Source organism: Oryctolagus cuniculus, chromosome 1, assembly GCF_051225735.1.
Source record: "Oryctolagus cuniculus isolate XC-2025 breed Fujian yellow rabbit chromosome 1, ASM5122573v1, whole genome shotgun sequence".
NCBI lineage: Eukaryota > Metazoa > Chordata > Mammalia > Lagomorpha > Leporidae > Oryctolagus > Oryctolagus cuniculus.
In genome coordinates this window covers 31,488,038-31,629,919 of record NC_142867.1, presented here as the reverse complement: position 1 = coordinate 31,629,919, position 141,882 = coordinate 31,488,038, and the positions used below count along the sequence as shown (strand labels likewise).

General features: G+C 49.0%; 2 protein-coding genes across 8 annotated transcripts; one reads left to right on the top strand and one right to left on the bottom strand.

Moving 5' to 3' along the window:
• The first annotated feature begins 33,196 nt into the window (after window positions 1–33,196).
• CAT (catalase) lies at window positions 33,197–73,684 on the top strand. 5 transcript variants are annotated; one of them, XM_070071568.2, is made up of 14 exons: window positions 40,744–40,776; window positions 41,448–41,588; window positions 44,976–45,147; window positions 46,527–46,637; window positions 48,281–48,411; window positions 49,015–49,119; window positions 50,092–50,217; window positions 52,700–52,891; window positions 53,348–53,500; window positions 59,008–59,146; window positions 64,197–64,327; window positions 70,260–70,367; window positions 72,542–72,625; window positions 72,960–73,684. In XM_070071568.2, exons 3-14 carry the CDS (start codon window positions 45,090–45,092, stop codon window positions 73,023–73,025), a joined length of 1,404 nt encoding a protein of 467 aa, XP_069927669.1. In that variant the 5' UTR covers window positions 40,744–40,776; window positions 41,448–41,588; window positions 44,976–45,089; the 3' UTR covers window positions 73,026–73,684. The 5 variants fall into 5 exon arrangements, with proteins under 5 accessions (XP_089183578.1, XP_002709091.2, XP_089183582.1 ...); XM_089327460.1 differs by lacking the exon at window positions 40,744–40,776 and adding an exon at window positions 41,138–41,355; XM_089327452.1 differs by lacking the exons at window positions 40,744–40,776; window positions 41,448–41,588 and adding an exon at window positions 33,197–33,351.
• ELF5 (E74 like ETS transcription factor 5) lies at window positions 73,330–109,334 on the bottom strand. Of its 3 annotated transcripts, none has more exons than XM_008269623.5 (7): window positions 109,201–109,334; window positions 102,321–102,445; window positions 90,124–90,357; window positions 87,668–87,718; window positions 80,537–80,605; window positions 78,756–78,951; window positions 73,330–78,303 (listed from the first exon to the last, which is right to left on the bottom strand). In XM_008269623.5, the coding sequence occupies exons 2-7, from the start codon at window positions 102,439–102,441 to the stop codon at window positions 78,207–78,209; spliced, it is 768 nt and encodes a 255-aa protein (XP_008267845.1). In that variant the 5' UTR covers window positions 102,442–102,445; window positions 109,201–109,334; the 3' UTR covers window positions 73,330–78,206. The 3 variants fall into 3 exon arrangements, with proteins under 3 accessions (XP_008267845.1, XP_008267840.1, XP_089183592.1); XM_008269618.5 differs by lacking the exon at window positions 109,201–109,334 and adding an exon at window positions 107,166–107,437; XM_089327466.1 differs by lacking the exon at window positions 109,201–109,334 and adding an exon at window positions 106,829–107,148.
• Between the last annotated feature and the right edge of the window lie 32,548 nt (window positions 109,335–141,882).

Genomic DNA, 141,882 nt, shown 5'->3' with positions numbered 1-141,882 from the left:
TTGTGCTGTTGGTGCACACTGCTCTCAGGCTGCCAAAGTACATCCGCAGAGATCCAGTTTAACTGGATGTTCCAGAACAAGGCTGAGTGATGGGCTGGCTGCTTCCCAGGAAGGGTGGGGAGCATTACAGAAGCCATCCCTGCCCTAGTCCTCCTCAGTCAGGAAGCAGCATGTGTTAAACTCAGTCCTTCAACATTCACAAACTTCTCTCAGTATTCGATAACACTGCTTTGTTCATGATTACTTTTCTAGCTCAGAACATTTGTGCCAAGTATCTTTGAAGTTGGCCATCTTTTTGCAACTCCTTAAGTTCCTAACAGCAAATTGGGAATCATTGTTGTAATTTTCCCCGGAAGTCTTAAGATGCCTCATCACAACCACATCCTATTTTTTTAAAAGCCATATCATCTTTTAAAAAAGATTTATTTAGTTAGTTGAAAATCAGTTACATGGAGAGAGAGCGAGCGAGAGAGTGAGAGAGCGAGAGAGAGAGAGAGAGCAAGGATCTTCCATCCACTGGTTCACACCCCAAATGGTCACAACAGCCAGGGCTGGGTCATGTTGAAGCCAGGAGCCAGGTCTCCCACATGGGTGCAGGGGCCCATGCACTTGGGCCGTCCTCCACTATATCTTCTAAAACATCTATGTACTTGAGATGGAGAGAAAGAGACCTCCCATCTACTGGCCGACCCCCGCAAATGTCTGCAATGGTGGTGGTTGTGGGGCTGAAGTTGGTTACTGGGCACTCAACCCAGGTCTCCCACATGGGTGGCAGGAACCAGTTACTGGAGCCCTCGCTTTCCTCCTCCCAGGGTCTACACTGACAGAAGCTGGAGTCTTAACCCTTGGCCTCTCAGATTTCCTGATTTCCCTTCTCCTGCCAGCCTCCCTTTGACTGAACCCAACAAGAAGGCAGGTGATCACAGAGCAAGTGCGTGGTAAACTCAAGAGCCCTGAGGTAAAGCTCCATGAAATTGGTCTGGGTAATGATTCTTGGATACGATCCCAAAACTACAGGCAACATAAGTGAAAAGAGACAAGTGGGGTTACATCAAACTAAAAAGCTGAACAGCAAAGGAAACAGCAAAGAGACAGCTTATGGAAAGGGAGGAAATGTTTGCAATACATATAACCAGTACGAGGTAAATATCCAAAATATATAAGGAAGTCAAACAACTGAAGAGCAAGAAAATAAATTAACCTAATTAAAAATAGTCTAAGGACCTGAATAGGCATTTTGCAAAAGAGGACCGATGAACAGCATGCAAATGGCCAACACACATTTGGTCAATGGTATAGGAAAAAAATGTTCACTAACAGTAATCATCAGGGAAATGCAAATGAAAACACAAAGAGCTATTGCCTCACACCTGTTAGAACAGCTCCTGTCACACAGAAGAACGAGAAATGTTGGTAAATGATGTGAAGAACGGGAAACCTTTGCACAATGTTGGTGGGAATGTAAGTTAGAATAGTTATTATGGAAAATAGTCTGAGGTCCCACCCAAAAAAATTAAAACTAGAACTACCATATGACCCCAGCAATACCACTGCTGGGTATACACCCAGAGGAAATGGGATCATTTGTTGAAGGGTTGGCTGAATGCTCATGTTTATTTTAGTGTTGTCCACAATAGAAAGCATTATTTCTTACAGGATCAAAGTAGAGGGCCGGTGTGGTCGGCATAGCAGGTGAAGCCCCTGTCTGTGATGCTGGCATCCCATATGGGTGCTGGTTCGAATCCTGGCTGCTCCACTTCCAATCCAGCTCTCTGCTATGTCCTGGGAAAGCAGTAGAAGATGGCCCAAGTCCTCAGGCCCCTGCACCCACGTGGGAGACCTGGAAGAAGCTCCTGGCTTCTGGCTTCAGGTGGATCCAGGTCTGGCCATTGCAGTCATTTGAGGAGTTAACCAGCGGATGGAAGACCTCTCTCTCTGCCTCTGACTCTCTATAACTCTGCCTTTCAAATAAATAAATAAGTCATTTAAAAAAAAATTGACAATCAGACTGGCATTCAGTTATCAGGCAAGGACAAAACCCATCAAAAGACCCGATTTACAATTCTCCATCCTGTCTGGCCTGCTCGTGGTAAAACAAAAAACTATCCAGAAGGGTGGGATAGGCAACTTGTTTTCACAATAAGTGGTGAGCTCAGGAAGAGCACTCTTGCTATTCTCCTGGTAAATTTGGAGATTCCGAAGGAAGGAGGAAGGTCTGTTTGTTCTTCCTTTGGGGAAGGAAGCAAATATTTTACACCCCCAATTCTATTGGAACCACCCTGACTACCTAATTAACCCATCCACTGCTCAATGTGATCCAATATGCATTAAATTCTTTTCCAGAGTGTCACAGAGTCCTTGGGTCTTTTTTTTTTTTTTTTTTTTTTTTAAGATTTTATTTATTTATTTGAGAGATAGAGTTACAGACAGTGAGAGGGAGCGAGAGAGAGAAAGGTCTTCCGTCCATTGGTTCACTCCCAAGGTGGCTGCAAAGACCAGAGCTGCACTGATCCAAAGCCAGGAGTCAGGTGCTTCTTCCCAGTCTCCCATGTGGGTGCAGGGGCCCAAGGACTTGGGCCATCTTCTACTGCTTTCCCAGGCCATAGCAGAGAGCTGGATTGGAAGAGCCAAGGACTAGAACCGGTGCCCATATGGGATGCCGGCACTTCAGGCAGAGGATTAACCTACTGCGCCATGGCACGCACCCCCCACCCCCCGCCCCGGGTCTTTTGAGTGAGCTCACCAGGGTTCTTCTGTTATTGATTGTGACTGTTGTTGAGGATTTTAATCCCAGTGGAGGGAAGTTTTTTTAATCAGGTGTCCATTGTCCCCATTGTTGTAATTTTGTAATTTTGCCTGGGAGTTTCTAGGCAAGAATATAGCCCCAATAATCTTGGATACTATTGAATACTTCTTGAGATGCCTACCAACCTGACCCCTCATCCCTGAGGCTGGTATGACTGACAGCACAATTAGACAGTTTTAGTGTTGCCTTCTGGTTTTGGGGTATAAGGTTATTGTCTTTTTGTAGGGCCTCCAGTTTTTCTCTCTCTACTCTGTCTCCTGCTAGAATCTCCTCCTTAGAAATCTCTGGAGGGGTGCCCACCTGCTCTGGTGGGTACCCTCTCCCATTAACCTAACATAACAGTGAGCAATCTCCAGTGGACCTCCTGTCCCTGACACGTCGGCCCCTAGACTACAGCCACCCTTGAGACCCATCTCACAGCTGTTGACCCTTTTGTTTCAGAGTGCTGACTAGGCATTGCTGGCCTAAGGTGTTTTTTCTTTGGGTAAAATGAAAAGTGGACTCAAATTCAATTAGAATCTAAAAAAATGCCTTTGTTAAATAAAAATCTCATGCATGAGAAATTGGCTCAGTTGTAACTGGACATTAGGTTTAAACGCATTTCTCTCTTTTGAATCTAGGAAGATCATTGCCTTTAAAAAATATTGCTTTGTATCTTGCCAAACTTGTGTTGCAACTTGGCTTAATAGGTTTGTGATAGCAATGGATAATCAATGTTTGTTATGGCCTAAGGTGGATTTTGCAATCTCTGGTTTAATGTCACTGATTTGTATCTCGAGTTTTATAAAAAGGAGCAGACTTTATATAATTTTGACCTTAATTTAGGTAGAGTACGATATAATATCAGCATCTTCAGTCATCCAGGTGTAATTGCTAAATGTAAACTGAATAATGCAAATGAGATAATTGTGTCTAAATGTAAACTTTGGTACTCTTAGCACCTTATATATTTTTTTAATTTATCTTTTAAGAAAACTTTTATTTAGTAAATATAAATTTTGAAAGTACAACTCTCGGACTACAGTGGTCTTTCTCCCCATAACCTCCCTCCCACCGCAAGCTGTCCCATCTCCTACTCCCTCTCCCATCCCATTCTTCATTAAGATTCATTTTTAATTATCTTTATATACAGAAGATCAACTTAGTATATACTAACTAAAGATTTCAACAGATTGTACCCACACAGACACACAAAGTATAAAGTACTGTTTGAATACTAGTGTCGCTCCCCCTCTTCGTGGAGGAACGACACTAAGCCCTGCCTAGGCTTCATATCCGAGTCACGGCACCATTATGTCGCTCCCCGTCTTCGCGGAGGAACGACACAGGACCCTGCGCTGTTCTTTCGTCTGCTCGGCCCTCCCCGGGTTTGCTGCTGGTTCTTCCCGGGTTGGCTACTGTCCCTTCCACCTCCGTGGAAGGGCAGTTCCCCCTGGCCACATTCCCCACTTCCGCAGGGGAGCGGCACACCGCTGGCCGGCTCTCTCGGGGGCTGCACAGGTGTTCCCCTTAGATGTTCCTCTTAGATGTTCCTGGTGCATGCCGTCTCTCTCCTCCTTTATAGTCCTCCTCCGCCAATCCTAACTTGGCTGCCCACACGCTGAGTACGCTGCTCTCCTCCAATCAGGAGCAAGTCCTACAGTTTATTGGCTGAACTGGAGGCAGCTGTGTAGAAGCTGTTTTCTTCTCTCCCAGCGCCATATTGTGGGAGAGCAGATGCATAGAATAAGTCTTAATTCCAATAACTTAGTCCAGTCCGAGTTGCTCCCCACAACTAGTTTTACCATTAATTTGCATAGTACAACACATTAAGGACAGAGATCCTACATGGGGAGTAAGTGTACAGTGACTCCTGTTGTTGATTTAACAATTGACACTCTTATTTACGACATCAGTAATCACCCTAGGCTCTTGTCATGAGCATTAGCAACTTATATTCTATGGGAAGACTATTTGGGTTTGTTAACATGTTTTTATAAATTGTCCATATGAAAATAGTTCAATACTGCTTGAAAGTAACTAAGGTTGAAATTTGATGTGTTATCTTATTTAGAAAATGTCTTAATTTGGAGGCTTCTAAAGGGTTATTTCAAAATGGAAATCAAGGAAATCAGCAGGTGGAAAACAAAAACTATTAGTCTATTTGACATAGAACTAGGATCTGATCCTCTGTTAAAGCAATGAAGTTTTTGCAATGCATGTATGTTAGTAAATATGTTGAAATAGTCTTAAAAATCTGTTTAAAAACTGTAGTGTTTCTCTCTCTCTCTCTTTTTTTTTTTTATTTTTTTGACAGGCAGAGTGGACAGTGAGAGAGAGAGACAGAGAGAAAGGTCTTCCTTTGCCGTTGGTTCACCCTCCAATGGCCACCGCGGCCGGTGCGCTGCGGCCGGCGCACCATGCCTATCCAAAGGCAGGAGCCAGGAGCCAGGTGCTTTTCCTGGTCTCCCATGGGGTACAGGGCCCAAGCACCTGGGCCATCCTCCACTGCACTCCCTGGCCACAGCAGAGAGCTGGCCTGGAAGAGGGGCAACCGGGACAGAATCCGGCGCCCCGACCGGGACTAGAACCTGGTGTGCTGGCGCCGCTAGGCGGAGGATTAGCCTAGCGAGCCGTGGCGCCGGCAGTGTCTCTTTTTTTTTAACAGTTTTGTTTAATTTTTGACTCTACACAGTTTTCTATCCAGCTCCGGTAAGTTATTTTCTCTTCCCTAGTTCTAACTCTTAAAATTGTTCCAAGTTATGAGATAATTCCATGTGCTAACTAATTTTTTATTTGTGATTCTTGGGATGACCAAAGAGATTTTGTGTTCTGTTGAAGTAATGTATTGTGTTTTAAATGTCTCTGCTAAGTTCTAATTCAAAAACAGATGAGGTTTTTTTTTTTTTTTAAAGAGTTATAGATTGACTATATTCTTATTCTAAGGCATTTGAGTAATCACTTTGTATCAATGATCAGATCTGGTCTATATTATGTCATGATGCTAACAGATCCTATTTCAGCCAGATATTTTAAGCCTTCTTGGCATCTTTGATAGGCATTCAAAATACCAAAGTTGGGCAGTTGGGCCCCTGAAAGTATCAAAGGATATGTTTCTCATCTTGTAGAGACATCAACTAATAAGACTATTTGTATTATATTAAAGGTACTGTCAAAATGTGAAGTGGTACTAAATTTTGTTATGATAATATAAAATACTACTAATGCTAATATCCAGAAGTTTAAAAGTCTAATGGTCTTGTGTTGTTATCAGACAAGATGGTTATCTCAATGAGAAAGACCCAGAGGCCTAAAAGGGTTAAATGTTTTATAAAATCCTACAGTTGCTTTCAAAATATCGTGTGGAGTAAGCAAGTGCCTCTTCTGCGGCTAATGAGTTTATAACTTAATACATGGTTATTTAAAGTCTTTTGTTAGGCCGGTACCGTGGCTCAGTAGGCTAATCCTCCGCCTTGCGGCGCTGGCACACCGGGTTCTAGTCCCGGTTGGGGCACCGGATCCTGTCCAGGTTGCCCCTCTTCCAGGCCAGCTCTCTGCTGTGGCCAGGGAGTGCAGTGGAGGATGGCCCAAGTGCTTGGGCCCTGCACCCCATGGGAGACCAGGAGAAGCACATGGCTCCTGCCTTTGGATAGGCATGGTGCGCAGGTTGCAGTGCACTGGCTGCGGTGGCCATTGGAGGGTGAACCAACGGCAAAGGAAAACCTTTCTCTCTGTCTCTCTCCTCTCTGTCCACTCTGCCTGTCAAAAAAATAAATAAATAAAGTCTTTTGTCACCCACAGTTTTGCATATTAGATTTACTGCTAATGAAATTAAAACATTATTGGTTCTGTGTTTGGCAGTTCTGTAAGCAGATAAAGCCAATAATGTACCACAGCTTCCAACTTAGATTAATTCAAGTTGCTAAGAGCAGGAATTCTAATCAATTGATAAAAAAAAAACAGCTTAAGCTTTTAATAAACTATTGTTGAAACTGCTTTATTGTTCTATCTTGTATTCTATGTTACACATGTACCATATTGTATGTCTACATGGGAAAATTTATTAAGGGCTCTGTTTTAATTGGCTTATAGATAAAATATTGCTCATAAATTTAAACTGCTAAGTTACTCAAAGACACATTTTTGGTTCATGTGACCTAAATCTCTGTACCAGATATTTTAAATTTATTGACATGTTTGCACTTGGGTTTGGTGGTCAAACAAGTTGCACTTGTATAGATATTTAAGCAATGTTTCCAAATACATGTACTTTTGCCTTGAAATTTATAGAAGGCATTGGACCTTCTGGTTAATGTTTTCATAAGTTGTTATTTAACAGTTGAGATTTTTTGCTAAGTTTTCATTTGGTATTATTTTTGTCAGTAAGCCATCTGGGAAGCCTGACTTGTTTCCTTGTTTCTCTATTCTCTTTAAGATAGGAAACTAATTCTATTCTGAGGGGCTCTCCATGAGGTACAGTTTGATCTTTTTTTTTTTGACAGGCAGAGTGGACAGTGAGAGAGAGAGACAGAGAGAAAGGTCTTCCTTTTTTCCGTTGGTTCACCCCCCAAGTGGCCACTATGGCTGGTACGCTGCGCCAATCCAAAGCCAGGAGCCCGGTGCTTCTCCTGGTCCCCCATGGGTTGCAGGGCCCAAGCACTTGGGCCATCCTCCACTGCCTTCCCGGGCCACAGCAGTGAGCTAGAATAGAAGAGGAGCAACCGGGACAGAACCCGTTGCCCCAACCAGGACTAGAACCTGGGGTACCGGCACTGCAGGTGGAGGATTAGCCAAGTGAGCCACGGCGCCAGCCACAGTTTTATCTTTAGACTTTATAAAAGGAATGGCTAACATTTTTCTGTAATAATAGCATAGCCAGATTGAGAGCTTAGATTATGATTTCATAGCTATATTTGCTTTGCCATGGGCACAGTAAATAGGCAAAACCTCCCTTTCAGACCAAACAAAGAGAGAGAAAGCTTTAAAGTGAGGACATAGCTTTACTCATGAGCATTGTCTACCTCAAAGGAAAACCACCATCAGGACGTGCCTATGACTATAGACTTCTAGGTTAGGCCAGCAAAGATTATAGAGATGGGATTGAGCACCCCTTGACTTGCATCCCCTTAAAGGTTTCCTCTGGTCTTCTTTAACAAAAACCAGGAGGAAGAGAAGCTAGGCAGCAGAAGCAATGTAAAGATAGATGGCAGGCCGATTACTGGCTGCTCTGTACAGTGCTCTGCCACCAGGGAGACCCAGCAGGCCAGTCCACTGCAATGATTTCCAATACAGAAAGTCAGGGCTACAGCAGAAGTCAGCTTATGAACAGCCCTGGCAGCTCTGCCAGCCAAGAGTTGGGTCACTGGAAATGGACCTGCCCTGGAGTCAAATGACATCAGGTCAGAGTCACAGGCCTTGTTGGCTCTAAGCTGATAAGCCCTTCACTCGGCGCAGTTTCCAAAGTTACCCCTGCTGCTGAGGGGATGGCCAAGTATAGTCAGCAACATTGCAGGCAGAACTGTAAATTTCCTGTTAAAGATGCCACCTGCCTTTTACTTGGCCAGTTCCCCTCCCAGGCCAGCTACCAGGTAATGGAAGTCAATAGGGTACATTTCCTAATGAAGTTAACCCCTCCCTTATGCTGTACCCCGTGTGAAGAGATAGATAGGCCTGGACTCATAACTGGCAAGGCCTTAAGGCCCACCAGATTATTATCAGGCCCCTTCTGTCAGTTTCTATTTGCCTCTCAATGAGAGAACTTGCTCATGGTTTAATAATAACTCTGTCTTCAGGTCTTAGATCCTGTGAGTTTAAACTGCTTGTCAGATTCGCTTTCTCCGGATTTGAAACAGTGAAATTTCAGGTGGCCGTGCACATGAAACCTTGGATGGAAGCAGTTCTGCAAGCTGCCTCTGCACGCTGGTACTGCTGGCCCCTGGAGAAGCCACCTCCTGCTGGAACCCGTCTCAACGGATGCACCTTTTCAGCATGAAGCAGCCAGAGAGGTTACCACCCAGTCCCCCCTAACAGATGTTAGGATCCATTCTTCTTGAGGGGGGATGTGAGGAGTCAGATGGGTTAATAGGCAGACAGGGTGATTCTAGTAGAGACTGATGGTGGAGAATGTTCCACAAAATATTATCTTTTTTTTTTTTTTTTGACAGGCAGAGTGGACAGTGAGAGAGAGAGACAGAGAGAAAGGTCTTCCTTTGCCGTTGGTTCACCCTCCAATGGCCGCCGCGGCCGGCGCGCTGCGGCCGGCGCACCGCGCTGATCCGATGGCAGGAGCCAGGAGCCAGGTGCTTTTCCTGGTCTCCCATGCGGGTGCAGGGCCCAAGCACCTGGGCCATCCTCCACTGCACTCCCTGACCACAGCAGAGGGCTGGCCTGGAAGAGGGGCAACCGGGACAGAATCCGGCGCCCCGACCGGGACTAGAACCCGGTGTGCCGGCGCCGCTAGGCGGAGGATTAGCCTAGTGAGCCGCGGCGCCGGCCCACAAAATATTATCTTTAGCAAGGTCCAAAGTGCCTTCCTGCCCACTCTTTGGAATCTCCCAAATTTACCAGGAGAATAGCAAGGAGTGGTGACTGCATCCTCCTAAGCTCATAGTTTATTGTGAAAACAAATTAAGTATCCCACCTTTGCAATTTTTTTTTGTTTTATCATGAGCAAGCCAGATAAGATAAAGGATTGTGAATCAGGTCTTTTGATGGTTTTTGTCCCTGTCTGTTAACTGAATGCCAATTTGATTGTCGTTTTTTTTTTTTTTCCTTTGAAATTGCATTTAAAAACCCCAGTGCCAGGGGGTCCTTGGGTCTTTTTTTTTTTTAAAGATTTATTTATTTATTTGAAAGTCAGAGTTACACAGATAGGGAAGGAGGGGCAGAGTGAGAAATAGGTCTTCCATCTGCTGGTTCACTCCCCCGATGACTGCAATGGCCGGAGCTGCACTGATCTGAAGCCAGGAGCCAGTAGCTTCCTCCAGGTCTTCCCACGCAGGTGCAGGGGCCTGAGGACTTGGGCCATCTTCTACTGCTTTTTCAGGCCAAAGCAGAGAGGTGAATCAGAAGTGGAGCAGCTGGGACTAGAACTGGCACCCATGTGGGATTCCAGCACAGTAGGCTGTGGCTTTACCCGCTACACACAGCACCAGCCCCAAAACCCCAGTGCTGCGAGGCCCTTTGTGTTTTGTTTCTCTTGCAGGCCCCTCTTCATGCCACTCTGACTGGAGGTCTTTGACTCTAATAAATCTTGCTTTAAAGCTTTTTTTAAAAAATTAATTTGCAGCGGATCAAGCATCTAAATTTAAGACCTGAAACCATCAGATTACTAGGAAAAAAATATATGAGAAACACTGAAAGGCATTGGTCTAAGCAAAGACTTCTTATACTAGATTCCAGAAGCACAGGTAAAAGCAAAAATAGACAAATGGGATTACATTAAACTAAGAAGCCTTTACACAGCAAAGGAAACACTCAACAAAGTGAAGAGGCAACCGAAAGAATGGGAGAAAATATTTGCAAACTATACATCTGATAAAGATTAGTATCCAGGACATATAAGGAGTTCAAGAAACTCAACAACAACAAAACAAGCAATCCAGTTAAGAAATGGACTAAGGATATGAACAGGCATTTTTTTTTTTTAAGATTTATTTATTTACTTGAAAGTCAGAAGTTACACAGAGAGAAGGAGCCAGAGAGAGAGAGGTCTTCCATCCACTGGCTCACTCTCCAGTTGGCTGCAATGGCCAGAGCTTTGCCCATCCAAAGCCAGGAGCCAGGAGCTTCCTCTAGATCTTCCCACACAGATGCAGGGGCCCAAGGACTTGAGCCATCTTCCACTGCTTTCCCAGGCCATAACAGAGAGCTGGATCAGAAGAGTAGCAGCCAGGACTTGAACCAGTACCCATATGGGATGCTGGCACTGCAGGTGGTGGCTTTACCTGTTATGCCACAGTCCTGGCCCCAAGAATGGTGGTCTTTCTATTTACTGCTTGAATTCTTTAGTGGAGGATTAAGCCTGTGTTATAAAGTAAATTGAACGTAATCATCACAAAATTAAAAGGAAAATGGGAAAGAGGAGGTAAGGCAGGAGGGAGGTTGGGGAGTATCATTATTTTCTTAAAACTGTATACATGGCCGGCGCCGCAGCTCACTAGGCTAATCCTCCTCCTGCAGCACCGGCACCCTGGGTTCTAGTCCCGGTTGGGGCGCCAGTTCTGTCCCAGTTGCTTCTCTTCCAGTCCAGCTCTCTGCTGTGGCCTGGGAGGGCAGTGGAGGATGGCCCAGGTGCTTGGGCCCTGCACCCACATGGGAGACCAGGAGGAAGCACCTGGCTCCTGGCTTCGGATTGGTGCAGCTCCGGCCATAGCGGCCATTTGGGGGCTGAACCAACGGAAAAAAGGAAGACCTTTCTCTCTGTCTCTCTCTCACTAACTCTGCCTGTCAACAAACAAACAAACAAACAAAACAAAAACAAAAAACAAACTGTATACATAAAATACATGAAATTTGTTCCCTTTATATTAACAAATTTTTAAATAGGGGAAAAGAATCACTCCTTTGAAGAGCAAGTTGGAAGTATTAAAAAACAAATTTGTGCCAGACCTTAAAAGGAAAAATGTGCTTGGGAGGGAAAATGCAATGGTTTAATCCATTTACTCTTGATGCCACTCTGTCATATAACACGTCAGCATATCAACTGTCCTGGATATACGTGATGAACGCATAGGGTTTCACCCACATTAGTGTGCATAGTAACCCTTCAGATGCTGAAAAGATGGGTATAATGGGGCACTTGGAGGGATTCATGGCTTTTTGACAAAAGATCATTTATTTATTTGAAAAGCAGAGTGACGGGGAGAGAGAGGGAGAGAGGGAGAGAGAAGGAAGAAAGTGATTCCATCTGCTAGTTTACGCCCCGAAGAGCTGTAACAGACAGCTCTGAGACAGTCCAAAGCCAGGGTCCAGAAAATCTATCCTGGTCTTCTATGTGGGTGGCAGGGGCCCAAGTATTTGGGACATCTGCTGCCTTCCCAGGTGTGTTAGCTGGAAGATGGATCAGAAGCAGAGTAGCCCAGATTGGAACTGGCAAGTGACAGTTTACTTAATGTACTATGCTATATTGCTGGCATCATGGATCTTTTTTTAAAAAAGATTTTATTTAGGGGCTGGCGCTGTGACGTAGCAGGTAAAGTTGCCACCTGCAATGCTGGCATCCCATATGGGTGCCGGTTCGAGACCCATTTGCTCCACTTCCAATCCAGTTCTCTACTATGGCCTGGAAAAGCAGTAGAAGATGGTCCAAGCCCTTGGGCCCCTGCACCTGCATGGAAGACTGGAAAGAAGCTCCCAGTTCTTGGCTTTGGATTAGTGCAGCTCCGCCCATTGTGGCCAACTAGAAAGTGAACCAGTGAATGGAAGACCTCTCTCTCTCTCCCTCTGCCTCTCCTTCTCTATTCCGTGCACTCCTCCTGTTGTACGCAGTATCAAACCTGTAATGAGGGGGATCAGCATTTATTGTTTGCCACTATAACAGGAGATTATGGGGGAGCATTCGGAGGAGACTTGTCTTCTTCACGCCTCAGCTCTCCTCCCTGCCCCACTAAGGGACAAGTAGCCTGCTGGTACCCTATAGCCCCTGTGGGAGTGTCTGATGGTGGAGGCCCTCAGGATACCCTTGCACAATTAAAACACAAAAAAACACTCAAAACCCTATTTGAGAGCCTTTACCCTTCCCTCCAATACCACCCCCTGGCTGAAGTTCATTCCAGAGGAAATGAGAAGGCTTGGATGTCAATACCATCGATATCCTTACCAACACCCATAAACTGCTTAATCTCTCTGCCCCAGACCTTGCAAAAGACTGCTGGCTCTGTTTACGCCAGGGACCCCCCCTTCCTCTTGCCATTTTTCTGCCGCTTAATGATACCCTTGGGTTTAATATCTCCTTTGGTTGCCCCCCTATACAGCCTTTCCCTGTTCTTCCCATCCCAACGGAAAATATCACTTGCCTTTATAACTCTCCTTACCATAATTCCTTCAATATTGATGTAGGCCTTGCTCCTTTCTGTACAAATAGTGTAACAGTAGATTACCCTCTTTATGCCCCTAATTCCACCGTTTTTGTATGTAGGGATAACTTAGCTTATATCATTTTTACCAACGAATTGGACCGGTAGTTGCATGCATGCTATGCTTCTTCCCAATGTAGAAATTATTGATAGAAATACCCCTGTCCCTATTCCCTCCTTTGATTATATTGCAGGAAGGCAAAGGCAAGCTATTCCATTTATTCCTTTATTGGCCACATTGGGAATTTCCACAGCTGTGGTTACAGGATCCACAGGGCTAGGGATTGTGGTCCAAAAATATAGAGAATTGTCCCAACAACTTATTAATGATGTACAAACCCTATCCACCACCATTCAGGACCTTCAAGATCAAATTGATTCCCTAGCGGAAGTGGTTTTACAAAATCGTAGAGGCTTAGACTTGCTTACTACTGAACAAGGAGGTATTTGTTTGGTTTTACAGGAAAAATGTTGTTTTTATACTAACAAATCCGGCGTGTTCGCGATAAAATCATGACACTTCAAGAAGATCTGGAGCGTCGTTGACGTGCCATGGCTGAAAATCCCTTTTGGACGGGATGGAATGGACCGCTTCCCTATTTGCTACCACTTTTAGGCCCCATTGTTGGTTTGCTTGTTATACTATCTGTAGGTCCTTGTCTTTTCAATAAGCTGATGACTTTTATCGAACAGCAAGTAGATAATTTAGCAGCCAGACCAATTCAAATACATTACCAAAGTCTGGCCATGGAAGATCCCCTGGAGAATGTTATCTCTCTCTCTGGCTGGTGAAGTCTGGCTGGTGAGATCACGGTCCCTCCAACAACTGACTCTCCCCTTTGGTCTGCCGCTGCCCGAGTCGGGAGCCCAGGAAGGGCTCCAGGCCTATCAGTAAGACAAGCAGTAAGCCAACGACGGGCACCTTCCTGGAGCCTCACCCACCTAAGACAGGAGTCCTTGGGGACTGGCAAGGATATCCAATGACGGGTGAGAGGTGCTGGAGCTCCGGGTCGATTCCTAAGACAGGCACTGCTCGCTCATCATGCTTGGCCTAACTGGTAGCCATTTCTACTTAATTAATAAAAAAGGGGGATATGTCGGGGACCACGCAGCATGTGGCCTCTTAGTGGAAAACTGGTGAGGCAGGACTAGACAGCCCAGGCTGGATAGTACTGATAATGCAACCTTGTGTGACCTTGTGCCTTAAGACCTTGTAACTTGGGAGACCAGGAAAAGCACCTGGCTCCTGGCTCCTGCCATCGGATCAGCGCGGTGCGCCGGCCGCAGCGCGCCGGCCACGGCAGCCATTGGAGGGTGAACCAATGGCAGAGGAAGACCTTTCTCTCTGTCTCTCTCTCTCACTGTCCACTCTGCCTGTCAAAAAAAAAAAAAAAAAAAAAAAAAAAGACCTTGTAACTTTTCCCCTACTTGCACAAGCATTGCAGCTACAAGATAAGCTCCTCCTCCTTCCCCCGCCCGACGTCCTGCCCTCCTAAACGCCCCTCCTTCCCCCGCCCGACACCCTGCCTTTATGATATATAAGAGTGTGGTTGAAAAATAAAAATCGCAGCTTGATCAGGACTTGTTTTGCTGTCATCTTTGTGTCTCCTGTCCCTTTCATTTCTCCTTCTAGGTGCTCGGCCCCAGTTGCTGTCCTGCGGGACGGGACATGTAACTCTTTCAAGTAAAGAAATAAATCATTTTAAAAAAGATTTTATTTATTCATTTGAGAGATAGAGTTACAGAGATAGAGAGAGACAGAGGGAAAGGTCCTCCATCAGCTGGTTCACTCCCCGAATGGCCACAACAGCTGGAGCTGAACCAATCTGGAGCCAGGAGTTTTTTTTCTGGGTCTCTCACATGGGTGTATAGCTTTCCATAGCTTTCTCGGGCCATAACAGAGGGCTGCATTGGAAGAAGAGTAGTTGGGACATGCCTACCATGCCACAGTGCAGGCCCCAAGGCTTTGGTTTTTAAGATAGTGAAATATCATTTAAAAGATGCTACTGGGGCCAGCACTGTGGTGCAGCGGGTTAATGCCCTGGCCTGAAGCGCCAGCATCCCATATGGGCACCGGTTCTAGTCCTTGGCTGCTCCTCTTCCAATCCAGCTCTCTGCTATGGCCTGGGAAAGCAGTAGAAGATGGCCCAAGTCCTTGGGCCCCTGCACCCACGTGGGAGACCTGGAGGAAGCTCTTCATTCCTGGCTTCAGACGGGTGCAGCTCTGGCCCTTGCCACTTGGGGAGTGAACCAGTGGATGGAAGACCTCTCTCTCTCTCTGCCTCTCCTTCTCTCTCTGTATAATTCTGACTTTCAAATAAAAATAAATAAATCTTAAAAAAAGAATCTTTATTATGCTACCACTCATGAATGATATTTAGCTGAGTATAAAATTTATGTTTTTAATAATTTCCCTTTAGCACTTAGAAGATCTTTTCTTTGGGCATATATTGCTGTCAAGGGAGGAGGCTCTATTAGCCTAAGTTTTACAAGTACTCTTTTTGTTAGCTTTTATGATTTTCTTCTTATCCTTTTGTACTACAACTTTGCTATAATGTGTCAAGGTAGGTTTCATTATTATTTATCTTTTTTTAAATCATCTACTATACACTTTTTAATCTGAAAACTATTGAAATCCACTCTGCTGGGTAAGTTCATAAATTATACCTTTATCATATCCCTTAATCTAACCTCCATTTCTCTTAATTTCTCACTCATATTTTAATTTCTTTGTCCATCTGAGCTGTATTGCCAGTAAATTCTTGTACCACCTCCCAGTATTCACCAATTCTGTCTTTAATTTTGTTTCCTCTAGAGTACAGGCCATCCTTACTTTGTGTGATGCCATATTAAATGAAACTTGTGCATGTTAGAACTCTTCTTACAGAACCATGCAAAGCGAGGACATCATTGCAATATGCATGGATTTCAGTTAGTACAGAACGTGCAAAATGAGGACTGCTTATATATCCAACTCAAAATTTTTTTTTTTTTTTTTTTGACAGGCAGAGTGGACAGTGAGAGAGAGAGACAGAGAGAAAGGTCTTCCTTTGCCATTGGTTCACCCTCCAATGGCCGCCGCGGCCGGTGCGCTGCGGCCGGCGCACCGCGCTGATCCGATGGCAGGAGCCAGGAGCCAGGTGCTTTTCCTGGTCTCCCATGGGGTGCAGGGCCCAAGCACTTGGGCCATCCTCCACTGCACTCCCGGGCCACAGCAGAGAGCTGGACTGGAAGAGGAGCTACTGGTTCTAGAACCCCACGTCCATATGGGATGTAGGCACTGCAGGCAGAGGATTAACCAAGTGAGCCATGGCGCCGGCCCCTTTATTTTCATAAATAGTTCATTTACAGAATTTCTAATTGGTTCTTTTTCTAACCCATTGGATCTTTTATTATTTTTTTTTAAGATTTATTTATTCATTTGAAAGGCAGAGTTACAGAGAGGCAGAGGCAGAGAGAGAGAGAGAGGTCTTCCGTCTGCTGGTTCACTCCCCAGGTGGCTGGAATAGCCAGAGTTGTGCTGATCTGAAGCCAGGATCCAGGAGCCTCCTCTGGGTTTCCTATGTGGGTGCAGGGGGCCAAAGACTTGGATGATCTTCTGCTTTCCCAGGCCATAGCAGACAGCTGGATCAGAAGTGGAGTAGCCAGGACTCGAACCAGCACCCATATGGGATGCTGGCACCGCAGGAGGTGACTTTACCCGCTATACCACAGCACCAGCCCCCAGACCCGTTGGATCTTAATCTGCCCTTTTCCCTATATTTCTTGTATATTTTAAAACGTGTTAATGCTTCAGTTATTTGTTTTGAAGTTCTTAGATATCTTTACTTAAGTGATTTTGGGGATTGGGCATTTAGCCTCGCAGTTATGATGCCTGTGTCCTATAATGGAGTACCTGGGTTTAACACCTGGCTCCGGCTCCTGACTCCAGCTTCCTGCCCGTGCAGACTCTGGGAGGCATCAGCTGTTGCTGGGTTCCTGTCACCCATATGGGAGATCTGAATTAAGTTCCAGGTTTCCGACTCTGGCCAGCCCAGCGCTGGCTGTTATGAACATTTGGGAAGTGAACCAGAGGATGGGAGATCTCTCTCTCTCTGCCTTTCAAGTAAGTAAATAATTTTCCAGAGCAGTTTACAATTTCATTCTAAGAGCAGTGAATTAATTTCCCCATTGTTTGAGCTTGTTGGCTGAATATTTCTGTTCATTATCATTTGCTGTGAAATTTTAATCTGTGTATTCATCAATTTCTTCTCCTTTTCTCTGTGCTAATTCTATCCTATTTGGCATTTTTGAAGTTGTTCTCTGCACGCCTCAAGACCTGCATTCCAGAACTAGATGTGTGGTTGGAAGTTCCAGGCTCTGTCCTGCAATGATGCTAGCAAAGCAGCGGGGATTTGGTCAGCTCCTGTCCGCATGGAATTGTCTGTCCCCACAGTCACGGGACTACACACACTGACCAGCGTCTCCTTTCCCTAGGGGCGTGCTTGCTGGGTTCCTGTTTCACAATGTGAGATAGGCTATGATTCTATGCAATGCCCCAGGCAATTTTAGTTCCTGTTTTCCACCTCCCCCTTTTCCCCTAAAAGGACACCATCTAAAGTACTCTCCAGTTACTCAATCTGACTTTGACATCAGGTTCCCAGATGGTGTGCAGGTCTTTCAGCTCTTTCTGGATGCTGCTCTCCAGGGTTAGATGAGTTGCTGCTAAGTGATGCTGGGTCAGTACCCCACACAGATGACAGAAAAGGAAAGAACTCATTCAGGAAAGGGGACCACGAGGAATGCTACACAGTGGCCACCATTCCAGGGCGTTAATCCGCTTCAGGCCAGGGTGTTAACCGGCTGCGTCACAGCACTGGCCCCAACCCTCTAATTAATTTTTAAGATACATTATTTCCTGAGAAACTCTGGTTTGACCAACAGTAAAAGCCCATGATGACTTGGCCATTAAGGCAAACCAGATTCCTAAACCCATGAAATATAAAATGGGCTTGTAACTGGTAAAGCTCCCATGAGCGCTTCTCCCTAAAGCGCTTTTAGATTTGGCGCCAGTTGCCAGTACTCTGAAATACACACCAGAAGTCACCAGCTTGGCTGCACCAGGAGCTCACGTGTCTGGAAGAGAAGGAGATGCTTTTATTCCTGTGCATAGCTTTGGCCTGGCCCAGCCCTGGCCATTGCAGCCATCTGGGGAGTGAACGAGCAGATGGAAGGCTGTGTGTGTGTGTGTGTGTGTGTGTGTGTGTGTGTCTCTTCCTGTAACTCTCTCTGTAACTCTTTCAAATAAATAAAGAAAGAAATCTTAAAACAAAACAAAGCAGAACACCCTGTGCCAGAATCACAGCGTTACACAGAGGCGATCACAACCTTACACACACAGCAACCACTTCTGCAAGGACATCTGGCCGGCAGTTGGATGCCTGATCAACCTTAGCCCCAAACTACTCTTTTTTTTTTTTTTTTTTTTTTTTGACAGGCAGAGTTAAACAGAGAGAGAGAGAGAGAGAGAGAGAGAGAGAGAGACAGAGATAAAGGTCTTCCTCTTTTCCGTTGGTTCACCCCACAAATGGCCGCTACGGCCGGTGTGCTGTGGCTGGCACGCTGCGCCGATCCAAAGCCAGGAACCAGGTGCTTCTCCTGGTCTCCCATGGGGTGCAGGGCCCAAGGACTTGGGCCATCCTCCACTGCACTCCCGGGCCACGCAGAGAACTGGACTCCAAAATCACTCTTGTTATTTATCTTTGTGAACAGGATGATAATTTCAAAACAGCCTGTGTAACCTTTTTCGTTGGGGTGGTTGTTGTGGTGCGGCAGGTGAGGCTGATGCATGGGATGCACATAGCCCACAGTAGAGTGCTGGTTCTCGTCCCAGCTGCTCTGCTTCTGACCCGGCTTCCTGCTAATGTACACCCTGGGAGGCAGCCGATGATGGCTCAGGTGCTTGGGTCTCTGCCACACACATGGGAAACCTGGATGGAGTTCCTGGCTTCTGGCTTCTGGCTTGGCCCAGCCCTGGCTGTTGTGGGCATTTGGGAAGTATAAAGTAAATGGGAGATCTCTCTCTCTTTCAATTATATAAAAATAAACGTTGAAAACCTCTTATGTCCCTTTGCCCTCGAAACACTGATAATTTACTATGACATGAGTATTCCACACTACAAAACTTATTCCTGATTAAACTCATTATCTTTGGTAGAACTTCTAGAATTTCTCTCTAGAAATTGCATCTAAACTATTGCATCTTTCTGCTCAGCCACTTCGAGCATAAAACCAGTGGCCTGTGCTGCTATTTAGATTGATAAAATAAATGCAACAAACAAACAAACAAAAAAAACAGGCAGAGAGTCCATCTTAGAAATAAAATACTTTTCTGTCTTCTGATTCCTTCCTTAGCCTAGGGAGGAGGTGATTAGTCCAGGATTGTCAAGCCACTTCCCTAGAGGAAGTAGTCTGGAACGAAACAGTGACAAGTTTCTGAAACAGTGAGAGGAGAGGGTTTTGGCATTGGGGTGCCCTGGCTTAGAATCCTGAGCCTCTGATAGTGGGTGAAGTCGCTTAGTCACTGTTGAGCTTCAGTTAAGTCATCTACGCCCTCCCAGGATTGCCTTGAGGATTACAGGAAGCATGGTGTGAAAAGGAAACCACCAGCGAGTATGGTGAAGAGTTGGCACCAAGTCAACTATTCTGATGCAGACACCCAGTACAAATGGCCTACTGAGCGCTGGAAGCAATGAGGCATCCATCAAAGCTGAGATCCAATGGGGACTCCAAGAGGCGACTTCATCTGCTTTACGACCTAAGGATACCCATCTCTTCCTCGGGCATTCTTCAGCTCATCATTGTGAAAGCTTGTTCTCTATTTATGGCACTATTGCATCTTTCTGCTCAGCCAGACACTGAGCATAAAACCAGTGGCCTGTGGAGCAAGCCGCCTCCAGGGAGGTGACAGCAAGCACGTGAGAGATGGGGAGAGATGTGGAGAGGAGTAGCAGGTGCCTCCCTTTTCAGGTTGGTGTGAAGGCATTTGACCAGTATGGGGGCCTGTGGGCAAATCAGGGTAGAGTTTTGTTTTTAAGAGAAGGGAGTCTTGTGATTCCATTTCTAGCAATCTGTTCTACTGGAAGACTTAAAATTCTCAGAATTATAGATGCAAGGATGTTCATAGTGGCGTTGCTTACAAGTGTGAAAGTTGGAGACAACCCAAAAGCCTGTTAACAAGGAAATGGATAAATAAATGATGAGGTGTTCATACTATTGATTATGTAATATATTATATACTATGGGATTCTGTAGTATGCACATTCTATAGTACCAGTACCTTCTATGAAAGAACAAGGTGGACAGTTCGAGTCCCAGCCACTTCACTTCTGATCCAGCTCCCTGATAATGCACCTGGGAAAGCAGCAGAGGATGGCCCCTGCCACCCACATGGGAGACCTGAATGGAGTTCCAGGCCCTTGGCTTTGGCTTGGCCCAGCCCTGGCTATTGCAGCCATTTGGAGAGTGAACCAGTGGATAGAAAATCTCTCTGTTTCTCCCTCTCTCTGTAACCCTACCTTTTGAAGTAGATAGGCTTACAGGTTAAAATTGACTAGGTTTGTGAGCTGGAAGACCATGCCTTCACCATGCCCCTGTGTGACTTCATGCCCCTACCTGGCCACACCTGAGCAGCCACCGGCCAATCAGGTTAATTAACCACTACCCTTTGGAAGTGGATTAAAAGCCTGGGACAGGGTGTGTCCAGCCCTTTTCCTTCTTTTTCCAGGCCCTGGCCTCTTGCCAGTAGGGGGCTGGCTGTAGCCCTGTGCCTTCAGGGCACATGGGCCAACTCGCCCCATGCTTCCTGGCCTAGATGCTCTTCCATGTGGCTGGTTCCTGGTACTCGGTATGAACCCAGATTTACCTCTCTCCTATAGATAAAGCCCTCACTCGCCTATGCATCTTTGGTACTGAATAAAAGCTTAAAATGTACCATGCTGCCTCGTTCATTTATGCCGGTATTTAGAATTCTTCTCTAAATATTAGGCAAGAACCCTCTCGGGTTTTAAATATTGGGGATTTACTAATAAGCATGTGGTGATATCGTATGGCACCCCAAACTCCAATAACATATGTGGCACCCCAGATGGGACTTCTGGGGAACTTTAAGGGGCTACATTCTGATATATTTTTAAGGGGTCAAATCCCGATATCACTTTCAAGTATATAAATACATTTAAAATAACAACAGCCACAACAACCGTTTGCTTTGACTTCAGTAGGCATATCAGTATTGGTCAGCACACCGGCATTTATTTCCTACATCTTTGCTCCTTTTCATGCCCTCCTTATTATTATCTACTGAACTCTCCAAGTTCTGCAGAGCCTTGCTCTTATTTGTCTTCTTTTTTATTAATATTTTTTTAAAAAAAGATTGATCTTATTTATTTGAAAGTCAGAATTACAGATAGAGAGGGAGAGAGAGAGACAGAGAGAGGTCTTTCATCCTTTGGTTCACTCCTCAAATGGCTGGGACAGCCCAGGCTGAAGCCAGGAGCTTCCTCCAGGTCTCTTGCATGGGTGCAGGGGCCCAAGGATTTGGGCCATCTCCCACTACTTTCCCAGGCATGTTAGCAGGGAGCTGGGTAGGAAGTGGAGCAGCTGGGATTCGAACCGGCGCCGGTCCTCTTTTTCCTATTTTAAGGGCTGCTTTTCTGTCTTTTCTCCTGGTTTCACAGTGTTTCCTTCCCCAAGGCTTGTTTATTCAGTGCTTATGAATTTGTTTATCACCTGTGTGGATTGCACTTCCAGTATCTGGCCATTAGTCACTTTTTGGCTTTAGTTACTGCTTGTTTTTATTTTCTGGAGTGGTTTCCTACCTACATTCTATGAATTGTTGTCTGTTAGACCAGAGAGCCTCGGGTTTTCTATTTCCTCTTTTTGGTGGTGTTTCACCAAGATGCACTTCTGGGTGTTTTATTTTAGGGATGATTCTGTAAACTACTGTGGTCACAGCAGGTTTTTAAGAGGTTCCAACACTGCAAGGAAGGGAAAGCGAGTCTAAGGAAAATGCTTTCTCCTTGGGAAGTTTCTGCTTCTACTGATCCGAGCTAAAGAATGTGTCATCCATGGAACACCACAGAAGACACGAGGTACTGCACAGCCATTAAACGTGTTCATGTAGATCGTTATCTATTGACACGGAAAGATGTTAACACATATTGATATGTGAAAATAACAAGGGATATCATAAAGGTGAATACTCCTAATCTGAAAATCTGAGATATCCCAAATCTGAAACTTTTTGATTGCCAACATGACACTACAGTTGAAAATTCCACACCTAACCTCATGCAAAAAGCTAACTATATTGTAGAAGATTACCTTTAGGCTCTCTCTATATAAGGGATACATGAAATTTAAGGAATTTTATATTTAGACTTCAGTTCCATTCCCAAGATATCTCATTATATACATTCCGAATCAGAAAAAACTCCAAAATCTGGAGTACTTCTGGTCCCAAGAATTTCAGACAAGAGATACTCAACCTGTACTCTGTGTGTGTGTGCACATGTGTGTGCATATGTGTGTGTATAATTCATTATATGATGTTATTTTTAAAAAAGATTTATTTATTTATTTAAAAGTCAGAGTTACACAGAGAGAGGAGAGGCAGAGAGAGGGAGAGAGAGAAGTCTTCCATCTGATGGTTCACTCCCCAATTGGCTGCAACAGGCCAGAGCTGTGCCAATACGAAGCCAGGAGCCAGGAGCTTCTTCCAGGTCTCCCATGCGGGTGCAGGGGCCCAAAGACTTGGACCATCTTCTACTGCTTTCCCAGGCCACAGCAGAGAGCTGGATTGGAAGTAGAGCAGCGGGTCTCGAACCAGCACCCATATGGGATACCAGCGCTTTAGGCCAGGGCGTTAACCCGCTGCGCCACAGCACCGGCCTCCACCTTTCTTACCCTTTAGCATTTAATATAACATACTAGCATCTTTTCAGGAAGATAGAGTGAGCATCTCCAGTCACCTTGGTGCACACACAGCACTCAGTTGCAGGACGTTTCCAGCACAGTCTTCATCACCCAGGTTGTATAGCGAGGACCCTCCCCAAAGAGAAGGGGCTTTGGGGGGATGGGCAGGTGCAGCCTGGAGACAACACAGCTGCGGGGACAGGCAGGTGGACACGAAACTGTCACAGAGAATGGACTGAGGGAAGGCGGTGTGAGCACAAAGAGTTGCTCAGTTCCACATGGGGACACGGAGGTGTGTGAGGTTCCCCAGGGGACCCAGTAGGGCACTCACAATGGGGGAACAACTGCCCCAGCATTTTTTTTCTTAGATCAGAAGTGTGCTTTTGAATTCTGTTGTTTTTTAATTAAATATTTATTTATTTGGAAGGCATAGTGACAGAGAAAGAGACAGATCTTCTATCTGCTGGTTCACTCTCCAAATGCCCGTAACAGCCAGAGCTGGGACAAGCTGAAGCCAGGAGCCAGAAACTCCATTTCAATCTCCTGCTTGGGTGGCAGGGACCCAAGTACCTGGGCCATAATCTGTTGCCTCCCAGGCACATTAGCAGGGAGCTGGGTTGGAAGCAGAGTAGCAGGAACTGAAACCAGTATTCTGAGATGGGATGCCAGAGTCGCAAGTGGCGGCTTAACCTGCTGCACCACAATGCCAGCCCCCAACTTTGAATTCTGAGACACAAGCCAGTGATGGTGGCATGACCGACTCTTCTTGTTTGCTGGGGACAGTCTGTTTTAGCACCAAGAGTCCCATGTCCTAGGAAACCCCTGTGTGGCAGGATATTTGGTCTCCCTCTATGGTGGACACATCAGCAAAAGATCCTGGAGGCAAGAGCAATGAGAAGAGTAGAGGGGGCGGTTGCCATGGTAACAGGGGTGACCATGGCAGCAGGGACCTGGACTACAGGTAAAGAGGCACACTGACCACTCTAGCGTGGAGGCCAGTTTTCCCTGCTGAACCCTGAAAGCAGAGGCTGTGGGGTGGAGGTGGGGCCAGCAGCGGCACTCGGCATTCCAGGAATGACACTCCCCAAGCCCAGGTCTCTCTGAGCGTGGCTGTGAACCCATATCGCTCCTGCTGTCCTTCTCCTCCACTCGGGCTGGGAAGTGGTAGCAGATCCTTTCCAGACTCTTTACCTGGTTCCCTCGGGCCTTCTGGGGCTGGAGTTACCTTTCATTCCTGCACACACCGTCCCTTAACCCTTAACCCAAGATGCGCAACACTGGGAAAAATCCAGCTATTACTTTTTAAACTTACAAAGCCATGGAGTACATCTTAGAGAACAGATCGAATGGTTTTGCTGAGGGGGACACCTGGGGTTAACTGCCACAAGGTAAGGACTGAAATCTAAGACTGCAGAGAGGACAGAGGGGCCTGTGTGTGGCCATGGGTCACTCAGCAGGTGCAGCTACTCACAGGCGTTTATGCTGAAACCCAGGGTTCCATGGCACGATGTCCTCAGCAAGTGTGGCTCCAAGTGGAAATGCTTCCTTTCCCACCTCTGGACAGGCCAAAGCTCACTTTGCCCACGGAGCAGAAGGCTTCCTCCAGCCGCAGCTGGATGTGTTCCTGCTCCAGCCATGTGGCTCATGGCCTTATTATCCACGACTTCCCGGACTTTGCTCCTACACGGTCTTTGCTTTTGTTTTGCACAAATAGTCCCTGGCTCAGTACATCAGAGCCCAGATCTTATCTTGGTAAACGTTTTTGTTTCTCTAATGTCTTTGCATCTCCATCTCCTTCAACAAATGAGGGCAGCCTCTCTAATCTCCATTCACTCACCCCTGTCTCTTTAGCTGCCTTCAAAGTCTTCTTTGACAGTGAGGCCCCCAAGCGACATTTCAGCCGGGCGTGTGGCTTGGGTTCCCCGGCTTCCACATCTCCACGACTTTGCTTCTTTGGGGGTTATGATGGCATACAATAATCGCACATCTGCATCTAATTGTGACTCAGTTCTGGACCACCCAACGTGTGTGGATAGGACTCGCCTCATATTTGTGCTCTTAATTCTTTTCACTTTGTTAGCTTCCATTTTAAAAGACAGGCCTTGGCCGGCGCTGTGGCTCACTTGGTCAAATCCTCCATCTGTGGCGCTGGCACCCTGGGTTCTAGTCCTTGTTGGGGTGCCGAATTCTGTCCCGGTTGCTCCCCTTCCAGTCCAGCTCTCTGCTGTGGCCTGGGAAGGCAGTGGAGGATGGCCCAAGTGCTTGGGCCCTGCACCCACATAGGAGACCAGGAGGAAGCACCTGGCTCCTGGCTTCGGATCAGTGCAGCATGCCAGCTATAGCAGCCATTTGGGGGGGGGGGTGAACCAACGGAAGGAAGACCTTTCTCTTTGTCTCTCTCTCTCTCACTGTCTAACTCTGCCTATCATAAAAATAAATAAATAAATAAATAAATAAAGATATGCCTCCCTTCTGTTCAAAAGAACAGTGGCAGAGAGCAAATAGAACCTTGACTTGGGCCAGCGCCGCTGCTCAATAGGCTAATCCTCCGCCTTGCGGCGCCGACACACTGGGTTCTAGTCCCGGTTGGGGTGCTGGATTCTTTCCTGGTTGTCCCTCTTCCAGGCCAGCTCTCTGCTGTGGCCAGGGAGTGCAGTGGAGGATGGCCCAGGTGCTTGGGCCCTGCACCCCATGGGAGACCAGGAGAAGCACCTGGCTCCTGGCTTTGGATCAGCGGGGTGCGCCAGCCGCGGAGGCCATTGGAGGGTGAACCGGTGAACCAAGGGCAAAAGGAAGACCTTTCTCTCTGTCTCTCTCTCTCTCACTATCCACTCTGCCTGTCAAAAAAAAAAAAAAAAAAAAAAAACAAAAAAAAACAAAACTTTGACTTGGGTTGCACAATATAATGTATGTGACTGCTGTGTTTCCTGTTTGGTAATATTTCTGACGGTTACAAATAATTTTTATTTTCATCTTCAGGCAGAAAGGCTTTTGTATCAGTCTGTTTGAAAAGAGGAACAATCGGGGTGGAGGTGAGGGTGGGGATGGGGGTGGGGAAGGGGTGGGGGAGAGACGATGTAAGGAAGGCGTGTGTCTTTCCTGGTGCAAACCAGGCACCTTGCTTGTCCTCCGCCTGCTGCAGTGCTGCTGACCGAACGCCTGTGGCGACCCCGCTTTCCATGTGGCCAGTGGTTAGCACTGCTGACTCACGCTGCGAGTGTGAGGTTCCTCCTGGGGTTCCTTGTGGCACATGGCAGAGTCTTGGTGGCTGGTGTGTTTGGCACCTTTTGTTTGTTGTGGGCTTCAGTGCCCAGTCCCTTTTTTCAACATCGCGATACCTTCCTTTGCTCAAGGTTTAATCATGGCTGATTATTCCTGTAGACACTTGGATAACAGAAGCCCAGACTGTTTGAGAAAGGTGTGTCGGCAGGAGCTAGGGCGCTTTCCTCCCCTAAATTGCAGGCGTCAAGGCTTGTGTTCTAAGGGGCTTGCCAAGAGAAAAGTATACAAAATAATCTCTCAGTTTAACACTGCGATCCTAGGGTCAGATAAGCCATGTTCCAAACGCCACCCAAGGCAGTCATCAAACTCAAGGCCTATTTTGGAGACAATAGCTGATATTTACTAAACAACTCTCAGCTAATTCTATAATAATGAAAAAGTCAGAAGCAAATGCTCACTATGGAGTACTTCCTCGTCCCAGAATAATAACACGCAGTAAGCTTAGGGCATGTGTTGTTGAATGAGCTGAGAGTTTTCTAAGTCCCAACACATTCCATTCCATCATATATATATGTGTATATATATATGATGACATCATATATATGATATATTCATATGTATATATGAATTAAGAAAAGCATATGGGCATTTCTATGTAGCCTGTGTTTACATTTCCTTACTTTGTATCTTAAACTGTTCCTATTAAAAAAATTACTGAGTCCAAGGCAAAATTGTGATGGAAGTGTTTTAAATTCGGTGGGATCCACTTCCTCCTCCTCATCTTGTCCATACCTTGTGCCAGGTTAGACCATGGGAGGTCTAAACAGGCCTTCCCCCGTCCCCATTCCAGCCCAGGTCAGCCACGGAATAACTTACAACTAAGGTATTGTCTGAGAAAACGCCCTCCTAGGAGCATGTTTAAATGGGGGGGGGGCATACTTTTCCTTTGATATAATTTTTAAACTGCAGAAAGTTACAAACACAGTGCAAAGAACCCAGGTTTACTATGAACCCCACGCTGCCCTGTATGCCTTATCATTGCTCGCTCATGGCCTTGGTAGCTGTATCTTTTTCCTGAGCTGTTTGAGGGTCAGTTTTCAGACCTTTGGCCTCTTTGCCATTAATCGACCTTTGTTTTCATGATGCAATTGCTTCTGCCACTTGGCACAAGTAGGAGAATACTGGGTCATGGCACTGTGTCTCCGGCTTCAACCTGTTTATGTCCACAAATCCTGGAGCAGGTGCTACATGTCAGGGATGAGACAGGTCAGCGGATCCCCTCGTCTGGTAGAAAGTGAGTCTGAATGGATGTGGCTGCACCGGGAACGCTTGTCCCACTCTCTGCAAGTCTGAGCCCCAGCCTGGGAAACGTCCTCCTCCTGCCCCTCCTCTCTCTGGCTGCTCAGCAAGCTGCCCCTTCTCCCACGCCCCTCTTGTCACATTTGGCTGCTCCTCAATCCCAGGTGGCTCTCTCGCTCTGCAGTGCTCTTGAATCAAATCTTTAACACTTTCTCATTTGTCCTTTTTTTTTTCTTTTTTTTTTTTTTTTGGACAGGCAGAGTGGACAGTGAGAGAGAGACAGAGTGAAAGGTCTTCTTTTTGCCATTGGTTCACCCTACAATGGCCGCCGTGGCCGGCGCGTTGCGGCCGGCGCAACGAGCTTATCCGATGGCAGGAGCAAGGTGCTTCTCCTGGTCTCCCATGGGGTGCAGGGCCCAAGTGCTTGGGCCATCCTCCACTGCACTCCCGGGCCACAGCAGAGAGCTGGCCTGGAAGAGGGGCAACCGGGACAGAATCCGGTGTGCGGGCGCTGCAAGGCGGAGGATTAGCCTAGTGAGCCGCGGCGCTGGTCATTTGTCCTTTCAAAGACAGGCAGAGCTGTCTCATAGCGGGCGATGTTGTGGTGCAGCTGTGTGGGCTGCAGCTTGCCATGTTGGCATTCTGAGTTGGAGCAAGGGTTCGGGTTCTGGCAGTTCTACTTCCAGTCCTGCTCCATGCCAGTGTGCTCGGGAGGACAGAGATGATGGCCTACATGCCTGAGCTCTTGCTGTCCATGTGGGAGACCAGGATGGGGTTCCTGACGCTAGATTTCAGCCTGGCCCAGACAGGGTTGTTGCGGCCATTTAGGGGAGTGAACCAGCAGAGGGAAGATCTCTCTCCCTCTCTGCCTGTCACTCTTTCAAATGAATAAATGAATGTTTAAAAAAAAAATCATCCTCCTGCAGTCTTTCTCAGTGATGTGACTGTAAAACATGGATTTCTTTTCTTTCTTTTTTTTTTTTTTTTAAGATTTAATAATTTACTTGAAAGTCAGAGTTACACAGAGAGAGAAGAAGAGACAGAGAGAGAGGGCTTCCATCCACTGGTTCACTCCCCAATTGGCCACAATGGCTGGAGCTGTGCTGATCTGAAGCCAGAAGCCAGGAGCTTCTTCCGGGTCTCCCACACGGGTGCAGGGGCCCAAGGGCTTGGGCCATCTTCTACTGCTTTCCCAGGCCATAGCAGAGAGCTGGATTGGAAGTAGAGCAGCCAGGACTTGAACCTGCACCCATATGGGATGCTGGCACCGCAGGCTGTGGCTTTACCCACTATGCCACAGCGCCGGCCCCAAACATGGATTTCACAATCTGTTTAGATCAGTGTGCGTCCCCAGGTAGGAGGGAGGCGGTGCGATGCTTTAGTTGTATTCTGACAACAAGAAACACACCCCTCATCGTCCTGTATTCCTGTTCACTATGTGGAGCTGAGCTGTGACCTCTGCAGCCACACTGGCCCCATCACTAACTAGCTACGGCGACGTGGGGCTTGGAGAGTCATTTAGCCTTTCTGTGCCTCAGCCTCCTTCCAGGTCTAGTGAGGAAAAGAAGAGCTGGTACTGTCCCAGGCTGTTGTATGAATGAGAGGGGCTCATGCTGGAAAACCCCTCAGTGTAGAGCCTGGACATAGCAGGAACAGCATCAGCGTCTGCTACATAAACCAAATACGTCTGACAGTGACTGTTCTCCCCAGGTGACTCGGAGCTGCACCTGCCGTGGCCACAGGCAGTCTCCTAACTACAACACCTCCTCCAGGGATGAGTGCAATGCAACAAATCCAAGCACAAAGTTTGCTCTGGCTTCTCAGCAGCCCACCAAGGAGCCCCCCCAGAGCTCGAGAGCAATGGCGACACCAGGACCCACGGGGCTGCGCTAATTCTCCCTTCCCGTGGGTGTCATCTTCCTGAACCACCCTAGGAGGTCGCAGCGGCAGATGCTGCCGGCTGAGCACCCATATTCGTTCTCCCTTTCTTGTGTAGTGGAATGTCTGAGTTTTGCTAACCACACCATCACCCAGCCATGACATGTCTCAGTTTCCTGTCTAGCTAGGTATGGACACGTAACTAGAATCTGGCCAATGGAATGTGAGCAGACATAAAGCAGGCCGTAAGAAATGCTGTTATAGCAGCGTAGGGTGTACCTCTTACACAAAGTGTTACTACCTCTGTTTTACCAGAGATTAAGTGACTTGCTGGAAGTCACACGATTTGTAAGGGACTGTGCTGGGATTCTTCCCTAAGTGGTCTGATGCCAGTCCTGAGACTTTGAACCATGGAACATTCTGTTCTGCCTCTTGACACCCTGCTGGCCTATGATCTGGGCATTCCAGAAAGACAGAAGAAGAGAGACTTCTGGTCAACCACGTCCCCCCTTTCAGAAATGGTTCCACTCAAACAGCCTCTTCCACAAGATCCATCTCTTGGGTGGTTGCAGGCCACACTGACTGTGTTGACTTTTCTATTAATTTTTTGGGTCATTTTTGGATTGCCAGCATTTAAACTCATGTCTGGTTTCCATACACAGATTTGATTTTAAGTCCAGGGTCAAGCACAGGGGCAGCACTTAGCAGTGTACATGAGGGAGGCAAATCAAAATGCCTCAGGACCAGCAGCACTGGGACACAACTTCGGGCCAGGTGTGTCAGTCCCCAGACTGGTTGTTGCTGGCACATGCCTTGCAGAAGCCCCGTGGAGGGGCGGGAGAGTGGGTGAGCAGTGGGATGCAGGCATCGGAGTCCAACAAAGAGGCTGACCAGCTCGGGCTTCTTGTCGGAGGCAAATGTGTGTCCTGCTCGAGGTGTCACCATGCCATCGCTGAGAAAAGTCAGTCTTTTTTTTTTTAACTTTTATTTAGTAAATATAAATTTCCAAAGTACAGTTTATGGATTACAATGGCTCCCCCTCACCATAACTTCCCTCCCCTTGCACCCCTCCCATCTCCTGCTCCCTCTCCCATTCCATTCACATCAAGATTCATCTTCAATCATCTTTATATACACAAGATCGATTTAGTATATATTAAGTAAAGATTTCATCAGTTTTCACCCACAGAGAAACACAAAGTGTAAAATACTGTTTCAGTACTAGTTATAGCATTACTTCACATTGGACAACACAATAAGGACAGATCCCACATGAGGAGGAAGTACACAGTGGCTCCTGTTGTTAACTTAACAATTTGGCACTCTTGTTTATGGTGTCAGTACTCTCCCTAGGCTCTAGTCATGAGTTGCCAAGGCTATGGAAGCCTTTTGAGTTCGCCAATTTCGATCTTATTCCGACAGGGTCATAGTCAAAGTGGAAGTTCTCTCCTCCCTTCAGAGAAAGGTACCTCCTTCTTTGATGGCCCTGTTTGAGAAAGTCAGTCTTGTAAGGAAAAAGAAAGTCTTTAGATCTCTGTGGCGACAGAATGGGTTACACAAGACTTGGTGGCTGCCGCTGGATATAATGTCTTCAAGGTTCACTCAACTGTGACTTCCTTCCGGAAGCTTCCCCTGACCTATCCTGCTCAGGGCAGGTAAGCTCAGGCTTCCTACAGCAGCTGCAGTCCTCATCCCGTGTTAGTGCCTTGTTGTTGGCCTCTACCTCCATTGCTGAACTCCCTGATCCTCTGGGCCCAGGTCCACAACACGGCAGGTGCACAACAGACACAGTGACTTCAGTGGGGGTAGTGAAGATGGCTATAGATAACATTGATGGAGGTATTTTCCCTTCCGGAAAATCTAATAATATATGTAATTTATAAGCAATCTGCAATCCAGTTACTCACCTCCCTTCAAAGTTTTATGTCCAGGTCTCCTTTTATTTCATTTGCTGATATTTATCTTGTTTAACCCAGAAAGCCCCAAGTTTTCAATTATGTGACTATTTCAATGAAATTGACACAGGTGCATTAAAATAGGTTGAAAATCATAACTGAGAGCTTGTATATCCTTTATTATCATTAAGGAGGTAAATACTGATTATTGTAGAGATAGGATTTGAGGTCAAATATTGTATCTTTTATGTATGTAAGATGTCCTATGATTAGGACAGTGGGCAAAACATGATATACTCTCAGACACTACATAATATACAGAGAGTCTTTCATGCCTTGTTCGACAATTACTTCAAAGGGTCACATTTAAAAATATTTTATTTATATACTTGAGAGGTAGAATTACAGACAGTTAGAGTGAAAGACATAGAGAGAGGTCTTTCATCTGCTGGTCCACTCCTGAAATGGCTGCAAGGGCTGGAGCTGAGCCAGGCGCCAGGAGCCAGGAGAGCTTCTTCTAGGTCTCCCACTTGGGTGCAGGAGCCCAAACGCTAGAGCCATCCTCCACCGCTTTCCCAGGCCATAGCATGGAGCTGGATTGGAAGAGGAGCAGCCAGGACTTGAACCGGCATCCATATGGGATGCCAGCGCCACAGGTGGCGGATTAACCTACTACACCAAGTGGTTGCATTTTTAACACTATGTTGTTGGTTTCTCATGATGTGGCTTGTTTTGATGTCTTGGTTGTCCTGGTTGTTTGAGAATATTATGACTTCTCGTGTCAAATCTGATGTCATCTTGGACAGGGGTAGGTCCGGGAACATTCTGTTTTCTTCCTACTGAGGCTTTCTCATAGCTCCTTCCAGTATGCTAAGCAGATGTCTCTCTTGACATCCAACAAATTTATGAGATCCTTCTCATCTTCATGGGTTTGAGAATAATCCCTGCATTTAGGATACACATACCAAATATTTGAGTGGACAAAGGCCAATACTATGTTTTACCTGTACTAGAACACTTGAAAACCAACTGATTGTGTTTGTCCCCAGTACTGAAATTGTCATAAGCACCCAGTACCTTTGGTTGAGGCCCCCGGGTCTACTCTTCGTGTGTATTTTTTTTTTTTTTTTCAGGCAGAGTGGACAGTGAGAGAGAGACAGAGAGAAAGGTCTTCCTTTGCCGTTGGTTCACCCCCCAATGGCCACTGCAGCTGGCTCTCCGCGCTGATCTGAAGCCAGGAGCCAGGTACTTCTCCTGGTCTCCCATGTGGGTGCAGGGCCCAAGGACTTGGGCCATCCTCCACTGAACTCCCGGGCCACAGCAGAGAGCTGGACAGGATAAGGAGCAACAGGAACAGAATCTGGTGCCCTGACTGGGACTAGAACCTGGGGTGCCAGCGCCGCAGGTGGAGGATTAGCCTAATGAGCTGCGGCGCTGGCTGTTTTTTCTTTTTTAAAAGATTTATTTATTTATTTGAAAGTCAGAGTTACACACAGAGAGAAAGAGAGGCAAAGAGAGAGAGAGAGACAGAGAGAGAGAGAGAGAGAGAAAGAGGTCTTCCATCTGCTGGTTCACTCCCCAGTTGGCCATAATGGCTGGAGCTGCACTGATCTGAAGCCAGGAGCCAGGAGCTTCTTCCAGGTCTCCCAAATGGGTGCAGGGGCCCAAGGACATGGACCATCCTCCACTGCTTTCCCAGGCCATAGCAGAGAGCTGGATCAGAAGTGGAGCAGCTGGGACTCGAAACGGGGCCCATGTGGGATGCCAGCACTGCAGGTGGCAGCTTCATCTGCCATGCCACAGCGCCAGCCCCTGGGTCCACTCTTTATTCCTTTTCTTCCATCATTGAACTTTGCCAAGAGGTTCCACTGCATCGTAGTTCACTCCAACAGTGACACATTTATTATCTACCCAGTTTACAATAAGAATTTCCTTATTTATATGAGATCGTAATCATGGGGCCCTCTTGCCTGTTTTTTCATCAGTGCTGTCAGTTTCAGCGGACAGTTGTTTAATGCGTTTTCCCTTAGGGTGTCTCTAGCTTGGAACTCAATATTTCAGAAATGAACCAACAAGTGAGTCATAACCAGCGAAACGACAGTCGGAAAACACCATGTGATCGTGGATTTTCTGCCACTTCAAGTATTTATAGAAGTGCCTTACTCGCAAGCACACAGGTCTCAGCATGACCACAAGCGGCGGCTCATTAGACTTTGGCAGGCAACAGTGCAGGACGCCACAAGTGAGTATGCTGTATACAGTGTGCAGAGTCTTACTGATAGACAGCTGGTTTAGAATGTTGATAATTTGAAATGGAGTGCATTCCTCGAAATAAAAGGAGAGCGCATTTCTAGGAACTACCTTTATGAGTGCGTTTCTTATATTACATGCCAGTTATGGGAATCATCTTTTGTTCGCTGAACATTTAGTAAAAGTAAGTTCTGCAGTAAAGTTTATGCCATTTTCATGATTAATTTAAAAATATTTTCAAGCACTAATCATTCACCTATTACTTTTCTCAAAAGAATAGAACTCTAAGAAACTGTAAGTGGTATATTTGTTGCTCAATTTAAGTTTATTTTTCTAAAGATTTTATTTATTTACTTTGAGAGGTAGAGTTACAGAGAGAGGGGGAGACAGAGAGAAAGGTTTTCCATCTGCTGGTGCATTCCCCAAATGGCTGCAATAGCCAGAGTTGGGCTGATCTGAGGCCAGAAGCCAGGAGCTTTATCCGGATCTCCCACATGGGTACAGGGGCCCAAGTGCTTGGGCCACCTTCTACTGCTTTCCCAGGCCATAGCAGAGAGCTGGATCAGAAGAGGAGCAGCTGAGACTTGAACCGGTGCCCATATGGGATGCCAGCACCGCAGGCGGGTGGCTTTACCTGCTGCGCCACAGCACTGGCCCCCCGCCCAGTATTCATTTATTCAATCAACCACAAGCTCTGGAGATGAATGGATGGGGCTAGAATCTTGACTCTATGCTAAATGATTGTGTGACTTTGGGCATATTTAACTTCCTATGCTTTAACTCCTTAATCTGTAAAATGGGAATATTATCAATGTCTAACTCATGGGATTGTTGGGAGGGTTAAGTAAGCAAACACATACAATCCTAGCACACAGTAGGTGCTCAATAAATTGTAGATATGGAGGTACCTGCCTTCATGGAGTTTATAGTCTACTGGCAATATGAATGGGCCGGGTAGCAAAAGACACCAAACAAATCACACGGCTAGCAACTTTACAATTGTGTTAAGTGTAACATAAGTCTTTAAAATCAGAGGGTGGTGGTGGTGGGCATTGTGGCACAGAGGGTTAACTTGCTGCTTAGGTTGCCTCCACGACACACCAGAGCATTGGTTGAGTCCCAGCTTCTGCACTTCTGATCCAACTCCCTGCTGCTTTGGCTGGGAAACAACAGATGATGGTTCAAGTACTTGAGTTCCTGCCATCCATGTGGGAGACTAGGATGGAGTTCCTAGCTCCTGGCTTCAGCTTGGCTTAGCTTAGCTTTGAAACCATTAGGGGAGTAAACCAGAAGGGTAAAATTCTCTCTCTCTCTCTCTCCCTCTGTCACACTGTCTTTAAAATAAATAAGTAAATAAATAACTCTTTTTAAAAAAGTGTACTATAGGAAAAATACAGGGTGATAAGACCAATTTGTAGGCTGTTTCCCTAGTGTAGTAAAGTTGAGCTTTTTCTTTTTCTTTCTTTTTTCTTTTTTTTTTTGACAGGCAGAGTGGACAGTGAGAGAGAGAGACAGAGAGAAAGGTCTTCCTTTGCCGTTGGTTCACCCTCCAATGGCCGTCGTGGCCGGCTGCTGCGGCTGGTGCACCGCGCTGATCCGATGGCAGGAGCCAGGTACTTATCCTGGTCTCCCATGGGGTGCAGGGCCCCAGTACTTGGGCCATCCTCCACTGCACTCCCCGGCCACAGCAGAGAGCTGGCCTGGAAGAGGGGCAACCGGGACAGAATCCGGCGTCCCGACCGGGACTAGAACCAGGTGTGCTGGTGCTGCAAGGCAGAGGATTAGCCTAGTGAGCCGCAGCGCTGGCCAAAGTTGAGCTTTTTCAAAATAAATTTTTAAAAGATGTTCAATATTTTTTTAAAAAAATATTTATTTTTGAAAAGAAGGAAGGGAGAAGGAGAGGGAGAAGGAGAGGGAGAGGGAGAGGGAGAGGGAGAGGGAGAGGGAGAGGGAGAGGGAGAGGGAGAGGGAGAATCTGTTAGATCACTCCCCAAATGCCTGCAGCAGCTGGGGCTGCACCAGCCCAAAGCAAGGAACCAGAAACTCTGGATCTCTCATGTGACTGGTAGGAATCCAACTACTTGCACCATCAGGGTACATGCCCTGCCTCCCAGGGTACATGTTAGCAAGAAGCTGGAATCCAAAGCAGAGCTGAGACTCAAACCCAGGAACTTCAATATGAGATGCTTACCCCAAGCCTGCCAAATGCCCACCTCAAGTTAAACCTTTGGAGTAAGATTTTTTGTCATCACACTTTTGTAAAAATCAAGAACACCATATAAACTCCCCACTATCATATAACCCATTATACATAGCTCTACTGGAAAAAAAATCGAATTTATAAGCTGAGAACTTTTAATTTGAAGATGATGAAATATTGATATATGTGTCAAATAAACCAAGATATTCAATCCAGCTGATTATAATGGCAAGCTAATTGGCCACTTACTAAGTGTTACTAAATATTTTACTCTTTGACAAGCTTTTGGGAGGAAACAAAGATTTTCAGAATTCCTACTGTTCTGGGAGTAAAATCTGGGGAAACATTTTTTTTTTTCTGCAGTTTTAGAAGAAACCAATTTCCAAGCACGGACCAGAGTGGAAGGCATTTGTCCAATCACCTGCCTGTCCCTCTAGGTGGCTTCTGTTTGGTGAAAGAAGCAATCGGGGCCGGCACAGTCGTGTAGTGGGTGAGGCCGCCTCCTGCAGCGCTGGCATCCCATATAGGCGCCGGTTCGAGGCCCAGCTGCCTCACTTCTGATCCAGCTCTCTGCTATGGCCTGGGAAAGCAGTAGAAGATGGGCCAAGTCCTTAAGTTGCAAATAATGCTTCTGTTGGGGAACGACAAAGCTTGGTGTCGCACAAAGGATTCGACCCAAGAATTCTCCCTTTTTGAAAGCTGTAACGGCACAGGTATAGGACCCCGGCCTGTGCCCTTATCGCCTGTTCACACCTCGCCCCAGCCCCTCCCAGCCCCGGGCCCCGCCTCCTGGGAGAGCCCCTGCCCCTCGCCCCGTTTAGCTGCCAATCCCGTCCCTCCTGGCACTCGAATGTCCAATCAGGAAGCGGCCCCCGGAGGGGGCGGTGCTGACTGGCGGGGCCTGAAGTCAGCTACTTGAGCCGCGGGCCAGTGGACGCTGTAGTCCGCTGAGGGTAGAGACTCGCGAACCGAAACGCTCGGTTACATTCTGTGACGCCAAGCCGACACCATGGGGGACAGCCGGGATCCAGCCAGCGACCAGATGAAGAAGTGGAAGGAGCAGCGGGGCGCGCAGGTACAGCCTGTGCTCCCGGAGCCGGCCCGAGGGGCGGCGCAGAGAGCGGGGACGTCGGCGAGCAGCTGCCCCGCTCTCCCTGCGGGGCGGTGTGGCTGGGGGCTGTACCACTGGTGGCGGGCGGCGGGGGTGTCTCTGGGTATGGACTCTTACAATCGTGGCCGGGGGTGGGGCGTGTGGGGGTCGGGGACAGCGTTCTGGGGCCTGCAGCAGGCCTGCAGACTTTAACCTCGGCCACAGGGCGCGGGTGGCTGGCTCCAAATTTTGCACTTTTGCCAGCTGGGCTAGAGGTCACAGTTTGAAGGCGGAAGGAAGGCGCTTGGGGAAAGAGGCAGAGAGCGGCAGCTGCCAGAATAGGCGACGCAGGGCGTGGGGCGGGCTCTAGCTCTGACTTGGCTACCGCAGAATCTACACGCCTAGAGGTTCAGGGACCCTGTCTTAGCCTGAGGCGCCCAGCACAGAGCACGGTGACCGGTGGGTAGCACCCACGGCATGAAACGACTCATAAGACAAGTTTTACATCCATTATTTCGTTTGCACTTAAAACATCAAGCCTCGAGTTTGGAGTGACGTTAGGGGGTCTTTAAGGCGTGCATTTACCTTCTGTGAGTGCCTGCGTGTGCCGGGCGCTACTGCAGGATTTCCAGGGAGACAGGAACAATGCCCTGGAAAAGTTCAGAGACCATTCACAATCACATGATCACCCTCCAGCTCGTCCAAGGGCCGACCTGTAGGTTATGCGTGGAAGAAGGGAGTAACCGCAGCTTGCATCAAGGCGCCTCAAAGCAGGTGCATCTGAACAGCATCTTTAAAGAGGCACATGATTTCAGCCCAGTGGGGGTGGTGAGGGTGAGGGTGAGGGTGAGGGTGAGGGTGAGGGTGTGGGTGGGGAAGGCACGCCTGGCCGGGTGTGCAGAGGCTCCCACGGCTGCTGGGGAGCTCGGATTAGACGAGACTACACCTGGTCAGCCTTCTGGCTGCTTGGTCCAGGGAGTCCAAGGGTCTGGCCCAGTACCCGCAGTTGCTGGTTACTGTTAGAGGACAAGAGCTGCACTTTTTCTCCTGCTACCTAGTGCTGTTTGTCTCAACTGTGCTCATGTTGGTGAGCTTGGATGCTCATGCCAGGCACTCATGGATGGCTTCTGTGGTTTCCTGCTTGTGGAGAGATGGCCCTTGTCCTCTGAGGACCTGCACAGTGTCCCCTTGGCCATTTCTGATGTTCCGTACCAGCAGGCTGGTTCAGTTTCCCGTGCATTTTTAAGCAAAGTGAGTCCCAGAGACTTTAATCAAGAACTTGCATCTGGTGAGTGGCAGGGTCAAGATTACAACTCAGCGTCTTGGGGTGAGGACTCGGTGCACATACGGGGGCTGCTGAATCCTGGCCGGCACTGAAGTCTTCATGAGTGCTGAGAGAGAAGAACCAAGGTGGTGTAGTGAGATTTTTGTAAAACAAAACATCCCTTTTATTCTGAGACTGGCTCCCCCTTCCTCATTGGGGAGAATAATGAGCTGTTGTGGACTTGGTAAGCCCCTGCTGTTGATGTACTTTCCACAATCCTCCATGTGAGAAACCGCCGGCCCACACATGTACAGTGGTGGAGGGGCTTATCATTGAAATCCTGCCCATGGCGTCTCAGTGCGCTGTGCACGCCGTCCTGACTGGCAATGACTTGAGCTGCCCTGGGTGCAGACTGCTGATTTCTTTGAGGGTTATTCCCCACGTCAGAACGCTTGAAGACATTTTTGCATATGCACTATAACCGATATAATTCTTAAATGATTTATTGTGAAAAATGTCAAGCACTCAGAAAATCTGGAAGATTTGTGCAGGGTGTATCTCTGTGTCTCTCTTCTAGATTTTGATATATTTCTTTCATGACATGTTCCATCTGTCCATCCCTTCCCGCATCCAGCAACCCATTATTTATTTATTTTTCTAGTTCATTTCAGAGTAAGTTGAGGATCTCGGGATATGTTTCCCTTGAATGCTGAGCATACAGATTAAGAGTTGGAGGTATGTTTAGGATTTTAAGATAATATCTATATGCAATGAAGTGCACAAATATTAAATGTTCCATTCTGTGAGTTTTAATAACTATTTGTCCCAGTGAGTCCTAAATCTTTGTATAAAGGAGATGATAACCATCTCAGAAAGCCATTGCTGCAACCTCTGCAGTCCCACCACCGGGAACCAGTTTTGAATTTTTTTTCAGCCATTAATGTATGAACTGTTTTGTATACTTTTTTTTTTTTTAAAGATTTATTTATTTGTTTGAAAAGCAGAGTTACAGAGATAGAGGGGGAGAGACACAGAGAGAGAGAGACTTCCATCCTCTGGCGCACTCCCCAAATGGCTGCAATAGCCAGGGCTGGGTCAGACTGAAGCAAGATCCAGGGGCTTCATCCAGGTCTCCCATGTGGGCGCGGGGGTCTGAGCTCTTTGGCCATCTTTCACGACTTTCCCAGGCACATTAGCAGGGAGCTGGATCAGAAGTGGAGTATCAGGGAGTTGAACCAGTGTCCATATGGGTACAGGTGGCAGCTTAACCTGCTCTGCCACAGTGCCGGCCCCCTGTGTAAGGTTTTGATTCAGCAGATAATGTTGTAAGATTCATTATGTTGTGTGTGTCAGTAGATTGTTCTTTTTACTGTTGAGTAGGACCCTTTATGTGAATGTCCCCACCAGTTGTTTGTCCTGCTGTGCACCCAGGAGCTAAAACTGGAAATCCAGTTTGGGGGACCACGAATAAAGCTACTATGAAAATTCCTGGGTGAGTCTTTTTGCACACAAAAGCTTTCATTCTTCAGAAACACCTCGGAAGAGTGGATTTATTGGGCCATAGCGTAAGTGAGTGTTTTGCCAGAAACAATGCAGCCTTTTCCCAAAATGGCTCTGCCTCAGTACACTGCCATGAGCAGTGTGTGAGAGTTGCAGGCGCTCCACATCTTGCAGACTTTTGGTGCTGTCCGTCTTTTAATCGTGGTCGTGCTGGTGAGTGTGCAGTAGTGTCTCCTGGTGGTTTCCATTTGCACGGCTGCCCGAGAGGGTGCATCTTTTCCCGTGCTGCTGCCTGACACTTGTTATAATTCCTTTGAAACGCCTGTTAGAAAACCTTTTGTTCTTTTAAAAATTGGATCATTTGTTTTTTTTTTTTTTATGGGTGATTCATAGCCCACATCTCCAGTTAGATCATGTGTGTGCTTAGTGCTGTTGTAACAGATCCCAACGTGTATAATGGTGTGAACATCATAAAAAACTCATTTATCTTGCATAATGGCCCCGGGTGATGTGGGGTTGCTGGAGTTCATGGGGTGCTCTCCTCCTGGCAGTTGTTGGGGGCTCCAGGCTGAAGGGAGCTCCCCTTTAGCAACATAATGGCTCTTAGGGTTGCCCTAGGCATCACCGTCCAGGCACTGAAGGGTTGAGAGTGCGGGGCAGGGTCCCTCACCTTCTGCTGGCTAACACACCGTAGCAGGTACCTAACTGGGAAGGCGACTGGGATATGGGATCTACTTCAGTGTTCAGGAAGCCAGTTCCATGACACTATCCAGAACATCTTCCCATGCTTGGTGAAGATCTGTCAGTCCATTTTCTTGTGCTGAGACACCGGGCAAACAATCATCTCTTTTTAAAAAAAAATGTCTTTTCTACTTTCTGACATTAAAGTCTTCTGTTAGAAAGTTATGACAGTAACAGGTGGTATTAGTAATACTCTTTTACTTCCGTTTGCTTGTTAAATGCTTTTATGTAAGTGGGCACCTCTGAATCAGTATCTTCCTTCCTACCCCTTTCTACTGGACTATGAGTGTGTTCAGTTTTGCAACTACTATGGGAGGACTCTTAGCTCCTCCCTCAAAAGCCAGATGCAAAATTCCAGGCCGGGTGGGTCCGCCTTTGGAACCACCCACGTGAAAGTAGTTTGCTGATCATCTCTCCTTGTGCTCAGATTTTGTTGCTGACAACTGAAATAGGAGTTTTGTAAACTTTAATAAGGGGATGTGTTCATATGACTCAGATGTGTTCATAAGTATGACTTGGATCCACTTAAAAGTCTCTCTCTCTCTCTCTCTCTTTCTCTCTCAAAACCCATTGGCTGGAGGAAGGTTGTTCCACAGGTACTCCCAGGTGCTGTGAGTGGAACGTAAGTGGAAGTTTGTTGCTGGCTGCTGGAATGCCATGGGTTCTTCCTTTGCGGCGTTTAACAAGTAGCTCGTGATGCCTTAAAAATTGTGTCTGTCCACTCTTTGTGAGTCAGCTTTGTGTCCATGATGGTCTGTATGAGGCTGCTTCACTAAGTCCACAGGAAAATGGAATTAAAAGGTTATTTTGATGTAGAATTATTTTGAAACCCATGCATACGAGGGGTCTGGAAAAAGTTCATGGGTGATGCATATTGTGAAAACACTATGCACGGATTTCAAGAAAATGTACCAAAATACGCTTATCTTTTAATTCTATTTTTCATGACCTTGGTGACATAGCCTTGTATTTGTTTAGGACAACCTGTTAGTGTCACACTGCCCGCATCTGGGATGGGGAAGGGGTGACCGTGTAACCTGTTGGTGCACACGCGTTGTCATTCCTCGCGGGGAGCGCCTGGCAGTGGAAATGCTGAGTCATGGTGTGGCAGCAGGAAAAAGTCGAGGTGTTGTTGACATCTCCAAGCTTTCACTTCTATTTCCTCGTCAAGTTTCTAGACCATTGTATAATTTTTCCCAAGGTAAATAGCAAGCGGCTGACTCTAAAATGTAAAATAAGCAAATATTCACTTTTATTTTGCTTCTCCTTATTCTTGTTCTTGAATTTTGTAAGCGCTGTGGCTACTGCAGTTTCTAACCCAGAGTGAAGGAATCTTGGACGTCTGTGGGTCAGTTGCCCTTCATTTTCCTGCCTGTCTGTGCAAACTCTTCCTCTCATTGTCCGTCTTTTTGAAAGATTGAAGGACTCGGCCAGGTCAGTGCCACCAGACTTCAGACTGTTTCAAGACAGAGAAAAAGTTTTTGGTAACTGCAATTATTCTGTGTGTCTTGAAGTTGTGTTTTTTGTTGTTGTTGTTGTTGTTTGTTTTTTTAAATAGGATTAGTCTAAAAGCTTGCTAATCATTGTGAACCGATAGCAATATTTTGACCATTTATGGCCCAAACATGGATGTAGTAAAGTAAAAGACTTAGCAAGAAGAGAAGAAAAAATATTAGCAAGTACTGTGGCATGTTCCTCTCGTTCAGAATACCACAATGTGACCTTGCATGACAAACAAGCATTTCCCACTTGGCTGAGAGAGGAGCTGTCTGCAGTGAGTCCATGTTCAGAGTTCCAGCCATGTGGTCTTGTTTGTTCTCTGCCTCCTGAAAGGCAACTTTTATTTCTTTTCTTTTTCTTTTTCTTTTTTGGAGTTAAAACTACTCATTAATGCTCTTCCCTAGGGGTCCTTGGAATCATTTTTTTAGTTTCTCCTGTCTTGTGTTCCCTTTACCCTCCACGCAGGTAAACACCAAGGCCGGACCTACTGTTGGATAAATTATTATTCCACCTTGCTGTGGACGCGGATGTTAGCTAAGGGCTTTGGAAGTCGTCAGAATCAAATGGAATTGCTTGTGTCAAGCTCCAACAAGATAGCAATAATAATGACAATAAATAAAACTGGGAGGCTAGGAAGGAAGAGTTCTCACGCATATATGTCTGACAAAAAAAACCATCGCAAGACTCTGCCAGAACCACAGCTTTGCACAAAGGCCCCTGAAGCCATACTCAGCAAATAATTTTGCCACTGTCCAGCACCTGCTTGTTCAACCTGGGCCTGGCGTCAGGTTGTACATGCATACATACAGGTGGTCCCTGTATGTATGTATGTATGTAGTATTAATCCCTGATGCCAAGAGCTAGTGTTTCGAAGTAATGTATGCAATCCTCATTTTGTCTTTAAAAATTTCCTTTTTACCTCTTCCCCTTTGAATGCCACGGTTCCCATGGCATGCATGATCTGCACTGCAGTGCTCCCAGCTTATTCCCAAATAAATAGCATGGTGCTTTAGAGAGTCTTTCTCGCTGTTACTTAGGTTGACAGGACGCGAAGACCGCAGATCCAGTGGCCACTTACACGCTGCTGAGGTGGCTTTCCTTACACACTGTTTCATAGTGACAAGACCCATTTGTATTCCATATGAAGAACCTGGTTTCATTTCTTTGTTTTCACTCTGTTGGATTCCACATTTTCAATGATAAATTATTTAATATTTTGTTGAATGCTTTATTTACTGAGTGTCTTGTTAAATATTTTATGTAGTTCCCTGTTTCTTAGGTGGAGTAAGTAGGAGAATTTAGGCACTAAATAAAGCAGAAGGGGTACTCATTCTTGTCTGTTGAGCTTGAAATGTTTGACTCTTATTGACTTAGAACTGAGACACCTGTTGGCTTCACCAAGGTGACGTCAAGCTACGAGATACCAAGGGTACTTCAAAAAGTTTGTGGAGAATGGGTGTTGTGAAGAAACTGTGGATGGTTTTCAAAAATGTTGGCGCCAAAATAAACGTAGCTTGCAGTTCCCTTGTGCATCCCAGTGACAAGGTCCCAGTTTCCCAATCCAGAAAGCATAGTTTTCTATCTGGAGGGCATTCAGAGCAATTTCCCAGTGTTGCGCATTCTCGCATTCTGTGCTTGAGAAGCCGGTCAGAAAGCTGTGAGAGACCCTCTGATGCTTCCTTCAGAGGGGAAAAGAAAAAATAAAATAAAGGCACATGGGACTGAATCTAGAACTTAGGATCACATTTTCTAGTGATGACAGTCACTCTGGCAGGAGCCAGCGTTAATCATCTTGTCCATTGCTTAATGTGAACTCTGTGCGCTGCTGCACCCTGCCGCTGTTTGGTTTGATGAGAAGTGTTAATTAGGGAAAGTAGGACAGAGTGTGGTCAGCGTTAGCAGGCACCTGTTAGCACTGTTGAAGCTGTTCTCTCTTCTTTCTCTCCTCGCTTCAAGCTTTCCTGTATTTCTTTTGCAAAGTTTCATTTATTTTCATTTTATTCAGATTCTGAGTCTACCCTGTGCTAAGGTGTGCGAGCTTGAGCAAGTTGTACAACCCCTCCGTGCCTCTGTTTCCTCTTCTGTAAAATGAGCATTATAATACAGAGATAATGATGGAGGGAAGAGAGCTTCGGGATGCTCCATTTGTAACTGAAAGCCCAGGTTTCCCTCCTCAACAGGAACACCCGTGAGCTGGGGACTCCGCCTGGCACCCGCTGGGCAGCCACCACTGGCCTCCTCCCAGCATTCCTGCTGTCAGGTTTCACCAGGGTGGAGGTGGCTTAGCTTGGCTTCACCTGTCCCCCGGCCCTGGCCCCCATGTCTCCTGATTTCCCAGCGACCACAGGAGAGCAGTGGAGAGGCGTTGTCTGTGATCAGAAATGCCGTGTGACCACAGAACAAGTGAAGCCGAGGGCTGCCTGGGATCACGTGGGACTCGGGCCACGAGGCTCCCACCCTCGGGGAGGCATAGCCAAGAGGCTTCCGATGTATCTGGAGTTAAGAATTGGGCGAACTGAAACAAGTTCTTTATTACAGCAAACTGTCCCGTTTCAGAGATGTTTACAGAAGCCTTAGAACATTACTTCTGTAATCCATCTTCCTAGTAACACCTATTTTCACGTTGACTTCTTATTTGTGAATTGAGAAGAGATGTTGCAGATAGCTTGCATATGAGGGCACTTCAGGAAGTTCATGGGGAAATGCAATTTAAAAATAAGTTTATTTTGGTGCAAAAACATTTTAAATCCAGGCATAGTTTTCTCATAATACACATTTCTCATAAACTTTTGAAGACCCCTTATATGCATGGATTTCCAGTTTTTTTTTTTTTTTTTTGCACTGAAATAACCTATCTTTTAGTTCCATGTACCACCTTTTTCAAGTACCCTGGACCCTGAGAGAAATGAATGCACTATGGATGCGTGAATGGGTTCCCCTGCAGAGCGTGAGCCAGCCCTGCTTCCCGGGAGACGTCATCTCACTGTTAGCTTGGCCTTTCGGTGTTCAGTGGGGGTGCCTCTTTTGGGGGACTTCTTGTGTAGGTCTTGGGCCAATTGAAAGTTATTCAGCCATCTTTCTGCTCTTCAGGGCAAGTTCTCAGCAGATCAGTGTTGAGATTTGTCCAGGAGTTTTGAGAACTAACTGCACATTTCAGACCATGGCATGTCCTGTTGCATTTCAGTACTTTGGACCTAGGAAATTGAAAAAAACTGTTAGGGTGGAAGGAATAAAAATGGCAAGACTGTGCGCCTCGTGACCATGTGAGGCAGGGGTTCCGTTGTGTGACTCCCAGGCACTCTTTGTCCTGTGTCCACGTAGAAACCTGATGTCCTGACCACGGGAGCCGGTAACCCAATAGGAGACAAACTGAACATCATCACGGCAGGGCCCCGCGGGCCCCTTCTTGTCCAGGATGTGGTCTTCACTGATGAAATGGCTCACTTTGACCGAGAGAGAATTCCGGAGAGAGTGGTACACGCCAAAGGAACAGGTGAGAGTTGTGATCATCGGTGGGCGAAGGATTGTTTCAGAACACCGGGGTCAGGGATCCGCGGGCCTTTAATGGAAGAGCCAAATCCTCTTTCCTGGGAGAAAGGAAAAACACCCGTCATCAGTAATGGAGTTAGTAGTAAATGATGGGTCTCGAGACGCCTTGGATTTGCATATAGAAGAGTTTATTTAAAAATCATAAGCTTCCAGCAGGCAGTTCGGTGAAGGATTACAGTACAGGAATGCAGCCACACACCCCAGAATTCGGTTTAAGTGGTGCACGTGTTGGATAAATATGGGAATGTCCTGCAAAACTGAAGATGGCTGTGTTGATGCATTGTGCCTTGTTGGGCATGGCTGGTGATTTCCCCTTGTCTTTCATCCAAAACTTCTCTAAAATGAAAGCTAAACACTCAGTAGGAAAGAGCTCACGGGAAAGGAGGAACAAGTTTTCTGAGCCTGTAACCTGGAGTTGCAGCGAGACTTCCTCATGTCTTCACCTCCTGCCTCCATGACAAGGCTGCCCACGCTCTCTGGCTTTTCTTGGCTGTGTCTTTTCTCATCATGACTGTGATATGCCTGTTGCTCAGTTTATCTGGCCCTGTGGCATCCTTACTAAGTGCTGGAATCTGTTCTTTCCCCATAGTTTCATTTCCTCTCTTTTGCCTCTCTCTTTCCTAGGCCCTACTTGTACTTGAAGGCTGTCCTAGGTGGTGGCCTTGGATCAGCCATGACCAAGCACTTCTGGGCCTTTGCATTTAACCTCTCTTGTTGTGTTTGGGCATATCGTTACCCCCCACCCCCCACCCCCCATCACACTGGCCGCTCCCAGTAGCCTGGTGCCAAACCATCAGTTTTTCTTTTCTTTTCTTTTCTTTTCTTTTCTTTTCTTTTCTTTTCTTTTCTTTTCTTTTCTTTTCTTTCTTTCTTTCTTTTTTTTTGGACAGGCAGAGTTAGACAGTGAGAGAGAGAGACAGAGAGAAAGGTCTTCCTTCCGTTGGTTCACCCCCCAAATGGCCACTACAGCTGGTGCGCTGTGGCTGGTGTGCTGCGGCCGGCACGCTGTGCTGTTCAGAAGCCAGGAGCCAGGTGCTTTTCCTGGTCTCCCATGCGGGTGCAGGGCCCAAGCACTTGGGCCATTCTCCACTGCCCTCCCGGGCCACAGCAGAGAGCTGGCCTGGAAGAGGAGCAACCGGGACAGAATCTGGCGCCCCAACCGGGACTAGAACCCAGGATGCCGGCGCCATGGGCGGAGGATTAGCCAAGTGAGCTGTGGCGCCGGCCAAACCATCAGTTTTTCTTGTCACCCAGCTGCCTGTTGAGGGACTGGTGGCCTGACTGATGGGCTCATGGTGAGGATTTCTGTGTCTTTCTCCTTAGGGGCCTTTGGTTACTTTGAGGTTACGCATGACATTACCAGATACAGCAAGGCGAAGGTGTTTGAGCATATTGGGAAGAAGACCCCCATTGCAGTTCGATTCTCCACTGTGGGTAAGTCAGTCTGTCTGTGTGATTAGTGCCGTGGAATTCAGCCTGCACCTCATCAAGGTGTTCGTAACTTAATATGAGACAGATGCATTAGAGAATAGGAAACCAGCACTGCTTCAAATGGTAGCAAGGGTTTACAGTAGAAAAGCATTTGGTGGCACACCGGGAGTTGCTCCTGCTTCTGTTTGTTGAGGTCTTAGGAAGTCACGCTTACTCCGCGGCCACCTCTGCAGTCCTGTGACATTTGGAAGGAGCTTTCCCACAAACCAGCGTCTCAAATGGAAGCAAATAGGGCAGCGTGTTCAGTAACCATGGTAACAGCCGCCCCTTACTGCCAACCCTGGTTAGCTACTTTACAGACATTGTCTCCATTCAGTAGAACTCCATTTCAGAACGGTTAAATGATTGTTCTCATTCTAAGGAGCTAAAAAGTACCTATTAGATGTGTCATACTGCAGCACACCACAGTGCATCATTACTTGGTTCTGTGCCCGTCTCTGCATTTAAAAAATACTGTGAAATGTAAAAAATAAGTGAAGTGAAGAATAAGAACCTATGTTTTAACCCATTTCCTTAATATTAACCTCATTGTTTTTATAGAAAGATTTATTTATTTATTTGAAAGTCAGTTATACAGAAGGAGAAGGAGAAGCAGAGAGAGAGAGAGGTCTTCCAACCGCTGGTTCACTCCTCAGTTGGCCACAAAGGCTGGAGCTGAGCTAATCCGAAGCAAGGAGCCAGGAGCCTCTTCTGGGTCTCCCACACAGGTGCAGAGGCCCAAGGACTTGGGCCATCTTCTACTGCTTTCCCAGGCCATAGCAAAGAGCTGGATTGGAAGTGGAGCAGCCGGGACACAAACTTGCACCCATGTGGGATGCCAGCACTGCAGGCAGTGGCTTTACCCACTGCACCACAGCGCTGGCCCCTAACCTCACTGTTTTGACAGCTCTCTTATTCTTTTGTTCATTGCCTTAATCTTCCTAATTATTCTCTTCCCTTATTTTGATTTAAGTTTTAATTACTGGTTTGAGCCAAGTTATCTTATTACGTTAAATGGATAATATTTTCAACTGTTATTATGTTTACTCCCTTATTACTCTCAATTAATTCTGTTTGATTTGCGGATCACATAAACTGGGGGGTGGTAGCAGTAATAATCTAGGCACTTAAATGCCCAATTTATTTCTAGAAAGTGGATTGGAAAGCATCGACTTCAGGGATTCTTTTTTTTTTTTTTTTTTTGAAAGAGTTACACAGAAAGAGGAGAGGCAGAGAGAGAGAGAGAGAGAGAGAGAGAGAAAGAGAGGTTTTGCATTCGATGGTTCACTCCCCAGATGGCCGAAACAGCCAGAGCTGCGCCGATCCGAAGCCAGGAGCTTCTTCCGGGTCTCCCACGCGGATGCAGAGTCCCAAGGACTTGGGTTATCTTCTGCTTTCCCAGGCCATAGCAGAGAGCTGGGTTGGAAGTGGAGCATCCAGGTCTCAAACCGGCGTCCATATGGGATGCCGGCGCCCCAGGCCAGGGCGTTAACTCACTGTGCCAAAGCACCATAGCGCTGACCCCGCCAGGGCTTCTTTTTAGTCTTAGGCTGCTTGGGTGCAAGGTCCTGGGGCTCACGCTCCATTTCCCCATTTCGGTGTTCTAGCTGGAGAATCGGGCTCAGCTGACACAGTTCGTGACCCTCGTGGGTTTGCAGTGAAATTTTACACAGAAGATGGTAACTGGGATCTCGTTGGAAACAACACTCCCATTTTCTTCATCAGGGATGCCCTACTGGTAGGTGGTGGAGTATTTTGCATTCCACAAGTGTGTGTTGACTTAAGTTGACATCAAGTAGGTGGGCATTTGAGGAGAAGCCCCAGAGAAGACAGAAGGAAGAGAATTTGAGTTGTCTGGACTGCCTTTCGGAAGATGACTTTCTGTATTTACTATCTTATAAGATCAAATCATAACAATTTCCATTAATGTTTGATTTTTCATGTCAAGTTCATGGGCTTAACAGGAAGAGTCTAGTTTTCTTGCAGAGCTTTGCAAGTTAATAAAACAGAGGGGCTTAGCCCTGGAAGCAAATAGAGGGTGACTCTGCAGGTCCTAGGCCAGCAGGGTGTGTGTGTTTACCTGTGTGTGTGTAGGGGTGGGTGGGTGGTGTGTGTACTATTTTCCTTTAAAGAGATACTATATCTTTGAGTGTATTTGAGATACTTTAGGGTATCTTAGGTACTGGTTGCGTAGGTTGGGTACATTTCATTTTAGGGTTTAGTAGTTTGACATTCTAGGATTGTAGTTTATGATCCATATACCTAGCTACAGTGGTCAACATGGAAGACATCCTAATTCTGGTACTTAATTTCTGCATCGTGTCTTTCCCTTTCTGTTCAGTTTCCATCCTTTATCCATAGCCAGAAGAGGAATCCTCAGACACACCTAAAGGACCCGGATATGGTCTGGGACTTTTGGAGCCTGCGTCCGGAGTCGCTGCATCAGGTGGGGGATACATTTTTTTTTCTGTGTTTCATCACCTGGGGTTGGACTGTTGATTGCGCCTCATGCTGTATTTCTCCAGCTTGGGTTATTTCACTGGACTTCCCTTCTGACTTTGTCCTTGGTAAGTTTCCTCATAATGACCAATCTCGTGACTATTCCCCCATGCATAGGCCTTAAACGATGATGCCAGGTAGCTGATGACATTATTGATGGATTGCTTTTTTTTTTTTTTCACAGTAGTAAGGATTAAAGCCTCTAGCACGAGGGTAGGTGTTGTGGTTTAGCTGCCACTCCTGATGTCACATCTCGTATTGGAGTACAGGGTTGAGCCCTGGGCATTCGGCTTCTATTCCGTCTTCCTGTGAATGATCCTGGGAAGGCAATGGATGATGACTCAAGAACTTGGATTTGTGCTACTCACATGGGAGACCAGGGTAGAATTCCGGGCTCCTGGCTTTGACCTGGCCTAGTGCTGGCTGTTGTGGGCATTTGGGGAGGGAGCCACTGCCTGGGAGATCCCTCTCTTACTCTTTCCGTTTTTTCCTGTTGCTCTGCTTTTCAACCATTATGAAAATAAATTAAAAATAAACATTAACAATATTTTTTCTATTTTTTAAAAAAGATTTATTTATTTGAAAGTCAGAGTTACACAGAGAGAGAGGCCTTCCATCCACTGGTTCACTCCCCAACTGGCCGCAATGCCCAGAGCTGTGCCGATCTGAAGCCAGGAGCTGGGAGCTTTCTTCAGGTCTCCCACGCGGGTGCAGGGGCCCAAGGACTTGGGCCGTCTTCTACTGCTTTCCCAGGCCATAGCAGAGAGCTGGATCGGAAGTGGAGCATCGGGACTCAAACTGGCGCCCATATGGGATGCTGGCACTGCAGGTGGTGGCTTTACCCACTACGCCACAGCGCTGGCCCCAAGTGTTTTAATTTAAACAGAGTGATTTTTGGCTTTATACTTTTGTTCCACAGGTTTCTTTCTTGTTCAGTGACCGAGGGATTCCAGACGGCCATCGGCATATGAACGGATATGGGTCGCATACTTTCAAGTTGGTCAATGCCAGTGGAGAGGCAGTTTATTGTAAATTCCACTACAAGGTAGGTGTTGCCTTTGCGGCGGTGGGCACAAGGCTCCTTCCACCCACCTCTCTCCATTTCTCCTGAAGAATTGAGGGAAGATGGAAGCTTCTCCACTATTTCCTTTCCTTCCACCACCAAGGGTGGGAAGCATGATGGATCTGCTTGATTAACACCTGAGTGATTTGTTGACCTCTACCCACATGGATGTATTCCTGCTGCCTAATTAAAGGAACTGTTTGTAGTCTCCAGTCTGTTCTCACACGGGACCAGAGGTCTGAGCCCGGGGCTCCTGTCAACAGGTTCAACTTTCTTCCCTCTCTGGCCCCTGTGAGCTCGGCCACAGATGTCTAGGAAAAATACCCCTTCTGGGCTGGTTCTCTGGTTAATGCTTCTGTTCCTGAGAGAGGCACATTGAAATTCTTTTTTCCCTGCAAAGGGAAGGACTCATTTTTTGGTTTGGGCCCAAAGATAAGAAGGTAACCGAAGCCCTAAGGCTAGGCAGAGTGAAATTTCACCCATGTTTAGCCTAGGTTTTCTGCAGTTGTTGGTGGGAGTTTGGAGTCGAGTCCCAGCAGGCAGAAATGTTCAGGTGCTTGGCTCTCCCAGCGTGTTGGTATTTTCCAAGGTGCAGATGGGGAAGGAGACATCCTTGGGGCTTGCACCAATCTCACCGTCATGTCCAACGTCAGCTGTATCTTTCCAAAAAGATCCTTTTTGACTTGAAAAGTCATCCATCCATCTATCCAACATTTACTGAGGCTGTATTATCAGTAAAGCAAATCAGTGTATTGATCACAGATCTCAGGGCACATGTCACACGGTGGCATTTGCTTTCACATAGTCAGATTAAATTGTTTACTTTTGGGGAAGCATTTCAGAATCGTTGAATCTGCTGAAGTGTTGTCAAAGGGCCCTCTCTTGGTGTGATCATGATATTTGTGACAGTCACAGCAGCAGATTCCACAGGGTTAGTGATAGTCCCAGACAACCCCAGGGGGTTAGTGAGAAACAAAGCCGGAGAACTGGTTTCCAAATACTGCTGCTAAAATCAAGAGCAGGAACTGGGCCCCTAACAAGTCCAGTCCCCTGTTAATGACATCCCAAAGCCTGGTTTCTTCAGTCTTCTTCATTGAAATAGCTTATGTGCATATATCAGATAGAAGAACTGTTATGACTTGGGTCTATAATCTGCAACCAGGAACAATTTTCAGAAACCATTGACTCATCAACTTGTCATTGCCGAAAGGAGCAGTGTGGTATCACTTGGAACAAGACAAGATCATGGTATCTGGGACAGCCCCCCTGGTTGGTAGCTTTGAGATTAGGTCAGCCTGAACTCAAATCTTTGCTCTTCTAGATAACTGCGCCCCATGGGCATTTAGTAAAAGCTCCCTGAGCTCCAGTCAGTTCTTTGCATGGGGAAGTTGGGAGAGCACTACCAGCTGCCCAGGGCCCTGGAAAGATTAGATTGCTTTAGGGTCTGTTCAGCAGCTGGTGCTGAGGTTGCCAGAGTGTTTCAGCACTCTGGATTATTCCAGCCTTAAGTTATTCATTTCTAAACCCAAAGGATCCAGTGAGGTCATAAAGGTATCATACTGTTACTGCACACTTTAATGAATTAGCTCTTTGGGTGATCTACAGATGGTGAGCTTCATTCTTCAATCCTGAAGGTGGCATCACTTCCGGCCCAAAATTAAGAGCTCCAACCTTGCCACTGACCAGGAAGAGCTGGAATTTCTGTGAGAGAAGTAGGTCAGCCCACCTGGGCTGTTTTTTGGCTAAGGAGATCTTTCCATGACACTTGGCTGGCTGGAGCCTTTTCTGAATATATAATTCATGGTCAGTCCTGAATATGTAATTCATGGTCAGTCCCTTGAAGAGCACTCTGGTATGATAATTAAGAGCATTTGTGAACCTGACATAACTTTTTTGGGTGTTAATGGTGTAATTGGAAAGTCAGAATGCTAATGTTGCCCACTCAGAGAACTGGTTCAGACTGACTGTACTGAAGTTCTTTTCAGCTCTATGAGCAATGACTCTTTGATTTCTTAAGAGAAAAAAGGAAGAGAGTAGGAGTGGAGGAATACCAGTTGTGGTCAGCCTCAGTAATTGATTTGAGCTGCTGTAAATAGGAATAAAACATTTCCTTTGTGTTTTTTAAAAAAGGAAATACTTTAACTTTTTATTCTTTTGCTTATTGGTAAAATATGCTTTGATTTTTTTTATTCCAAAAGATGAACATAAAAACTTAAATATAAAAATACACAAAGGAAAAGCTATGACTAATTTTAAGTATGAAGTGTGTAGATGACACTTTGGATAATCAGAATAATCAAGTAGAATGCCTTATCAGATTCATTAGTGTCAGCTGTGAAGAATAGGAAGCCGTGTTGGAAGGGAGTTCAGTCTCTGGGTCCTGTTACTCATAATCCTTTGTGAATTGTTGATTGATTGGCAATTTTGCCAGTAAGTTTCCATCGGAGTTCCTTGCATTTTTTAGACTGACCAGGGCATCAAAAACCTTCCTGTTGCGGATGCAGCAAGAATTTCTCAGGAAGATCCTGACTACGGCATCCGGGATCTTTTCAATGCCATTGCCACCGGCAACTACCCCTCTTGGACGTTCTACATCCAGGTCATGACATTTGATCAGGCGGAAACTTTTCCATTTAATCCATTTGATCTCACCAAGGTAAGTTGCCCTTTAACCTGTGGGTTTTTTTTTTTTTTTTTTTTTTTTTTTTAATTTTCTGTGTAGCATTCAGAATGGTTGGGGAAGTGACCTATGAATGGTGGTCCCACTTGGAGCTTCCTAGCCTGTGAATGAGTGCCTGCCAGCATGTCACTTCATGCTTCTGTTTGGTAGAATTCCCCAAGTTCACATATGTGGTCTCATTTATTGTTATTAGCAGGGAACAAACTTTTTTTCAAAGCTGATATGCTTTCGCCCTGAAAAAGAGTCAATATTTGCCATTTACTAGTGTGCGAGATTTAGCTAATGCTCGACCTTAAGTTCTTATCATGCTCTACTGAGTAAAAGCACATTATCGTTTCGCCTGGCTTGATTGTATTTGAAATCTGGCATTTTTATGGGCAGCTTTAATTTCCTTCAGTTGATTGGTAATTGTGACTATGACATTATTTTCAGATTTGGCCGCACAAGGACTATCCTCTTATCCCAGTTGGCAAATTGGTCCTGAATCGGAATCCAGTTAATTATTTTGCTGAGATTGAACAGTTGGCCTTTGACCCAAGCAACATGCCACCCGGCATTGAGCCCAGCCCTGACAAAATGCTTCAGGTAAGCCTGGTGGACTGCGACGTCCTGATGCAGGTGTCCCTGTGCGTGCACACACATACACACACACACACACACCCCTCACAATTTGGTGTGATCTTTATAGGAGGAATGAACGTGAACATCACGTCAATCTGGGTACTTAGTTCCTTCTGGGACTCACTGGGGTGAAATATCCTTAACCTTAACTAGTTAGAAACCGAGTTCCATAGTAAAGCCCCTAGATCCTATGTGAAGACATCAACAGTCAGTCTCTTACTTGAAAAAAAAAAAAGATAGAATAGAAATGCTTGGGTATTGTAAGGTCCTGTTCCTTCAGCTTGTAAATGATGGGAGAGAATATAGTTAATGGAGTCTAACACTTTGGTCACCCTAACGTTATTTATTTCCTATTCTATGGTGATGCATGAATTTTTTCATTTTGAAAAAGACATCTGGGAATGATTTTTTAAAAAAGGTTTATTTATTTGAAAGGTAGAAAGAGAGAGAGAGAGAGATCCTCCATCTCTCCATCTGCTGGTTCATTCCTCAAATGGCTATAATAGCCAACGCCAGGAGCCTGGAACTCCACCCAGGCCTCCCATGTGGGTGTCAGGGGCTCAAGCACTTGGGCTGTGCTCTGCTGCTTCCCCAGGCGCGTTAGCAGGGATCTGGATCAGAGGTGGAGTCAGCAGGACTTGAACCACCACTCCTATGTGGGATGCCAGCATCCCAGGTGGCAGCTTAACCTGCTGCAGCATGAAGTTGGCCCTGAGAATGATTTTTATGAACTAAATTTATGGTGACAGTGATTCAAGGCTGTGGATTAATTTAATCATTAGTCCAGCTAACGTTGGTAGGAGGTCAGTATGTTTTATGTCACTTTCCAACGTGCTCTTCCAAGAGTTCAAAGAGTGAATATTCTGCTTTGGACTAGAAACCAGTAGGGAAATAATTGACTTAGTGATTGCTGTGTAATCTGTCTTTTTTTTTTTTTTTTTTTTTTTTTTTGGACAGGCAGAGTGGACAGTGAGAGAGAGAGACAGAGAGAAAGGTCTTCCTTTGCCGTTGGTTCACCCTCCAATGGCCGCCACGGCTCTGCGCCTATCCGAAGGCAGGAGCCAGGTGCTTATCCTGGTCTCCCATGGGGTGCAGGGCCCAAGCACTTGGGCCATCCTCCACTGCACTCCCTGGCCACAGCAGAGAGCTGGCCTGGAAGAGGGGCAACTGGGACAGAATCCGGCACCCTGACCGGGACTAGAACCCGGTGTGCCGGCGCCGCAAAGTGGAGGATTATCCTACTGAGCCGGGGCGCCGGCCCAATCTTTCTTTTTTTTGAACCATGACCAGGCAGCAAAGGTTAAAGATTATACCCAAGATCAGAACGCATGGGCTAAAGTTCGCTTCTTATGTAAGGCTCTGATTCCAAGTCAGGCCTCATTCCCCGCGGAAGATTAGCTAAGATACCAGTGCCTTTCTGTTCATAATAACTTTTTCACTACGACATTGGGAACATCCAAGACTTTTATAGAAAGTGAATTTTTCTTTAGTTTTTAGTTCAGTGTAACTAATACAAATTGAGTGTCTTTTTTATTTTAAGTGGCAACCTATCCTGGATACTATAACAGATACTAAAAACACAAGATCCCTGTAGTGTGAAGTCCCATGGTGAATCAGAAGGTGGAACTTTGTTCTTTAGGAGGTCAAAGATAGAGTTTTAGGGACGTGATAGCATTCGAGATGGGTTTTGAAGAGTGGACAGAATTTTGATTTTCAAAGGTGAAATGGCTCGTGCGTGCAGCCACAAAGGTGGGCCACGTTGGCTATGTAAATAGTCACCCTTTCCTAAGTGAGAGAGAAATGAGTGTGAACAGGTCCATCTGAGTATATGTCAGAGAGGGCCTTAAAGGCTTGGGCCATGTAAAGTTAGTGCTGCTGTCCCTTTCAGGAAAATAAGTTTTCTTGCATTTGGAGAATCGTGGAAATCAAGTAGAATCACTCCTTTTGGTGGCAAATAACTGAATAACTGGGGGTTGGGAGTAGAAAGAAGAAGCTAAGCAGATTACAGAGGATAAGCCCTGGAAGTGGGGAGCAGCAGCAGCCAAGACCACGTGGCCTTCTGAACCTCCGCAGCTCTGTGACTGGAAGGAGGCTGAGCCGTGTGAGGGAGAGGCTGGTGGGATGCACCATGGCGTGAAAGTGGCATGGGCGGAGCCAAGTCTGAGTGATCCTAGAGTCGAGGGAACACGCTCACCCTAAGTCTTTTCACAAGAATATCCCAGCCACGTGGGTCTCCGGGACCTCAGTGAGACCTGGAGGCGGTCAGCAGCACTGAGTTGCACGGTCAGAGCACTCAAGTTTCCAGCAGAGAACTAGGCCCGGGGGATGCATATTCCTACAACAGAAGAAAGCGAATGTATAGGGTATTTATTAAAACCGTGGAGAAGAGAGCCTTGGAAAAGGATAAGTGGAAATTAGTCATGTAATTTCTGCTCGTGTTGATTGAGTTCAGTCCTGGCAAATACCCACAAGTATATTTTAAATTGAGTATGCCTCCTTTAGTGAGTTTAACACTTTGTTAAAAACTCCTTTAGTGAGTTTTTAACAAAGTGTTTGAAAGCACTTCTGCTAGTTTCTTCACATTGTTGTCCCAAGCCTAGCTTTTCCTATAGCTTCTTAGGTCATCTAGCTGTGAATTCTAATACAATGGAATATTTTGGGGGGCATACAGTTAGAGAAGGACTGCTGTAGTCAGCCATCTGGTGACCACTGAGGAGCTGTTCCAGGGTTTCCGAGTAGGTAAATAGCACCCTGGAGTGTGGCCTTTGGAGGAGTCCTGTGGCAGACCATGTCACATGTCCTGTTGGAGGTATTGTAAGTGGAGAGCCAATTAGGAGGACTTTTAAATTATTCCTTTTTCTTCTTTTTTTTTTTTTTTTTTTTTTTTGACAGGCAGAGTGGACAGTGAGAGAGAGACAGGGAGAAAGGTCTTCCTTTTGCCGTTGGTTCACCCTCCAATGGCTGCCACAGCTGGCATATCGCGCTGATCTGAAGCCAGGAGCCAGGTGCCTCTCCTGGTCTCCCATGGGGTGCAGGGCCCAAGCACTTGGGCCATCCTCCACTGAACTCCCGGGCCACAGCAGAGGGCTGGCCTGGAAGAGGGGCAACCGGGACAGAATCTGGCGCCCCGACTGGGACTAGAACCTGGTGTGCTGGCGCTGCAAAGCGGAGGATTAGCCTATTGAGCCGTGGCACCGGCCATTATTCCTAGTAAGAGCTGATAAACACCTTCGCTTGGTGGTAGCAGTTGATATTATTAATGGGCTGTGTTTTCAGTTCCCTTTCAGCAAGTTAATGAATTTTACAGCTTAATCCAAAGTGGTAAATCAGACCACTGTGAAATAGTCAAAGTAGGATAGTGCACATCACGGAGACGCTATCTGCTGAGCCCCTGATGCTGTGGGCACAGCCTTTCTTTCCTCCCGCACTCTGTGGTTTGCCACGAGCTGGAGAAGAAGTTGGGTTGATGATTTCAATGGAGAGGATGGTTCTGCCTTCCCACCCAGGGTGCACAAAGTCTTGAGTAAGGGCTCCGTTCAAGCTGATGTCCAGGTGTGGCCTCACTGAGCCCATTTCCCAACCTTTGTGGGTCTCCACCCATAGATGGAGTAGGGTTGCCTGATAAATATAAGGTGACACAAAACCAGAATTGTGTGGTAGAGACGGCATCCAGGAGCTGCCTGATTCTATCTTCTGTCCTGTTGATAGAGCACAGCTTTTTGAGTCAAAGAGAGCAATGAGCTTCCAAGTTATAGGTGAGTGTTAGTCATGGCTACGTGACCAATCATCTAAATATGACCTTTGACTGCTGGAAATGATTGGGGGGGTGGAGTCATTCAGCCATGAGCAAATTATTGATAGAACAGCAGGACTAGATTAAGCATGTTGGTCTAAGTGCTTGGGAATAAAATAATGGCTTAAGTTGTACCTTTGAACTTTGTTCTTATTTTGCCTTGTAAAATTAGAGATATTAAAGTACTTATTGAAAGTCAAAGCCAATGATAAAGTCAGCGAAAGGAAAGTTGGCCATAGAGTAGAACTTTCAATAATGAGACTACTTAAATAATTGGATAGTTAAGATTAATGTATCAGCTGATGTTGTGGCATAATGGGTTAAGCCACCACCTGCAATGCCAGGATTCCAGATGGGCGCTGATTCAGGTCCTGGCTGCTCCACTTCCAATCCAGCTCCCTGCTAATGTGCCTGGGAAAGCACAGGAGGATGACTCAAGTTCTTGGGCCCCTTCACCCATGTGGAGACCTGGGAGAAGCTCCTGGATTCTAGTTTCGGCCTGACTCAGCCCCGGGTTGTTGTGGTCATTTGGGGAGTGAACCAGCGGATGGAAGATGTCTCTGTCTCTTTCTCTCTGCATCTCCCTCTCTCTTCTTTTTAATTTTGCCTTTCGAATAAATAAAAAAAATTGTTTAGAAGATTTTATTTATTTATTTGAGAGGTACAGTTACAGAGAGAGGGAGAGACGGAGGTCCTTCATCCACTGGTTGACTCCCAAAATGGATGCAACAGCCAGAGCTGGGCTCATTTGAAGCCAGGAGCCAGGAGCTTCTTCTGGGCCTCCCACATGGGTGGAGGAGTACCAAGCACTTGGGCCATCTTCTGCTGCCTTCTCAGGCCATAGCAGAGAGCTGGATAGGAAGAGGAGCAGTCGGATACGAACCGGCGCTCACATGGGATGCTGGAGCCACAGGCAGAAGCTTAGCCCACTATGCCACAGCACTAGCTCTGATAAAACACATCTTAAAAAAACAAAAAAAAAAAAAGACTAATGAAGAGTTAAGCATAATGTTTTTGCTTTCATCCTTAACTGAAAGACATTTCAAAATGCTGGTGGACCTGTCCTGGTTAATACTTAATATCATTTAACCTTGTATTACCTTTGGCATTGTAGGGCCATCCTTTTGCAACTCAGCTTTTTTTCTTATGAAACTTTGTTTATATCTAGAAAGTCTCTAAGCTCAAAGTGCATTTTGAATGTGTTTGAGAGATGCTTTGTTGAAGAACTTTATCTGTGTAATTGGTTTTGTAGAACTTTGCTTTTTGTTAAAAAAAAAATTATTGATTTCCCCCCTTGAACTTACAAAAGAGGGAGGGTAGAAATAATTCAGGATTCTAATTAGTTGGGTTCTAGCAAACTTATTTTACAATTGAATATTCCTTTGGGAATGGGAAACAGTGTAAGACAGGACACTATTTGTTATTTTGGGGCACAGAGAGCCATTCTTATGTAGAACCACTGTGGAAATCTGGGGTTAGCCAGGTGGTGTAGAAGGTTTGGACTGCTCAGTTAGGAAGAACTCATTTCACAGGAGAGGAGACTTGGCCTTCTAGTGGCAGGGTTTTGGGATAACCAGAAACAGAGTGTTTGCACTTTCTATTTCAGAGTGAAGCTTTTAGCCCATGCCTAGTTTATGTTACTACCTGCAGTCAATGTCTGTTTCATTGATTCTTCTAGGGCCGTCTTTTCTCCTATCCCGATACTCACCGTCATCGCTTGGGACCCAACTATCTTCAGATACCGGTGAACTGTCCCTACCGGGCTCGAGTGGCCAACTACCAGCGGGATGGCTCCATGTGCATAACCGACAATCAGGGTAGGCCTACAGAGTCTGGGCTCCCTGCAGGGCCAGAGGGGCTGGGAAGCAGATGGGGTGGGACACAGAGCAGGAGTTTCCAAACTGCACCCACAAGACCTCCTGCTCTGTGGGGTGCTCTACAGGTGACACCACAACAAGGGTTTCTTGCCCAGCTTTGAAGTTCCAAACTGCTCGAGGACTTACCACACTTTTCTCTACTTTGTTGGAAGTTCCTACCTCGGATTTTACAGGCTGTCCACTTGATAGTTAAAGGCGGAAATAAAGATCTTTCATAGTAGCTATGATAGAGTATCCAACTTAGGAGTTAGAAAATAGAGATTTTTTTTTTCCTGAAAGTACTCTTGAATCCTCAGCAAACAGACCTGGGAAATGCACAAACCGAGCTGGTTTCTCTTGGCAGTGTTTTTGAGGCCGTGGAGGAGGAGTCTGCTAGAATTTGGGAAAGATGGAGTCCCCTAGGGGAGGGGAGCAGGAGAGACGGAGTAACTCAGGGATTCTCCACACATCTTTTTTTTTGTTTTTAAGATTTATTTATTTATTTATTTCAGAGGTAGAGTTACAGAAAGAGGGACAGAGATATTTATCAAATCTATCATTTTTTAAAGATTTTTTTTTATATATTTGAAAGTCAGAGTTACACAGAGAGAGGAGAGGCAGAGAGAGAGAGAGAGAGAGAGAGAGAGAGGTCTTCCATCCGATGGTTTACTCCCCAATTGGCCGCAATGGCTGGAACTGTGCTGATCCAAAGCCGGGAGCCAGGAGCCCCCTCGGGGTCTTCCTGGAGGATGCAGGGGTCCAAGGACTTGGGCCATCTTCTACTGCTTTCCCAGGCTATAGCAGAGTGCTGGATTGGAAGAGGAGCACCTGGGGCTCAAACCTGTGCCCATTTGAGATGCTGGCACTGCAGGCGGCGGCTTTACCCGCTGTGCCACAGTGCTGGCCCTGAGATTTATCATTTTTAAAAGTACTTTATTTGGTACCATGTACAAATAGCTTCTAATTTTTTTTTAGGATTTATTTTTATATATTTGAAAGATAGAGAAAGATACAAATAGACAGGTCTTCCACCATTCTCCAAATGGCTGCAACAGCCAGGGCTGGGCCAGGCCAAAGCCAGGAGCCAGGAGCCAGGAGCCAGGAGCCAGGAGCCAGGATCTTCTGGGTCTCCCATTTAGCTGCAGGGGCCTAAGCACTTGGGCCATCCTCTTTTCCTGGGCACATTAGCAGGGAGACAGATCAGAAGTGGAGCAGCTGGGACTCCAACTGGCAGCACTGCAGACAGCAGCTTAACCCGCTATGCCACAGTGCCGGCTCCAAATAGCATCTAGTTCTAATGGCTTACTCAATTAACCAAGTGGAATACTTCTTTTTTTGTCTTTCTTTCCACATTTAAAAAAAAATTTTGTTTGAGGAATACAACTTCATGCATTTAATATATGCAGATTTGGGAACATGCTGATTCTTCTCCCCCACCACCCTCCCACCCATACTCCCACCTTTCTTCCTCCTCCCTCTTCTTTTCCCGTCTTATTTTCCACAGAGATCAATTTTCAGTTAATTTTATACTCATGAGATTAACCCTACACTAAGTATAGAGTTCACTGAATAGTATGAAGAAAAAAGAAAAAAAGAACAAAAACAAACAAGAAACAAGAAAAACATTGTTCCTCGACAGTCAAGGCAAGGGCTGTTCAAAATCATCACATCTCACAGTGCCAGTTTCACTCCTATAGATTACCTTTCAGACACTCTATTAGTTACCACAGATCAGAGAGACCATACATTATTTGTCCTTTTGTGACTGGCTTATTTCAATAAGTATAATGATTTCCAGTTACATCCATTTTGTTGCAAATGACAGCATTTCTTTTCTTTCTTTTTTTTTTTTTACTGCTGTGTAGTATTCTATAGTGTATATATACCATAACTTCTTTATCCAGTCTTCAGTTGATGGACATCTGAGTTGACCAAGCGAACTACCTGATGAATGCGTTTGCCTTTAATAGCCCATAGTTTAATATAGATCTCATTTTGTCTTCCTATTTATGATGCATGTGTTGCAGGAATAGACTGTGAACATGGATTCCTTCAGGAACCTTACTGATGGCTTCTGTTATAGCCAAATAAGTCTGTATTCAAGCAAAGTGTATTTTTCTGTGATAAAAAAATGTATGTACCCTAAAGGAAATTTGGAAAATATAGGAGAAGAAGGTAAAGAGAGAAGAGAAACCCACAGGCCCAATATCCAGAGGGTACTACTATTCCATTTTGCTTAGTTTCTTGCTGATCTTTGCTGTGAATATCTTCACTATACTTAATATTATGTTGTTACCATTATCTTTTTCCATGTATGTTTAACAAGTTTGTTTGCTTTTTTTTTTTTAAATGTTTACTTGCTTATTAAGTGCTTGTATCAGATGGCTGCAGTATTTCTGGTCTCTGAGCCTCAGAGGTGCAAGGGTGTGCTGTTGCCCAATGTAACTGATACTTTCTGTGTTTGTCTTTTGCATTTTTATTCTGTCCCCCCGCAAAACAACATTCCTCAGTCCTTTGTCAAAACTGTCTGTCCTAGATGGTGCCTATATATTTTGAGCTTCATTAGTAAGTAATTGCTTGTTGTTTATGATGACAGCGTTACACTTATGAATAAGCTAATGAAGGATGTCCTTGACACACCCTCAGCCCATTGAAGAGTAGGGTGTTTGGGCTGTGCTCCTGAGTGCCATCAAAGAGTTTAACTCTTCCCCAGATTCAGTGCCACAAACACAGCTCCCACTTTGAGTAAAGGTCAGAGCTTATTTGGACATAGCATTTTATTTATGTATTTATTTATTTATGATATGTTTTATTTATTTGAAAGGTAGAGTTAGAGAGAGAGGTCTTTCATCCAATGGTTCATTCCCCAAATAGCCTCAACAGCTAGGGCTGGGCCAAGTGGAAGCCAGGAGCCAGGAGCTTCTTTATGGTCTCTCACATGGGTGCAGGGGTCCAAGCACTTGGGATGTCCTCTGCTGCTGTCCCAGGTGCGTTAGCAGACAGCTGGATCAGAAGTGGAACAGCTGGGACTTGAACTGGTACCCATATGGGATACCTAGCATCACAGGCAGTGGGTTAACCTGCTATGCCACAGCACTGGCCCTGGTTATAGAATTTTAAATTACTTTAATAGGGACATTTAAAAGAGCTACTTCTTTAAAATACATACACACACACACACATATGTAGATTTTTTTTTTATTTGACAGGTAGAGTTATAGTGAGAGAGACAGAGAGAAAGGACCTCCTTCTGTTGGTTCACTCCCCAAATGGCCGCTACGGCTGGCGCTGCGCCGATCTGAAGCCAGGAGCCAGGCACTTCCTCCTGGTCTCACACGTGGGTGCAGGGGCCCAAGCACTTGGGCCATCCTCCACTGCCCTCCTGGGCCACAGCAGAGAGCTGGACTGGAAGAGGAGTAACCGGGACTAGAACGTGGCACCCACATGGGATGCTGGTGCTGCAGGCGGAGGATTAACCAAGTGAGCCACAGCGCCGGCCCCTATATATGTAGATTTTGAAAGGCTGAGTTACAGCGAGACAGAGAAATATCTTCCTTTCATTGGTTTACTCCCCAAATGGCCAGGATAGGTCTAGGCCAGAATCAAAGCCAGGAGACTGGAACTCCAACCAGATGACCCACATGGCTGGCAGGGGCTCACGTGCTTGGGCCGTCATCCACTGCCTTCCAGGCACATCAGCAGGAAGCTGGGCTGGAAGCGGAGCAGTCAGGACCGGAATTGGCACTCCTATAGGAGATGCTTCCATCACAGGTGGCGGCTTAACCCACTGCGGTGCTGCAGCACTGGCCCAGAGCTGATTCTGAATACAGAAGGCTCTGTGGTGTCTGGTTGTCGAACACTGTTGTTTTCCATGTCGACGTGGCTGACTCAAGACACGTTTCTTGAGCTAATAACTGGGCTCAAGTTATTGGTGTGGTCACCTCCCTTCTCATGCACACACACATGTGGGCATCTCTTTAATTACCCACTGTGGAAAAGTCTCTTCTGGCAGTGAGCTGGGTAGAATTCCAACACCAGACTGGTTTGCTCAGACCACTTACTATGCTTCTAGGCCATGCTTGGGTAGGTAGTGACTGCTCAGGTAAGCCAGCCTTCTTCTATCAGCTGGGCAGAATAGAGTTAGGAAAATTACTATGCCGAAATTAAAAAAAAAAAAAAGAGAGAGAGAGAGGCCTCACAGTTTATTTCAGAAGTCACAGGAAATGTTTTGAGTATATTTGCCCCTGTTTCTTTCTGTGAAGTGCAGGTAAGTTAGAGGTCACATACCACAAGTATCACATTTTTAGAAAGGCCCTTTTTACTTGTCTGTGGAGGAACGTGAAAGCTAAGCTGGAATTAAAGTCATCAGCGTCATAAAGTGAGGTACCTTGGGAATCTAAAAACGTTTAAGGAAGAGTGAAGGATGGTTAGAGTTCTGTAGTAGAAATACAGGCTGTGCTGGCCTGGCAGAAACAGAGAATCCAAGGTCCTCACCCCACATCTGCCCCAAACACTGGTGGCCTTGTAGCCATCAGGCAGCACCTCAGAGCCCCAGCTCAGTGTCTGTAAATGGAGGGGACAGAAGCAGCGCTTTGAGGTTGCTCCCCGGAATCCTGTGATTCCGGGTGTGAACGGAGCCCAGGGCCCAGAGAAACCCTCCAAGGTAAGATGTGTCTCTGGCCTCTCCATGGTGGCTGCACCCAACGGTATCCACGGATCCCCCTGCTGGGAAGTGCCAGGCCACTTCACAGACGGGAAATGGGCTTGGAGACCTCCCCACTTCGACTCAGAGGGAGACCGCCCATGCCAGTTCTTGGAAGACGGAAGTCCTGCCTGGGGCAGGGGCTAAATTTGGGAAATTAAAGCTGATAGGCAAGCGGTGGGTCCAGGTGTGTGTCCGTGCGTTTGATCACCGCGTGCATTTATCCTACCACCATGACCGCTTGCAGACTTGCTCCGTTTCTCGTAGTCCGGATGAACGAGTAAATGAACGTGTGCTTTCCCTTTAAAGGTGGTGCTCCCAATTACTACCCCAACAGCTTCAGCGCCCCCGACCAGCAGCCTTCCGCCCTGGAGCACGGCACCCGCTGCTCCGGAGACGTGCAGCGCTTCAACAGCACCAACGAAGACAACGTCTCGCAGGTAACGGCCTCCTGGTCAGCCAGCGTCTAGAATTTTCTCCCCCTTAAAGAGTCTGCCGTTGGTTCAGGGAAGACACCTCACATAGTAGATGGGGCTCTTTATTCGATGGAGTTAAGGAGTGTGTTCCTCTCTCTGTTCAAGGTGCGGGGACGTAGATCCCACAGGTGGGGACCATGGAGGAAAAACAGTGAGCTTAGGGGAATTGAAGAAATGATGCGTGCAAAGAGAATCAGAATGAGCTGGCTAATCTTTTCACTTCGGGCTGCATCCTTGGCCCTTGGTCAGCCTGTGGCTAACTGCCCAGGGCAGGTGCTCGTCCTCTTTCCAGTCACCTATGGCTGCCCCAAGGGCTCTTTCTTGGTAGTTGCCGTGAAGGGCCTGTGAGTGGGACTTCTTCCTTAACGTGACCAATGCAACGTAACACCACATAAAATAGAAGAATAGAGTTAAAAGTGTAGTTGTTCTGGTGTGGGCAGTTGACCTGGTGATGAAACCCTGGTTGAAGTCAAACTGGAGGAACCTGTGACCATACTTGCATAAATGTATGCCTGGCTGACAACCACCTACAGTTCACTCACTGCAGAAGAACATGGACTCCACAGATGTTGCCACCGTTCTATTTGTTACCCAGATCAGGGTAACTTTCTTAGCTCCCTCCTTTTTTTTTTTTTTTTTGACAGGCAGAGTTAGACAGAGAGAGAGAGAGAGAGAGAGAGAGAAAGGTCTTCCTTCCATTGGTTTACCCCCCAATTGGCCGCTATGGCCGGCGCTGCGCCAAGCTGAAGCCAGGAGCCAGGTGCTTCTCCTGGTCTCCCATGCGGGTGCAGGGCCCAAGGACTTGGGCCATCCTCCACTGCCTTCCTGGGCTGCAGCAGAGAGCTGGTCTGGAAGAGGAGTGACCTGGACAGAATCCAGCGCCCCAACTGGGACTAGAACCTGGGGTGCCAGCACCGCAGGTGGAGGATTAGCCTAGTGAGCCGCAGTGCTGGCCAGCTCCATCCTTAACCATTGACTCCTACTTCGTATCCAAGAGCCTGGGTTCAAGTCCCAGCTCTGCTCCCAGTTCCTATTTCCTGTTCACGCAGACACCGGGAGGCAGCAGTAATGACTGCTGAGTTGATGGTTCCACTAGCTGGGTTCCTGCCACACATGTGGGAGACCTGGGTTGAGTCCCCAGCTGTTGTGGTTTTTCGGAGAATGCACCAGTGGAAAGAAACTCTCTATGCCTTTGCCACTCAAATAAATAATAATGTTAAAATTAAAAAAAAAAAAAGTATAGTTGAACCAAGCTCTTGGATTTGAAGCATTGGAGTCCCAAGTGTAGTTGTTCTAAAACATAAATCTTCTCTGGTAGAAAATAGAGCCTCAGATTTCTCTAGACTTTTTCAACTGAAAGTGTCCAGCATTCAGTAATAAATTATCAGGCATCCTGAACAGTCAAATCTTATGAATGAATATCAAAAAGAGGAAAAAAAAACCTCAAAAATGGCAATAGAAACAAGCTTACTGGAGATCCAGGTAATAAAATACTCTGAAAAAGTTTAAAGATAACTATAATTAATATGTTCAAGAAAATAGATGACAAACTGGAGAATTTAATAGGAAAACTTTATTAAAAAAGAATTGACTGGACACACTGAACTAGCAAATGTACACTGAAATTAAAAATTTAGTAGGTAGGTTTAAAAGCAGATTATCCTAACCAAAGAGAGGATTTGCAAATTGGAAGGTAAGGCAGTGGATATTATCAAGATTAGCTCATGAAGAAGGGAAAGAAAGAATTATTCTTCATCATGAGACATCTCTAAATAGATCAAAAAGGTCAAGCCACAGGGTGAAAGACTCTATTTGCAATTCATGTAACAAATGATTTACATACAGAGAATATGAGGAACTCCTACAAAGTACTATGAAAAAGACAGACAATGGAGTAGAAAAAGGTACAGACTTAAATATGCTCTTCACAAATGAAGATACCCAAGTGGCTGAAAAACCTGAAAAGGTGGTTTACCTCCTTACTCATCATGGCTATGCAGAATAAAACCACAAAGAAAAACCATCACACACATACTAGAATTGAATTAAAAACACACTAAGCTTGAATTAAAAAGACTGGCCATATTAAGAGTCCTGAGGACGAAGGACAACTCAGACTGTCACATGACTGTGACTTGGTTTAGCTGTTTTGGAAAATTGTTTGGCAGTGTCTCCTAAAGCCGGACACGTCTGTATGCCTTTTGACCTAGTGGGTCCACTCTTTATATCCAACAGAAACGTGTGGCTGTGACCACCAGTGGACATTGACAGGGTTGTTCATGGTCCCCAGATGTTCATTAACAGCAGAAGGGGCGGGTAAACAGCAGCAGAGGCGCTCCGTGTAAGCCGTGGAAATCAGCCAACGGCTGCCAAAGCCAACAGCAGAGACGACTCTTAGAGGCCCGACATTGAGCAAGAGGCCCTACGAAAGATTACACACTGTGTGGTACCTTTTACATCCATTTCCGAGCCAAAACTCATTTGTGAAATTAGAAGTCAGAAGATTTGCCTCTGGGGAGGAAAGAGGAGAAGGAAGTGGCTGGGCGGGGCGTGGTGAAGGGATTTCTGAGGCGGTGCCACCCAGCTGTGTTCACTGAAGAGTTGAACTTCTCGCTTAGGACGAGTGCCCTCTGCTGTAGATAAGCCACACTTACATTTAAAAGCTTATTAAAGGGGGAAAACAGTCCTCTTACCTTGTGTTGACTAGTAAAAATGTAACTTTTCCTCTAAAAGGAATTTGATCCTACTTTGAGGGGTGGATGGTTAAGGATGTAGCTAATTAAAGCAGCTGGGAACCTTGGTCTGGCTAATAAAGAGAACACCACATAAAATAGGGCAGCACCTGTGGAGTCCGTGTGCCCTTGCAGTGAGTGACTGAGCTACAGATGGACAGTGATTGTTAGCCAGGCATAAAACTATGCAAATAGGATCTCAGGTTCCTCCAGTTTGATTTCACATTACCAACTTGTCCTTGACCGGAATAGCAGTGAAAATGAGCTGCGGTTAGGTGATAAAATTACTAATTGCATGCTAATTACAACACAGTCAATGTATGCCACATGGTAGAATAAGCTTGCATGTTCATGTCTTTTTCTTAACATCCTACACCCACCTCCCTGGAAGGACAAGTACTTTATGTGGGTTTTCTTCAGTGGTGTGTTGACAAAGTTTAACAGCTGGCTTCCTAGAGCCCAAAGCCCTGATTTGCTGAGTAGTATTTGTCAGTGTGCATGGTGGAAATGTTTCCCTGGGCTGATTTCAAGCCCCCAAAATAATGTCATTGAGCCAGTTGCTTTGGGAGATGCTGTTCAATATCACTATTATGTATTATTTCCATCATAATAATAGAGTGGACATAAATAACCTCAAAAATGTAGGAAATATGTATTAATTAGAGAATGTGTTTTTAAGTATTTATTACTTTTGTTTGTACTCATATATATATTTTAAGTGTAATTGTAAGTTTAGATAATGAAATATTTATAGTGGCCAAGTTTAATAACTAGAAAATTCCTGAAAATGTATGTCTGCTTTCACAAGCAGGCTGGTGGTAGCACAGCACTGGAACTGCAGGAACAAATTCCACGGAGGCGGTAGATTGAGGTGACACATGGGGTCTTTCTCCTACTTCTCACACACAGACATACTAGAACGAATTTTTTTTAAAGTAGCTGAGCTTAAGGGCCGGCGCCGCGGCTCACTAGGCTAATCCTCCGCCTTGCGGCGCCGGCACACCGGGTTCTAGTCCCGGTCGGGGTGCCGGATTCTGTCCCGGTTGCCCCTCTTCCAGGCCAGCTCTCTGCTGTGGCCAGGGAGTGCAGTGGAGGATGGCCCAAGTACTTGGGCCCTGCACCCCATGGGAGACCAGGAGAAGTACCTGGCTCCTGCCATCGGATCAGCGGCCGTAGCGTGCCAGCTGCGGCAGCCATTGGAGGGTGAACCAATGGCAAAGGAAGACCTTTCTCTTTGTTTCTTTCTCTCACTGTCCACTCTGCCTGTCAAAATAAATAAACAAACAAATAAATAAATAAATAAATAAAGTAGCTGAGCTTAAAAACCAAGAAAGCTTCCTCTCCAAGTTCCAGCAATGGAAGAGGAATCCCACAGTGAGTGAACGTGGAAGGTGTGCACCTCATGGGGATGACCTGACCCGATTGGCACCTCAAGAAGCTTTTCCACCTCCAGGGGGCTGGGAGTTGAGGCTGCAGGCTTCCTGTGTGGCAGAGAGCTAGAACTGGGCTCTTGGCAAAATGGCGCGAATCAGGAGAGGGCAGCCTGTGGGAGAATCTGCTCAGCAGACTGAGGGGCCCCTTGGAAGCGGGTGGGCTCTGGATGGAGGCGGTGAATCCTGGCAAGTTGGGAGTCCTTCCCCTCTGTGGTGCTCAAGTGAGGTCCCGGCATTCTCATCCCACACAGAGCCATCTTTTACCTGAACTAAATGATAAGCGAATCTGTGAACCCTGGTAGGTATTTGCAGGGCTGACGGGAAAATCACTACCTTCATAGCTAGGGCACGTTTGGTGCTTCTGCAGAGAGAACGCCTGCAGAAGGTGAGTCACGGGGAAAGCTTACAGTACACGCGAGGGAATCCAGTGCCCTGACGCACTGCGTGAATAGATGGAGTCATTCACGCGCTCATCCAGAAGGGGCTTTAACAAAAGTATGAATGCAGGTTTAAGGAGATACTGAAAGTAATACTGTGTAAGACAAGAATAGGATGTGAGAAAAAAAAATTAAACAGGTAGACTTGGAAAAAAAAAAAAGAACCAGTTAGAAATTTCTAGAAACAGAAAATACAGTCTTTGAGATAAAAATCCCACATGTAGCGTGTCTTAATGGATAGTTACACAGTAGGTTAGTTCTAGCTGAAGAGAGAATTAGTGAATTGGAGGTAGAGAAGAACTCCCCAGCGTGCAGTGCTTTCATTGGGTTGTGTTGTGAGTTTTAAACTTTGGTCTGAGAGGTCAGCCTTGCTCAAACGTCTTTTTTAAAAAAATGTAATTATTGCTAATATTTGGTAACTTAGAGAAATACATATCAATATTTTCTAATATGATATTTTTTATAGTTAGATATTATTAGACTTTATAGATATTAAAAGAACAGCACATACAGCAGAGACTGGCACTTTGTAATCCTCAGTAAATAGCTGTTTAATGAATGAATGAAACCGAATAATACCAAAACTGCAAGTAGAAGTGGTTGACTTCAGAACTGGGTAGAGGCCACTAGGATTCATATGCCTGATGCTAAGTTCCTATTTTTCATTTTAATCTATTGGTATTCATTTTAGAAATAAGCTCAGTAATCTAAACAAATGATCACTGTCACAATCTAAAAAAAAAATCTCACTTTTAATGTCTTGCTCAAGAGATCTTGGCTTCTGAGTTGTTTGTGAATGGAAATAACAGGGGTTTGCGAAGAGTTCCTGGAAAAATGCAGATGTTGAAAGTACTAGGCATGAATTTCAGGTTTTTTTGCACCTTGATTCGGTTTTTCCACAAACTTTTTGCAATGTCCTTATATCTGTTCAAGTGAACTAGGTGGCTTTTCTCTCTCTGGTTCTGGATGAATTAACAAAGGTCTTACCTGGGCTGAGTTTACGTTGAGAGACAGCTTGCCCGCTCTAGACTAGTCAGTATTAAAGAGTATGGTGGGGTTTTTAACTGAAGGTCACCTATTTATAAGAGGTTTATAAGCAGCAAGTACAAACTTAAAAAGGCAGTTGTGGGCTCCTTATCAATAAAGGGATTCTTGTGCTTAAAACAACGAGAAACTCCATGTCTGTTATAATTGGAGCCGGCGTTTAAATTCTACAGTTTTTATATTTGTTAGTTTGGAAGGTGGCCTGCGGGCCGCGCGGTCACTGGGCCCCCGCCCTGTCTCCCCCGCGCAGGTGCGGGACTTCTACGTGAAAGTGCTGAACGAGGAGGAGAGGAAGCGCCTGTGCGAGAACATCGCCGGCCACCTGAAGGACGCGCAGCTGTTCATCCAGAAGAAAGCTGTGAGTGACCCGTCGCCCACTCAGGGCTGCCATCTGCTGGCGGAAGACGATACTGCCGCCGGCCCTCCACAAGGAGGGCTAAATCGACCTCCTTGAGCTAAGACAGTTTAAAAAAGTCTAGCAGTAATCTCCACCCAGCCCTTGCTTGCTTTTCTCTCTCTCTGTCATCTGGTCTGGCACAGCCATCGCTCCTCGTCCCTTTGTCCGATCTATAATAACCTAACAGGGTTCGGGGCAAATTCCGTGCTGTGCTATTTCACTTTGCTTCAGCCAAGGTTAGTATAAGTTAGTGCCGGTCCAGTATCAGAATGAGGGCTCTGCCACAGTTTTGCTTAAAGTCTAGATGCTAAAGCATGCATCTTACATGTTGTATGGCTTGAAGCCTGCTTGAACACTGCACGTCACGACACTGGGATGCTCCGTGAAAAGCAAACCAGAAACTCACCTGTTTTCTGGGGTGAGCCTTGAGATGTGTCCAAGGGCCTGGGTTCAAGGGTGAGCCATTAGCCGGCGCCGTGGCTCAATAGGCTAATCCTCCACCTTGCGGCGCCGGCACACTGGGTTCTAGTCCCGGTTGGGGTGCCGGATTCTGTCCCGGTTGCCCCTCTTCCAGGCCAGCTCTCTGCTATGGCCAGGGAGTGCAGTGGAGGATGGCCCAGGTGCTTGGGCCCTGCACCCCATGGGAGACCAGGAAAAGCACCTGGCTCCTGGCTCCTGCCAGGATCAGCGCGGTGCGCCGGCTGCAGCGGCGGCCATTGGAGGGTGAACCAGCGGCAAAGGAAGACCTTTCTCTCTCTGTCTCTCTCTCTCACTGTCCACTCTGCCTGTCAAAAAAAAAAGGGTGAGCCATGAGCCTGGTGGCTGCTTTATCAACCCTTGGGCTGAGTTTCATCTTATTTACACCGGCATTGCAGGCGGCGGCTTAATCCACTGTGCCACAGCGCTGGCCCCCTCCCTCCTCCTCCTGTCTGCTGGTGCCCAGCCTGTGGCTGGGGCTTCCTGCCTCAAGTATATGGAGTTGTCTGGCAGGTGCTGGTGTCTCTGTATCGTTCTCTTTAAATTCAGGCCATTTAAAAATTATTTATTTATGAAAGGCAGAAAGGCAGGGAGAGAAAGAGAGAGAGGAATTGAGATCTTCCATCTGCTGGCTCACTCCCCAGATGGCTGCAATGGACAGGCCTGGGCCAGGCCAAAGCCAAGGAGCCAGGGCCTCCATCCTGGTCTCCCATAGAGGTGGAGGAGGAACCCAGGTACTGGAGCCAGCAGCAGGAAGCTGAAAGCTGAAAGCTGAAATGGAGAACAGAGCCAGGACTCGACCCCAGATACTCCAGTGTGGGATGTGTGTATCCCAAGCCCGGACCTCACCCCTGCACCAAATGCCTGCCCTAGGTGTGTGCTCCCCCCCCCCCGTAGCAAGCGGTTCTCTCATTCTCTGGCGGCAACTCCTGGAGTTAGTGTCAGAACCCACAGGTCCAGGGCCCCACCCCACAAGAGTGCTGCCCTCTGAGATACCAAATGAGGCGCCTCGGCCAGCCACCCTTCTGCAAAGTCTGTGATCTTCTCTCGGGTGTGATTGTTTGCTGGAGGAACTCACAGAACTCAGGAAAGTGCTTTAGTTAGGACTAGTGGTGTACTTAAAAAGGCCACAACTCCAGAAGCGCCAGATGGAGGAGACGCAAGGCCTGGAGGAGACGCAAGGCCTGGCCGGGGGGGGGGGGGGGTGGGCTGGGAGCTTGCATGCCTCTGTGGGGGTGCCATGGCCTCTGTACCTGTACCCCAGCGCATTCACCAGCCCAGAAGCTCCCAGATCCCCGTGGCGTAGGGATTCGCGTGGAGGTTTCACTACACAGGCAGGATTGGTTACATCACTGGCCATGCACAGTGGGACAGAATCTAGCCCCCGTCTCCTCCCCGGAGGTTCAGGGTACAGCGGGAAGTTCTAAGCTTCTAAGCACATGCTCCGTCTTCCTGGCACCAGCTCTGGTCCTAAAGCCCTCCAGGACACCCCCAAGTGTGCGGTGGCACTTTCACTGCACCCCCAAGTCGTCCTCCAGGGCCTGCATTGTAGTTGCAGCCCTCCCTCCCCGTCAGAGAAACACCCTGAAACAGAGGCACGGGCAGGGGTGCCACAGGGGCTTAGGGTCACGCTTCCACGGATTTGTGATTGCCTTTAGGTCAAGAACTTCAGTGACGTGCACCCTGACTACGGGGCCCGCATCCAGGCTCTTCTGGACAAGTACAATGCTGAGAAGCCTAAGGTGAGCCCATGGCAGCCCCCCACCCCCCGCGGCAGGGGATGGACATGATGGGTTAGGTCCGTCCGAGCTCGGTCTCTAGCTGGCCTTGTTCCATCCCTTGCAACTGTGAGAGCTCTTAAGCAGCTCTTCCGAATCTTGCTTGAACTACAAAGAACTCAACCTGCAGAAACACGCCCTGTCTGCATCGACACGTGGATGCCATAAGACGGTTTAGCCTAATGAATGAATTCTCAGTGAGGCTTCCCCTCTGGGCTATGAGTTAAAGCTAGCACACACGCCAGGTTGCCACTGCCTACGAGATAATTCGGCTGCCGCTCTTGTTCTCTTGAAACAGAACGCGATTCACACGTTTGTGCAGTCCGGGTCTCACCTGACGGCGAAGGAGAAGGCCAACCTGTGAGGCGGGGAGCTCCGGCCTGCAAAGCAAAGCCCGGCGTCCCCACGTGGGACCCACGCGTCGCGGGACGGAAGGTTCCCCTAGGTGCTAGATACGCAAATGCAAGCGAATGTCTTTGAGATGCTCACCCAGCTTTCCATAGCAACTAATGCAGCAATGATGTTTAATCCGATTTCCCTGGGGGAAAAATGGAGGTTGGGGCTTAACAATCACCTACAAGAAATGCAGATCTGCTTCTGGCCGTTGGTTGGATCATTCACTTAAAATGACGTAGCAGGAAGCTTTGTAGTTGGAAAGATGATTTCATTTGCTGGGAGAAGAATCTTGGTGAAATCAATGTTTACATATCACCTCCAGGCCTATTACAGGAAAATATGACTGTAGATTATACAAGAAGAAAAGATACAGGTGATCCACCCAGAAATTCTTATTTTTCTAACGTCCTCGCAGGAGAAACCCATTTAAAGTGTCAGCGTCTTCAGAAAATGACTCTGCAGCTTCGTGGCTTCATGTTTCTTCCTCTTGTAGCTGATGAGACTCATCTCTCTTTTTTTTTCCCTTCCACTGGAAATCACACTTACGCTCATCTGTCATTGATTTCACCACCCATGGGTTTGTAATTACTCACAGTTTTACAATAAAGTGATCTGTACCAAACAGTACAAGACGGGGCGTCTGATTTCTCTGGACTCTGGATGTAACCTGGGAAGCACCAGGAGACTCGTATTTGAATGTCCTCTGTTGCAGGTGCTTGTCCCTAAAAATGAGAATACCTACATGATGGGGACACCATGCTGGCTGTTTCAGCCTAAGGCACTGGCAAGAGAGCAGACGTACTGACTGCTCCGCTCTCCTGTCCACCAGCTCACTTAGCTACTTACTGCTAAGTATGAGTTTTTAGATGAAGGCTTAGGACCATTAGTTATTTTCTTCTGTTGTTTAAAAAATATGTTATTTATTTATTTGAAAGGCAGAGTTACAGAGAGAGGAAGAAACAGAGAGAGACAGAGACACACACACACAGAGAGAGAGAGAGATCTTTCATCTCTTGGTTCACTCTCCAAATGGCTGCAGTGTCTGGGGCTCTGCCAGACCAGAGCCAGGAGCCAGGAACTTCTAGATCTCCCACATGGGTGCAGGGGCCCAAGCACTTAGGCCATCTTCCACCGTTTTCCCAGGCCATAGCAGAGAGCTGGATCGGAAGTGGAGCAGCCGGGTCTTGAACCGGTGCCCATACAGAATGTCTTCATCACAGGTGGCAGCTTAATTTACTACACCACATAGTCCAACTTTTAAGAAACTGCCAACCCAGATACTGTACCTGCTATGGCAGAGTAGAGTAAGCCTCCGCCTGTGACGCCAGCATCCCATATAGGTGCCGGTTCATGTCCTGGCTGCTCCTCTTCTGATCCAGTTTCTGCTATGGTCTGGGAGGCAGTAGAAGATGGCCCAAATGCTTGGGCCCCTGCACCCATGTGGCAGACCCAGAGAAAGCTCCTGGCTCCTGGCTTCGGACTGGCTTTCCTCCAGCCATTGCGGCCATTTTGGGAGTGAACCAGCAGATTGGAAGGTCTTTTTCTCTGTCTCTTCCTTTCTCTGTCAGATGGCCACGTGTAAACCAGGAGGTCGACACTTCCCAGTCACTGATCTGTCCTGGGCTTTCCAGCCTTCAGAAATGGGAGATGTGTGTGTTGTTTAAGCCACCAGACTACGGTCGAATTACAGCACGCTGAGTTAAGTAAGATAGCAAGTGTGCATCAGTGGATGAGTGAGTAAACAATTGTATATCCATACAATAGTATAATATTCTACCATAAAAAAGAATTAGACTCTGACACATGCCATGACATGGGTGAATCTTTAAGGCATTCTTGATAATAGTAACAGGTAGACACAAGAGGAAAATGTTGTATGACTTCACTTAGTGAGCTACCTAGGCTAGTCCAATTCATAGAGACATGCACCCAACATAAGTTATATCCAAATACATAAAGCAAATAGGTTTAGATCTAAAGGGAGAGATAGACTCCAATACAATAATCGTGGGCGACTTGACATCCCACTGCCATCAATGAAGTGATCCTCCAGACAGAAAATTCAACAAAGGCACATGAGATTAAACCATAGTTTAAACCATACCATAGATTAAGCCATACCAAAAGGATCTATCAGATATTTACAGAACATTTTATGTAATAGCTTTAGAATACATATTCTTCTCATCAGCACATAGAACATTTTCTAGGATAGACCATATATTAGGCCACAAATCAAATCTCAGTAAATTAAAAAAAAAAAGGAAATCATACCATGAAGCTTCTCAGAACACACAGAATAAAAACAGAAATCAACAAGAAGAGTAACAGAAAATTTACAAATACATGGAAATTGAACAATATGTTTCTCAGTGACCAAGGGATCATTGAAGAAATTAAAAAGGAAATTAAAAAATTTCTTGAAACAAAGCAAAAACACAACCTATCAAAATCTGTGGGATTCAGCAAAAACAGTATTAAGAGGGAAGTTTATAATAATAAGTGCATACACTAAAAATAGACAAATAATACATATTCTCCCTCCTATGTGAGAGCTAACCAGCACCACCACCAAGAAAAAAAATACATTAATTGAACACAGAATGGTGATTACTCTGGGCTGGGAGGCCTGGGAAAGATAGAATTTAGATTAAAAAAAAGTAGGGGAAGCTGAGAGTGGTTCACTAATTGTGACAAATATGCTAATATGAGATGTTAATAACAGCACAAGCTTGGTGTGGGATATATGGGAACTCTGTATTACTTTTCAATTCTTGTTTCGGAAATGTAAATCTATTCTGAAATAGAAAACTCATCCAGATTCAGAGACAGTAGAATAGTGGTCACCAGGGGCTGGGGGAAGGGAGGAATGAGTCAGGACTTGTTGTTCAGTGGGTCCAGAGGTTCAGTGTGGGAAGATGGAAACGTTCTGGATATGGACCGTGGTGATAGTTTCACAACAATGTGAATCCACTTAATGACACTTAGAAGTGATGGAAATGGTGAACTTTATGTATATTTTGCCACAATCAAAAGAATCCAGTGGCCCAATCTTTGTGTTTATCTCAAGTAGCCTCTTAGGGCAGTGTTTGACACAGTTGATCATTTGCAACTTGTTTTTAAAAAAAAGCTTTGTTGTAATATCATTCACATGCCAGCAGTTCACCCATTTTTTTTTTTATTTGACAAGTAGAGTTATAGACAGTGAGAGAGAGAGAGAGACAGAGAGAAAGGTCTTCCTTCCATTGGTTCACTCCCCAAAAGGCTGCCACGGCTGGCGCTGCGCTGATCTGAAGCCAAGAGCCACGTGCTTCTTCCTGGTCTCCCATGTAGGTGCAGGGGCCCAAGCACTCGGGCCATCCTCCATTGCCCTCCCGAACCACAGCAGAGAGCTGGACTGGAAGAGGAGCAACCGGGACTAGAACCGGTGCCCATATGGGATGCTGGCACCGCAGGCAGAGGATTAACCAAGTGAGCCACGGCGCTGGCCCAGTAGTTTACCCATTTAAAGTGTCAGTGGTTTTTCGTATATTCATGGAATTGTGCAACTCTCAGGGTAATCAGTTTTCAAGCATGTTTATCACCTCCAAAAGGAAAGTGGTATCTAATGACAGCTACTCTTTGTTCCCACTTTAATTGTCATGAATCTCTCTTCTGGCCATAGAGTTGCCTGCTCTGCACATATCACTTAAATGGCATCTACAACCTGTGGTCTTTTGTGGTTGGCTTCTTTCACTTAACAAAATTCTCAAGATTCTCACATGCTGAGGCATGGATCAGTGCTTCATTCCTGCCAACTGACAGATAACACAAGGGGTCTTCATAAAGTTCATGTGAACATGTGCTATGAAAAAACTATACATATTTTTCTAGGCCTACTGTGCTGAATTGAACACTACAGAGACAGCTCAATGTGTTAAATATTTTATTCACATTGTTTACAAACTATCCATCTGGAAAACACATGAATCCAAAAATGGATTATTTTACAGTAATTCACATTCTTTAAAATGAGTTAGTTTTGAAGTTGAATGCTAGGCACAGAGGTCTTCAGCCTGTGTGTGGTTCAGTGCCTTGTCACCTGTCAATTCCAGCTCTGGTAGAAGTCCTAGGGGCGGCCACCTAGTGGTAGGTTGGTAATGACTTACACGCTAGTGACTGATGAGAAAATGTCAGTGCAGACTTTAACCCGTGAACATTTATTGTTGTAAATTCACCGTCACTATTTTTGTTAAGAAAATATATGTTTTAGAGCTGGAGTACACATCAGGTAGGAAGACAAAAGAAAAGAGACTCACAAGAGAATTGGCCATGACAGTTTTTGGGACATTTTCAGTTGTAATAAAGATTTAATGTCTTGACCACAGACAGAATCAATGAGTCAGGATTTTATCGTATTGACAGCTTGAATCATGGAAACAGCAGTGATTTGGAGATTGATACAAGTATCTGTTGACTAATGCTGCGTATCTGATGCCAGCCATCAGATATGGGAGAAAAGGGGACACAAACTTAGCTGAACTTCACATGGCTAACTTTAGATGTATGATTCTGGAAGGATCGCCATGGGAGCTTTGCTGGGTGGTCAAAATGATGGTCTGGGTAAGAAACTGTTCTTAACCTAAGCAAAATCCAATTATGTGCAGCTTGATGGCTTAGCCCTGTCACTAATTCAGAAACCTTTCCATGCAGTTTGACTGTTGTGATTTAAAGTAAGTACCTAATGACCACACACTAGTCACTTTCCCCTTTTGTGAAGTGCCACAGTAAACTAACTGGAAGCTTTTCAGTCTTTGGAATGGGGGTCTTGAATGTGCCTCCAGTGGCAGGGTTGGCTGGGTGTCTCTGAGTGGCATCAATGGCATTGGCTATTGTGGTTCTGGAACTCTTGATTAGGGGGATAATGTTTGATCAAGGGACCACTAAAGATCATCCCCACCTCCCCTTGGGGTGGGACGAAACCGATTTCATAAGGACTGCTGCCATTACCCAAGTGGACAACAACTCAGAACCCAAATATAAGCTGAGCTGTAGAGAAGTTTTATCAGGATGTTTGCAGGTTTTTAAAAAAAGAGACTTTCAAATGTCTGTTGCAATGTGATTGTTTTAAAAGACAAATCCTTCAGAGGAGCCTGGTGCCTGGAGCTGGTCATAGCTTGTCTTCCTGCCACCCGTGTGCGTTTTTTCCAAATTTGTACACTAACCTTCGGTCGACCCGCTCCAAAATGCCCGTTTTGTAGTAGTACCTGTGAGAGCAAGCACGAGAGAATTTTGTTGGCACCCAGGAAAACAAGAACACATAAACACCGGCTCCTCCTGCCTCTCAAGTGGCCAGGCTGGTGTCTGGTTACCCTGGTGTTTTCACACCCTGTTATCAAGTTACACGTAAACCTTTCCCAGACAGCTTGAAGACTGAGCCTCACCACATGAAAAGCGTGTGTGTGTGTGTGTGTGAGAGAGAGAGAGAGAGAGAGAGAGAGGTAGCCTGGACTCAGAGTGATCCCTGGCGGAACACTGGCAAGAATGGACAGTGCGACACGTCAGTTTACACGCCATAATCCAGCCTGTAGCTAAGAACCCAGGGTTGGTCTCATGACCCTTCCCTTCCCAGGTTAGGGAAGAGCAGCCTGATTTTCTATGGCCAGCCCTGTAACGTGCTCCCTCTGGTGGTTCCTGGTGTCCTGTGCTGGTTACGTACCTCAGCGCTCTGCTCAGCTTCTCATACGTCATCCTGTCGTTTTTCTTCCTCTGTCCCCACATCTTTGCCAGGGCTTCCGATTTAACCACACGAAAAATCCCTTGGTCCCTGTCTTCCCACTCCAGAATGCCACAGTTTTCTTCAGGAGATAGAAGCAGGTCGCGCACAAATTCCCACAGGTGAGAACTTTGGAGGCCTTTGGAGAAAGGGAAAAAGAGAGGCACTGAATTTCAAAAAGATGTCTACAGCTTTCGAATCACCCCATGCGTACGGCTGTGTAGTGGAGGCTGTTTCCCATGGTTTTGTGCCTGAGTGCTCCCCTGAGAACCAGCCTGTGAAAAATGCTCATCTTCCACACGCAGAGACACCAAGTGGACGTGGACCACAGATGCTCCTTGCCCAGTGGATCAGGGCTGGATTTTTATGGGGTGAAGGAGATGACAGGCGAATAGTCCTCTCATTCTCTCTCACAGGTGGTGGGATTGTAAGAAGAGCCCATACCTACAACCGTCTGGGTGGACCAATCCCACAGTTTTATTTTCTGTGCCTAACTGGCATTTCTCTTGTTCCCTTACAGTCTGGTTCAGACTGGGTCAGGGTGCGACTTCCTGGGCCCCCGAACTCCTCTTCTGAGCTCTGCGGCTGTAATCTTGTGACCTCAACTGCCACAGGGGATGCCAGGAGTGTCGAAGTCTTAGGATGGGTTCCAGGGTTTAATGAGCTCACACGCCTAGCATGGAGAGATGGCCTCCCTCACACAAACTGGTGCAAGTGCAAGCTGGACTCCATGCTGAGCAGATCTCTGTGCTGGGAGAGGCTCACACAGTTGCCAGCTCCTGAGCTGGGCATTTGGCCGAGCAGTTGAGACACCAGCTGGGATGCCTGCATCCCACACTGCAGTGCGTGGGCTCCACCGCCAGCTCCAGCTCAGGTCTCTGGCTTCCTGCAGGTGTGCACCCTAGGGAGGCAGCAGGGGAAGGCTTAAGTAGTTGGGTCCCTGCCACCCTCATGGGAAACCTGGGTGGAGTTCCTGGCTCCCAGCTTCAGCCATCCCAGCCCTGTGGGCATTCAGGGAGTGAACAAGTGGAGGGGAGCTCTGAATGTCTCATGTCTCAAATAAATAAAAACAAATTTGTAAAAAATGAATTGCCGATGCCTGGTGTTTCCCCTGTTCTTCCCTGAGTACTTCTGTGAGAAGGACCCACAAGAGGGCCAGGAAAAATAAAAGCTTACTTAGAAATTCAATGTCGTTAAAAAATTTCTGATTTTGGTGACATGTACAAAAGCAAGCATTAGTGTCATTGCTGCCTTCTTTAGGAAAAAACTTTTGTCACCCAAACATTCAGTTTCCAAGGTGACCGAAATTGGTCACTTGGTCTTACGGATGGTTTCACATCATTAGCAATGAAAAGTGGGGGCCAGTACTGTGGCTTGGTGGATTAAGCCGCCACCTGCAGTGCCAGCATCCCACATGAATGCTGGTTCAAGCCCTGGCTGCTCTGCTTCTGATCCAGCTCCCTGCTAATGCATCTGGAAAGACTGCAGAAGATGGCCCAAGTGCTTGGGGCCCTGCACCCACGTAGAAGATCTGAATGGAGTTTCAGGCTCCTGGCTTGGCCTGGCCCAGCCTCGGCTGTTGTGACCATCTGAGGAGTGAACCAGAGGATGGAAGATTCTCTCCCTCTCCATCTCCCTCTCCCTCTTCCCCTGTCTGTAACTCCTCCTTTCTAATCACCACATAAATCTTTTTTTAAAAAACAAAACATGGTGCCTGCACTTACTTGTTCGACTATGACTGTGACAGTCTTGACTTTTGATGCCACTGGTTTTCAAGCAGTTGGAGTCAGCATCTGAAACAGAGTGTTCACAGCAGTGGCCAGGAGGGCAGAGGCCACACAGACCTCCCGGGGGGCCACGATGAGCATGTGTTTGTTGACTGTGATGGAAGCTGCTGGATCAGGAACACTGAGAGTGGTTAGCACGAGGGAGGTTTGGGTTCAGTCCTGGGGACTCACTGTGTGCCCTGCTCTGAGCAAATGCCACATACACAGCCCCTGCTCATGGGGAATCTAAGGACAGATGGGCCAGGTAGACAGACACATGTGCCATGGTTCTCAGTGCCATGAAGGAAGCCAGAAAGGGGATGGAGAAGAGGGGGTGGGGTGGGGAGTACACACCTCATGAGCATGCGCCACACAAAAATGAGAGATGAGTAGGAATTGGCGTGAGGTGGTGGAGAAGAGATCTCAGGTGTACAAAGCCAAACGCGGGGACAGGGCCCGTGAGGCAGGTATGCCGCACCCCCGGAGAGAGCCTGAGGGATGACAGCCGGAAGCAGGTGGCCAGCAGCTCGCCCTGGGCCTTCCTTGGGAGCCGTGGCAAGGGGACCCCATGCGGAGGAGCGCCCCCTGGCGGGTGTGCGGAGAGCAGACTGGGAGGGGACACCAGCAAAGAGAAAGGCGCTAATGTAGAGGAGATGAAGCAGTAATGCGGAGCCAGGCATTCACAGAGCACGGAGTTAAACGACAGCTCACGCTCTGAAGTGACAATCCACGATACCCGGACGAGCACTGTCCTGAAGTAGCACGTGATTTACAAACTGCTGGTCCTGGGTCTGCCCCTCTCTGAGCACTCTGCGCTCTTTGCTCCGGCCACACGGGCCTGGCGGCTCTTCCTGAAACATGCAGGCACTTTGCCCCTCAGGGCCTTGGCAGTCGCTGTGTGCCCAGAACGTCATCCTTGGATATCTGTGGGCTCATGCCCTCACCTCTCTCTTGGCTCAGAAACCTCTCAAGTGGGGGGCCTTCTCTGACTCCCCAGCTTGTCATGGCACAAGTCACCCCTACCCAGAATTCCACATCCACTTCCCTTATCGCCTTGGAGCATATCTTACAATGTACTTAGGTTTGTCATTCACCGTCTATGTCCACTAGGGGGCAGGGGTTTGCGGTTTCACTTGTATCCCCCAGCTCCGTGCTGGTATGGACTAGGTGCTGAGTATCACCGAGTCTCCAACATCCCATAGCATGCTAGCCATACCTACTGTGTGTCTGCCATGAGCTCCGTGAGTACTGAGTGGAGGACCAGGAGTGTTGTCAAGGGAAGGAACGGTATCCTGTGCATAAGCGGCTGCTCGGGGTGGCCTGTCTCAGTGCCGTGTGGCTGTGTGCCTTGTCACTCTCGGCAGAACGTCCTGTGTGTCTGCTGTTTCCCACAGGACGCAGCCTTCCGTGTTGGTGCAGCCATTCACAAACTGACCGCTGCCCAGACCTGCAGCCTTACCCCGCTCTGCTTCCCGGCTTCTTCCCTTCTCTTCCATCACAAGCTCCCACTAGGGCTTGGCTTTCCCCTGTCTCAGGACCTTTATCCAGGCTCCCAACACCCCCATCCCACCCCCCTTGTACCCAAATGATTTCTACTCTCACAAGATCTCTCTCCGGGAGCCTTCTCTAAACTCACCGCCTTCTGGATCCCATGGCACCTGCGTTCTTGGTATCCCCACGCTGTCACCCTCGGCCGGTGAAACGCACCTGCTGCTTTTGCTCCTCTCTTAACAGTTGGTATTTGTGGAGCACCCAGCCAATCCCACGTGCTTGTTGAGTGCTTCACACACAGCACCTCATTTAGCCCTTGCAAAGCCCCCTGCGATCTTACTATAACTTTCATTGTATTGAGGAGGAGTTTGAAACCCACAGGGTTTGAAGACTCTTATCCAGATCCTGGAGCCACAGCTTGAACTCAGCGCTTCCATTCCCACGCCAGCGCTCACAGCTACTCCATCATGTCTTCATAGTAGGCACTCAGTGGGCACTGGATGACGAATGCCCAGCCAAGGTTTGCTACGTGTTTGCTCCTGGCAATGCTCGCTCCCTCTCACCACCCCTCGGGTGCGCATTCATTACCACCCCCAGATGTGTCTGTGGTCTTGATTAGATCTTATTAGGAGGGAGAAAAGAAATGAAGTCACAGAGATAAGCAAAGGCGAGTCATTAACCATGAACAGACAGAGGATTCTCCCTGAAATGCCAAAATGGAGAGGATGGGGGCGGGGGGTGGGGGGGTAGTCACCCTTTTTCATTTGTGTTATTTCTCTTCTGTGTTCTAGGCAAAGGGTATTTAGCTGATAAGGATGGAGACAGTACAGATCAGCACAGGGCAGGGCTACAGGGGCTTAGGGCGATGCCAGTTTCTCCCTGGGGTCTTGCCAAGAGAGTCTTGTTCTAGTAGTTCCTAATTCTGGGGTGGTGGCTCTACGGGGACCCACAGGTTATGAGATTCAAGTCCTGGCTTGGCTGGTGGCGGCAGTGGTGGCAGGGGTAGAGGGGTCAAAATCGCTACTTCAATGTCCATGTCCACCGAGATTGGCTGGTAGGTCTTTAGCAGCACCCCGAGCCCACTCCATTTCTCTACAGGTGCCACTTGTGCTTCCGGGTGCAGCTCTCCCTGTCCCACGACTGTTTGTCCGTGTCCCTGCAACTGGGCTGTGCCTGGTGCAGGACAAGTGGAGGCAAGGACTGGGTCCTCTTCTGCCCCTGCGGTTTGGCAAGGTCCGATTGGCTTTGAGACAGGAAACTTTTCAAATGTGACCGAAAGGTCTATTCTCATAGGTTGATTGAAACCACAGTGCACTGTCCTCCAGCAACTGGGTGGGGGTGGGTGGGACTGAAGGTCAAGCTCATCACATCCCCAGGACACCAGTGCTGAAGCCATAGAGCAGCTCATGCCAGGACGGTGCAGAGATGCCCTGGGTCCCGGGAGCAGGGAGGTTCCTGCAGCAAATCCGAGGCTGTAGACTTTGTTCTTGGGTTTTGTGGACCCCCCCCCACCATCCCAGCCACTGGCATTGCTGGAGTGGGGTGGGGGACTGGGTTGCTTCACTGTGGCGGGATCTGACGGTTTCATTGCTTCTTAGGCCTGTGTACCTCCAGTGGGGACTTACTTGAAAATCATGTTGTTGTCTGAATCATTATCAAGCTAGGCCCACACCTAGAGGGGCCACTGGGCCTTGGTTCTCTACCGAGTCAGAAGCAGAATGAATAGAAAGTTCTGGGCACATGTAATGTGTGCAAGTGGGCATGCACCTGTGCCTATGTGTACAGCATGGTGTCGAAGGGCCTGGGCTTTGAGAGAAGGAGATGCATTTACTGCACTGCCCATTTGCTCACTGGAGTTGTAATGAAGATGAAACCAGTTAACGCCCTTGGGACCCCTGGCATGACAGCACGCCTGGCACAGTAAGTGCTTCCTAAATGGTGATGTCAGCTGTCAGCATTCGTGGAAGACCCAGTGGGAACACGCAGAGAACCCCAGGATGCCACTCCGTCCTCACTGGCCGCAACGTGAGCTCTGCACAGCACATCAACGTTGAGAGGTGGCCTCTCATTCCTGAGTCCTGGGCGTCTGAGACTGCGAGACATCATCTGGGCCCTGGGCACGGGGGCCATGTAGTCTGGATTTTCTACACTGGATTCTAGACTCAGCTGCCAGTGTTCACAACCACCCTGGTGCTCATCAGACGATACATTGGGTTCTATTTTGGGAAATCATGGTGATCCAGGCTGAGAGAAAGCCAAAGGCAGACCCCGGGTGCCTGGGAGAGGGTGTGGCATCCCTGCTGTGCCTGCTAAGGCTGGAATATGGTGGAGCTGCTGGGAGGGACTCCTTCACCTTGAGTCCAGTCCAGCAGACTGGGCGGAGCCTGACGCAGCTGCCACGGTAGAAGGTTTGTCTCCTTGAGTGTGCACTCCAGAGATGCTGGCGCAGGGCCCTCCTCCCACCAACTCTGCTTCTGGAAACTTCTCCCCATGGCTTCCTGCTCACTGGGCCTCAGTGTCCTCAGCAGGAGACTCCTGGCTAGAGTCAGACAGAGCAGCTAAGCCATCTTCCTAACACGTAGCCCAGAGCTTTGCATCTCCCTGCACGCAGCCTTCAGAGGCTTCCTGTCTCCTTCGAATGAAACCTACCCCTCTGCTGCCCCCGGGTGTGCCCTGCCTGCACTGGCCCCCGGGCCCTCTCCCCGAGCCCTTGTGCTCATGCTGCCTGTGTTTTCTTTTCCTTTTTTTTTTTTTTTTTTTTGACAGGCAGAGTTAGACAGTGAGAGAGAGAGAGACAGAGAGAAAGGTCTTCCTTCCGTTGGTTCACCCCCCAAATGGCCGCCACGGCAGGTGCGCTGCACTGATCCGAAGCCAGGAGCCAGGTACTTATCCTGGTCTCCCATGGGGTGCAGGGCCCAAGGACCTGGGCCATCCTCCACTGCACTCCTGGGCCACAGCAGAGAGCTGGCCTGGAAGAGGAGCGATCGGGACAGAATCCGGCGCCCTGACCGGGACTAGAACCTGGTGTGCCGGCGCCGCAGGCGGAGGGTTAGCTTAGTGAGCAGTGGCGCCGGCCTGCCTGTGTTTTCCCAATGCTGTCTGAGAGGGCTTTCTGTCACGGTGGACATCTGGGCAGCCCCATTGGGGGTCTCCAGGCACCTGAGCTGCTGAGCACCTGCAGTGCGGCCACTGTGACTGAGAAGCTAAAGCTGAATGTTATTTATTTGAATGCGTGTAAGTGAACGCAGGCGTTGCTGTGTTGGATGACCTAATGCTGCTCCCACCCTCTGACCGCAAGCACTCCAAGATGGTTCCTGCCTTGGGGTCTTGGTGCTGACTGTTCACTGTCTGGACCTTCTCTTTTCCTGGCTAACTTCTGCTCCTCCCTTGGGCCTAATTTAAATAACTCTTCCTCCAAAAGGTCTCAGTTGATTTGTAATCGCTGGGCTGGTGCTGTGGCGTAGCGTGTAAAGTCGCTGCCTGCAGTGCCAGCTTCCCACATGGGTGCCGGTTTGAGTCCCAGCTGCTCCACTTCCAAACCAGCTCTCTGCTATGGCCTGGGAGGGCAGTAGAAGATGGCCCAAGTCCTTGGGGCCCTACACCTGCATGGGAAACCCAGTAGAAGCTCCAGGCTCCTTGCTTTGGATAGGCATAGATCCGGCTGTTGTGGCCATCTGGGGAGCGAACCAGCTGATGGAAGACCTCTCTCTCTCTGCCTCTGCCTCTCTGTAACTTTGCCTTTCAAATAAAATAAATAAAACTTAAAAAAAGAAATATGATTGTTTGTGCACTACACACAAAGCACCCTATACTGTCCCTTTATAATATCATTATGATTAGTAGTTACCTACTTATTATGGAGATTGTTTGTTTAATGTCTCCCTCCCTCCCTTGTTCCAACGATGTGTCATCACTGTGGTCACAGTGCCCATCTCTGGGCCTGGAACATAGTAGGTGTTCCATATTTGTTGAATGAATGGATCAAAGAATGAATGAATGAAAAGAGAAAGAAAAAAATGGATGATGAGACTCCTGGGGTTCAGGGCTTCGGAGTTAGACACACCTGGGTTGTCTTCCACCTTCTAACTGTGTCACCTTTAATCTCTAAGCTTTAGTTCTTATTCTGATTATTAAAAAAAAAAGGGGGCTATGGTACTAGTGCTTGTCTTATAGGCTTGGTTAATGGGAAGATAACCCAAGACAATGTCTATACAGATTTTCGGACAAGGCCTGGCTTACAGCAGGCATACAATAAATGCTGCCTGGCGCTTACTGCTTTCAACATTGTCATCATCATCACTTTACTCTAACTGTGGCTAATTGTATATTCAGGTCACCCTTCCCAAGAACTTATCGAAAGACTTTCTCTTCCTAGTCCGTCATCTTCCTTTTGCTGTGATCAATCTCAGTGATTCCCTTTAGAGGTGGAGACTCGGTCACCCAGCGCCAGGGCTGATCAAGCCAAACTCATCCTGCTCGGGGAGCAGAGCACACGGCTGCCTGGGGCGCAAGCCTCTAGACCCAGACACAGCGATGGCCCCTCGCTTCAGTGGGCTCACTGCTTCCAGGACTTTGCCTGGACTGGGCCGGGGAGTAAACGCTGGGAGTCACAGCCCCCAGATGGCTGCAGGTGATTCAGACGCAGCGTGGACAGTGGGGTAGTGCCCTCATCGGCCTTGAACGTGAGACACCTTGTGGAATGCAGAGCTGCTTGCGGGAGGGCAGCCGAGGTCAACGGGCCGAGCACACCTGCTTTAAGGCCACAACCTGTAGTTGGCTATTCCTAGTATAAAGCTCCCAAAACAAAACAAAACAAAAATTTACAAAAAAAAACCTGTTGTTAGCCAGGAGCCAAATTACCTGAATCCTCAGTGGTGTGGCTGGGACTTGAAGGAGAGAAGAAAAGTAAACCCTAAGAAGCCGACCCTCTGTGTCTGCCTGTCTGCCTGTCTCCCATTGGTCAGAGAATCCCCACTGCCCTACCACGGCTTTGCAGGTGACCGAGCTGAAGTCTGTGGATGGGATGAACACACCTCCTGGCCCCCAGGGCCAGGGCCTCTGCTTGGGAACCGACAGCTAACGGCAATGCTTATCGTCATCATCTCTAAAAGACCAAAGCTCACAGCTTCCCTTTCTTGAGCCTCCCCTTGCACAAGGGAAGCTGGAAGGGGAAGCCTTCCGACAAGGCCACTGAGATCCTCGGGCAGCTTGTAATTCTGAACTTGACCTCCGTGGTGAGCTCAGATTCCTCTCAGATAGTGCCAAGGACAAGGCCTCTCATGGGTGACCATTATTAGTCCTACGGCTCATGGACACAGGTTTGTGGGGCGGGGGCACTGTGTGTGCACTGTTTCTGAAAGTTCCCACACCCCAGTTAAGGGTCAGACCATTTTATCAATAAGGAGAGACTGAAGCTTGGGGAGGCTAGGGAGCCCACAGACCTGAGCTGCGGCCCCATGGCCCCACTCCATGCACTGTCTTCTCTCCACAGTCCCCACACCTGGGCTGCTTTCAGTTCATCCACCTTCTAATGTGGCGCCCATGTACCCCCGATAGCAGCCTTGACCCAGCCTGGGACAGCAGGGCTTGCTTACTTACAATCTTTGATGGTGGCCTTGGTCTCTTCAGTGTCATTGAAAAAGGAGTAACCTGGGAAGGACAAAGACATTCACTAAGCACAATCCTGCAGCAAATACCTACTGAGCCACATGGCTCCCTGGGCTCTAGAGCTCCCCCTAGCGCTTCTTGTCGAAACTGCCATCACGTTCTGTGTCCTAGTCTGCCTGAGCCCTCATCTATGAAAAGCACGAAGCCTACACAAGATAATCCCCTGTGATGGAAGCTGTTGTCCACTTAGAGAACCAAAGGCAGAGCTAATAACAATGATTCCGAGGTAACAGGTGCAAACCATGTGACCTGGGCTAAGCAGGACAGTGTGAATTTGGTCATTAGACATATATACAGGGACCTCCTTGAGGAATCTACATAACGGCTGAATCGCAGAATAGAGCAGGCTGGTGGAATAGATTGTTTACTGCTCAGCACCAAACCCTCTTTGCTTCGAGAGTGCCTGAAATCCCACCACTGAAGGTGGTGTGGGGACTCCAGGGGTGCCTTAGAATAAGAGGCAGCCATGGCCTACTAAAAAACTATTGGCCTTTAGCTTACTCGTTTTGCACAGAGCCTTGAAGTCATGGGACCAGGGACAGTTTTTTTTTTCTTCCCAACTGCCAAGGAAGGGGGCTGCCCATACCAGAGGCTGCTCCGGACCTGCACACAAACGTGGTTGACTTGACCTTTGACCAAGCTGGCAGCACCAAGCTGCTTCCTCCCCTCGGCCCTGGGGTCCTTGTGCATGCCTGTTCCCTTGCGAGGCTCCTTAATGGAGCCCTGAGTTCCTCCTGCCAGAGCCGCGGTGGTGCTGTGCTCAGACTTGTTCCGGCTCAGGGAGTGCTCGCTCTGAGCGCAGGCCACTGCCCCCAGCTCTGGGTAGGTCGCTGTCTCTGATGATAATCAAGTGAGCAGAGACTGCATGACAATGGGCAGCAAGTCTGTCTGTCCGTTCTTTTCCCCCAGTGAGCTCTGGCTCCTAGGGCACAGGCCAAGGAGTGCCCGGGGCCAGCGTTCCTAGCTTTCCCATCCCCAGGAACTCCTGGTGAGGGAGGATTAAGGGGGGAGGGGATATCAAGGAATCACAGACCGGAAATTGTTTGTGGTTTTTCCGCCCACCCAGGAATCCCTGCCACAGCACCCCGTCAGCAGGGGCTGTGAGGCTGCGTGGCAACCTCCAGTGGCAGGGAGCTGCCTCCCCACTGCATCTTCCCACGTGCACTTCCTAGAAGGAGGTGCCGGCGTTTAGAAAGAACTTTTCTAAAACTGAGCTGAGCTGTGTTTCCCGTAGTTTTTAAAATTTCTGCCTCTTGGTTAGACCGGTTGAGCATTGCTAACCCCAAAACTCAACATCTGAAATGCTCCAAAATTTGAAACTTTTTGAATGCCAACATGGGAAATTCCACACTCGACCTCATGTGACAAGGATGCGGCCTAAAATTACCTTCAGGCTACGTGTGTAAGGTGTGCTTATATACGGAACGTGAATGAATCTCACCTTAGGCTTGGTCCTACCCCCAACATAGCTCCCCACGTACTCTTCCCTATGCATTTAAAATGATTGTTTTTGCATCAAAATAATCTTAGCATTTAATGTCATTTCCATGAACTTCCTGAAGTTCCTTGCTATATGTAAATATTGCACAATCTGGAAAAATCTGAAGTCCCAAACGCTTCTGGGTCCCAAGCACTTCAGATAAGGGACACTCAACCTGCGTTAAGGACACAAACCAGCGGCGGTGCCTGTGCGTGCATCGTCTTCTGCCGTGTTAGAGAACACGTGGTGCCGTGGACAGGGGATGTAGTGGAGGTTCAGGCAGCTTAAGCCACTTATTTCCACGGCTTCACTTTGTATTGACGTCCTGTGAATTTCTGTGAATTCCTGTGTGACCCTGGAGAAGCCACTTAACCAGTCAGGGCCTCAGTCCCTTTACCTGGGCCTCTGGGACACGGAATTACAGATGCTCACAAACCTTTCCGGTTGGAAACAAAGATGCCCCACCTTCTGTTCGCAAAGGGTGTGCGTGGTGTGTGTATGTGTGTGCTCGCGCCCGCGAGGGCTCCTGGCGCCACCTCCTGGCCGGGAGGAAGGTGACACCGCGAACGTGCCAGTGAATTGGAGTCAGGAATAGGGAAGAGAAAGGGGCACTTCACTTTCCCCTCCTCTTGCCGAATTAGAGGGGAAGCAGAAACCTCTTTTGTCCACCCCTTGCGGATTCAAATCTTAACAAACATTCTGCGTTATTCTGTTATCAGCCTGGCTCAGGGGTTGTTAGCGTCCATTTTCCTTGTAACTCGTTTTCTTGACTGTATCTACACTCTCCAGTTCTAGCAGAGGGCTGAGCGCCAGTGGTTCCCAGGAGGAGCCTGCCGGGAGCGGGAGCGGGAGCGGGGTGGGGGTCTCGGGGCCCGCCCCGCCCCCCGCCCCGCCCCCCGCCGCCCACCTTGGGTGCGGATGTTCTGCAGGATGAAGTACAGGTACTCCCCGCAGACGCCGGCCGCCTCCACGAACTCCTCCTGCGTCATGCTGCACAGCTGCAGCCCGCTGATGTTGAAGTGGCAGAAGGAGATGCAGTTGGCGTCCAGCTTGTACTGATCGCAGCAGAACTGCAGCCATTCCCACACGTGGCGCTTGGTCCAGTACTCGGGGTGCACCGAGGTCCAATAGGAGTCGCAGGCTGCCCCGGGAGAGAGAGAGAGCAGTAAGGGACGGCCCCCCCGCCAGGGTCCCCCCAGCAAAGGAACCCCTGTTCTGTCAGCACACGAGTTGAAAGCCTTGGGGAGTTCTGCCAGGCCCACGCCCCCTTCTACTCTGGGTCCCTTGCACGGTCCTTCCGGCTCCGAGGGGGAAAGATGGGGGTGAGAAATAATCAGACGGCGTTCTGGTGCTCAGAAAGCAGAGAAGAAAGCCACCTTGCAGTGATCTGGTTTCTGACAATCTATCTGGTATCAATGGCATAAACTCAAGGACCCACCAGGTCTGGGTTCAAATCCTGACCTGGCTGCTTGCCACTTGGGCCAGGGCTGTAGGCTACACTTCAGTTTCCTTACCTGCAACACGGCGGTGATATGAGCGCCTTGCAGGGCTATCCCAGAGTTTAAAGTGAATGTGCATGAATGGGTGCCTAGAGACTACTGATCACTTCAATAGCTACTGAATGCCTACCAGGCACCAGGTACCATGAAACTGGTTTGATTCCTCTGCTCTACTGGACAGCTGTCCAGTGCTGGCTGCAGGGCTGTGCATAGCTCCTGGCCATCTTGTGCCAAGGCCTTGTCGGGGCCCAGCATCTGGAGGGTCTCGGGTCATCGTAGCAGGCACCTCCTGAGGGAGGGGGTTGCTGCTTGTGTCAGCGGTGGTGCGGTTTTGGGGGACTCCCATCCCGAGATCAGAGCGCCTCCCTGCCACTCAGAGCATGTGGGCACCATCCGTTCAGGAGTTTGGGAAGTGGCTGGGGCTGGCCCTGGGAGAACCAGCTGGTGCTCAGCAGCCCTGTCCCAATGTCCTAAGTGAACAGGTGTCAGGCTGCAGAGGAGGTGAGGGACCAAATAGTTGGTCAGGCTTTTGACATCACTAATTCTTGCAACCATCCTGACAGCCATCCATCCATCATCCAACCATCCAGGGGATGACAGCATGAGTTTCCTCATTGGTAAAATGAGGATAATTATAGCACCTACGTCTGAGGGTTGTTGCTATGCCGGTTCAGTGAGTTCATGTATGTAAAAGTGCTTGGGACAGAGTCTGGCGAGTTCTAGTGCTGTCATCCATGAACAAACGTCTACTGCGTGTGAGGCAACAAATTGGGTGTGAGAGGTTCGTGGTGGACAGGAACGGGTTTGGTCCTTGTCCCCCAGGAAGTCACAGATGAGCCACTTGAGGTCACGGAGGACTTTCTCGGGACCCCACAGCCAGTATACGGTTGAGCTGGGATCTGAACCCCAGGCTGGACTCGGAAGCCAGGGCTCTTCCCATGCCACGTGCTAGTCATCCAGGGGGCAGCATGGAGAAGAGATGAACCATGGGGAGAGAGAGGCAGGGGCAGGCAGGGGGCTGGACGAGCGAGAAGAGCTGAGAGGAGAGAGTACACAGTGGCTAAGGTGACTGGTTCAGACTGTGGACATCAGACAGGGTCCATTGCGACACAGACTCCAAAGCAAATGGCCATTGTGCTATCATGATCCGCCCCCCCCCCCCCAACCCCAGGAAATGCTGCATTTGCTGCCACGGTCCCCAACGGAGCTGTGGTGCTTCTGACTCCGGGCAGGAGACGGGCTGGCTGCCCTGCCAGGTGCCGCCTCTTGCGTGGCAGCCCAGGTGCGACGCATCCTTGTGCACGTCGCGCTGCCTTTCTCCAATCCTCCCCACAATTCTATCCAACAGCGCCAAGGGGTGATGGTTCAAAGGAGGACGTCGAGGCCTCCCCAGACGCCTCCATCTCTTCTGCTGTGGCGAGGACTGGGGAGGGATGGAGCTTAACTAGTAGGCCTTTTTGGTTTACATTCTTCATAAGAATTTTGAAAAATTTTAAAAATATGCCCACAGACCAAAGAGGCCAGTGATGGGGCTGGCACTATGGTGTAGTGGGTAAAGCTGCCGTCTGCAGCACTGGCATTCCATGTGGGCACCGGTTCGAGTCCCTGTTGTTCCACTTTCAATCCAGCTCCCTACTGATGAGCCTGGGAAAGCAGTAGAAGGTGGCCCAAGTCCTTGGGCTCTGCATCTGTGTGGGAGACTGGGAAGAAGCACCTGGCTCCTGGCTTTGTCCTAACCCAGCTCTGGTTGTGGTGGCCATTTGGTGAGTGAATCAGCGGATGGAAGATCTCTCTTTCTTTCTCTGCCTCTCCTTCTCTGTCATTCTGGCTCCAGTCCACCCCAGGGGCCCTTGGACGGTCCTGCTGTTCTGCTGAGAGCTGTTTCTGACACTCTTCAGACCTGTGCCCTGGCTGAGATGCTGTTGTCGCGGGCTGCTGCACAGGGCACGGCTTCTGTCTTTTACTGGCAAGGTTTGGCCGACTCTCCGTGAGCGTGCCCTCCCCTCCCACCCCCTTGCTATTTTCTTTGGCACCCAAAGAGGACCACATTGTTTCTGGAAGCCGAGAGAGGGCCTTACGGATTCGGATTCGGGGAACGCCGGGTGGGAAGCAGACGCAGGGAAGGTGTTGCTGGCCCAGCTGCTGGCGGCTTGCCCCGCCCCTTTGAAGCTACCCACAGAGCGGGCTTTGTAGGCAGCAGCCCCCCCCCCGGGGGGGGGCAGAGGTGGGGTGGGGGGTGGGAGCCAGGAGCCAGGAGCCAGGAGCCAGGAGCCAGGAGCCAGGAGCCAGGAGCCAGGTGCTGGCTTCCTCATCCGTCCACACACTCCTTCCCACGGCCCTGAGCCAAGAACACAGGGACAGGAAGGGAGAGCCCCACCTGACCAGGGTACTCCAGGGTCCCGTCCCCCAGGGGAGGCTGGCAGAGACAGGGGAGGCCTTAGCCTCCTCTCTCCCATCATTCCCTGTGCTGTGCCCCAGCACCTGCCCCCCCCCCCCCCCCAGGTTCTGCACCGTCAGCTGTGCTCACCTGAACCTGGAACACAGGAGCCCAGCCCTGCCCAGCCCAGCGCTCGCTCAGGGGTTGTAATCAGTTGACTGAATCGCTGATGGTTATCGGTCCCTAGTCACCTTACACGACCTCCCCTCTGCCCCCAAGATCACAGAGGTGGCTAGCAAGGGACTTGGGCGCACACCAAGCCTTCCGCATTTGGATATAGGCACACGACAGCATGTTGTACCTCAGTCTTGTTGGGGGCGCAAGCCTCCGAGACTGGCTGACGCAAGATTTGGGTAAATGCAAATATCTGTAACTATAACTAGCGATCTAACCTAGGCTTGAGAAACTGGAAGGAGGCTGATGGGAAGAAGACCTTGATGCTACCCAGAAGGGCAAATGAGAGAAAGGGTTAAACAGCCCATAATCGATTCTCTTTCCTGGGCTGTACAATGCTTTCTCTCAATTCATAACACAGGCCAAGTGCTCTGGGGAGGCCGAGCTAAGAGGCCCTTCTGCCTCCTGGGTATGGGCGGTTCAATCCAAGCGTCTGCAGGCTTTGCCGGGTCCTTGGAAATCTGAAGGGGCCAGGACACTGGCTTTGGGGTGAGCTGAGCTGGGAAGGAGGGCTGAGGAGCAGCAGTGAGTTCTGTCATCCTGAGGGGAGGGTGGGGGAGGAGTCTCACTACTGGCGCTACCACCTGCGATGTATTTAAATCCAGAAGCAAGACTTTGGCCTTCCGAGCTGGGCTGGTGCACTCAAAGGCCCACAGGGGCAGCAGGTGGCATCCAGGCCTGCCGTGGCCCTGGGTGGGGACAGTGGAAACTGGGAAAGGCACTCCAGTGGGGGCCGTTATAGCCCAACTTCCCTTGGCTACACGACCTTGTTGATTTCTGTTTCCAAGGGTGGCCCCTTACTTGGCTATAGAGAAACACAGGCAGCTCAGCCAAAATGCTTCCACAAGGTGATTGCTCTGGGCCATTTCTTTGGGATAAAGAATTTCACAAGTCTTTTTTTAAGTTCAAATGAATTAAAACATTTAAAACCACCCACAATAATTGTGCACATTTCTGGGCCACATGGGACATTTCCGTGTACTGGGCAACACAGGGTGGTCAGCATCTGCCCCCTTCTTTGGCATCACTTTGTGATCGGAGGCCTGGAGTCCTTGACTCTTGGTTGGGATGGTCGCCTCTTGCCTGCTTGGTGTTTGGAGTGGAGATGCTAAGAGTGTCAGGTTTTTCTTTTCTTATTTCAGGTGAACAGTATTCTCTTTAAGCCTTCAGGAGAAGAGCAGCATTGCTTTGCTGGGACTGGGGGCGAAGGTGCTGGTTCCAGAAGTGCCTTGGGAATCACCGTTCTAGAACTTGAAGCCAGGGTGCCTGTTTCAGAATCCCCCTCAAAGGGCAAGGGCCCGTGGGCTCAGGCATAGAGACCCTGTGCTCTCCAGATGCACCTGCAGAGTAGGGGTCCTAGGCCTCACTTCCTCTTGCTGTTAAAATGATTAAGCGACTTAATACATGGAAAGTACTGGGCACAGCCCAGGCATATAGTGAAGTGCTCATTAAGCACCATCTGTTTACATATGCTAATATGAAGCCTACCTCCTTGGCTTCCTGTCCAACACTTCAATTGTATGCCCTCCAATGCTTCTAAAATTTTTCCAAAAATGTGGAGGCCAGCATCTTTGTTCCTTTCTAGAGCTACGGTTTATTTTCTGCATGATGAAAGATGAAATTTTATTAGAAACCCGGCTCACTTGTTGTATCGTCAGTGTGAGCTGGGTAGCCTAATGCTGTCATCTTTGGTTTAAAATATGGGGACGCAGGTGAGTCTGCGTGACTTGGTAAAGGTCTTGGGCATCGGGGCACACGTAAGAACCGTGCTTGTGGAACTGTGGCAGACAGCAGGGCGGTAGAGATGGTGCCACATCCCTTGGGGACAGAGTAGGTAAATGAAATCACACGATGACATTGTTCTTCTCCAGTGGACACCCCAGAGCATGGGTCTATTAAGTCCCTTCTCCCACTCTGTAACAGACCACTGATGTCCTCCCGTTCTTATGCAAAATGCTAGACAAATCTCCTTGCTGTATCTATCTTCCAACTGGATTGCCGCCCTGAAAGTGCTTCCTATGTAGAAATTCTGGAGCCAACACTGTTCATTCTCCTGGTGCCTCACTCAGAGCAGACATTAGGGGGGATATTTTGATTTCTATATTACAGTAAAATAGATAGGTGCAGAATGCGAAATTGGCAGATTGCAAAAGTGATGTGAGTTTAGAGCTTGAGTGGTGCCTCTAGACCCTGGGGAAGAGAACTTGAACTTCTCCTCTGCTGATGGGAATGAGGGTGTTGGTGGGAAAGCTGCAAGGCCAGATGCACCTGTTAGCTGCAGCCTAGGATTCTGCCAATGGCCCTGAGGAGTGAAAGACACTTCCTTCCTCAGGGAGTGGAGGAATTGTGTGGGGTGACTGAGCTTGGGCTGTAGACAGGACCTTTCTGACTCGGAGGCCTGGCTCTTTAGTTTATTAACCTGACGAATCCATCTCAACATTAACCAAGTTTCCTAACCTCTGCAAACCTCAGCTCTCTACATCGAATAACAATTGTACCTACCCTTTGGGAAGTTTGCCCTGAATAGGAAAGGAAGCATGAGAAAACCTTAGACTGGTAACCGACTGACAGTAAGCTTTCCATAAAAGTCGCTTGTTATTATCTGGGGACTACGTCTGTTCTCAGGGCAGTGGGGCCTTGCTCAGTACAGCTGAGGAGCAAAGCAGAACAAAGCAAGCCCAGGGCTTGGCTGGGGGAGACAGACAGTCTGGGTCAGAGGAGGCCCAGGTAGACAACTGGGGACCATAATTAGCATGATTTATTAGCATAGGGAGTTGGGAAAGTGTTTTGCCTGGGGCAGCACTGGAGAGAGGTGGCGAGTGAACTGGTGGCAGGGGCCCTGGCAATGGCAGCTTTGTCACTGAAAGGAAGGAGACTTTATGAGGGAAAACCTCAAATGGCAACCTGCTTCCAGGAGTCCGCCCACAGCCAGTCCGACCTCACCCAGTAGCCCTTCTCGGCTTTCTCTCCTGGCCTGTGGAGCGATTTAGAACACAGGATGGACAGTGAAGCCCAGGAGCAGGATGAGAAAGGAGCTGGAGAGGGGAGAGGGGCTGGCGGGGTGTCTGCAAAGGGCCTTGGCCTTGGGAGAGTGGAGCAGGGAAGGGACAGAGAGGGGGAAGCCCGGAGCGGGGGCCCAGGGGCCATGATCGCCCAGCAGGCTCTGGACATGTGCAGGGTCGGCAGAAGGAGCTGGTGGTGAGGTCTCCTGGGATGTGACTGCTGCCACCAGTGGCAGATGACTTTGAATTTGTTGCTCTGTTTTTATTTATTATTTATTTCTATTTATTTGAAAAAGAGGGATAGAGAGAGAAAGGGACACACAGAGAAAGAGCGAGCGAGAGAGAAAGCTTTCATCTGCTGGTTCACTCCCTAAAAGCCTGCAATAACCAGAAATGAGTCAGGAGCCAGGGGCTCAATCCAAATCTCCCATATGGGTGGCAGAGACTCAGTCATTTGAGCCAATACCTGCTGTCGCCAGGGATCACACCATCAGGGAGCTGGATCAGAGACAGAACAGCCAGGATTGAACGGAGCATCCTGACACGGGATACAGGCATCCCAAAGGCAACTTTTGTGCATAAGGCTTGCTCCTGTTTCTCTGATTTTGATTTAGGAGTTCTTAGGGGCCGGTGCTATGACACAGCAGGTTAAGCCACTGCCTGTGACGCTGACAGCCCACAGGGACTCCCGCTCATATTCTGGTTGCTCCACTCCCAATGCAGCTCCCTGCTAACGACCTGGGAAAAGCAGCAGAAGATGGCCCAAGTGGTCGGGTCCCTGCCACCCATGTGGGAGACCCGGATGCAACTCCTGGCTCCTGGCTGCAGCCTGGACCAGTGCTGGCCACTGCAGCCATCTGGGGAGTGAACCAGTGGATGGAAGATTGTCTGTCTCCCACTCTGTCTTTGTAATTCTCTCTTTCAAATAAATAAATAATTTTTTAAAAAAGGAATTCTTAGACTCTCTCCTTTATATCTGACCTCCAACGTCTCTATCTAGAACATGAATCTTGCTCAGAGACGCTCGCGTGGGAACGAAATGCTGCTCTCCTTGGTTTTCTGAATAGTAATAAATAGTAATAAATAGTAATAAAACCACCCCCCCCTTTTAAAAAAAAACTTTTCAAGTAAAATCTTGTAACCATTGTTATTAGTTACTGCTGATTGTGTAACGATTGCATTCTTAGGAATTGTGGAATGATAGCCAACCCATTTAGTGAGCCCCCAGTATGTGCTGGTCACTGTGCTAAATGCTTGTCTCCCCTCTTGTTTCCCTCAACGCAATGCTATGAGGCCCTGGACCACACTGCCCACTTTACAGATCAAGACAATAAGGCACAAGGCGGTGCTCCTTTTCGGCGTCACACAGTGTGTAAGTGCAGATCTTGGGGTAGACCGTGTAGGTGTGTTCTAGCGCCTACAGCCGTGCCCTAATCACCACCACGCTACACTGTCTTCAGACCCTGCTTGAGAGAGGGGAGTGCTGGGGTCTGGTCGGTATCCTTAACCGTCACCCAAGCTCCCTTCAATGGTGGTGCCTAGGGGACCTTCCCTTGGAAACCCAAATCGCGCCAATCCAGGCACCTCTGCAGCGGACAGAAAGCAAGATTCCCCAGCGGAAGAGGCCCTGAGCGCTGACAGCTGCCCTCCACTCTGGAGGGAGCTGTGTGGGCGCTGGGAGGGGTGGGGTGGTGTTTTGGGAAAGCAGCCAGGCCAGGATGGTCAACACCTCGAGGAGGGTAGGCTCCAAGAGCTCCGTGGGAGAATCTTTGAAAAACGCCCTCGGCTCTTGGACTTATTTTCCAATATTCCTGATTCCTTATTTTGCAGAAGCAGGAGCTGAGGCCAAGGTGAGTTCGTAAAATGCTGGAGCATTTTGCAAATCAGCGTCTATGCACTTGGCAGCGCACAGCATAGCCAAGCGGAAGTCCCGCTGCGAGGAGTGAGCGGGTCCCAGCTGCACCCTGCTCACACCGTTTGGGAGTTTGTGAAAGCGCCCCCTGTTCCTGAATCCGCTGAGCCTCAGACCTTGCCCCCCCGCCCCCTTGGCTCAAAGTGTCCAGGCCGGGACAGCTCCTGAACTGCGCAGGCTGAGGCTCCGACCATGGTGCTGCCTTTTGGAATGGAAAATGAGAGAGGGGAGGGAAGGCCATCTCCGTTCCTCCCTGGGAGCTGTGAGCTGTTCCTGGCCATGGTGATGGGTGGCAAGTGCCCGGTGCCCTGCTCAGCACCGTTCCTTCCATCCTCCCAACTCTGGCAGGTGCAGACTCTCAGCAAAGGACAATGTATCTGTTTTTTTTTTTTTTTTTTTTAATAAAGATATATTTATTTATTTGAAAGGCAGAGAGAGAGAGAGAGAGAGAGAGAGAGGTCTTCTATCCACTTGTTCACTCCCCAAATGTCCGTAATGGCCAGAGCTGGTCCCATCTGAGGCCAGGAGCCAGAGTTTCCTCTGGGTCTCCCATGCAGGTGCAGGGGCCTAAGGACTTGGGCCATCTTCTACTGCTTTCCCAGGCCATAGCAGAGAGCTGAATTGAAAGTGGAGCAGCCGGGACTTGAACCGGCACCCATATGGGATGCCGGGGCTGCAGATGGTGGCTTTACCTGCTCTGCCACAGTGCCAGCCCCCAGGAAAATGTATCTTAAAATACCTGCGGTGCTCACTTGGCCAGCAAGCTTCAGGGCCAACCTTGAACCTAGACCCAAAGGGAATCTTGGGTTAATCTTTATGGTCAGTTCTGAATTCAAGATGACCTTGGGAGGGGCTGACACTGTGGCGTAGTGGGTAAAGCCGTCTGCAGTGCCTGCATCCCATATAGGCACTGGTTCAGCTGCTCCACTTCTGATATAGCTCCCTACTAATGGGCCTGGGACAGCAGTGGAAGATGGCCCAAGTGCTCAGGCCCTTGCACCTGTGTGGGAGACTCAGAAGAAGCTCCTGGCTCCTGGCTTTGGATCGGTGCAGCCCTGGCTGTTGCAACCATCTGGGGAGTGAACTAGGAGATCAAAAACACCCCACCTCCCTCCCAACTTGGCCTTTCAAACAAATAAAATAAATCTTTTTAAAAAATGATGACCTTGGGAGAGACGTCTCAGGGCTCTCTGGCCACTGGAGACCAGAAGTCTGCAGAAAAGTGGCCCGGGGCAGACCTGGTTGTCCCCTGACACTTCCGTGGCAGAGAACACTTCTGTAAAAAGTCAGACTGAGGTGTCACCTCCGTGGGTGGCACTGTCCTTGTCAGAAAGCGACTGAAGGCGCCCTGGGGGATGTTTCCTGCCAGCGGGGGACTCGGGGGCTCGCTGGGTGCCCAGGCAGCTCTGAGAGAGGTCAGCTTTCCATGCATGTTTGACCCCGGGGAGGTCACAGGTCAGCTGTGTCAGAATCCCAGAAAGCCTGGCACCACCCTTGGGGAACATAAGGAACCCGGGCCACTCCTGAGAGCTACTTCCTGTTCATGGGCCTCACACCTACTCATCTTCTCTCAATGGTGGGAGGAGGGAAAGGCTGTGTTTTTGCTGTTTCCTGATGCTGGAATCGGAGAAGCTTCTGGAAGGAAACCTAGCAATGGCCTGGTCCAACCGCTCATTGTGCTGATGGAAACACAGGTGCCTCGGACAGCAGGAAGCTGTGCCTGCGTATCTAAGACTCGGTCAGGTTCAAGCCACACTGGCAATCCCACCAGCTAGGCTTTTTGTTATGGTAAAATACACATACATCCAACGTGCCATGTTAATCCTTTTAAAGCATACACTTCAGTGGCATGAAGGCCACTGAGGGGATTGCTAACCATCACTGCCACCCACCTCCGCAACTTTAGCATCCCAGCTGAGACGAACCTTCCCTTCTGTACACAGGTGTGTGTGCTGGGCGTGTGCCCGGCCATGTCCCCTGACAACTCTCTAAGGCAGGTGTTGTGATTAACCCCATTTTACAGATGAGAAAGCTGGGGCACGAGGGGATGTTAGGATGGTGCAGCCACTAAGTGTCAACGCCAGATTTCACGTTTGCGACTCCAGGCTTCAAATTCCGAGCTCCTGATGATCACTGGGGCACTGCACGAGCAGGTGGTCGAAGCTACCCCACCCCCACTGCTACCCCAGCTGCCTCCCAGCAGAACAGGCAGGGAGAAGGGGCTCCCGTGATGGCAGGGCTGGGTATCTGAGGGCTGGCCTTGGGTGAGGCTGAAGAGGACTTGGAGCTTGGGCCCCACCATTGTGGGACACACAGGGAAAGACAGGGACTTGGAAGTCCTTGTTTTCCTCTTTTAGATTTAACTTTGTGAACTTTGAGGGAAGGAGATGGAAAACATTTCTCATCACCTTTCTGGGAAAAGAGGCCTTTCTTAGACTCCAAGAAGAACTGTATTCTGTATCTGTATGGTTCAAGTTCAAATGCAATCACCCTGGCCTTACAGGTGAGAGCCAGAGATTGTGTGTGTGTGTAGGGAGGGAAGGACTGTTCCACACAGGGACAGGCCTTGGGTCTGTGCCCGCTGCCTTGGCTTCTGGCCATGGAGCGAGGGCTTCCTGGAGGTGGTGGACGTTTTGCAGTATCTTTGGAGACTTGGCCTCTCCTGGCCACTACCTGCCTCTGTATGCCACGTTCTGACTCCTCTAGGCTGGGGCGCACAGAGTTAAGAGCCAGTGAGGACTGACAGCTTGATTAGTGCTCGCCTCACTGCCTGTGGGGTGTGCACCTGCGCAGCCAGCCACCAGCCACCAGCCGCCAGCCGCCAGCCAGGTCTGCTGTGCTGTGCACTCACCCGAGTGCCTTGAGGCCAGAGGCCCTTGGAGGCTTTCTGGGGCAAAGCTCAGTGGCATGGGATTTGCATGAGACTCCATGCTTCCTTTTCAGGTGGGGAAAACTGGGCTGAGAAAGGGGGGAGGGGTGAGAGGGAGGTGCGGGGACAGTGACAGAGCTCATTTTTACTGAGCACTTGCTTTGGGCCAGGTTGTGTATTTTACACCCTTTCCCTCCTTAATTCTTGCAATAGCTCTCATCATTCTTGTTTGCTGAATAGGGAAATAGAAGCCCAGAGAATAGGGGCCCGTGTTGTGGCATAGTAGGCTAAGCCTCTGCCTGCAGGGCTGGCATACCATATAGGTGCCGGTTCATGTCCCAGCTGCCCCTCTTCCAAACCAGCTCTCTGCTAATGTGCCTGGGAAAGTAGCAGAGGATGACCCAAGTGCTTGGGCTCTTACACCTGCATGGAAGACCTGGAGGAAGCTCCTGGCTTCTAGCTTTGGATTGGCCCAGTTCCAGCCATTGCAGCCATTTGGGGAGTGAACAAGCAGATGGAAGACCTCTCTCTCTGTCTCTCCCTTTCTCTGTCTGTAACTTTGCCTCTCAAGTAAATAAATAAAAAATCTTTTTTTAAAAAGCTCAGAGAATAATGTAGTATCAATAACTACAGCATGACATCATTTATAAGATGACCACGTAGGATAGGTAAGAGCAGGTGCAGATGTCCAACTTGCATGGAACTTCACTGACTGTGAAACGCTGGGCAAGTCACTTAGTCGCCCTGTGCCTCAGTTTCTTCATCTATAGAATGGGAATAACAATTGTTCCTTTCTTCCAGGGCCTCTGTCAGGGTGGGATGGGCGCTTGGCACAGCTCGGGTTGAGCAGGTATTAGCTCACACCGGGAGGATCAAGCACGCTCAGCCCACCAGGCCGCTGGCTAAGGGCTTTCTTTCCACTGCATTGTTTAAACATCACAAGACTTTGGCTTTATCGCTTTCATTTTGCCTGTTAGCAAACACCAGGCTCAGAGTGGTTGGCTGAGACCCCTCCCCACCCAGGCCACAGAGCTGGGGGGAGGGGAGGATGTCAGGGCCAGGATGCCAGTGCCCTGCTTCCTGCAGGAGGCTGCCCTCTGCCCTCTGATCTGAACACTTCAGACCCCCGCCCCCGCTCCCCCAGGCCAGTGCCACCTCTAGCCCAAGCCCGTCCCAGCTTCCCGCCCCTGGGGCCCGCCAGCGGTGCTCACCTGTCTGATGGTCAAAGGCGGGGTAATACTCTTCGTTGCTGAACAGATCGGTCCACGACATGAGCGGGTCGCAGAAGGATGTGTTGGGCAGGAAGGAGCTGTGTGCCACTGAGTCCAGCATCACCCTGGAAGATCGGGCGAATCACGAGGAGCCGTGGGGGAGGGGGAGAGCAGCTGTGGGGGAGGGGGTGCTAGGCCATGGGGGAGGGGAAGCCCGGCCACACAGGGACCCCCCCCTCCCAGCTCACCCCTTGGTGGTTTTAGTGCTGCAGGGTTTCCACGCGTACCACTATTGAGTCCCAGCCACATCCTATCTATCCCCATTTCACAGCTGAGAAAACTGGGGGTTTAGAATTTTTTTTTTGGCACCAAAATAATCTTTTGATTCCATTTTTCCATGAACTATCTGAAGGACGCTTGACTATCAGAGGGGCCTTTACACAGTTCCTGGAAAATGTTTGTTATTTATAAAACGAGGCATGGAATTCAAAATATTTCCCATGAAAAGGAGATTCATCTGTTAATTCCATTGTTTCCAAGACGTTTTCGAAGTGCCCTTGTACACATATATAAAACCACACGTGAAGGGCTTACAAAAGTTCTTGGGATTGAAAGTAATGGGCACAAGTGGTTGTTCAGCCTGGTGGCCAAGAGGCCCACACTCCACAGCAGAGTACTGGGTCTGGTGCCTGGCTGCCGCTCCCGACTCCAGCTTCCGGCCGGTGCAGATGTGGGAGGCGGCAGGGATGGCTCGGGTGGTTGGCTCCTGCCACCCACGAGGGAGACCTGCTTTGTACTTTCAGCTTTTGACCTGGGCCTGACCCATTCTCAGCCACTGCAGGCATTTGGGAGAGTGAACTAGCAGATGGGAGCTCTCTCTCTTTCTCTCTGTGTTCCAGAGAGATGATGACACATAGGATAGTTAAGAGCAGGTGCACATTTTCCACGTTTTGAAGCCACCTTGTATACATGATGGAGTTTCATAACTATAGTTGTATTGATTCCATGTGGTGCATGTTTGCCTGATACACTGCAGAAATATTAAATTGTTTGGGCAATTCTAGACCCGGAGAGGTATTCTGTATTCTGAATTCTGTAGCACCTCTGGCCCTAGCGCCCTGGGGAGGAGAGCGTGGCCCTGTGATAGTTGGAGCACACAGCACACCTTGGGCGCATGCCAAGTCCTTTGCTACTTTGGTGTCATGGATCATGGCTCCCTCAAAACAGCCACTGTGAGGCCTGGGGACTGGCAGGGGTCCGTTTCTGTAGGTGAGGGATGGGGCCCTGAGTTTCCAGTAACCAATGGAAAAACACACAGGTGACAGGCGACAGGGAGCAGAGTCTGGGCGGCAGCTCAGCTCTGTTTATAAAGTCCCCAATCAACTCTGTGCTCTGCTCCCACGCACACTGGTGAGGAAGCTTCCAGGAGAAGGTGTGCGGTGGGGGCTGACAGAGCAGAAGAGAATGGGCCTGGAGCCCCCGCCGGTCTCACCCCTGAAGCTTCTCACGTCCCCGCATGCCACCTCTTTGTGTGCGGAAACACCCACCCACGTCGGGTGCGGCATACGCTGGGTCCCTGCCACCTTGGCGGGGGGCGGGGTCACAGCATTTTGAGACCACACTGCTGGCAAAGTCAGAGCAGAGACAGATTCCAGGCCTTGGGATAGTAAAAGCCTGGCATTTCAGATGCCGGGAGCTTCCCCCTGCTCTAGTCCAGTGTTTCTCAAACTTAGTCATTTCCCTCCCACTGTGATAATTTCTCCCAATCTAAATACCACAAGAACTACTATTTACTTAAGATTTTTTAAAATGAACTCCCTTTTTGTTTTAACATAAATACATTTATTTAAAAGGAAAATATTGCTACCACTATAAGTGGAAAGTCAGGATTCTGACTTACATAAAAATAAATACACGAGCATTTAAAGGAAAATTGTTCATCCATGTACCACCTAAATCAGGAATTAGCAAAGTACAACCCATAGGCCAAACTCGGCCTGCCAGCCATTCTCTGGTTCACTCTACAGATGCCCACACCAGCCGGGGCTGGGCTGGGTCACAGCCAGGAGCTGGGAAGTCAAGCCAGGTTTCCCACACAGGTGGCAGGGACCACTTGAGCCATCACCTGCTGCCACCCCAGGATGTGGAAGCAGGATTCTGGAATCAGGAGCCAAGCGAGAACTCAAACAGAGGCACTGTGATACAGAATGCAAGTGTCCCAAGTGGCATGTCAACCACTACCCCAAATACCCGCTCCCTGGTTTAACGTTTTAAATAAGTACCCACAAAACACTCGATTTTTTTTTTTTTTTATTTTGCAGGAGCCAGGTACTTATCCTGGTCTCCCATGGGGTGCAGGACCCAAGCACTTGGGCCATCCTCCACTGTACTCCCTGGCCACAGCAGAGAGCTGGCCTGAAAGAGGGGCAACCGGGACAGAATCCGGTGCTCCGACCGGGACTAGAACCCGGTGTGCCGGCGCCGCAAGGTGGAGGATTAGCCTAGTGAGCCGCGGCGCCGGCCAAAACACTCGCTTTTGCTTCTTGTTCTGCAGATCCTAAAATATTCCCTCTCTGGCCCTTTGAGAAAAATGTTTGCCACCCCCAGGGCCAGATTCACCCCACCTGTCCCAGTGGAGTGAGTTCCACAAGTTGTACAATACCGGAGTTAGCCTGGCCAGTTACACTTGGGGAATTGGTGTCTCTTGCTCACTCAGCCACTGGATGGCCGGTGGAGCTCCGTGGCAGGCAGGGCCCCTGTTTTCCAGCTCTGGCCCGTCTGCTTCCTTTGCGACGAGCTCAGTTGCCACCAGCCAGATTTCACTTACATAGCAGACAGAACCTCCGAACTAAGAGGGCCAGGGATCGCGTGATTCCCAAAGACCCAGTCTCCAGGGAGGTTTGCAAATCTGCAGCGCTGCCAAATAGGCGTGGGAGGGTCACTCGGGGCGTAGGTTCTCGCACACTGGTACCCTTTCTGGTCCATCACCCCGGCATCCCCAAGACTCTGCTAGGAAGCCCAGAGAGGGTTAACGTGTCCAGCAGCTTATCGTGGCCTTGCATCTCCCCGGGGAGCCTGACTACCCGAAGTCAAGCCTGCGTGGTTTGGGTGCAGATTTTCCCATGGATTGGCTGCTTTTTATCTCCTGTGCAGACAGGGGCTGGGCCCAGGCTGGAGAGGGATGGGGTGGGAAGTTTTGAGGGAGGGAAGAACCCTTGGAGCCCAAAAGCCACATCTGTTTTCTGGACTGGATTTTAGGAAAATTTCTATAAGTGAGAACTAAAGATAAAAATATCGCATTTCTGTGGCTGGTGCTGTGGTGCTGAGGGTTAAGTGGCCACTTACGATGGCTGCATCCCATATGGGAGCACTGGTTTGAGCCTTGGCTGCTCCGCTTCCAATCCAGCAACCTGCTAATGTACCTCAGAAAGCTGCAGAAGATGGCCCAAGTGCTTGGGCCCCTGCCACCCACCCAAGTGGGAGACTTGGTTGGGGTTCTGGGCTCCTGGCTTCAGCCTGGCCCAGCCCTGGCTGTTGAGGCCATTTGGGGAGTGAACCTGCAGATGGAAGATCTCTCTGTCTCTCTGTCTGCCTCTCTCTCTCTTTCTCCCCCCACCCACCACTCTGCCTTTCAAAGAAACATACATCTTTAAAACCCCTTCTCTAGGCCAGAAGCACAGAAGACAAAGAAGAGCACGCGGGTTCCCGATGTGACTGGGATCGGAGAAAGGAGAGGATGGAAACAGACACCAGCCCGGGTCTCCATCGTCCGTGAGGAGTCCAGGGGCACAAATCCAGGAGTGAGACCGCCTCTTGATGCCTTAACTTCTCTCTCAGTAGCCATCTGGTGTTTTACCACTGTGATCGCACCAGTGCTAGGAGTGCTTTGAGCAACGGCGTATTTGCCTCCTTTCCCCACTGCTGCTCGGGCCTCCTTACCCCGGTCCCCTCACGGCCTGTACCCTCCCCAGGGCTCTGCACTCTGCCGGGTCTGACTCCCTGGCGACGCCTTCCACGGCCAGCAATATTCGCTCAGTGTTCTTTCAGGGCCCTCTCGGGTGTACAACAGCCTCTTTTCCTTCTGGAATGATTTCTTGCCCTTTTTTTTTTTTTTTTCGAAAACGTATCTTTTTGGGAAAATGCTCTTGCGGAAGGAGGTAGGAGGGGGTGTTACAGAGCCCTGCACCCCTCTGCCAGCACACACTGGGCACGCACACTTGGGAATGACCACTGCTCGTACCCAAGCCCCTCTTGTTTGGACCCTCCAAAGTCCTTGCAAGAATGGGGCATTTTAGCTCGTCACCATTTCTCTAATGCAGGGCGAGAGGGAGTGTGGGAATGAGAGGAGTGGGCTGCTTCGCCTACTGAATACAGACACCGAGGAGACGGTTCCTAGGTCCGCCCTAGCCCTGGGCAGCCCTCCCCATAGGGCCAGCACTCCCTGTCACACATACACATCTACAACATACGTCGAGTAGATTTAGATACTTGTGGCCAAGCAAACTCACCAGATCGGAGTCAAATCCAACCACGACAAACACAGACTACACCGTTCGCTCTGAAAAAGTCCTCTGCTTTCTTCTTCTGTCTTCCCTCGGAGGCCCATTACTTTCTGCCCTCGAAAGGCAGAGAAATCTCCCAACAGTTGGGGAGCAGGTGCCTTAAACACTCTAGGCCCTCACTCACTGCCCACCCTCAGACCCACGGCTCTTGGAATTAGTTTCCAATTAGTTGCCATTCTAATGGCCTAGGACAATGTAGGAAAAGATTTAAAAAACCAATAACGCCAAGAGTAGGGATCCGGTGAGTTCCCCTCCACGCACGAGCAGGGTCGGCTGCAGGTACCTTTGAGAGTGCGACAGCGATAGCATGGAAGCTGAGGTCCCCGGATGCTTCCAGTGGCTTCCTGATGCTTCTTGGGGCTAACACACACACAGAGGGCCGCCCAGTCAGGGGGACGGGCCCGTGAGCCTCTCGCCCTGACACAAGCCGCAGGAAGCACTGACAGGTGCGATGGTCATGATCTGAGCAGCCAGGCCCCACTGCTCAGCCTTCCAGGGAGAGGGGAAGGAGCAAACCACCCAGCCTTGGCCAGTTTGCCAGAGGAGGAAAATTCCTCCCCGAGCCTGGCAGGGATCATCAACTTTGCTCTGGGCATGTGACCAAAAATCTACCCAATTAAGCATCCGCATATTGGCTGTTTATGTATCAAAACATCTCTGGGCGGAATGAGGCCGTGAGAGAGCAGAGCCTGGGAAAAGGGGGCTACAAAGGGTCCAACCCAGCCCAATACCTGGGCAGTATCACTGGGACGCTCAGTGTTTTATTCTCTCTCTCTCTCACGTCTTCAGCAACACCCACTGGGTGTCGGGCCCTCGCTGGCCAGGGCAGGGTCAGTTTCCCAGAGGAGAAGGGGCGCACGGAGGAAACGTGGCTGGCTGTTTCACCACTCGCTGCTAAGGAAGCATTGCGGGTTGGGCGCTCAAGTGTTTGCTCTTTGGGGAGAAACCAAGGCAGTTGAGAGCTGACGTCAAGCCGGTGCTCGTTTGCCCCGAGTTTGCTTCACAGCTTGCTTGTTTGCTTGGCTTGGCCTGCTTCTCTGAAGGCGCTGCAGTGGCCCATAGCAGGTGCATCCTGGGGAGGGCTGTGGCCGTCAGTGCTAAGCCCCCTGTTTTGGATTTAACATATTGGGGGCTAAATCCTGCCTTGGCGACCTGGGGCACATTTCTGATGACTCAGCCTGCTGAAATGTTTGTTTGTTTTTTTTTTTTTCCCTCTACTAAACACCTTCCTGACCCTCTAGGAGCTTAGGTCTCCTGGTCTGTAAACGGGAACTTCAACAGGCAGTCCTCCGAATGTCCCGAGGATTTCATAAAATTATAACTAATGTTATGAATACATGCAGAGGACTGGGAGAAATACCTATGTTCGTTCCTGCCCCAGAAAAAAAGAATCTGCCATCGCCAGTGTAGCTCAAAAGTGACTTGTGTGAGAAAAGCAGACAGGCAAACTCCTGCCGAGCAAACCTTGGATCGTGGAAAAACACAGCACAGCAAAAGCATCAAGCTTTCATTCCTACAGGGAACCGACCCTTCGCTGGGTCTTTAAACTCAAACTCGAAGCCATCTTCTTAAATCATCGAGCCTTTCTAAGGCTGTAAAAACGAGAAGTTGTGCTAACCCACAGCACATCAGTCCCAACGCAGGTGCCTGGCTTCCATTAGCAGTTCCCAGTTGCTGCCAGCAGGGGGCGACGCCACAAGCCCCCCCCCCCCCCCCCAACCAACTGCAGAGTCTTTCCCAAGGCGAGAAGGTGCTGGAAAAACCCTAACCACTGCTTTTCTGGAAGTATGCTATTCTAAGGGGGTGGGTGAGGGCAGATGGAGTTCCTTTTAAGCTATTTCGTGCCGATGAATTCCTAAACCCCCCACCACCAAACTACAGTAAAGCAGTTCTGTGTTTGGGGGTGGGGCGAGCCCGTCAATAGGGGTAGAAGGGAGGGAAGGGGCCGGGGGCGGGGTGGGCTTGCCTTGAAGCGGGATATTTTTCCTTGTAAAATGCAGCTTCCCTTGCTGAAGCTCGGATGAGGGCCCGCACTGTCTCTTAGAAGGCTCCCCTGGGCTCCCTCCAGAGGTTGCCGGGAGCTGATGAGGAACTGGTGGGCGGCCACACAGCCTGGAGACGCACAGGTGTCTGTCTCAGGTGAGCAGTAAAATCCGAGGGAGACAGCGCCCTGGAGGCCCTGGCGCTCCCTGTGGAGGGCCCGGCTCTGCAGTTGGACGCCGGACACCGACAGACAGAGAGCCCCAGGCCCCAGGGTGAGCCTCGGAGCCCTGCTACCCCTTCTAATTCCTCCAAGAGAGCAAAGAAAAGCTGCTTACGTGAGGACAGCGCTGGCTAGGTCCACAGGGAAGGCTTGCAAGACAAGAGGAGGCAGGCGCTCCCAGCACCAGCGTACAGTGGAAATAAAGGCACCTGTAGCCTTGTGATATAAGTGACACCTACAGACAGGTCCGTTTGGTTTTTCAGGTTTATGCACAGCCCCTTTGATGACGGCGACATACAGTGTGACACGGCTCCTCGGAGGGGGGACTGGCTCTCAGATGCAGAAGGTTTACCTTTATCCTGCTTTTGTGCCAGGCTCGCCAACCCCTGGCCCAGGGCACTCAGTAAACAACCGGACCTCATTCCTGCATCTGGGAGCTTGGTCTTGGGTTTGCTGGGGAATTCTCCTGTATGCCAAGTGGAGAGAAATGCAGAAATCTGGCACCTTTCCATGCTGCCTCCCTCCTGGGCTGGCTGCACCCTGGGCTTTCGACTCTCATGCCCGCCCCCAACTCCTCAATTTCCTGTGTAGTAAGAAGGAAAGGTAGGATGGGGCAGTGGTTAAGAACACAGACTGTAGGGCCGGCGCTGTGGCACGTAGCGGGTAAAGCTGCCTCCTGCAGCGCTGGCATCCCATTTGGGTGCCGGTTAGAGCCCCGGCTGTTCCACTTCCAACCCAGTTCCCTGCTAATGTGCCTGGGGAAAGCAACAGAGGATGGACAAAGTGCCTGGGCCCCTGCACTCACATGGGAGACCCAGAGGAGACTCCTGGCTTTGGCAAAAAGAACCCAGGTTGTGTAGCCAGCCCCCAGTTGTTTTGAGTGCATCCTTTGCTGGCTGTGTTTCCTTCAGTGACTTCAAGAGCCTGTCTCATGCCAGCAATGGTGCCTCTCCTGGGGGCTGCTGGGGAGTTGACATGAGGCAATGCAAGCAAAGGAACTGGGGCGGCCTCTCCGGCTGCCATGGTCGTACAGGTTTCCTGGATAGAGCAGTCTGTCAGAATCTCCTGCTTCCAGGTTTTCACTCTAATGCACCCATAAGGCCTTGGACACCTGAACTCATTCAACTTCTAGCACCTCTGGCCTTAAGGAGCCATGGGGGAGCTTTCTCCCTTCCCCGTCTCCACCCCTGTTTCACAGATAGAGAAAAGAGGCTTCATGGCCCCGTTGGGTGTGCAAAGCCAACAGACGAGGCAGCCTGATCTGGGTGCCCAGCTGGGGTGTCTCGTTGAGAACTACCCACTTGATGAGAGCGGAAACTCGGCCTTGCTGTGGCTGTGGGCGCGGGGTCACAGGTCAGCCGTGGAGCGGCGTTTACCACCCTCCACCTCTTTCGCGCTGCACCTCCAGCAGGCTCGGGCAGCTGTGTTGTGTTTGAACTGCAGGCTCCATGCTTTAAAGTGAATGTGGGGACTGGTTGGTTAGGTTTTCTCGGGAACACTGGGCATGGGGACAAACGCACAAATATAAACACGCATACAGTCTGGGGAAACAAAGGGCATTCATCAGAGGCTTGGGGATGTCATCATGGAAAAATTGTTGAAGAGTGATAAGGGGACTGCCTAGGCTCTGGCCTTGCAGGCAAGTCTGGGAGCTTCTCTGGGCTTCATTTTCCATGGGGTAAAACGAGGAAGTGGGATTTGAATATTGGTTTTTAAACTGTGCCCCTCGAGGAACCTCGGGGGGTCCCTGGAACCCTCACAAGAGCTTTTGGGGGGCGGTGAGAGGATGTGATTGGAGTAGGTGAGGCTCTTGGCAGATCCCTCTCCCTGACTCAAGAAGAGGATCTCCACTTTTAAATAAATCTTCCAGGTTAGATTTCCTTTGAACAAAATAATCTGTACTTAAAAAGAGTTTGGTGGGGCCAGCGCTGTGCTGTAGCGGGTTAAGCTGCCGCTTGCGATGCCGGCATCCTGCATGGGTACCTGTTCCTGTCCTGGCTGCTCCACCTCTGATCCAGCTCCCTGCTAATGTGCCTGGGAGAGCAGGGGAAGATGGCCCAAGTGCTTGGATCCTTGCACCCACTACGTGTGGGAGACCCGGAAGAAGCTCCTTCTTGGCTTTGGACTAGCCAAACCTTGGCCATTATGGTCATTCGGGGAGTGAACCAGTGGATGGGAGAGCTCTCTCTCTCTCTCTCTCCCTCTCTTTCTCTGAAACTGTATCTGCCAAATAAGTAAATACATCTTGAAACAAGAAGTTTGCAAGTAACTGGATGAGGTGGTCTTTGAGAGTCCTTGCGATGCTGTGACTTCTGCTTTTCCAGCTTCGTGTCTGGGGTACGGTGCTGGGCCTGCGCACGTCTGATCTGCTGCTGGGGACTGTCCCATACTACCTCTGGCCTCTGAACCGTCACTCGGACACCACCCTCGGCGGGAGACATTCGAGGGAAACCTTCGGATAAAGCGTTTTCTGGAAAGAGGGCATTTTCGAGTCTCCCTCGACTTCGTTGTTTGAGAGTGAGAAGTTTTCTGGCAATGGATGTATAGGACAAGAGACTCTGCTTGTCTTGTGGTCCTGCCTGCAGAACGTCGCGTCTCTGAGTGACTGTGAGAAATTACAGGTTCTGGACACGAGGAGAAACCAAAATAAAAGAGGAGTTTGCCTCTAAGTAAGTTGGGCCATCACACTGAAACTAAATGTAATTGGGGTGGCGATCTGGGGTGCTGGTGACCTCTCTCCTCCGGAGAACTGTGTTAGGAGTGTTGAGTGAAGACGATAGATGGGGATTGGGTGTGGGGAAGGGAGTGGGGTGGGGAGGAAGCAAGGGGGCACTTTAGAATCTGCAGCCTCCTCTCCTCTCCAGTCTCAGCCACCTCTAACGGGTGGTTTTGGGCTTTTCATCATCACACAGTGGCTAAGAGGCCAGGCTCCAGAGGGACACCTGCTGGGTTTGAATCTCTGCCTGGCTGAGCCTGGAAGATGTATTTTAACAACTCCGTACCCCACTTTGCTCACCTGTCAAATGGGGGAGACCGACCACATTTCTTGTGGAATGGTGGTGTGCATGCAGTGAGTTAAAACTGGTGAGTGCATGGGGCCGGCGCTGTGGCGCAGCAGGTTAAAGCCCTGGCCTGCAGTGCCAGCATCCCACATGGGCGCCAGTTCTAGTCCCTGCTGCTCCTCTTCTGATCCAGCTCTCTGCTGTGGCCTGGGAAAGCAGTAGAAGGTGGCCCAAGACTTTGGGTTCCTGCACTCGCGTGGGAGACCTAGAAGAAGCTCCTGGCTCCTGGCTTTGGATCGGCACAGCTCTGGCTGTTGTGGCCATCTAGGCAGTGAACCAGTGGATGGAAGACCTCTCTCTCTGTCTCTACCTCTCTCTGTAACTCGGTCTTTCAAATAAATAAAATAAACCTTTAAAAAAAGAAAAACAAAACACAAAACTGGCGAGTGCAGCAAGCCCCAGTGTGGCTCAGCTGTGTTTTGAGCTGTTACCTTCATTACGTTCAATTCTCAGGAATCTTTGACAAGGGAGTTACGGATCGTCTCCACGCACAGATGGGGCAGTCGAGGCAGAGAGAGATGAGGTAGCTTTCCCATGGTCTCACTGCTACTCAGTGGTACAGTAAATATTTCAGTCTAGGCTTCCTGCCTTTGGAGCCCATCCTCCTAACCACTGTGCCAAACTGTGGCTGGGTGCTCCTGGGTAGCTCTTTGGGGACAGGGAGGAGAGAATCCCATGTGGTGGTGCCTCTGCCAAGGATGTGCCAAGTGCTGTGTTAGGGTGACTCACGTGTCTCCCTTCAGTTATTTCTCGCTAGAACCCTGGGGGGCAGCTGTTGTTACTTTCTTTGCAAGATGAAGAAGCAGAGAGGGGCCAGTGCTGTGTCATAGCAGGTAAAGCCACAGCCTGCAGTGCTGGCATCCCATATGGGTGCCAGTTTGAGTCCTGGCTGCTCCACTTCTGATCCAGCTCTCTGCTGTGGCCTGGGAAAGCAGTAGAAGATGGCCCAAGTCCTTTGGGCCCCTGCACCCACGTGGGAGACCAGGAGGAAGCTCCTGGCTTCGGATTGGCTCAGCTCTGGCTGTTGCGGCTATCTGGGGAGTGAACCAACAGATGGAAGACCTCTCCTTTTCTCTCTGTAACTCTGCCTTTCCAAATAAATGGTAAACAAATCTTAAAAAGAAACAGAGGTGGCTGGCAGCTGGTCAGTGGGCAAGCTTGGGTTGAACTCAAAAGCCTGCTCAGTGCTCAGACCTCGCTATAAAGACTGGAGCTCAGGTTTGCCTCTCTCTTTTGCTCTGGCCTTGGCCCTTGCCTAAGAGGGGCTGCTTTCCTCTCTGCTGGCTCAAGGTCTCTGGGTGCCATGGTCATTGCCAGCACAGCCTGCCTCTTAGAGCGGAAATTCTGACACCACCTTGACTTTCTGGCATATGCACACATGTGCATATACACATGGATGTACATGGCATCGTGTGACTTACAGGATGCGCCATCTGACATGACGTTGGAGCTCCCACTCAGTGCCCGTTTCCTAGAGGTCCCAGGCTCCAGGCCCGCCCTCTATAGTCTCGGCTAACGTTTCTTTACATCGTGTCTTCTTTCCCCAGTCTACTGTGTGTGCCACCACCCTGAGAGGTGGCACAGGCTCAAAAACTCACCGTGAGTCCAAACAATGGCGCCTTTGCAAGGAGAGAGTTGCAGTGTGAGGGCAGAATGCACAAGGCTTGGGATGCTGATCCTATGTTTAGAAAAAAATCAGTGGGAGAAATTGCATTCTTCCATGCTCTGTTAGCTCACATAGTTAGGGACAGAAAGTTTTCTGTCTGCTGGATGCGTAGGATACCACACTCCCGGCACCTGCCACCCGGGAAGCGTTAGACGCAACTACGATGTTCAGGGTCTCAGTTTGCTCACCTGCGAGGTACCTGCCGTGACTCTTGCTTGACTCTTGGTGTCTGTAAATGGCAGCTATTCTAACGCATTACAGAGAGACACGCAGGTGTGGGTTGAGACGCCGGACCTCTGAGCATCACCATACCAAGCAGGAGGATGTTGTACTCTCCTCCAGTGGACAGTCACAGTGGCTACCATTTCCTGGGTATTTCCTGGGTGCCGGGAACTGGCCGAGGTGTGCTGAGTGTGCTAAGGCAGTCAGTCCTTATGAGGGAGGCATCATTATCATTACGCAGGATTTCCTGATGAGGACGCAGACCCAGAGTTTAAGTAGCCTGCCCCATGGCACACAGCTGGTGGAACGGAACGCCTAGACTGGCTGGCAGCAGAGCCCACGAGCTTCTCCGCGGTGCGGACCTCTGTGGGAAGCAGACTCCGCGTTGGAGCAATGCCCATTTTCTTAGGCTTCCCACATGGGAAAGCAAGGACAAGACTGCTGCATGGACTTGAGCATAACCGGAGGTTCTAGCAATTCTTGTTGGTTGATTCTGGATTCTCAGATTTCACTATTTGCATTATCTCCTCTTGGGCTTCTTCCCTCATCCCTCTATGTCCACCGTGCCCTTCAGCTATCATGCGGATCCCCTGCCTGACCAAAAGCCCTGGTTCTGCTGAGAGCAACAGCCGGCTGGTTCTCCCAGGGACCCTCCTTGCCTGTGAGTCTGGTGGAAATCACGGCTCTCTGTGTGATTCCCAGCTGTGGCGGCCTCCCGGAGGCGACGCAATGGTAAAGTCGATGGTTGGCCGTAACATGATGAGAATGAAAAATACGGTAATGGAGAATTATGCAATTTGCCTTCATTAAAATCAGTAATGAAAAATACTGACTTTTTTAGTTACTGGGATTATTATGATAATGTTGACAGCTCTGACACACTGCATGTCTGTATTTCTTATTTCCTTTCGTCCAGTTAGGAGAGAAAGGGTTTTGTGTTTTGAGTCAGTCCAATGAATCTGAAGCCCCAGTGGGGTGATAGCTCACAGATCTGAGAGGCTCAGGAAGGGGAGCACTTTAGAAAGGAAAGATTCTTGAAGAAGACAGAATTTTCTTTTGTTATTTTCCTACTAAACATCAGTCCCCTGGCAGGCATGAGGCTTGCTTCCCCGGAGAGTTGTTTGTGGTGACAACTGGAGGAATAGATGACATTGACTTCTGTGGCCAGTCTGTGCTGCTGGTGTATGTGTGTGTGTGTGTGTGTGTGTATGTGTATGTGAGAATTGGAATAGATGACATTGACTTCTGTGGCCAGTCTGTGCTGCTGGTGTATGTGTGTGTGTGTGTGTGTGTGTGTGTGTATGTGTGTGAACTGGAGGAATAGATGACATTGACATCTGTGGCCAGTCTGTGCTGCTGGTGTGTGTGTGTGTGTGTGTGTGTATGTGTGTGAACTGGAGGAATAGATGACATTGACTTCTGTGGCCAGTCTGTGCTATTGGTGTGTGTGTGTGTGTGTGTGTGTGTGGCTAATGGAGCTGCTGTTGGAGATTTGGGACGTGAATGGGCCAGTTTCTCCAGTTATGGTTGATTATTGCAGCTAATCTAGGGACCATGCTAATGAAGGTTAGGGTATCAATAGACAATCAATCATGCAATCAGTAAAGACTTAATCTTCCTCTAGGCAAGCTAATACTGAGCTTGCCTGGTGAACTTAATGTCCCAAACCTGTTTCCTTACTGGTCCGGTAGGAATGATCAGACCTGCACTGTAGTCCTGTGTGTGACCACGGTGGCTTCCATAGTTCAGGCTGAATTCCTCATTCCTGCCAGTTGTCATACAAAGGCATGTCCTTGGTCAGAGTGAGGGTGGAAGGGTGTGAGGATGGAAGGTGGGCCAAAGGAAAGGCTGCTAGGGGAGAGTTATGATTGGATCCATGCTGCTCTATCCACATCAGTCAACAAACTCTGATTTCTAACATGCTATGGTTGTGATACATCACTGATTTAAATCATCATGTGGGGATGGCAGAGAACTGCTATGACAAATGCGCAGATAGACTGTAAAGCTTATCCTGATCTCAGAAGAGCTTGGTAAATACAAGAATCAAAAATTCAATGGCTATACGAGGCAGTGTTACGCTTACTATAAATCAGGACTACGGAGAAGAGTAAGGCCTGATTGTGGCCTTTGGGGGACTGCTAGAGACAGACACTTCAACAGAATTCAAGAGGAAGCATTGAGAAGCAGTGCCTGTGCCAGCCCCCATGCTGGGTGAGGGGCTTTTGGACTTCAGATAAGGGGGCCAGTGAGGGCTGAAGCCGATATTTGAGCTGGGCCATGAAGGATTGCAATGACCTCTAAAAACGGATGCTTATTATGATCCAATCCCAACGACCGTAGGAGTAGGGGCTGTTATTATCCCCATTTTACAGAAGAGGAAACTGAGGCTCAAAGAGCTTCAGTAGTTTGCCCAAGGCCACCCTCCTAAACACAGAACCACGACCCATTCCTTGGATCTCTGGACTCAAAGCCAGGGTCACTGTGCTCCATGGCCTGTGGGTGACCAGAGGGGAGGTACAAGGGTAGAGGAAATGAGTTCGGGTAGCCCTGAGATGACTACTTCCTCCCCCTGGGAGGTGGGCTCCGTGTTACATGTGTCACCACGTGGCAGCCCTGGGGAAGTTCTGAATCTCTGTGTCTGGAGTGTCAGCCCCCTACTGAGGCTGGTTGGTGGTGGCCTCAGTATTGAAGAGGCCTTGGGTTTTGTGTGCCCTTCAGGGACAAACTCACACCAGGCACAGCCTGAGACTTGGGCACGGCCTTCAGGTGTGTCCTTCCTCTAGCCTCACTGTCCCGTGTGCTTTCCCACGGGTCATACTGTTGTGTGTGATGGAGGCTGTGGCTTCTCTTCTCCCACAAAATTCCTCTTTTTTTCTTTTTTTTTTTCCCTGCACTATGCCTCCTCCATCTTTGGCTAGCTCTTTCATGTGCTGTCACAAAGTTCGAAACTTCCCGAGTTTGTTTCTGTGCAGGAACTCATGTAGAGAAACACTGTCTTTTGAAAACACAGCGTGGTGTAAGAATTTAGGCATTGCTTTTATTACAAAACTGTCACAAAGTTTGGTGGGTTACTGCTTTGTTGAGGCGTTCATCACATCCCAAGAGGGATCCAGTGATTCCTGGTACTGAGAAACCTCAGGGGAGAGCCCTCAAAATTGGGATGGTGTTCAGCCTCATCAAGAGGGTCACACCAACACAACTCATTAGTATCTTGAGTTTATAAATTTAGGGAGCATCCTCCTAGGGGACACATGGCTGTCCCCAAGGAGAGTGACCAGGGCAGGTGCTTTTGGCTCAATTACTGAGCAATTCAAGTTCAAGTGAAGACAGGGGTGTTTTGGGTGTCCTGGACATAACTCTTTCCCACATCCCTTTTAATGAAATCATGTTTCAACTCATTCTCAATGTGTGCATGTGGATGGACAGGTTTAGTCTCATTTTGAATGGACATTATCCCTTTGGTTCCAAGGAGCCAGTGAGATGTGGGACTTGCCTGAGCCTTTTCAACAGATGAAATGATTAAACAGATAACCACGGCCCTGCTAAGAGCAAAAGCTAGATGGGGAGTCAGTCAAGGAAAAAGCAGTAGCAGAAAAAGCCCTGGGCTTTGAGTCAGGTAATCGGTGGTTCTGATCTCAGTTCTGTCACTCGGGCCAAGTTGCTCATTGACTTTATTTAAAATAAAAACAAAAGTATTTATGTGAAAAGCAGAGACAGAGAGAGACTGAAAGAGATAGAGTGCACATGCCAAATCTCTCTCATTTGGGTTACTCTTCACATGCCTGAGATAGGTGAGGCTGGGCCAAGCTGAAGCCACGAACTGGGAACTCAGCTTGGGTCTCGCATGTATGTGGCAGGCACCCAACCACATTAGCCATTGTGGTGCCCATCAGCAGGAAACAGGAAATGGAAGTGGAGTCAGGACTTGAACCCAGGCCCTCCAGTAACAGGATGTGGTGTCCCGGGCAGCATCTTGACTGCTCTACCAAGCGCCCACCCCCATTTATCTTCTTGGGCCTCAGCTTCTGAAAGTAAATGATTGTTTTGTAGCATTTTGGTGATGATTAAGCAAAATAATGTAATGTAGGTGGTACTAAGCCCAGTACCCGGTACAGGTTCAATACTCAATAGATGATTATTATTGTACTATACTGCTATGGATAATAAATTAGTACTAAACCTATCCAAGTCTCAGGTTCCCAGTTAGCAAAATAAGCACAATACTAGCTACCCACTAGACCAATTGAAACAGTACAGGTGTATGCACTGGCACAGAGTTGATATTCTTCCATCCAATTCGTTCCTTTTCAGTTTCTTATCTGGCATCCATCAGAAGTTTATGACCCCTGGGAATAGGAGAAGTCCACTCTGTTTGGCTAATGATCCTTAATTATCTCAACTGGAACAGTAGTTTCAGCAAATGCACATTCCCTCGCCCAAACTTTCCCCCCTGGGCTCCCATGTGCCTCCTGGCCATCCCATGAAGTAGCCAGCAGCTCTGCCATGCGGCCCCCAAGATCCCGCTGGCACCACTCCCATCCCCCTACTCAAGTCCCTGGGCTTTGGTGAGTGCGCAGTTCCGCAGTGCCCACGGGAGACAGAGTATCAACAGCCACCACGGGAAGGGAGCCACCACTTGGGTCTTCTGGCTTTCAGGCTGTGTCCACCCCAGGTTGCAGCTGTCACTTTGACCAAGTTAAAGTCAGAGGGCAGGTTTTGCACAAGGCCCTCTGATGTGTGTGGAGGGGGGGAGTCATTTGAGTCAAGTGTTCCAGCCCCAGTGAGTGGTGGGTCACACCATCAGCCACCTGGCACAAGCTGTATGTGGAGGAGCCAGGCTGGCCACCTGGTGTCTCAAGTCGACTGGCAGAGGGGCTCAGGTTGGCTCTGGACCTGCTCCATGGTCTCTGGGCAGCTGCTTGGCTCTCAGCCTCACTTTCGGGGGAACCTAGCTTTGGGGTGTTACCCGACACTCAACTCTCCACTGCTGCTTTCTCCTGGGGAAGTCAGAGCAGCAGACGTTACAGAGGGCACGCTGGGTGTCTGAGCCCCATGACACTGGTTTGTCCTACACAGAGGTGACTGGAGTTGATGCCAGGTCAGGCCACACAACATCTAGGAGGAGCCCTACCCTTCCTGGATCCTTCGCAGCTGACAGACTGGTTTCAGCTCATGGACACTCAAGACGAGCCAAGATAGGCCTGGAGATAAGATTTGAAAGTTTGGCTGACAGTTAGTGACCACAGAGGGCACCAGCAGGTGGCATTTGCCTGTGGTTGGGAGCTGTGTAGACTCCAGCAGAGTACAAATGTGGAAAGGTCTTTCTTGGGAAGGAGGCGATGGGTGACAACAAACCCATGGGAGAGTGAAGAAGCAGGCACAAGTTCAAGTCCAGCTATGTGAAAACCTAGGCAGACACACAGACTCGCCTTCGGAGCCACACACCCTCCTGCAGACCCCACCACGCACCTAAAGAGAACTCCCAGCCACACTCCCTGCTGCTGCCTGAACCACGCTGTGCCCCAGATTCCCCATGTCCCTGTCACATAGCCCAAGCACACTACACTCCACACACATGCTCCTCCCCGTCCCCCCCACCCGCCACGCACACATTATACACACAGCCATCAGATAACCACAGTCCCCTTAGGAAGCCGATTAATAAAACTATTTTATCTATAATTACACTTGACTGATAATAATGTCCTCAGAGGCTGCATGGTTAGATTGGCTCAGATTGTAACATCAAGATTAGGGCTGAACTCCCTTTGAACTCTGGCCACACTGCTGGCCTCTCCAGCTCAGAGGTTTAGAAATGGCTCTCCATGGATTCGCCTTATGGAACCAACCGGCTATGTCGACTTCCAGCTCTCCTGCCTTCTCTTTTCTCTCCAAGGCTGTGCAGATCGCTAGCTCTCTGGAAATGCACAGCTCGAGCCCGGAGGAGGGCCCATGCCTGCCCTGCTGGCTGCACTTTCAAGCCAGCATCGAGCTCAGCCTTTGTGGAGGAAGTGGCCCTTGGAGGCCAGCTTGGAGATTGACACTTGAACATAAACAGTTTAATTCCTGGGTCTTGGGCTTTTGGGGACAGCTCCAACGAGCCATAATTAACTCTTTAAAGTCTTCACGGTGCCCTGCAAATAGTAAAATATCTGATTCTTTATGATGTAACGCTGAATGGAGGCAGCGAGCAGGCCTTTGAGGCTAATTACACGTTGGAACGAGGTTAACGACATGCCAGGGATTCTTTGCACGGCTCGTCTGGCGTTAAGTCACTTGCTACTAACACACTATGGCTAAAGACAGCAACTGCTTTTCCAAAAGGCCAGGGCTGGACAAGCCCCTGACGTCATTCCCTCATCTAGTGCCTCCCTGGTCCCCTCCCCCCAATCCCCAACCCAGATTTCGGAAGACAGAGATCCTGATCGTAAACCGACACTCCCATCGCCTGGACCACAGACCTGGACCACAGACATCCTGCGGGACCAAGTTCTATCCTATTACGACAGCACAAACTCAGCCAGGGAAAAAAAAACAAAAAGGCCACTATGGAGGGGCCTGCGTTAGGGCTGTGCAGATGAACAAGGGTACATTTCCTTGCTAACAACTGGGCCACAGGAAAATACCCAACATGCTCCCAGCCAACCAGCGGGACCCATCCAGATGACCCCCTGGCCGGTCAGAGCCACACAGGGAGCCCCAGTACCTACTCCTTTTCACACCTGTCCACGCAGGGCCAAGCATTCCTTGAGCCACCTGCAGAGCTGTCTCCGAGGGACCCCTGCCCAAGCTCAAGGGTGCCGTGTACAGCAGCTTTGCGGACTCCCCGACCTTTCCTATGTCGGTGAAATTGGAAAGAGACAAATCTCCCAGGCAGGCTGGAGAGGGAAAGCAGCTACCAAAGCACCTCTCGCTGCCTGAGGAGGGTTGGTTGCCCTTGGCCTTTGGAATGGCAATGGCCTGGCTGCTTTGCAGACTCAGCGTCTGGGTGGCTTCTAGAAGTTTGTGGAAAATGCCCCTTACAAAAAAGCCATGCACGGATTTCAAACTGTTTTGCACCAAATTCAACTTCCCCTTTAATCCCATTTTCACGAATTTTTTGGAAATCTCAGCACCTCCAGGTTTAATTGGGGTTTTCTAGAGGTCTCACCTCTTTTCCTCCCTGGCGGAAGGATGCGGACAAGGATGGCTGATGCTGGATCCCAGAGTGTCCCACTCCCCAGTGCCCCTACTTCTCCCAGGGCTTAGGGACGCGCAGCACCCACCTCAGCTCATTCGTCCCACCGGGCTGGGCCGGACCCGGGTCCTCCGCCGTTGTCATCGCCTTGCCCGCTGAGGGCCCCGGCTCAGCGAGCAGGACACCGCATGGCTGCCTCCAGGCAGGCGACGCCCGCTCTGGGTGTCCCGGCCTCGAGCAGCCTTCCAGGTGCAACAGGGTCCTGGAATCGGAGCTGGCGGCTGGCTCTTCCACCTCCACAATGCCAGGTGTCGGCAGAGGGTAGGCGAGACCAAGGCTTTGACGGGAGTGACGGAAGAGAGAGCCAGACGGAGACACCTGCTCCCGGCTGTGCGCTGCTGGGGCCTGAGTGTGTTGCTGAGGGCCTGTGGTCTCCGGTGAGGCTTGGCTCGGCGTCCGGAGGAGAAATGTGTCAGACAGAGCTTGTCAGCACTTAGCACCCTGCCAAGCAGTAATTACAGAGCCTCGTGCCACCCAGAGAGGGAGGGCAATATTTTTATCCCCATTTTATAGAAGGGTAAGTGGAGGCCCAGGGAAGTCAGACAACCAGTCGGGCAGAGGCTAAACTTGGCCCTGAGGGGGGCTGACTCAGAGGTTACCACTGGAGCTTGGGTGAAGCCAGGTCTGCAGGCACAGCCACAGGCAGGTCTGTGCCATGGCGGCAGTGGGCTTCAGGGGCTGTGGGACGCCCTGCCCTCCGTGGGGGCGTGCAGAAGGCCCCATCTTGCCCCCCACCCCAATCTCTGCCAGCTCTGTCTGACATGGCACTTACCTGCCTTGGCTTTCTCTTCTGGCAAAAGTTTGGCATGTGTCTGGCGCACAGCTGCCTCCTGGGGATGTGCTGGCCTCCTGGGATGCTGAGGGCTGGGAGGGGGAGAAGTCTCCTGGGCAGCTCGTTCCAGGGGTTCCCAGTGCACAGGAACCTGTGAAGAGTCCTGGGGCGGAGGACTCTTGACTCAAACAGTCAAAGCCTGCTTGATTTTGCTTAGCTCGGTCTTTTTTTTTTTTTTTTTTTTTTTTTTTTTTTTTTTAAAGAATTTATTTATTTGAGAGGTAGAGTCACAGACAGAGGGAGAGAGAGAGAGAGAGAGAGAGAGAGAGGTCTTCCATCCACTGGTTCACTCCCCGAATGGCTGCAATGGCTGAAGCTGAGCTGATCTGAAGCCAGGAGACAAGAGCTTCTTCCAGGTCTCCCATGTAGGTGCAGGGACACTTGGGCCATCTTCTACTGCTTTCCCAGGCCATAGCAGAGAGCTGGATCGGAAGTGGAGCAGCCGGGTCTTGAACCAGCGCCCATATGGGATGCTGGTGTGGCAGGCAGAGGCTCAGCCTGCTACGCTTCAGCACCGGCCCCTGGGCAGCTTTTTCTAGCAGTGCCCACTACCATACCTCTCAGCTGGGGCTCCGGAGACACAGGTGGGCACTCCTGGTCGAGATGGTCGATCCCCTGGGCCTCGGTCACCTGTGGGTTGTCTGAGCTGCTGCTCGTGCCGGGCTCAGTGCCAGGCTGGACAGAGCTGAGCAGCATCGTTGGTTCCCTGGCTTCTTGGGCCTGTGGCTTGGTGTCATCTTTGAACTCATTCCCCACAGACCTGCTGTGCGACCAGCCACCATGTCCTGATGGCCACCTGACTCCCACTGTGACCTTCCTCTCACATCCATCCCTTGTTTCTTGTGGTCAGTGTCAACTCATCTTCCCCATCCCTGGGGTGGCCTTTCTTGCCCACTCTCTCTAAAACAGCGCCTCCTGCCGGGGTGCCCGTATCGCTCAGCCCGGGGAATGCCATGCCTAGACAGCTCGCAGGTGCCTTTTCGAATTGTTCAAGGCAGCTGTGCCCATTGCTCCCAGTGCCTTTGCTTCACTTCAGTTTTCTCCACGGTGATTTCCATCACTTGACATTGCAGTTAGGTGTTTGTTGATTGACTTATTGATCGTCTTCAAGACATCAGGCAGGGATAGTGTGGGCTGAGCTGGACATTGTCTTGTGTTTTTGTTTGATTCTGGAATCCACAGCTGGATTGCAAACCTCTGCACACAGTGAAGGAGTGGAGGCAGCAATCCAGCCTGGACTCTGCCTTCCAAGCAGAGTGTCCTGGGGGCAGCAGCCTCTTCCCACAGCTTGCATAAGAGGATTTCTGGGCCGACGCCATGGCTCACTAGGCTAATCCTCCACCTGCGGCGCTGGCACATGGGGTTCTAATCCCTGTTGGGGTGCCAGTTCTGTCCCGGTTGCTTCTCTTCCAGTTCAGCTCTCCGCTGTGGCCTGGGAAGGCAGTGGAGGATGGCCCAAGTGCTTGGGCCCTGCACCTGCATGGGAGACCAGGAGGAAGCACCTGGCTCCTGGCTTTGGATCGGTGCAGCGTGACGGCCATAGTGGCCATTTGAGGGGTGAACCAATGGAAGGGAGACCTTTCTCTCTGTCTCTCTCTCTCACAGTCTAACTCTGCCTGTCAAAAAAAAAAAAAAAAAAAAAAGAGGATTTCTGCTTGTGCAAGTGCACGGGTGGGCTGTGTCCATCCAGAAGGGGATGTGTGACTCATCTACACGAGGGCTTTTCATGCATGTGATGGGCCCGCAGTCTCTTCCAAAGAAGCTAAGCTCCATGAATTGGGTGGCCATTCATGATCCAAACCAAGAGAAGTTTGAGAATTAATATGGCCCTATTTAATAGTGATGGGGGGACAACAGACAACAGTTGGGGCTGACTTGGGCAAACCAGAGCGTGAGGTTGTCCTGTCCACGCAGGGTGGGCTGGCTTATGAGAGATGTGAAATAGTGACTGACAGAGTGCCGCTGCCCTCGTCCCCAGCCTGGGCTCTAATCCTGTCCCTTCTGCTGATCCATCCTACCAGGTTGCTCCTCCTAAAATATTACTAAGTGCGCAGGAGCCTCCTGCTCCGGCACCTTTAAAGCCTCTGGTTTTCGGCAGCTCCCCTTCCCCAGGTGCGTCTAGGGAAGCACCAGCTCTGGGGAGGGAGGTGAGGGAGTGCTGTGGATGAATACCTGGGGACAATGGGGAGTCATCACATACAGCGATGGCGTAAGACGGAGCTAGACAAACGGAGCTTGCCGAATGTTGCTGCATGCAGCGTTCATTCCAAGAGCGCACTTGAACACAGCACTGCTGCTTTTTTTTTTTTTAAGATTTATTTATTTATTTGAAAGGCAGAACTACATAGAAAGAGAGAGAGAAAAAAAAAAAGAGAGAGAGGTCTTCATTCTGATGGTTCACTCCCAGATGGCCACAACAGCTGGAGCTGCGCTGATCTGAAGCCAGGAGCCAGGAGCTTCTTCTGGGTCTCCCACGTGGGCACAGGGGCCCAAGGACTTGGGCCATCTTCTACTGCTTTCCCAGGCCACAGAAGAGAGCTGGATCAGAAGTGGAGCAGCCGGGACTTGAACTTGCGCCCATATGGGATGCCGGCACTGCAGGCAGGGCTTTACCCGCTATGCCACAGCACCGGCCCTGCACCGCTGCTTTTGCCCTCATGCGTCTATTGGGTGGGAACTGCTTTGGGAACACTCTCCAGTGGGCTAAAGCCCTTCTTTTGAGATTGAAAGGCAATAGCAACGGAGTCCACACACTTCTCCATCCTACAGTTTTCCTGCAGGAACCCTTGGCTCATTCATTCACTCATTCATTCATTCATCTTTTTTTTTTTTAAGATTTATTTATTTATTTGAAAGTCAGAGTTACACAGAGAGAGGAGAGGCAGAGAGAGAGAGAGAGAGAGAGAGAGAGAGAGAGAGAAAGGTCTTCCATCCAATGGTTCACTCCCCAATTGGCTGCAATGGCCGGAGCTGTGCCAATCTGAAGCCAGGAGCTAGGAGCCTCTTCCAGGTCTCCCACACTGGTGCTGGGGCCCAAGGACTTGGGCCATCTTCCACTGCTTTCCCAGGCCGTAACGGAGAGCTGGATCGGAAGTGGAGTAGCTGGGTCTCGAACCGGCGCCCATATGGGATGCCCGTGCTTCAGGCCAGGGCGTTAACCCACTGAGCCATAGCACCGGCCCCTCATTCATCTTTTTGGAGCAGGCCCTTTCCTAGCTGCTGGGAGCACTACCAGGATGAAGGGACAAAGGCCTGTCCCAGTCCAGCTCGGGGCTCAGCTGACCGTAGAGAAAAGCCAGGTCTCTGTGCAAGCCAGACTGAGAGATGCCCTTGGGTGGGACCCTTGCTTTGCCCTCTGTTCCCTGCAGACCTCCCACCGTTCCTGTGAGTCCCAGAGCCTTGGATCATCCTCTCTCTGAATCTGGGTCTTTCTCTCCACTTTCTTCCACTTACTGAAATTTCCTTTTCCCGCCAATGGTTCGCTTCAGTCTGATTTCCTCCAGGGGCCTTCTGGGAGTCCCCACGGGTCTCCACTGACATCCAAACTCCAAGGCCGAGTGCATCACGCTTTTGGCCTTTGACCCAGGCTACTGGCATTGCCTGTGTCTCTTCTTTTGTGCCTTTCCCTGAATTTTCACCTAAACTGTAACCCTCTGCATACACTGGGAGCTCAATCCATTTCCGGGTGTGGATAACCATGATATATTCCTGACCACAGGCTAACTGAGACCTGGATCTCATATACCAAATTGGACTGATGGCCGTGGCTGCCCAAGGAACTGTGTTGAGAAGGATCCTGATGCTTTGTGTAAAGAGAGACACACTCAATTATCAGTGTTTCTGAGTCTGTGTGTGTGTGTGTGTAACGGGAAAGGCTGAGCATAGGCTCATCAATTTTTGATTCCCAAGCTCAATCCTATGGAGGTTCAGTGTTATTAGCTTAGGGTTAGGGCTAAGGTTAGGGTTAGGGTTGGGGTTGGGGTTGGGGTTAAGGTTAGGGTTAGGGTTATGGCTGGGGTTGGGGTTGGGGTTAAGGTTAGGGTTAAGGTTAGGGTTAGGGTTGGGGTTGGGGTTAGGGTTAAGGTTAGGGTTAGAGTTAGGGTTAGGGTTAGGGTTGGGGTTAGGGTTAAGGTTAGGGCTGGGGTTGGGGTTTGGGTTAAGGTTAGGGTTAGGGTTGGGGTTAGGGTTCACTGGTGCACAGGGTGAAAGAAGCTTCAGGTAGGGGTCTAGGTAATGGATCTCGCTCTCGGCTGCTCAGGCTCTGGGTGTGGTTCTCACCAATGTGCCTGACTCCCAGAGGGAGAGGTGCAAAATGCCAGGAAAGAGCCCTTCTTGCAATGTCAGTCTCTGGCTTTATGTTGATTTGTGACAGGTGCAGGAAGCCCTGCAGGCGATGGGGGCAGGAGGACATTGGGAATGCGAGTTCTTCACTCCTTCCGCCTCTGAGCATGGAGACCCAGCCAAGAAAACTTGACCCCTTCTGTGCTAAAACCTCGGAAGAGGTTTCGCTTCCTAGGTGGAGAAGGACAAATATTTGAGTATGGATGCAAGAAAGAAGCAAATCCTTTTTAATGGCACCTGAAAAGAGCTGTAACAAAGAATAAGAAGGGCAAAAATAAAAAAGAAAGAAGTCACCTGTGGTTTCTTATCCTGAACACAGAACCTACTCAGAGCAGTTTATCCATCCTTTCAACAAATATTTACTTTCTCTCTATCACGAGCCGGGCAGTGAGCGTTGGTGCTAAAATAATGTGAGTGTCCAAAGGAAAGCACGAGACTTCTGCTGATTGCAGAGGGTTGTGGGCTGGAGGGGCGCCCTCTGTGGGCTGGAGGGGAGCCCCTCAACATACGCCCGTGGCTTCCTCCCCTGAAGCTGTGGCTATCCCATGACATGATCAGGAGTCAGAGGATGAGTTTAATCGAAGGATCGTGAGAAGGAGATTTCATCCTGGATTATCCGGGTGGCCCTAAATGCAGTTGCATGGATCCTGCTAAGAGACAGCCACCGAGAAGTGGAGGAGCCAGGGGGGAGCAGAGTGACCGGAAGTGGAGATGGCAGGAATACAGACTGCAACCAAGGAAGGCCGGCAGCCACCAGACGCTGGGAGGGGTGAGGAATGGAATCGCTCCTGGAGCCATCGGACGGAACAAGGCCATGCTGAGGCTTAGAGATCCATTGCACAAATGGAATACATTTATTCTCTGCAGAAAATGCAGGCCAGATGGCAGAAGAAAAGTCCCAGTCACACACGCACACGCACTCACACACACACACTCACACACACATTCACACACTCACACAGGTGCGCACGCCCACAGAGATCCGGATTATTCCGAACACCTTCCTTTTCCTTTCCATGAGTTCCATGGCTTCCATCCTATCCTTTCTTATGCAAGTGTTGTGATGCACTGGACTCATTTCCCTGCCGTAGACATTTCGGTTGTTTCCAGTTTTCCGCTATAAGAAACAGCACTGTGTGACCTTTTGGACGGTGGCTCCTGGGTGCAGGCCAGGGTGGAGCACCACTCCACTGAGTCCAGAATACAGAGGAGCCTCCAAAGCCCAGCCAGTGAACCAGAGATGGGCAAGAGTCAGTGGACAGGAGGTGGGGGAGGGGGCGGGCCAGGCCTAGAATATTTGCATGAGGAAGTGGCTACAACATCCATACTTTTTTTTTTTTTAATGAAAAGGGTTAAGGAAAGATCTATGTCTCAACTGAAAAAAGTGGCAGAGCGTTTGCAACTTTGGCTCCAGAGAAAGAGAGGAGAGTTTGGTCAAAGCAGATTTACAGATATGCAGTGGTATTGCTTGGAGTAAACTTTAGACGTTACTTGTTGCTTCAGTCCTGCCCCACCCTGTGGGCCGAAAAGCTGACAAAGCCATTTCCTGCATGCAACGCATCCTCCCTTCAAGGGGCCGTGGTGGGCATGGAATTTTGAGCCATCACCCAATGCCTTGTAGCGAAGAACATCCATTACCTCTGTCACCAGGAAACAGGCAGTTTGTCTCACGGCAGGGCGTCACTGTCTTGTGTGTTTCCACGTGGCTGGGAGGGTGACCTGAACTGGAGGAAGGCACACCAGTAGACTTGAGCTTGGTAAGCGTGCTCAGAGGCTGAAGTTCTGACACCGGCTGCCACCGAGATGAACCTTGACCACCTCCTGCTAAGGAAAATCAAGCACTCCTGAAAGGACTGATTGTGTGATCCCAGCCACCTGAGATGTTGGAACAGTTGGGTCCCCAGGAACAGCAGGTGGAATGCTGGTCGCTGGAATGGAGCTGCAGCAGGCACGGGGAGCTGTTTAAGGGGGGGCCGCACTTCGGCTTTATAGCATGGAATGCGTTCTGGAGATGGACGGTGGTGACGGTGGCGCAATGCTGAGAATGAGCTCAACGCCGCTGAACTGAAAACCTGACAGCGATCCAAATGGTCGACCTCATGTCATGTGTATTTCACTGCAACCCCCCCCCCCCCCACACACACACACAAAAAAAGGAAATCATCAGAGCTCATCTGGCTCATCTAGGAATCCCAGACACAGACAGGACAAAGGGTGAGAGGGAGGGGTCGAAGGGCCAGGAACTCAGTAGAACTCAGATTCGCCGGCCAGGGGCTGCAGCAAGTGCGTCTGCAGCTACCCAGTGGCTCTCACGGCAACTCTATGAGATAGAGGACCATGTCTCCTGCTTCCCAGCGGGGGGTCAGGTGAGGTCTAGCCAAGGTAGCACAAGGGCAGAGCTGGGATTCAAACCAGGTCCGCTGAGTCCAGACTCCATGTTAGTGGCGTTTATGATGCCTGAACTCGCACACGGTGTACTTCGCATGATTGGTTCACTTCATCCAGGTAACAACTGGGTCGATTTGTAATCGAGGCCAAGTCACAGACGTCGAAACCAAGAGTTGGAGGCTATGAGATTCGCCTCGTGGAGCTGCCCTCCGCTCACGAGCAGCAAACCTGCATTTGCACTCAGATATGCCTGGGCCTGCGGACCAGGTGAATTTCTCTGTGGCTCGTGGGCTTAGACCCAGCTCCCTGGAGGCGTCTCTCCAGCATCCTCTCTTCAGACTGGGTCTGGTGCACTGAGGGTGGGAGGCTACTTGCTGGATTCCTTTGTGTTACGGTTTGGTGTTGTAAGATGGCCCCTGGCTAATGGGGTCCCTTCCCTAACTTCTAGGAAGTTGATCAAGTCCTAGACTGCTGGCTTTTACTATTTTTTTTGGAGGACTCCTGATACCAATGCAGTCTTCACCTGGAAGATCAGTGCTCCCTGAGATGGTATTTCACAATGGCTCATTTGTCTTGTCCACTGGATCAGAACTGGAAGATGACGGGGGCTCTATCTGGTTTACCTATCTGTTTCCTCTATCTGTTTCCTCCGTGTCTCGCACTGTGCTCAACTCCTAGAAGGGACTTATTTAACACTTGCTGAAAAATGAATGAACAAATCAGAGAGGAAAAGGAGTTTTTTTTTTAAAAAGATTTATTTATTTATTTATTTGAGAGCCAGGATTACCAGACAGAGGGAGAGACAGAGACAGAGAGGGAGAGAGAGAGGTCTTCCATCTGTTGGTTCACTCCCCAAATGGCTGCAACAGCTGGAGCTGTGCTGATCCAAAGCCAGGAGCCAGGGGCTTCTTCAGGGTCTCCTACATGGGTGCAGAGGCCCAAGCACTTGGGCCATTTTCCACTGCTTTCCCAGGCCACAGCAGAGAGCTGGATGGGAAGAGGAGCAGCCAGGATTCGAACTGGTGCCTGTCTGGGATGCCAGTGCCGCAGCAGGCATAGGCTTAACCTACTACACCACATCACCCCCCAGTGAGAGTTTAAAGGAACTCTTCAAGAGAACCTTTCTCTGGTCATGAGTGAAACTACCCATGAAGAACACTTGTCTGACCTGGCACTCACCTCCAGTCATCTGGGAGTTAAGGCTGGAGTCCTTGCCGGGTGGGCTGGAGAAGGAGAAATATTATCAACTTTGGTCTTCAAGGTGCATACAACCAAGAAGTGGGAGGCAAAATTATATGGAAATCCCCAACGCTGTCCTGAGGAGACGAGAGCTTTCTGGAGGAGAAGAGAAACAGTGAGGCTGTTATTACGACCCCAGGCTTTAGGTCCAGGTGGCTTGGTGGCTGTGTGGCCCTGGTAGATGACAGAAAGTCTCTAAAACCCAGTTTCTCATGTGAGAAAAGTAGGGGCTGTTAGGAGCTGAGTTGTGTCCCCCTAAAAGGTGTTGAAGTTCAGATCTCAGTATCTGTGAATGTGATGTTCTTTGGAAATAGATGATCAGGTTCAGATGAAATCGCCAAGGTAGATCCTAATCTCACAGAGTTGATGTCCTAATCAAAAAGGTGGAATGTGGACACAGAGACAGAGAGAAGATGCAGATGGTGGAAAGACACAGGGAGAAGGAATCCATCCAGAGGAAACGCCTGGGGCTGAGACAAGTGAGGGGTGGAGTGCGGAGCAGGGTCTCCCTCCCAGTACTCAGGAGGGACCAGTCGGGCTGGCACCTTACATTTGAACTTCCAGCCTGCAGAAGAGTGAGAGAATAAAGCAGAGCTGCTTGAGGCACCCAGTGTAGGGTTCGTGGAGACAGCAACCCCGGCAAGCTAACAGAGGGGGCAATGACTTATTTCTGGAGGTGTGAACATGTGGACGAGGGACTATAGGCAAAGCCCCGAGCCCCGGTGTCGGCACCTTAGAAAGGCTTGCTATTGGTGGGTAGGATGTAGGGGAAGCAGGTGGGGTGGCACAGAGTGGGTAACATTTGCCTTGAGGCAAGCAGGCTGTGTGGGTTGTGGGGATTGAGAGGAGGCAGGAAAGAGGGGTTCGTGGAACCAACATTTGCAATGGCGTCTTGGTCTCAGGCAGACCTAGGACCAGGATTGTGTGTGGGTTCTGTCTTGTTTTCACCTGGATTTCTTTTCTTTTGGTAACAGCTACTCATTTTTCTTGTTATAAAACTTACTCTGATCACTTCCCTTCTCCAGTCCCTTCTCTGCTCTTCTGCAGGCTGAACGAGGAGAGTTCTCCAGCATTCTGGGGCTTAGGATGGATTCAGGGGTGGGGGGCTGGGAAATGCACCCAACGGGGCCAATCAGAGTTCTCAGCAGGGGGAGACGGCGGTCCGGGAGGGAAGGGTCTCTCCTCCTCTGGGGTGAGGAGCAGTAAGAACATTCTCTGGTCTCTCTTTAGAAAGGCAATGGTACATGCTGAGGGCTGCACCCCCATGACCTCATTTAAGCCCACTTATCTCAAGTCTCACCCCCAAGTACCGTCCCCGTGGGAGGCTACGGCTTCTGCATAGGCATTTTATGGAAACACAATTCAGTCCCCAGCAAGTACCTGTGGAACATTTGGAAGCTTATAGAGATAACCGTGATGGTGATTTTAAACTGATTTTGGCTACATGCTCATCTAAAAGCTAGTTACTGATGGAGGCACTGGCACGCGGACTAGCTGTTACTTATAGCACGTGCTGGGCACTGGGTAAGTAGTTGCTGGATGCACAGTTGGGTGATTCACAGTGGACTCTATTTTTCTTTTCCCTTGGTGTTTTGGCTTTGCTGGGCTCCCCCCACTCAGTGTTGGGGTTCCCCACAGGCTGTCTGTCCTCAAGTACTTTGCGTGGGCTCTCTGCCTGGAACACCCAGCATGCATCCGACAGTTACTTTATTGAGTGCAGCACTGGCACAGGTGCTGGGGATACCAGAGCGAACCAGACACCGATTTCTGCCCTCCTGGAGTTCTATCGTAAAAGGAGGAGACAGAAAATCAAGAAATATGAGTGCTGGCATGGGCGTCTGTCTTGGTGGTTAAGCCACCACTTGTGACACCTGGATTCCATATCAAGTGCCCGGTTTGAGCCCTGGCTCCTCCGTTTCCAGCCCAACTTCTGGCTGATGCTCACCCTGGGGGGCACTGGCTGATGGCCCCAAGTACTTGGGTTCTCACCACCTACGTGGGAGACCTGGATTGAGTTTTGGGCTCCCAGCTTTGGCCTGGCCCAGACCTAGTTGTTGTGGGCATTTGGAGAGTGAACCAGTCTCTATCTCTCTGTCTGTAAAATAAAATGAAAATAAGTATAAAAAATGTAAAAAATGTACACACTTAAAAATAGAAAAATAAGCACATAAAGAGTCTGTTGTATCAGATGAAGAAAGGAGCTCTAAGGAGAAGCCCAGAAGGGGGTAGGGGGTGGGGGCGTGAGAAGTTCGGTGGGGTGGCAGGGCCCAGCTAACTCCCACTCACCCGTCAGGCTGTCCCCGAGTCCCTGACCAGGTGAAGGCTCCCTGTTTTATGCCCCATGAGCCCAGACTTGGTCATTACACTCGACATAGCTGCAATTATTCCAGAACTGTCTCCCTTGCTACACTGAAGCTACACAAAACCCGAGGCCCTGTCATTTTGCTTGCTGCTCTATTCTTAGCACCCTGGGGCTGTGTCGTGCCCTTATTAACACTCTACAAATATTGACCCGGGTGAGCAGATGAGGGAAAACAGGACATAGGAAAATGTCCTATCTTTCCTTATCTTGTTTGGTGTAAACAGAGGAAGCATTGACAATAGCAATCATGTCTCCTATGTTCCTCTGGTGGTGGTACAAATTAGGGACTTCGGAAAACAAAGCATCAAGTAAGCAGAGAGCCTATGGGCCATGGCTTCTCACACCCGGATGTGCGGCTCTGTCACCTGCAAGGCTGTGTTCTCCAAAGACGGCTGCAATGCAATGTCTCCGCTCCTGCTCTGGTGCTACAAGGTAATGGGGCGTGGGTTCCATGGAGAGCTTGGGTCTGGGTGGGACTGGGACCCTGCTGGTGGTGCTGCTCTGTCGCTTGTCTTTTTGGAACCCAGCCACCAGGCTGTGAAGAGACTTAGTCTTGGGATCCCTCTTGGAGTGATGGAAGCTGAGAAGGTATCAGCCTGGAGCTGCTGGAGGCGCGTCACGTGGTAGGAGATTCCTGGAGAGTGACACTCACAGACAAGAGCAGAGCTGACACAAAGGGTTCACCCTGCCCGTTGTTTGAAAGCCTGGATCCAGCCATTCCTGAACTCCCCTTAGCATTTCACTTAGATGGGTCCCTTTTTAAAATCTAGTTGGAGTTGGGTCTCTCTCTGTCACTTGTATCTGAGGAGTCATGACCAATATAATGGTGAGTATTCTTGGTAGCACAGGTCTTTGAAACTGTTCAGTGCTATAAAGAAATAAGGAAAGGCTAATCCTACTTCTTTAAGATGATCCCCAAGGAGCTTGTCCATCAATTAGTACTAATGAGTGCATCCAAAATGCCAGTCCTTTGATGATCTAGGCACCCTCAGCAGGTGTTTCCGCCCTCTTCCCTCTGTGACCTCTGCAATTTCCCAGGCTTCCCTGCCTTGAGGATAAACATCTTACACCTGCTCCCAGCATCCCTCGCTGAGAACAGAACTGACCCAACCCCGGGGGAACCCCTTGGTTCTCCTGAGTGACTCATCTTGAACTGAGCCCCGATTTTGGGGGAGTTGCTGTGTGAGAAACTCTAGAATAGACATGAATAAATAAATTGGGACTCAGTGCCAACTTCAAGCGATTAAAAGGATCCTGTGAAAGCTGAACCTCCAGATAGATGCGTCTGCTTTTATTGTGTAATCCCCTAAATTTGAAGGGGGCAGAGGAGTAGCCTTTTTTGATCTGGGCTTCTGTGCACCCCCACTCTTGCCCCTGCTCATGGTGGCCAGCCTCAGGCTCTTTCCCATCCTCCAGGGTTTCTTAAGGAACCCTCTGGAGACGTGGTCCTGGGTTTGTGTGGCTACTCTTCAAATGTTGAGACCTGGCGCCTGGGTCTTAGCAGCAGGTGTAAGGGGGCAGGAGAATGTGATTTTTTTCTTCAACGTGATGCTTTCCCCTCTAATATTTTAGCAGGAGGCGGTGATGTGGAAGGCTGTGCCTTAGCACATGCTGTTCCTCTGTCTGGAATGCTTTTCCATACATGCCTCTCCTCTCACAATCCCAGTCTCCTTCTGGGGCTGTCAAATGCCACCTCCTCTGGGAATCCATCCCTGACCCCAGCTTCTCTCCAGGCCTGCTGAATTCCTACAGCCTTGCAGCTTCTGGGACTCTACTCAACCTTTCAGTTAATGAGTTGTTGGCACAGGGCTCCTTAAGTATTTGGGGGTGATGCTTGGGGATTCGGAAGCAGCTTCTCCAGTGCTTATTTATCTGGGACAGCCCCTAGCAACTGCGGAGTGGGGCACGTTGGAATCTCATGGGCTGCAGCTGATGGGAAGCCAAAAACTCGTCTTCCTGCCTTCCCACAGGCAGAGTGGCTGAACTGCGAAGACGAGGGATCAGGACCGAGAACCTGTTCCAGCACTTGCGAGCCCGGTGACGTCAGGCCTGGAGCTTGGCTTCTCATGACCTCACTGTCCGTGTCTGTGGAATGGGCAGAATGAGCTCCCCTGCCTAGCATTGCTATGAGGGTTCAACAGAGAGATTCAGGCACAGCATTTAGCCCAGTGTTTGGTGCCTAAGAAAAACTGAGTAGTGATCATCTGGGATTGTTATTTATTATAAATCAGTGCAATCTATTCAATATTTAACAGGAGACAGGGCAGGATTTCGGGTTCCAGTCTCTGAAACTGTGACATGGACCCCTTGGTGAGTTGAGGTAGTGTCTAAATCTTCCCTCAACTTAATGTCCATAAACAGTCACTTCGTCCATTTATTTAACAGATATTTGTCGCCAGCCTAGCGCACACACACTGCTCTCCACAGCGCCGGCTATTGTGCTGTGGGAATCAGGATTAATGGTGGGAAACTATTTTGTAGTTTTGGCTGCACGATGGATTAGCCTCCTGGACTATTGATTCCTTCCCTAGAATGTGCTTTGTGAGCTCCCAGCCATGCGGTCAGGGATGAGAACGCCTTTGCTTCGCGCTGGGGTGAAAATAATACTCCTGTGGCTGCTAGCTCTTAAGCAGAGGACCTGTAAAGGAAGCTTAAAGACGCATACGGGTTCACACAGTGCTTTCTGCCTGGTGAGGAATGAAACCACAGGATTAGGAGGTACGGTGCGCGTGAAATAAAACAACACCAAACAGGAACAAGCAAGGGGTTTAACTCCTTATGTCCCGGGCTGAAGCTCAGTATTCACGACCCACAGCCATTGGCATAGTGTTCAGTAAATAGACACGTAAACGTAGGCGTGTGTGTAAAGATGAACAGGTATGCACACACGTTTGTTAGTTTGGTCCTGGAGGGATTCTGCTCGGCACCCAGACCCCTTTACCTGACCCCAGGTGGAGGGCACTCTGCCCAGCATCTCCTGTGATCTAAAGCAGAATTTTCATTCCTGTCATGCTTTTTGCCCCTTAGATTCTGTTTTTCCTTCGCTGCTGGAAAAACATCATCATCTCATTGTTCTTGGGGTTCCCTATCTTTTTTAAAAAATTTATTTAAGGTGCACAAACTTTATGCTTTTCACATATACAAACTGAGGAACTTAGTGATTCTTCCCACCCTACCTCCCTCCTGTCCGCACTCCCTCCCACCCTTCTTCCTCCTCCTTCTCCTATTCCCATTCTTATTTTTTACAAAGATATATTTTCAGTTACCTTTATTTTAATAAAGTTAATCTTATACTAAGTAGAGTTCAGCAAATAATATGAAGGAATAAAAAAAACCATTCCTCAACAGTCCAGACCAGGGCTGTTCAAAATCATCACATCTCCAAGTGCCAATTTCTCTTCTATAGATTACCTTTCAGGTGCTCTATTGTACTTTCAGGGGCATTTCTATAGTTTGCCCCTTAGATTCTTTTTTTTTTTTTTTGACAGGCAGAGTGGACAGTGAGAGAGAGAGACAGAGAGAAATAAAGGTCTTCCTTTTCCTTTGGTTCACCCCCCAGTGGCCGCTGCGGCTGGCATGCTGCGGCTGGTGCACCGCGCTGATCCAATGCCAGGAGCCAGGTGCTTCTCCTGGTCTCCCATGGGGTGCAGGGCCCAAGCACTGGGGCCATCCTTCACTGCACTCCTGGGCCACAGCAGAGAGCTGGCCTGGAAGAGGGACAACCGGGACAGAATCCAGTGCCCCGACCGGGACTAGAACCCGGTGTGCCGGCGCCGCAAGGCGGAGGATTAGCCTATTGAGCCGCGGCACTGGCCTTCCCTTAAATTCTTAAAACTTTTTAATACCATAGGTTCTGTCCCATCGTTGGCTGGCAAGTAGTTTACCAAATACTGGTGGGTGTGGTTTCACCTGCGGAGCATTCTGTCCTACAGTGGTTCCATGTTGATTCTTAGGATCCTTTTTTTATTAAATTGGGGTGCTATTAGCACATTTAGGAGGACAATTCTTTGTGTGAGACAGTTCATTGCATTCGCTCTGAAAGCCAGGATCCACTCAGTTCTTCCTACCACTTGAAAAAATGCCACTCTCATTTCTAGGAGCTGTGGAGGGACTGCACTGTCCCCACCTGAGAACCACTTGCTAACACGGTTTGTCTCAGGTAGGTTGATGGACGATGGAGCAGAGTCAAGTTCAAGGACAGAACTTTCCCTGCTAGAATGGAGGCTTGTGAACCGTGCAAGACCCGTGTCAGATTTTATTCCCTATTGTTTGTGGTGCTTAGGACTGACTTGACCCTTGTGGGTTCTCAGTATTTGTTCAGGGTTGAAGGGGAAAAAAAACTACATAGTAATCACAGTATGAATTTCACATAACCTAGTTAACCTGAACTGCAGAGTTTTCTGTGAGCGGGGGTGATATCCGAAACACTTAACCAGTCTACCTACAAGAGCATGGACTGATCAGTTTGTCCTGGAGAGCAGCGAGCTTTAGTTGCTGGCTCATGGTGCAGAGGAGAGGGTTCTGGGGATAGAGTCGGGGGGCCAGGGGCAAGGAGGGGCAGCATCTATTTGTCAACAAAGCTTGAACAGCCCACAAGGCAACGCTGGGACGCGTTGTGAACAGCAGGATGACTAACCTGCAGAGTGTCACCTGCAGAACGTTTTCAGCGTGCTCCGGTGAAATTTCTTTACAAAAGGCTCTCTCTGCCTGCTCGCCTCTTAGCACTTCCTCTCCTGGAAGTCTCTTTCTCTCCCTGCTTGGTCAGGGGCACCCTAGATAGTTCAAGAAAAGAGTGAGAAAGAATTGGGACCCGTCGTATATTTCATGGGAGTATCCCACAGACACCTGCTCCTCCAGAGCTTGGCCAGGGTGTATCACATCGAATCTTCCAACACCTTTGTCCCTGCCCTCGACTCCCTCAGCCCTGGAGGAGAAGCTCTTCCTAGACGTCTCCAGGCCTCGGCTGAACCGCGGATCTGTGGGAAGGAAAGGTAGTGACCTTCGGGATTGCAGGAGAGCAGGTGCCCTGCATTTGGCCCCACTCCTTCCCCTAACAGCTGAATGATTTTCGTCCAGGGGAGGAAAAGTGCCCACTCAGGTTTGGTGCCCGTGGACAAACCCCTTAGCCACTCCGTTTCCTAAACTGTTACATGAGGAGTCTGCCTCAGCTGCTTTCTGGAGCTGCTCCAGCCCTGCTGCTCTTGGGGTTCCTCTTCCTGGACTGTCTCTGGGTCATGGAGGTGAAAAGCTTGTTCCTGTTTTTCTCCCCTGCCCACTGCCCCTACCGTCCATGCATAGCTGGCACCTTTGGGCTCTGGGAATCTTGGGTTTAGTCCCTTCCTATTGGCTTTGGCCAAAGGGCCTTGTGGGCAGTGGGGTCCACCACTCTCCACCTTAACTCAGGGGTCTCCCGTGGGAAACTGTAGCAACATGTTTTCATTTCTTTTATTTGAGAAGTGGACAGCTAGATATAGATAGGTAGGTAGATAGACAGATAGACAAATAGGAATCTCATCAGCTGGTTCACTCCTCGAATGACCCCAATGGGGCTGAAGCTGAGGATGGGGAACCCAACCCAAGTCTTCCACATGGGTGGCTGGGACCCAATGACTTGAGCCATCACTGCTGCCCCTGGAATCTGCATTAGCAGGAAGCTGGAGTCAGGAGCTGGATCTGGGCACCAAACTCGGGCATTTCCACTACGGAATACAAGTATTCTAGGCCAAGGCCTGTGCTGGCAATGGCTCTTCCTCTCCTCCTTAACTTCATCCCTGAACACACACACACACACACACACACACACACACACACACACACTCTCTCTCTCTCTCTCTCTCTATGGCTCATGTTCTTGCTCTCTCGCTTCTCCTCTCATCTCCTCTCTTCTTTCCTTCTCCATATCCCCAGCCCTGGCCCCACCAGCTGACCGCCTTCACTCAGGGGACACCAATATGCGAAGGCACTGACTCTGCCTCTGGGTGCCGCCTTCCCACTCTGAGACCTCAGCAAAGTTCCTGGGCCTCCCTTGCCCTGCCTCCTCCCCCATACATGTGTGGCTGATTCCCGCCTCCGAGGGTTGATGGGCTGATCGAAGGAGACGATGCACGCAGGTGCTCGCCGTGGTGTCTGGCAGGTGGCAATTGCTCGATGGTCATTACTTCTTTTTCTCTTCCTGCTGCGAGTGGACTTGACTCATTAAGTACATATGGGTGTGATAAAGTTAACTATTAATTTGCATTGCAAGCATCTGACAATACGTGAGTGATGCACCCACGTAGCTTTCTTTTCAAGTTCTGCTGCCATTCCCATCCCTTGGCACACACACCCCAGCCTCCCTGAACTGTTTGGAGTTTCCAGCTCCCTGGGGCTGTCTCAAGACTTCTCTTGTCATTGTGTTTGGCTGGTGTGCCCTTTCTCCAGGCCACCTTCTTTGTCTTTGATGGCTGGGGGGTGGGGGACATCCTATCAATAGATGCTTCAGGAATTGGCTCACATGCCTCATCCACTGGGCAGTCTTCCCTGATTGCACACCACTTCCTCCAGGAAGGCTTTGCTGCCCACTGTCCCTACCCAAGGCAGAGTTTTCTGTGCTTTGTAGATACTGTTGTCACAGGGCTTATGCTGCGGTGGTATCCTTATTTCTGTTTACTTGTCTCCCTTTCTAAGCACAATTCGTTGGAGGCAATGAATTCTGCTTGGTTCATTTTTGTCCTCAGCAGCCAGCCCAGGCTTTAGGGACATAACAGGGGCTTAGTAAATGCTAAAGGAATGAAGAGGCTGGAAAGAGACCTTCTAGGATCTCAGTAGAGAAGTCGCGGGATCATCCTAAAGCACACTGATTTTCCTATGCCGAAAGCCTCTTTCTATTTGTTCTGACTTAAGACAAAGATTCTAGTTTTGCTCTTCTTTCAGGAAATCTTTACTTAATATATGATAAACTGATCTTCTGTATATAAAGAGAATTGAAAATGAATCTTGATGTGAAAGGAAGGGGGGAGGGAGAGGGAAAGGGGAGGGTTGCGGGTGGGAGGGAAGTTATGGGGGGGGGGAAGCCATTGTAATCCATAAGCTGTACTTTGGAAAATTTTTTTTAACTTTTATTTAATGAATATAGATTTCCAAAGTACAGCTTATGGACTACATTGGCTCCCCCCCCCATGACTTCCCTCCCACCCACAACCCTCCCCTTTCCCTGCTCTCTCTCCCCTTCCATTCATATCACGATTCATTTTCAATTTTCTATATATACAGAAGATCAGTTTAGTATACATTAAGTAAAGATTTCAACAGTTTGCACCCACATAGAAACACAAAGTGAAAAATACTGTTTGAGTACTCGTTATAGCATTAAATCTCAATGTACAGCACATTAAGGACAGAGATCCTACATGAGGAGTAAGTGCACAGTGACTCCTGTTGTTGACTTAACAAATTGACACTCCTGTTTATGGCATCAGTAATCTCCCTATGAGTTTCCAAGGCTATGGAAGCCTTTTGAGTTCTCCAACTCTTATCTTATTTAGACAAGGTCATAGTCAAAGTGGAAGTTCTCTCCTCCCTTCAGAGAAAGGTACCTCCTTCTTTGAAGACCTGTTCTTTCCACTGGGATCTCACTCACAGAGATCTTTCATTCTTTCATTTAGCTTTTTTTTTTTTTTTTTGCCAGAGTATCTTGGCTTTCCATGCCTGAAGTACTCTCATGGGCTTTTCAGCCGGATCTGAATGCCTTTAGGGCTGATTCTGAGGCCAGAGTGCTGTTTAGAACATCTGCCATTCTATGAGTCTGCTGAGTATCTCACTTCCCATGTTGGATCACTCTCCCCTTTATTTATTCTATCGGTTAGTTTTAGCAGGCACTAGACTTGTTTATGTGCTCCCTTTGACTCTTAGTCCTTTCATTATGATCAATTGTGAACTGAAATTGATCACTGGGACTAGTGAGATGGCATTGGTACATGCCACCTTGATGGGATTGAATTGGAATCCCCTGGTATGTTTCTAACTCTACCGTTTGAGGTAAGTCAGCTTGAGCATGTCCCAAATTTGTACTTTGGAAATTTATATTCATTAATTAAAAGTTAAAAAAAAGAATTTTAACACGTTGAATTTTTTCTTTAAATCATAGCTGATTAGAAAGAGCAGGCAGAAGAGCAATGAGAGGTAAGAATACTGAATGCAGAAATGACACTTGACCCTCTCTGTTAGCAACAGGGACAGAAACCAGATGGGTGCGCAGCTCTGTGTGGGCTTAGGCTGGGCCACACAGCCCTAGGTGGCACAGGACATTCCAATGCAGCCCAAAAGCTGACGCTCCAAGGAGGCGCTGGGTTCCTAAAAGGCTGAAGTGTACCCTGCACACTCCGTGTAAGAGCACAGAATATGGAATCCTATTGTCTCTTTCATGGAGCAAGCTTCAGCCACCTGGAAAATTTGGGAGACTTCATTCATTAAGAGACTACTTGGAGGTTTAAACCAATTTGCTTATTTTTATGCATTTGAAAGGTGGAAGGGAGGCGGGGAGGGAGGGAGAGAGAGAGAGATGTTTTCCATCTATTGGTTCACTCCTCACATGCCCACAAGAGCCGGGAGACCAGAGCTCAATACGGTGTCTGTCGTGGGTGGCAGAGAGCCCCCGACATGGGCTATCACCTGCTGCTTTCCAGGGTATGCCTCAGTGGGGAGCCCGAGTTGGAAGCAGAGGCAGGACTTGAGCTCAGGCACTCTGATACGGGATGCAGGTGTCCCACGCAGGTGTCCCACGCAGCGTCCCAACCTCCGTGCCAGCCATTCTCCCTACTCGGGAAATTTGAACCCAGACACTGCTCTTCTGGTCTGGAGCCAGTCCTGCATTCTCATAACCACAGTTGGGTACAAAGGCCATCTTGCCCATAAACTAGACAATGGTAAATGCCAGAGATCTTAGGACATTGATTTCCAATCTCTCCTTTGTGGAGCCCTGGGGTGCCTTGGTGATCTCTCGAAGATTGGTGCTTGGGGGTGGAGGGTAGTGTGGGAGCTGTGTTCTATCCCCCTAACATGGACAGCCCCCCGATTTCTATGAAACAGGAGAAAAAAAACCAAACCATGGGTCATGGTTTTCTTGGGACAGGTAACTGGGGACCCAGATGTCCACATTCTTAGGAGATGTTGAGTGAGAGCCTTCTCAGAGGGAGTTCTGGTCCCAGCTCTTAGGCTTCCCCTCCCAGCCCCTCAGTGGATTCATCTGGAGAATGGGGCGCTACTAATCCTCGCATTAATGGGCTGAGCGGGAATGAGATTAGCTATAGTAAGTCAGGTGCTGAGAAAAGACTCCAGCAAACCCCAAGTGCTATGGAAGCATTTGTGCTTTACTGCTTGAGAAGCCCCTTGATCAAGCATGCCCTGAAGGGTGAGACACAACTTTGGAAACAGATGCTTTGAAGAAGAATCCCTGGATGTTCACCAA

Bases quoted from the DNA above. Each gene is read 5' to 3' on its own strand.
- CAT (XM_002709045.6), top strand. From the start codon at position 36,569: ATGGGGGACAGCCGGGATCCAGCCAGCGACCAGATGAAGAAGTGGAAG. The intron at 46,638-48,280 runs GTAAGTCAGTCT...TCGGTGTTCTAG, and splicing joins AGTTCGATTCTCCACTGTGG to CTGGAGAATCGGGCTCAGCT. The intron at 59,147-64,196 runs GTAGGCCTACAG...TTCCCTTTAAAG, and splicing joins GTGCATAACCGACAATCAGG to GTGGTGCTCCCAATTACTAC.
- ELF5 (XM_089327466.1), bottom strand. From the start codon at position 106,926: ATGGGCCTCCGAGGGAAGACAGAAGAAGAAAGCAGAGGACTTTTTCAG. The intron at 78,952-80,536 runs GTAAGTGCAGGC...CTTTCTCCAAAG, and splicing joins TCACAGTCATAGTCGAACAA to GCCTCCAAAGTTCTCACCTG. The intron at 78,304-78,755 runs GTACGTAACCAG...TTGCTCTCACAG, and splicing joins AAGCTGAGCAGAGCGCTGAG to GTACTACTACAAAACGGGCA.